The sequence below is a fragment of the Panthera onca genome, chromosome C2, assembly GCF_046562875.1.
Source record: "Panthera onca isolate mPanOnc1 chromosome C2, mPanOnc1 haplotype 2, whole genome shotgun sequence".
NCBI lineage: Eukaryota > Metazoa > Chordata > Mammalia > Carnivora > Felidae > Panthera > Panthera onca.
The window spans coordinates 101,838,995-101,983,173 of NC_138347.1; positions in this window are offsets into that span (position 1 = coordinate 101,838,995).

The following is a 144,179-nucleotide window of genomic DNA, read 5'->3' on the forward strand; positions in this document are numbered from 1 at the left end:
ATGATCCTTGTTCACGCTAGAACAACCAATATATGGAAAAGCTCTCTCTTGCCAGGGCATTAATTTTCTTTAAATAAGTTTCTGTGCGATTTATGTTTGAACTGAAAATTTTGCTATGGGCAGAAGAGTTGAGTTTGCACTGAGGTAGTATTTATTACTCCTTACATTGTGGACCATCGTTCTGTGCTCACTTGGTACTAGGTTTTAAAAAAAAAAGTATTTTCATGGATAATAAGTTCATTACCATAAATAGCATAATTAGTCCTAAGTTACCTAAAATTACTATTTTTAAAACGTATCACTTGTAGTATTTTTTAACAAAACTACGCTGCAAAATAGTGTTTACTTACCCTGTGATTAATTCAATTAAATAAATATTTATAAAAAAATTCTATGTATCAGAAACTTTTTAAGAATGGTTTCCATTTTCAGCAAAATCATCTACATAATGACAATCATTGCTTTGTTGTTAACCCTCTACAAATTAATAACTGAAGCCAACATTGTTCCTTCATAATGCATGGTTTTATTTTCTCTCTCTCCCTCACTCTATGACTCTTTCTGTATCTCTCTTTTGGAACATGTCACCTCTTCAAGGCTATTGACACTTAGTCTCATGACTTACTTCAAAAATCAATGTACTCTCTAAAACAAATGTTATAATGAGACACATCATAACACTGTGGAAGACAACCAGAAAACAACCAGATCCAAATGGTCTCATAGAAAGAAAAAAAAAAAAAAAGGTCTGAAAGCAAAAGTGAAACAAATTGCTTGTTACCCCATCACCCATGGTGATAAGAGCTCTAGCTTTCTAGCTTCCCTTGGGGAAGCTCAGGAGTTGTTTCTCTTTCGAATGGAAATTCAGAACTTGGATGAAAGCATCTGCTTGTGACACATATTAACCAGGAAGATAGTTCAGAAGTGACTTTTTCTTAAAAGTTCCGTGACAATTTAAGCACCATAAATAAATATCGTAGTGTCTTGGGGCAACTGCTGTAATTTTTTCCCCTCTGTCTCATAGATTGTTTTTAGAGACAACAATTCCTAACTACAACAAGCATTCCTTGAACTGTAGTCGATATCAAATAAGAAGATTATTTGCATCAAACCTCTATAAAACTGTATTTCATCAGTTTAAGACCATTGATCTGTCAACTATCATTTTCTGTGGAATCTCAACTGTGTCTTTATAAATTTATAAAACGTAGTAATCATACAATCCAGAAATATTTTGAAAATAAAAGCCACCCTGGAAACATAAATGATACAATATTATCATATTAGCATAACCTTTGAGAAGTTTCAAAATATACTTTTTTGATATTTGAAAGTTATCTAGAGAACATTAAATATTAGATATTTTTCTTTTAATACTTTTCTACTTGACTTCCATGTTATAATATTCAAATAAAAATGGATTTTTATCATTTAAATTTTTTTTAATGTTTATTTTTGAGAGATAGAGCACGAATGGGAACGGGGCAGAAAGAGAGGAAGACACAGAATCTGAAGAAGTTTCCAGGCTCTTAACTATTAGCACAGAGCCTGACACAGGGCTTGAACCCACAAACTGTGGGATCATAACCTGAGGTGAAGTGGGACACTTAATTGACTGAGCCACCCAGGCTTCCCTTAAAATGTCCCATTTTGAAGTGTACATCATCAATGTGAAAAAGTTTGCTAAATGCAAAACAATACCAGAATGAAAATGTCATAAACTTTTAAGTGCTTTTAACTAGCATTTTCTACACCATCCAGAATATTTGCAGTAGATACAATTTATGTCTATTAAATTGTTTTTAAATAGACATATAACATACATGTAACTATAAAATAATGAGCCTTTGTTGCTATTTAATAGTATCAAACTTACCGGTAATTATTCTGACCCACATATTTCTTCTACAACTGCTGCTTGTGGGGAGGTGCCGTCTTTTCTACTCATGATAATTTATCTTTTTAGACCATTTTCCAACCACTCATTTTAGAATACTCTTTCTCTTCATAAGACTATACAATCAATGATCTCACCTGATATTATCCATTGATTCCTGAATTACCATCTAGAATTCCTTGTAGGCTTCTCTGTCATTATTTTAAGCATCACTCTTGTTGTATATCTCTGGGATTTCAAGATCCACAGTCATAGTCCTTTCAGTAATTGTCACTTCCTTTCTTTCAGTAATTATGACCACCTTTCTTCCAAATACTACTCAGACTTTCCTAAACTACTCACTCCTATGATTATTCATTATTTCTTTCATTTCCCTTAATTTTGTTTCCTTCATCAACTCAATTTCCAGCATTTTTTTTTTCAACTCTTTACTAACACCTTCTAAATCTCAAGTCATTCTCAAATCACTGTATCCTGCTGCCAATAAACTTGTTGCCTTACTAAGACTTTTCCCCATTGGTCTTTAACTTTTTATTGTTTCTATCTAAATCTTCATTTACCATTCTTTCTAGACTAAAGCTATGAGTCATCATTAAAAGAATCATAAAGTTACTTCCTTGTGTTGCTTCTTTTACACTTTCAACTAAATTCTATTTCTATGCTTGGCAACTTCACAACACTATGAATTGAGGGGGAGGGTATGATTTAGCCAATAACATCCACTATTGGAATTAGAGATCTTCCTTTACAAAACTTCACATTTATCAAAGATGTAGAGGGGCACCTGGGTGGCTTCGTTGGTTAAGTGTCTGACTTGATTCATGTAATGACCTCACGGTTCATGAGTTCAAGCCCTGCATCGGGTTCTGCACTGACAGCTCAAAGGCCTGGAGCCTGCTTCGGATTCTGTGTTTCCCTCTCTGTCTCTTCCCTTCCCCTGCTTGAGCTCTCCCTCTCTCAAAAATAAATAAATAAATATTAAAAAATTTCAAAAAAAGATTTAGAGTTGAGACCTGGTGGTATTTTAGAACTAACATGTAGCAAGAGAATTTTACTTGTGAACCCAAAATACAAACACAGTTCATATGCTTAATTCTTTTTTGTGCAAATTTGTGTCAAACATGCTTCCAAGATGGGCAGTTGCGATTCTAATCTACACAAAATTTTTAGTGTTAACAACATGATATGAAATTAATATTTAATGACATCAGAACCAAGACAGAGGTTTTCTTGGTCACTATAACCACATAATTAATGTAGTTTTTTTTTTCTTTTTTTTATTTGAACATAGTTGACACACAACTATACATTAGTTTCAGGTGTACAACGTAGTGCTTCAACCTCTGTATATGTTATGCTATGCTGAAGACAACTGTAGCTAGAGTCTGGCAACATACAGCCCTAATACAATATCATTGACTATATTGCCTACGTTGTGGCTTTTATTCCTGTGACTTACTCATTCCATAACTAGAAGCCTATCTCTCTCTCTCTCTTTTACTCATTTTGCCCATCCCCACATCCCTCCCCTCTTGCAAACATCAATTAATTCTCTGTATGAGAGTTTTCCTTTTTTTTTATATTGTCCTATATACATGACCATATACACAGAAATTTTTAAAAATAACGGGTTTCTTCCCTTGATTAGAAATCAGTGTAAACATCTTAGGAAGACTGGCAAATTTAATATTTCCTAAACCACCAGGTCTACTTGCTTATTGCGTATCTTCTTTGGTGAGATGTTTGTTCAGATTTTTCCCTTGCTTTCTTCTAAAACATTATAGTTTTGCACCTTTATATTTAGACCTATGAGCCATTTTGTGTTGATTTTTGTAAGGGCATGAAGTCTTTGTTTAGGTTTTTTTGTTTGTTTGTTTGTTTGCTTTTGAATGTACCATTATTCCAGCACTGTTTGTTGAAAAGACTATAATTTTCTTTTTTTTAAGTTTTTTTTTTTTTTTAATGTTCAGTTTATTATTTTTGAAAGAGCAAGAAAAAGAGACAGAGCACGAGCAGGGGAGGGGCAGAGAGTGAGAGTGAGACACAGAATCTGAAATAGGCTCCAAGCTCTGAAGTGTCAGCACAGAGCCTGGTTCAAGGCTTGAATGCAGGAATGATGAGATCATGACCAGAGTCAAAGTGGGAGGCTTAACCAACTGAGCCACCCAGGCGCCTCAAGACTATAATTTTCCAATTAGCTGTTTTTTTCTGTTTGTTTGTTTGTTTGTTTTTGTTTTTTAGTCTTTGTCAAAGATCACTTGACTATTTTGGTATAGGCCATTTCAGGGCTCTGTAATTTTTTTTTTTTTTTTTTTTTTTTTTTTTAGAGGGGAGAGGAGAGGAGCAAAGAGAGGGAAAGAGACAATCTGAAATCTGAAGCAGGCTCCACACTCAGTGTGGAGGTAATGTGGGGCTCAATCTCATGACCCTGAGATCATGACCTCAGTCAAAATCAAGAGTCAGATACTCAACCAACTAAGCCACCTAGGTACCTCTCTAATATATTATTTTGATGTACTTGTCTATTCTTTTACACGTTATCCTGTCTTCTATAGATTTACAGAAATCAAGAAATCTAAGTCTTCTAATATTTTTGTAGTGGACTGGCTATTCTAGATCTATTTACTTTCCATGTAATCTTTAGAAAATTTTTTCAATGTCTACACAATGGCTTTCTGAAATTTTGATAGGAATTGGGCATTGAATCTATAGATCAAACTGTGAGGAATTAACATCTTAACATTGTTCAGTTCTCTATTACATGAACATGGAATACCTGGGTCTTCTGACTTCTTTAATCAGAGATTTAAACTTTTCTACATATAAATCCTGTACATATTTTGTAATTTATAATTATTTCATTTCGGGGCACTATTCTAAAGGGTATTTTTATTCCACTTACACATTACTAGTATATAGGAAAGCACTTTATTATTATTATATGTTTAATATTAGCATAATAACTTATGATCTTGCTATAATCACTCATCATCTTCAGGAGTTTTTCTAGTGAGTTTTGGGATTTCCTATACCATGATGTCATTGTGAATAAAATAGTTTTCTTTCTTTTTTTTTTAAGTGTTTTTTTTTTACTTATTTATTTATTTATTTATTTATTTATAGAAAGAGAGTGTGAGCAGGGGAGGCACAGAGAGATAGCAAGAAAGAGAATCCCAAGCAGTCTCCGCACTGTCAGTACAGAGCCTGATATGGGCTTGATTCCCAAATCGTGAGATCAAGACCTGAGTTGAAACCAAGAGTTGGATGCTGAACCAACTAAGCCACCTTTTTTTCCCCCTAATCTGTGTGCAATTATATATTTTTCTTATTATATTTCACTAGCTAAGAATTTTGTTGCAACGTTGAGTAAGAGTGGTGAGAGAAGAAAATTTCGCCTGGCGCCTGTTCTTAGGGGAAAAGTGTCTAGTATCTCAATATTATGTATGTGGTTAGCTTTTGCTCTTTTTGTAGATTTTTTTTTAAATCAATTGAGGAAGTTCCTTTTTATTTCTAGTTTGTTGAGACTTTTTTATTAGAAATAGTTCTCAGTGTTAGGCAAATGCTTTTTCTCCATGAGTTGCTATTATCATTTGTTCCTTCTTACCTGCTGACATGGTGGATTACACAGAATGATTTTAAATGTGGAATCCCTCTTGCATATCTTGAATAAATCTCACTTGGTCACCATGTATATAAATATTTATTAAGTTGAATTCAACTTCCTAATATTTTCTTCAGGAATTCTGCACTTATGTCATGAAGGATACTGATTTTTTTTTTTTTTTTTTTTTTTTGGTAGTATTTCGTGTGTGCTTGGTATTAGGGTAATGTTGTAGGGTAATGTTGTAGGATGTTCGTGTGTGCTTGGTATTAGGGTAATGTTGTAGGATGGCTTGGAAGTGTTCTTCTTGTGTCTTAAAGAAATACTGTGAAGAATTGGTAAAGTTTCCTTATATATTTGGTACAATTCACTACGAAAATCATCTTGTGCTTTCTTCTTTCAAACATTATTGTTTATTCAATTTCTTTAATATATATAGGCCTTTATAAGGTTATCAATTTCTCCTTGCATAAGTTTTAGGATTATCAGTATTTAAAGGAATTGGTCTCTTTGAAGGAATTTATCAAAATTGTGGGTATTTTTTTTATATTTTTATTAACATTTTAACGTATTTTATACCAGTAATAATGACCATTCTTTCCTCTGTTATACTGGTATTTCAAGTTTTCTTTTTTCCTAACATAAGTAAAGATTTTTCAATTTCATTAATCTTCTTAAAGAACCAGCTTTGAATATTTTATCTCCATTTTTTCCTTTTACATTTTCATTGTTTTCTGATTTATTTTTATTATTTATTTTCTTTTGCCTCCATTAGACTTAAATTGAAAGTTTTCTGTGGTTTCCTGAGGTGGAAGCTTAGGTCATTTATTTTAGAGCATTTCCTAATATATGTATTTAATATTATAAATTTTCTCTAAATACTTTTTGGGTTGCATCTAACAAATTTGATTAAGTCTCATTTTCATTTTCATTTTACTCAAAATTTAACATTTCTCTTGGCACTTTTGCTTGAATGATATGTTATTTAGAAGCTAACTGTGTGTTTGTTCTAATAGTTTTGTAGTGGGCTCCGTAGTTATTCTGTATACTCAAGTCATTTGTGAAGAGAGAGTTTTACTCTTTCTGTCCAATCCCGAATGAGTTTCTTTTTCAAGTATAATGTTAAATAGAAGCTCAAGAATGGATATTCTTTGTTTGTTCCTAACAGTAATGCATAAGCATCAGTTCTTTCATTATTAAGTATAATGTTAGCTGTGAGATTTTTGTAGATGCCCTTTATCATGTTAAGGAAATTATCTTTTATTTTTTGGTTTTCTGAGTATTTTTTGCTTGTTTGCTTGTTTGCTTGTTCTTAACATGAAAGGGTATTTGGTTTTGTTTTGGTTTTTGGATTTTGCTTTGGATTTTGTAAAATATTCTACCTGAATCTAATTTGATACTCTATAGTTAGATATACACAAATTTAGAATTGCTGTTTTCTTAAAGAATTATCATTGTGGAGCACCTGGATGGTTGAGTTGGTTAAGCATCTGAGTTTCAGCCCCACATCAGGCTCTGTGCTGACAGCTCAGAGCCTGAAGCTGCTTCAGATTCTGTATCTCCCTCTCTCTCTCTGACCCTCTCTTGCTTACTTTGTCTCTCTCACTCAAAAATAAACATTAAAAAAAGAATTATCATTGTATAATAATTATCATTATTATAGTTGTATTATATATGATATGTATTATATCATGTATAATATATAATTGTATTACAATTGTATAATTATCATTACATAACGATAATCCTCTTTATGCCTGTTTCTTTTTGTAAAACCAGCTTTGTCTAAAATCAGCATATTTTATCTTTCCCTTGATTAATGTTGGCTGGCATGATATTTCTTTTCCCACTCTTTTTCTTTTAACCTATATGATTCTTTATACTTAAATTCACTTTTAAACATTACATTTGGCTGAGCCTTGTTTTTTTTTTCCCCCTGTATTCTATCAATCTCTGCTTTTTACTTGGTGCTTAATTTTTCACTGTTATTTGTCTATAGACAAATGTGTACACTAGAATGTAATTTAATTTCCAAATTTCTAGACATTGCTCTAATCTTTTTGTTACTGACATCTGATTTAATTTCCAGCCATCAGAGAACTGTATAAATCATTTCTAAATGTATTGAAACTTTCCTTATGACTCAGAATATGATTTATTTTGGTAAATGGCACATGTGCCTTTGAAAACCATTTGCATGCTTCAATGAGGTCTTTTTTTATTCATGCTGTTTAATGTATATTTTTTCTATCACTTGAAAAGAGAGCTGTTTAGAAATATCAAAATATGTAGATTTCTCTCTACTTTCATTTGTAATTGCTTCACTTTATATACTTTATTATTATATATGACAACTACGTTGTTAATTGCACATAATTAAAATTGTTATGTATTCTTATTGAAAAGATATTTCCATAATTATAATCTTTATCTCTCATTTGACTATTGTTTTACAGTTTATGTCACACTAACAGAGCTGTATTAGCTCTATTAGTAATGTTTGAAAAGTGTACCTTTTTCCTATACCTTTAATTTCAAACATTTTGTGTTCTTATAAAGATTGCCCTTAAAAATAACATGTAAGTGAGCTTTTCTCTTTATCTACATTGACCATCTTTGTTTAATTGGGGTCTATAATGCTTTATATTGAGTGTAATTACTGCTGTAATTGGGTTTAATCCAGTAGTATACTGGTAAATGTTCAGCAAGTTGGCTTTGTTTAAGTTGCAGATAGCTACAACAATTAGTTGTTTATTTTTCCCAAGACCATGTTTCCTAACCATATCCTTGCCATCACTGTTTTCCCCAAATATCTGGGGATATTGAGGTTGGATAACCACCCCCTGCTCTCATTTTGGGATCTCCTTTGTTGATTTTTTTTCTCATGCCTCACTGTGGGACTTATTTGCAAAGGCATTGCCAACTGCCAGGCCTGTCAACAGAAAAATATTTAGCCTCTGAATCCACTCCATGTGGATCCTGTCTGTGGTAAGAAGAAAAGTCAAAGCTACCTGAGCCTCATGTTTGGTTGGTCTGAATCCCTTTACTCTTTGATCACTGTTAGTTTGTGTGTGTGTGTGTGTGTGTGTGTGTGTGTGTGTGTGTGTGTGTGTTTTGATTTTTACGGAGTACTCCTGTCACCATTAATTTAGCTATAGCACTGCTGGGACAGGTCTGTATTACTGATTATATATTTATCTCTTCTGATTCATTCTTCCCTGTTGGTTGAGGTGAACCAATATTTATGCTTTTTCCATTTTTTTTTAAATGAAGTTAAGTAGTTTAGAGAAGTAGGAATGAGGTTTGATTTTTGCCAGCTTGAGCTCAGAGAAAATGACTGAGTTCAAATTTGCCCCTTTACCTACTGTTCAAAATCAGCTCATTCATTCTTCCTGTTGCACTCACTTCCAACAATGATGGGTTTTTACATTCAAGAAATCTGGAAACCACACATACTATTTGACTCTCATTCTCTAGGAAGAAGACCAATTTCATTTAAAAAAATTAAAGAGTAGAATGAATAGAATGATATAGTAGTTAAGAAAACAGTAGTATGAATCAAAGCATTCTGTGTAACTATGATGAGTCTATTCCCTATTGTCTACATGAACTTAGGAAAATTAATTAATATTTCTGTACTTCATTTTTCAGAAACAATATAAACGTCACATTTAAAACAAACCTAATATTTCCTTGTTTTTTTCTCTAATTAGATTTACATACAAATCAGCCAAATTTAAAGCTTAAATACTAAATATGAAAATACTTATAAAATGTTCTTTTTTTCTTTAAAAATTTTTAAATGTTTATTTATTTTTGAGAGAGAGAGAGACAGAGCATGAGAGGGGTAGGGGCAAAGAGGAAGGAGACACAGAATCTGAAGCAGGCTTCAGGCTCTGAGCTGTCAGCACAGAACCTGATGCAGGGCTCAAGCCCACAAACCGTGAGGTCATGACCTGAGCCAAAGTCAGACACTTAACCAACTGAGCCACCCAGGCACCCTGAAATACTCCTTACTTAAATTTAAAGGACTGATGTAAAAAAAATTACCATTTTTTGGCTGCCTCAAACTCTTTAATATGAAGAAAGGAGGCTTGTATATGTTAGAATGATGCAAGACACAATTAATAAAAAACTCTGTGTCTATTACACTTAAATAATAATTACACTTGTCATATCACATCAAGTATACTCCAGAGACTTGCTGATAGACAATTTAATGGTTTAATGATGTCATGTCCTTTCCATCTCTCTGCATTGTCATCTTGTATATAAATGTTGCCCTCACATGACTGTTATTATATGAATAATACAGTCACAATAATTCTTGATAACAGTCACATATGAAAATACAATGCCTATGCACAAATCAATTGCTGGCAAGACAAAAGAATATCCAAAGTTATCTTAGATTGCCCACTTTGAGGGGAATGAATGCTGAGAAGTCAACAAAGTTAACCAGGGCAGTGTTTATTACCATCAAAAACACAGATGGAGGTGACTTGTCTGCATATGCCAAAGGGGGGATAAACCTTTCGTGATTAACAGGATCTTCCTTTACAATTTTTAAATGTCTTTTATGAGTTTATAATAAAATATTCAAATTAAAAGAATTAAAATTTTAATTTGAAGAACCTTAGAAATTCTGACTACTTCATTTTGTAAACAAGGTGACTGTCTTATGTTATGCAATTGGTGTGAACAATGATCAACTTGATACAATAATTAAGCTCTAGAGAAAGGATGTCTCCCACCAAAAAAGCTTAAAAACAAGCCTCAAAAAGATCAACTGTAACTATTAGTAAACTAACTCCCTGATAGTAAAAACAAAACAAACAACCAACAAACCTGGAACATTGCTTAAGAGATGACCACAAAATTCATAATTTCTACTTGTTCTCTATGCCCAGAATACAAAATCACCAATTAGTTAATGTGCTGAGAAGCAGGCAAATGTGACTAATAATTATAAAATAAAGTTGTTAATAAAAAACCCTACAAAATGACCCAGATATTGGAAAGGCCCAGGAAGTAGGAAACGTCATTGAAGTGGCTGTGACAAATATGTTCAAGGACTTAAAGACAAACATGTCTTTAATAATGAATGAACATACAAGAAAATTAGGAAACTGAACTATAAAAGTTTAGAACTGAAAAGTACAATACTTCGAACAGAACCTACAATTGACAGTGATGATATTGATTTGAAATGGCAGAAAAATGGTCAGGGAATTTGAGATGGAACAACAGAAATTATCCAATCTAAATATCAGAAAGATAGAACATTAAAAACAAAACCAAAATAAAGAAACAGGGCCTCAGTGATTGTTTGGATACTATCAAGTCATCTGCATAAAACTGAATCCTCAAGAATGGAAGGGTATGGAGAAAAAAAGTGTAAAAGCATATTTGAGAAAGAAAAGATTTACATATTTGGTTAAAAAATTATACACATTGGGGCGCCTGGGTGGCGCAGTCGGTTAAGCGTCCGACTTCAGCCAGGTCACGATCTCGCGGTCCGTGAGTTCGAGCCCGCGTCAGGCTCTGGGCTGATGGCTCGGAGCCTGGAGCCTGTTTCCGATTCTGTGTCTCCCTCTCTCTCTGCCCCCCCCCCCCCCGTTCATGCTCTGTCTCTCTCTGTCCCAAAAATAAATTAAAAAAAAAAAAAGTTGAAAAAAAAATTATACACTAACATATCCAAGGATCTTAGGAAATATAAAACAGGATAAATCCAAAAAAATGCTCAGTAGGTACCTGATAGTCAAGTTAAACCAATGATAAGGAGAAAAGCTTAAAAGAATGAAGATAATAAAGACATATTACATACAAGGGAAGAATGACATGAATAAAAAATGACTTTTCATCAAAAACAATAAAAGACCATAAAAACGTAACAGCATGTTTACCTTTCTGAAAAAAAGTCAACACAGAAATCTATATTCAGAAAAAAATCTTCAAAAATGAACATTAAATTCAAAAATAATCAGGAAAACAAGAATAGAGATTACTCCTCACAGGGAATGAAAAGGAAGTCTTTGACTCTAACAAATATTGACACCAAATGGAAGCTCAGAACTACAAGAAAAACTAAAGAGCTGCTGTAATAGCATATATTTTGGTAAATACAAAATACTATTTTATTAGCTATTTACTTTCCTTAAAAATATATGGCTAGGAGCCCCTGGGTGGCTCAGTTGGTTAAGTGTCCAGCTCTTGATTTTGGCTCATGCCATGATCTCATATTTCAGGGATCAAGTTCCTTGTCAGGCTCTGTGCTGACAGATGCAGAGCCTGTTTGGGATCTCTCTTCTTCTCTCTCTCTGCCCTTCCGCACTCCTGTTCTCTGTTTCTGTCTCAAAATAAATAGATAAATATTAAAAATATATATATGGTTATGTAAAGCCAATATACTATATTAGATTTATAATATATGTATTTGTAATATTTATGAAAATAGTAGCAGCCCTCAGAATGAGTGTAAATGGAAATAGCCAGTAGGTTCTTAAATTATACATAAAATATTAAGTATTAACTTAAAGTTGCTTTTAATGAGTTAAAAATACATGTTGATATCCCTAGAAAAAAATTTATTTAATTCAAAGAGATACAGCTTCAAAGTCAATGAAGGAATAAAATTAAAATCATGCTACATTTCTATTTCTGGACAGTAAAGTGGGATTCTGACACTTTCACAGACTATCCTAGGCTGGAAGAACCTCTTTCCATTTAAAATCACTGGTCACTATAGTAGATGGTAGGAAATGTGATGAATTATAGAAGTGACATACACACCACTGATGGAAGTCATTTAAACATATCTATTAGCTGTTGGGCAGAAAAAAAAAAAAAATAAGTACCTGAAAGGAGGAAAGTAAGAAATATCTGTGAAGAAAACTGAGGGCTATCATTGTTCCTACCTGAAAGATACCAAAAAGTAAGTTTCAAACCTCTGTCAAAAAATTTACCAATTGTGGTAAGCAGAATAATTGCCCCCCAAATATATTATATCCAAATCCTTGTTACATATAAATAACTTTATAAGGGAAAAGTTATCACATGTCTGTGATAACTTTGCAAATGATTAAATGAAGATATTGAGATGATGAATGGATATAGAGAGATTACCTGGATTCTCCAGGTGGGCTCTGAATGTAATCACAAGTGGAGGTAAAACACATTCCATAAAGAAGGAGAAGGCAGTGAGATAAGAGAGGCATAGTTTGGAATGATGTGGCCATAGTGAAGGATTAGACAGCCACCAGATTCTTAAAGAGATAAGAAACTGATTTTCTCTTAGAACTTTCTAAATGGAACACAGCCCTGCTGACACTTCAATTTCAATCAAATGAAATGATTTTGGGCGCTTGGCCTCAAGAACCGTGAAACAGTAAATTTCTGTTGTTTTAAGCTATTGTTGTAATTTGTTACAGAAGCCATAGGAAACAAATTCACCAATTTTTCCTAAAATATCTTGCTAATTAATTTCTTTCTGCAACTTTACCAAAATACTGCATATTGCATTTAATTGGGTTGGAAATACTAAATGTGTTCCTTAATTTGCATTTCATTACATTTTAAGATAATACTTTGTGATCTTTTCCCCCCTATGTAGTTTTTTCTTACATTGGTTGTATTCCAAAGAAAGACTCAATTCAAATAAATTTGATGTCTATATTCAGATCACTCTGACAAAGTAAGTCAAGATATTAAACAAACACATAACTCATATGCAACCAGTAAGTAAATCACCATTTTTTAAGGAAAAAAAAACTGCTTCTACTTTAGCATCTTCTGATAAATCATGACAGTTACAAAATTATTTATGATCATGTTTTATTGATTAAGCCAGGAACTGAATAACTACCTGGAAGGTATCTCCTAGAACAATCAACGTGACAGAAAACGACATAGTTATAATTTTAGAAGCTATGTTAATTTTTGAGCAGTGCACTCTGATTCTATAGGCATCTATTATGTGATCCATCTATGAAGAAATGTGAGCGAAATACCATGAGGTTAATGTAAGATGCACGCAGAGAATGAGGGTAGCAAGTTTCCAAAGTCAAATACCTATCCTCACCAGCCACGAGTCTTACAGTTTTTCCACATTCTTTCCAAAATTGCTATTGTAAGGTTTTCTAATTTTAGCTCTTATTCATATGAAGAAGTATCTCATTTTGGTTTACTTTTCATTTCTCTAATAATGGATGATATTGAACATATTTTCATGGGCTTATTCCATTTTTCTATCTACTTTTATAATCTTCATCCATTATTAATTGATTCATTTTCTTACTGATTTATAATTCTTTTTATAGTCCTTTGCAGAACATATAAGCCTATTGCCAGAAATGAATTTAAATTTTTTCTCCTCGTATGTTGCTTGATTTTCCATTGTAATAGTGTCTTTCAAAGACCTATTTTTTAGAAAAAAAATATGGTTCATATTATTTTCTGTCCTGAAAAATGTTTGCTTGCCTCATGATCATAAGATTTCCTCTCATCTTTTACTTTAGAGATTTTCGTAGTTTTAATTTTCTATTTTGGTCATAGTCCATGTCAATTTTTTTTAGTGTTTTTGATGCAAGGTAATAGGCAACTTCCTTTTTTTTTTAACTTTTTATTTAAATTCTAGCTAGTTAACATATAAAGTAATATTAGTTTTAGTGGTAGTATTTAGTGATTCACCGCTTACATCTAACTCCCAGTGCCATCACAACAAGTTCTCTCCTTAATATTCATCACCCATTCAGTCCATCTCCCTGCCCACCCTCCTTTCCGGCAACTGTCAGTCTGTTCTCTAGTTAAGAGTCTCTTATGGTTTGCCTCCTTCTTCTTTTTTTTTTTTTTTTTTCTCCCTTCCCTTCTGTTCATCTGTTTTGTTTCTTAAATTCCACATTTGAGTGAAATCATGTGGTACTCATCTTTCTCTGACTGACTTATTTCACTTAGCATAATACATTCTAGTTCCATCCATGTCTGCAAGTGGTAAGCTTTTTCATTCTTTTTGATTCCTGAGTAATATTCCATTATGTTCATACCACATCTTTTTTATCCATTTATCAGTCAATGGACATTTGGGCTCTTTCCATAATTTGACTACTGTTGACACTGCTGCTATAAACATCAGAGTGCATGTGCTCCTTTGAGTTAGTATTTTTGTGTGCTTGGGTAAATAGCTAGTAGTGCAATAGCTGGCTAGTAGGGTATAACTTTTTGAAGAACCTCCATACCATCTTCCAGAGTGGCTGCACCGGTTTTCATTCCTATCAACAGGGTAAGAAGGTTTCCCTTTCTCTGCATCCTCGTCAACATCTATTGTTTCCTGTGTTAATTTTAGTCATTCTGACAGGTGTGAGGTATATCTCATTGTAGTTTTGATTTGTATTTCCCTGATGATTAGTAAGGCTGAACATCTGTTCATGAGTGTATTGGACATCTGTATGTCTTATTTGCAAAATTGTCTATTCATGTCTTCTGCCCATTGCTTAAATGCATTGTTTATGGGGTGTTGAGTTTGATAGGTTCTTTATAGATTTTAGATATTAACCCTTTATCAGATAGGTCATTTGCAAATATCTTCTCCCAGTCTGAAGCTTACTTTGATTTTGTTGATTGTTTCCATCAATGTGCATAAGATTTTTATCTTGATGAAGTCCCAATAGTTCATTTTTGCTTTTGTTTCCCTTGCCTCAGGAGATATATTTAGAAAGAAGTTGCTATGGCAGATGTCAAACAGGTTTCTGCCTGTGTTCTCTTATAGAATTTTGATGATTTCTTATCTCACATCCAGATATTTCATCAGTTTGAATTTATTTTTGTGTATGGTGTAAGAAAATGGTCCAGTTTCATTTTCTGCACATTGCTGTACAGTTTTTCCAACAGCACTTGTTGAAGAGACTGTTTTTTCCATTGGATATTCTTTCCTGCTTTGTTGAAGATTAGTTGACCATAGAGGTGTGGGTCCATTTCTGGGTTTAAATAAGCAAATTTCATTTTTTTAAGTTATGGACCCATTTGTTCCTGCATCACATTTTCCTATTAAATTTTCATTTTCACTTTGTTGAAAATCAACTGATTTTATATTTAATGATTTATTTTTGAACTCTCTATTCTGTTCCATTAATCTCTATGTCTGTCTTTATTGTAGCATTGCATTATTACAATTTCATTAACTTCATAGTTCGTCTTGAGGTCATGTTGTGGAAATCTTCCAATGCTTTTCTTCCTATTGCAAATTGCTCATGTTATTTAAGTTCCTTTGTATACTCCAATGATTTTTGACACAGCACATCCATGTTTATAAAAAAGTATTATAGAATTTGAATTTTGTTACATAAAATAAATCACACTATTCATATCAGTTCTTCCAATCATAATCATGGTATACCCTTGCTTATTTAAGATATTGGACCTTTTTTGTTAATCTATTCCTAAGTATTTCATTGTTTTGATGCTACAAAACTTACCTCAAAATATTATGTTCCAACTGGTTATGTATGCTAGAATATAAAAATGCCATTTATTTTTGTGCCTTGTGTTTATTATGCAACCTTCCTAAAACTGAACTTTATCTGGGAATTTTGAATAATTCCCTTTGAATTTTCTATATCACATTTGTGCTTTGAGGATTACAAACAAGTTCCATTTACCATTTCCAATTTGAATATTTTTTATTTTTTTTTGACAGAGTTAAAGTTTGTCTTATTCTTAAAATGAACTTGCTAGCAAGTTGTAAGGTAAAAGCAATGATACTATAATTATATTTAACATTAATTTTCCTCCTAAATTCTGCATTTATGATAAGTATTTTTGAAATATGTGTTTGCTTTCATTACTCATAATGATAAACCTTGCCATAATATTATAGCAGACTATACTTGATATATTAAAATAATAATATTATAATGAGATTCATCTATTTATAATTAATTGAACACATATTTGAAGTGCAAGCTTGAAGTGTGCTTTTGTTCTTGTTTGGTTTTTTTAAATGAAAAGATATGTGCAGTAAAATAAAAATATGTAATCACTGCAGTGAATGTGGAAGATTAAGCACCACACTGGAAGCCTATATGTATGCCAATAACATTTTCTCTGCCTATTCATAAAGAATGTCAAAGTCCACAGATGGTATCTACACTTGTGGTGAATATAACATAATGTATAGACTTGTAGAATCATTAAGTTATACACCTGAAATTAATGTAACATTGTGTGTCAATTATACTCAAATTAAAAAAGGAAAAAAAAGAATGTTAAAGCCCAGTATTTACTTCATGTTTATATATTTATAAATTTGATACTCATATCTGAAAGTTTCAATTTATAAACAAATATTCCTGAAACTTTCTTTTTCATTGTTTTTTTTTTTTTTTCAAAAAATTCCGTGGAATACAAACAAACAAAACCCTCAGAGATATTTAATGTAGGTAACCCACAATAGTAAATCACCAGGCTGTGATATCCCCTCTTTGGAACAGAGTTTATCCTATATTGCCCAGCACATATTGCCTGTTGATCAGCACACATGAATCCTTCAGGGTTAAATTTTCAACTTAGAGAAAGTTTATTGGACCTTTCTACTGTGGGATTTTCAAATGACATATGAAGGAAAACACCAGCTCAAAGCCTATTGTGATCAAAGATGAAGATACATCAGTAAGACTGTTTGAAGAATCCTGCCTCTTTCCCTGTATTGCTACCTTATGTCAATTAGGAAGCCCAAGATATTTACCTGCAATTACTCAGAACCAAGATTGGAAGAATTGAGGATAGTTAACACAACATGGTAGAATATTGGCCTCACCTGAATGTTTGTGACTGAGGAAACATTAGCCCTTCCGAAAATGTGACCAGGGCTATTTGATCAAACCTTCCTGGTACTAGCTTTTTGATATGGGGAATCAGTGATCTTTGGGACTGATTAGCTGTGTCCACACTCTGTTAGGATGCACGGCCTTAAATTTCCACAAATTCTAACTGGAGCTCTGAAGAAGACAGCTCTCTCTCTAATGGGCTATTCTGCAGGGGAGCAAATTAGCCTTTACTTCTTGGTAGATTAATTTCTTAATATAAAGTAATTTCTCTCTTTGTAATTTGTCATGATGCATTTCAAAGGATATGAAATGAAAAATTACTGTCTTATATTTTAAGGCAATTGTACTACTAGAGAAGCTGGACAGTTTACCTTGATTGGCTATTTTTTAAAATAAATTTGCTTAGCATTTTCTTTTTTTTTTTTAATTTTTTTTTAACGTTTATTTATTTTTGAGACAGAGAGAGACAGAGCATGAACGGGGGAGGGTCACAGAGAGAGGGAGACACAGAATCGGAAACAGGCTCCAGGCTCTGAGCAGTCAGCACAGAGCCCGACGCGGGGCTCGAACTCACGGACCGCGAGATGGTGACCTGAGCCGAAGTCGGACACTTAACCGACTGAGCCACCCGGCGCCCCTGCTTACCATTTTCAAATCCAAATCCAAAATATCAATACTTTTGTAACATTGCTTATCAGTTTCCATGAAACTTCAGGAAAGATCCACAAAAGCTTTATTTGGTGGAAATAACAATAGTGGTATATACAGTAATAATATTTTCTAATGTTTATGTTTGAAGGAAAGAGAGACAGAGCATGAGCGGGGGAAGGAAGAGAAAGAGGGACACAAAGAATCTGAAGCAAGCTCCAGGCTCTAAACTGTCAGCACAGAGCCTGAGTCTGAGCTTGAACTCACAAACGTGAGATCATGACCTGAGCCAAGTTGGGCACTTAACCGACTGAGCCACCCAGGTTCTCCTATACAGTAATAATATTAATTCTAACATATGACACCAAATTCTTAAAAAGAATATGATATTCAAACTAATTTTATTTGAGTAACGATTCCCTTTTCTATCAACACAATTCTTAATTGCTGCATCAAACCCCTCGCATAACCATTGCAAGAATTCCTAGCTTGTTTCTTTGTTTTTTTTTTTTTGAGTTATCTTTTTGCATATTATTAAATAACTAAAAAAACAAAACTTTCAATTTTGTGGTCACCAATTTCTACCCTTCCTGTTCCTGAAAGTCTGCAGGCTTGCCCTTGGATCCCAGCTCCATGTTTCTAGCTCTCACCATTACTTCTACTTCTCCCCTACTCCTTGGAAACCTAGGAGAATGTACTTTCTGGTACCTTTCCACTTCAGTGGTCTGGACATGAGGTATATGTCACTTTGGAGTTGAAGTATTAAGAGGCCTTGCATAGCTCTTCATGCTTTCTTCCCTTACAGAAAGAAGGAAAGGCTGAACCCTGCATTGACCTTGAAGTATTATTAGAAGCTGAATCCACAGTCAACCTTGTTTCAGGTTACAAGGGGACTGGAACTCAGCCCATTTGCTGATCCATGTAAAACAAGGAAGATACTGCTTTGGCATTTTACAAAACACTGGAACTTTTTTGTTTGGGAGAGCTTTTACTTTTGTTGCTGTTTTTACTCTATAGTTTCGTAACCTGATAACTATAAAATTTCATTCCAATTTTAATTTTCTAAGCATGGTCCACTGAGACATGTATAACAAGTATATAGTAAGTGGTCTCTGCTGTTATTTAGTTACTTTGCCTCCATCCCTCCCTAGGACAATTACCCAGCTTCCTTCTTTCTCTGGTAATCATATTTTTAATGCTGGGCTCCTTTCCTGAAGTTACTGTCTCAGCCTTGCCAACAATCTCTATTGTAATCCAGGGAACTTTGTTTCAGCCAAAAGCGAAGAACAGAAATGACAACTCGAGTACTTTTTTTTACTTTCAAATCTTCAGCCAATAAAATATAAGCAGGGACTAAGAAAATCTCAGTCAGTTCCACATGGAATATACGAATCCTTAACAAACCTTGTGCCAGAGTAAAAGCCCTCCTGCTATTGAATGTTCTGGATACGTAGAATCCTTTAAACTAGCATGGAATAAATACACATATCTGATTTGTGGCGTTTTGCTTTGTGCCAGAGAATGGTTACATTCCCAGTGAGTTTTGAAGAATGTTTTGGTTTGGGAGAAAAAGCCCAACAGCATTTTCACTAGCTTTCCTCTCAAGAAAGGTTTCTCATCCTGCTTTATTTATTTATTTATTTATTTATTTATTTATTTATTTATTTATTTATTTAATTTTTTGAGTTATTAAGTGCAGAGAGAATTTCTGAGGATTTTGCTTTATGTAAAAACAAAGACCCACAGCCAACTGATGCTTTAATAAAATAGTGTCACATTGTTTAGATAATGGTATTCAAAAAGTCTCTGGATTATTTGAAGATAGCAAATTTCTAAAACACCAAATTAAAAAAAAAAAAAATAAGCCCGTGAGTATCTCACGTAGATTATTCTCCCTCCCAGACAAAGACTGTCAAAGTAATATGTTTAAACTAAGTAGCAGCTGGGATCTTTCTTAATAAGGTGAGAAATTCCAATGATAAATTAACTATATTTTTAAAGGTTTTAAATTCTGACAAAACTTATACTTAGGAAAAACTACTGCTATAAATTAAGAGTAAGAGAGGCACCTGGGTGGCTCAGTTGGTTGAACATCTGACTCTTGATTTCGGTTCAGATCATGATTTTATGATTTGTGGGATCGAGCCCCCAGTCGGGCTCTGCGCTGACAATGTGGACCCTGCTCGGGATTCTCTCTCCCTCTCTGCCCCTCTCCCCTGCTTGTGATGTCTCTCTTAAAATAAATAAATAAACATTTTTAAAAAGTAAAAGAAGAATAGGAGTTTTGGCTTTAGAAAGCAGAAACAGACATAGACATATTGGATAATAAACACAGAATGAGCTGATCATGTGAATTTTGATAGTAAGTCTACTATATTATATGTGAGAAAACTTAAGGGGCCTCAATATATTATATGTTATTCATATTTAAATCAAAAATATATTTTCCACAAAATGCAATTAAATAAGTCTTATGTTTCATTTGTGTTTTTCTATAATTTGGTTCTATAATTTTATAATATGGTTTCCTATAAAATACCACTTTGGTACCTAATGATTTGTATTATAAGGGCAATGGTACTTACTATTTATTTTTCTATAGTATTGCAAAATGGAAGATGTGTAGCCTTAAGATCCTAGGCTACCAATTTCTATCTTGAGTAAAAAAAAGGGGAACCAAATTTTGGCATAGATGATTTTAAGCTTTTGAAATCTTGAAATAAGGTGCTTGCTTCAGTTGCACATATACTAAAAGTGGAACAAAATACAATATGCAACATACACACATATATACACATATAGTGATAGAGAGTATTTGTTCATGATGTCTCAATGTTTGAATGAAATTTTCTACTTTCATCCATAAGCAATATTGCCTAAACTATTAACCTGACAACTTTATCATCTCAAATTTATCTTTTCTCTGTCCCTTAATTTTTGACCACCACAGGGGTTAAATATATTACCACTGATTCATGTTTTTTTTTTTCCCACTGCAGCTAAACTGTATGTTTATTGAATGCAAACCATTATTGACAGAGTTTTCTTCCTTTCTTTCCTTTTTCTTTTCTTTCTCCCCCCCCCCTTTTTTTTTTTTGGCTATTTAGATAATGTGGATAATATGGATTAACATAAGCAATCAAAGTAAAACCAAATTGCCATTTGTAGCATATATTATGGTTACTTTCCTAGTCCATCCTCTGGAATTGTAAAGAGTTGTGCTATTTGGATATATTTAACTTTGTTTCATATAGAATGATGTCTCTGGATTTGCCTATGTTATTTGTAAGTTTAAGCAAGTCCCACAACCCTTGCTATACGGCCTGACTCAGGCTGCTGCATGCAATCTGGTTTGAACTAAGCAGTAGAAGGCATCTCTTTGATGTAGTAATTGGTTCCGTGATGGCAGGTAACTTGAATGGTATAATCAGAGTAAAGTTCAGGAAGTCCACGTATGATTTGGAAGAGACTTCCAAATATCTTCTCTCTAGATATTAATGAGTAAGTATAAAGTGGAGTTGTCAAATTTAATAAATAAAAATACAAGATATCCAGTCAAACTTGTATATGTTCTATGCGTATACATAGTATTTGTATGTCCTACATTTTGCCTGGAAATACTTCTAACAAAACAAGTATCTCAAGTACAAATTGAATATAGCATTTTGTATTTCATCTGACAACTTACACATTAACTTGAAAACAAAGTCCTCATAAAAGAGAGTATGGCCAAAATAACTAAAAGTAATTATTGTCAGAAACATGGTTTTATAGGTCTGCAATCTGTCTACAATTTTCATCTGCACTCAATACTAAATTCCTATCTTCTTCTGTTATTGTTAAATTATTTGATATTGCTATTTGGGACACAGTGTGTGAATCAGCATAAAAATATCTGAGCATAGAGAAATCCAACCAGAGGAATGAACAGATGTTACAAATCTACATCAAGAGTAGTTTTGGCATGTTTAAGGAAGAGCAATCGGTTTAGTGCACCTGGCATATAGTGAACAGGAAGAGAATGGTGAGGAATGAGGTTAAAGCAGAAGCCTGGATCAAGAACAGCAAAGACTGGCATGTCCTAGGATTTTAAGATTGTATTGTCAGCACAGTGCAATAGCATGGAAATATTGACAAGAAGGGTGTGAACGACCTGATTTAAACTTGAAAAAATAATCATTCCAATATCTGTGCAGAAACTGAATTCTAGAGACATTATCAGAATTAAAATTTTGTTGGGAATAATATTGGCAAATGAAGATATTAGGGTGCACTAGGGTGATAGTGGTGGAGAGAAAGTTGTCCAGAAATAGTCTATGTAGACGGAACCAGAGGAGACAGCAGTCTGATTTAACAACATTTGCTTCACTTTCCTCATCTGTGATATGGGGATAATAATAGTCATATAATAAGTTGAGCTACATTAGTGTCTGAAAATTTTATCTCAATAAAATGTTGTATTTTCATGAAATCTTATAAAATTAAAAGACTATTAAACCAAATAATTAATGAAATTTGGTTTATGCTGACATGAAAATATAGATGCAACTCAACACCAACAAAACCAAATAATCCTATTAAAAACTGGAAGAAGATCTGAATAAACATTTTTCCAAAGGAGACATACAGATGTCTGACAGGTGAAAAGATGCTCAACATCAGTAACCATCAAGGAAATGCAAATAAAAACCACAATGAAAATCACCTCACTCCAGTCAGAATGGCTAGTATCAAAAAGACAAGAAATAACAAGCGTTGGTAAGGATTTACAGAAAAGGAACCTTCATGCACTAATGGTGGAAATGTAAATTGGTAGAGCCATAATGGTAAACATTATGAAGGTTCCTTACAAAACTAAAAGTAGAAGTACTATATGATCCAGTAATTCCAGTTCCGGGTATTTATTTGAAGAAAATGAAGATATTAATTCAATAAGATACATGTATGACTATGTTTATTGCAGCATTATTTAAAACAGCCAAGAAATGGAAACAACCTTGGTGTCCATCAATGGGTGAATGGATAAAGAATTGTGTGTATATATGCATGTGTGTGTTGTAACAACCCCCCTCTCCCCAAACATACATACTATTCAGCTGTAAAAAAAAAAAGAATGAAATCTTGACATTTGTGATAACATGGATGGAACCTGAGGGTATTATACTAAATGAAATAAGCCAGAGAAAGAAAAATACCCTATGATTTCACAGACTGGTGGAATCTAAAAAACAAAGGAACAAACAAAAAAAAACTCATAACACACAGAACATACTGGTGGTTTGCTGAGGGTGAAGGCTGGGTAGTGGGAGAAATGGGTGAAGGGGATTAAGAGGTACAAATTTCCAATTATAAAAAAGTATTACAAATTTAAAAGAAAAAGTATTTGTAACTTTGTATGGTACAGATGGTAACTAGACTTATTTTGGTGATCATTTTGCAATGTATACAACTGGTAAATCATTATGTGCACTTGACATAAGTACAGCAGCTTTGTAATATATATTGAAATCAAAAGGTATCATGCCTCTAGCTTTGATCTTCATTGGCTACTCTGGGTCAATTAATAAAAAAGTAAACTAAACTAAAATAAAACAAAACAAAAATGTAAAACCACAAGCTCCTAGAAAAAGATAAAATTTGTGGTTACCAGAGGCAAAAAGTGGGCAAGAGGGATTGGAGGAAAGTGGTCAAAATACAAACTTACAGGTATAAGATAAATAAGTAAGAATATAATGTACAACATGATGACTAAAGCTAACACTGCTATATGATATACATGAAAGTTAAGAGAGTTAATACTAAGTTTTCTCATCACAAAGGTAATTTTTTCCTTCATTTAAATTGTATGTATGTGAGAAGAGGATGTTAGCTAAACCTACTGTTGTATTCATTTCACAATATATGTAAATCAAACCATCATTCTGTATGCCTTTAACTTATGCAATGATGTCAATTATTAATCAATAAAACTGAAATAAATAATTATTTTTGCAATAAAAGGTATATTTTTGTTATTCTTATTCATGGAAAAGCACACAGGAAAGCCTGTCATAAAACTCTGTTGTTTTAATAACAATTAAATTTTCTAAAACAACCAACAATAAAAATAAGCTTAAGTGAAATAATCATCTAGTCCATGGTTCTTTAAAATAATTAATAAAATTGATAAACCCCCAGCTAGACTTATTGAAAAGAAGAGAAAATATCCAAAATAAATAAAATCACGAATGGAGAGGAGAGATCACAACCAACACCACAGACATACAAATAATTATCGGAGAATATTATGAAAAATTATATGCTAACAAATTAGGCAAACTGGAAGAAATGGATGAATTCCTAGAAACATATAAACAACTAAAGCTGAAACAGGAAGAAATAGAATATTTGAACCAACCAATAACCAACAAAGAAACTGAATCAGTAATCAAAAATCTCCCAACAAATAAAAGTTCAGGGCTAAATGGTTTCCCTGGGGGAATTCTACCGAACATTTAAAGAAGAGTTAATACCTATTTCCCTCAAATTGTTTCAAAAAATGGAAATAGAAGGAAAATTTCCAAACTCATTCTACGAGACTAGCACTACCTTGATTCTAAAATCCTCACTACTACTAAAATCTCCAAAATCCCCACTACAAAGAATTATAGGCAAATATCCCTCATGAACATGGATGCAAAACTTCTCAACAAAACACTTGGAAATTCAATTCAACAGTACATTAAAGTAATTATTCACCACAATCAGTTGAGATTTATTTCTGGATTGCAAGTGTAGTTCAATGTTTGCAAATCAATCAATGTGATACACCACATTTATTTAAAAAAAGGATAAGAACAATATGATCCTCTCAATAGATTCAGAAAAAGTATTTCACAAAGTACAACATCCATTCTTGATAAAAACCCTCAAGAAAGTAGGGATAGAAGGAACATACCTCAACATCATCAAAACCATATACAGAAGATCCATAGCTAATATCACTATCAGTAGGGAAAAACTGAGAGCTTTTCCTCTATGGGAAGAAATAAGACAGGCACTTCTACTCTCACCATTGTTATTTAACATACTACTGGCTTCAGCAATTGACAACTGAAAGAAATAAAAGGCTTTCACATCAGCAAGGAAGAAGTGAAACTTTCACTATTCACAGACAACATGATACTCTATCTAGAAAGCCTGAAAGACTCTACCAAAAAATTGCTAGGAGTGGTATACAAATTCAATAAAGTTGAGGGATACAAAATCAATGTACAGAAATCTCATACATTTCTATACATCAATAATGAAGCAGCAAAAAGAGAAATCAAGAATCAATCCGACTTACAATTGCACCAAAATCCATAGGATACCCAGGAATAAACCTAATTAAAGAAGTAAAAGGGGTACCTGGATGTCTCAGTGAATTAAGTATCTGACTTTGGCTCAGGTCATGTTCACGTTTCCTGGGCCCCAGCCCCAAAATAAGGCTCTTTGCTGACAGCTAAGAGCCTGGAGCCTGTTTCAGATTCTTTGTCTCCCTCTCTCTGCTCCTCCCCAGCTCATGTTCTGTCTCTCAAAAATAAATAAAAAAAACATTAAAAAATATTTTTTTAAAAAAGAGGTAAAGATATGTATTTTGAAAACTATAGAAAATTTATGAAAGAAATTGAAGAGGACAAAAAGAAATGGAAAAACGTCCCATGTTCATGGATTGGAAGACCAAATATTGTTAAAATGTCTATACTACCGAAGCAATATACACATTCAATGCAATCCCTGTCACGATACCACCAGCATTTTTCACAGAGCTAGAAAACACAATCCTAAAATTTGTATTGCATCACAAAAACCTTGAAGAGCCATGGCAATCTTGAAAAAGAAAAGAAAAGCTGTAGGTATCACAATTCAAGACTTCAAGCTGTATTACAAAGCTGTAATCATGAAGACTCTATGGTACTGGCACAAAAACAGACACATAAATCAAAGAAAGAGAATAAAAAACCCACCAATGGACCCACAACTCTATGGTCATCTAATCTTTGACAAAGCAGGAAAGAATATCCAATGGAAAAATCATAGGCTCTTCAACAAATGCTGTTGGGAAAACTGGACAGCAACATGCAGAAATATGAAAGTGGACCACTTTCCTACACCATACACAAAAATAAATTCAAAATGGATGACATACCTGAATGTGAGACAGGAAACCACCAAAATCCTAGAGGGGAACACAGGTAGCAACTTGTTTGACATCGGCCTGTAGCATCTTCTTACTAGACACATCTTTGGAGGCAAAGGAAACAAAAGCAAAATTAAACCATTGGTACTTCATCAAAATAAAAAGCTTTTCCACAGCAAGGAAACAATCAAAAAAATCTAAAGACAACTTATGAATTGGGACAAGATATGCAAATGACATATCAGATAAAGGGTTAGTATCTAACATCTATAAAGTACTTATCAAACTCAACACCCCCCACCCCCCACCCCCCCAAAAAAAAAAAAAAAAACAAACACAAACAATCTAGTTGGGAAATGGGCAGAAAGTGCACCTGGGAAGCTCAGTTGGTTAAGTGTCTGACTTGATTTCTGCTCAGGTCATGATCTCACGGACCCAGGGATAGAGCCCCACATTGGGCTCTGTGCTGGACTTGGAGCCTGCCTGACATTCTCTCTCTCCCTCTCTGCTCCTCCCCTGCTTCTGCATGTTCTCACTCCCTCTCTCAAGAGAAATAAATAAACATTAAAAAAATAAAAAGACAGGCAGAAGACATGAATGGACATTTTCCAAAAACGACATACAGATGGTCAACGCACTCATAAACAGATGGCCAACATCACTCATCATCAAAGAAATACAAATCAAAACTACAATGAGGTATCACTTCACACCTTTCAGAATGGCTAAAATTAACAACACAGGGAACATCAGATGTAGGCGAGCATGCAGAGAAAGGGGAACCTTCTTACACTGTTGATGAGAATGCAAACTGGTACAGCTACTCTGGAAAACACTATAGAGGTTCTGAAAAAGTTAAAAATAGAACTATCCTACTACTAGCAAGTGCACTACTAGGTATTTACCCAAAGGATATAAAAATACTAACTTGAAGGGGCATATGCACCACAATGTTTATAGCAGCATTATCAACAATTGCCAAATTATGGAAAATGCTCAAATGCCCATCAATTAATGAATGAATAAAGAAGAAATGATATATGCAGATATATATACACATGGAATATTACTCAACCAGAGAAAAGAATGAATCTTGCCATTTGCAATGATGTGGATGGAGCTAAAGTGTCTTATGCTAAGCAAAATAAATCAGAGAAAGACAAACACAATATGATTTCACGCATATGTAGAATGTAAGAAATGAAACTGTTGAACATAGGAGTGAAAAAAAAAGAGAGGGAGTCAAGCCATTAAAGAGACTCTTTTATCAATAGAGACCAACCTAAGGGTTACTGGAGCGGAGTTGGGTGGGGTGATGGGCTAAATGTGTGAATGGTACTAAGGAGGGCACTTGTTGTGGTAAGCGCTGGGTGTCATATGAATCACCAAACTGTACTCCTGAAACTAATATTACACTATATGTTAACCAATTAGAACTTAAATAAAACCTTGAAATATTAAAAACAAGAAATAATCAGCTATTCTGGGAAAAAAGTCATTTGTAAAATACTAATTTGTAAGTGTTTGGTAGAGATGAAACTTGAAAATGAACAAGTATCCAAGTTAAAAGGAATAATTATTACTCTTAAAATATTTACCATAAATTATAAATACCAGAAATGAATAAGCACATGAGCAACACAAGTACTTCAGACTTAATAACAAAATAAGAGGCTACTATGAACAAACTCTATACTGTGTAATAGTAGCTAATGCAATTTTTTTCTTCTTTTTTAAATTTAATTTAAATTTTTTAATGATTACTTATTTTGAGAGAGAGAGAGAGAAAGCAGGGGAGGGGCAGAGAGGGGGAGAGAGGGAGGGAGGGAGGGAGAGGGAGAGAGAGGGAGAGAGAGGGAGAGAGAGAGAGAGAGAGAGAGAGAGAGAGAATATCCCAAGCAGACTCCATGCTGACAGCACAGAGCTCAATTTAAGGAGTGACCTCATGAACTGTGAGATCCTGACTGGAGCGGAAATCAAGATTCGGATGGGTTAACCAAGTGAGCCACATAGACGCCCCAGTTTCTTTTTGTCTGAGGTGCATTTTACTATTCTGTTCAAAAGAAAACACAACCAAAACCATCAATTCTTTCACGTGTTAAGAAGATCACTATAAAAATGTTCTGTTAATTAGGAGGTGTATCCAAGTAAGACCAATGACATTTATCAACATTCTACAAACTACTTAGGTAAAAAATAATACATGCAGGGTCACCGAAGTGGCTCAGTTGATTAAGTAGTCCAGCTTTGGCTCTGGTCATGATCTTGCAGTTATTGAGTCTGAGCCCCGCGTTGGGTTCTGTACTGACCCCTCACAGCCTAGAGCCTGCTTCGGATTCTGCGTCTCCCTCTCTCTCTGCCCCTCCCCCATTCTCTCTGTCTCTTTCTCAAAAAATAAATAATAAAACATTTAAAAAATTAAAAAAATAATAATACATGGAAATATTTTAAGTTTTATAACAAGTAATACAAAAGTCTTATGATTCTTGTCAAGCATTATATAATTTGAAGGTGGGATGCAGGTTATTGTTATTGTGTTCAAATATGTATGTATATATGAAAAACAATAAATGAGACAGGGACAGAAAAAGAGATAATTCTCTGACATGGCATATTTTAAAAGGAAACAACCAAATTTTGTATTTGTTTCCAGTATATTACAAAGGCCAAGTATAAGGAAGCTGCAATATGCTGAAGATATTAGGGATAATAAAAATCTGAAGCTGAAAACCTTAATTTTCAATAATATTTTTAAAATGTAGAAATCTGATTGAAGCTCAATTCATATGAAAGATGAGTCCATTTAGAAAAATGCATTAAAGTCAGATTCTTTCATTATACTCTTTTTAATGTTTTGAAATCCAATTCCTGTGTGACTAATAGATTTATAACTACACACTAAGCTTTTAGAATTAAAATAAATGTTCAAACTATGGATACCAATACTGTTTTAATGTCTGTGTCCAGGATGTTTTTCTATTTGATTTTTGGGCAGTGGTCAGGCCCCATCATTGCCCATTTGGGACTCCATAGACAGATATTATTTTAGGATGATACACCCTTCAATCCAAAGGACATATTGATGATAAAAGATTTTTTTCATTCTCTTAGCTATCTTTTTTTTTTCATTTAGAGAAATATTTCAGCCTTATATTCTGCAATAACTGTATGACTCCACAAAATGAACTTCTGGAGTATTAATATGGTGCTAAATTTAACCTCATTTGCACCTTCATTACTTTAGTGATTCCACAAATATTTATTTACTGAGGGACTTCTGTACTTGAAAAACAATGTGGGAAAAAAGAAAATAAAAACATCAATGTGTAAAACAGAGACAGCACTTGCCCTCAGAAAGCCTCCTTTCTAGTGAAGAGCAAAGTGGCTGATACACAAAAATGTATTCATTTTTCTGCCAGTTAGTACCATCCCAAATGAAATGGGAATTATAACTTATGTAGAGTGCTTTGAATCACTATTCTCCAAAGTCTTTCTAGCACTCTAAATCATGACCTGTATCTAACTATCTATCTATCTATCTATCTATCTATCTATCTATCTACGTATCTATCTATCTATCTATCTATCTATTGACTAAGGATTTATGATTGTTCTCTGATTTATTCCTAACCATAATTGAAAATTCAAAAAAGTTGAAAACATGATCTAGTCCAATAACAGAATTCTGTTTGTATAAATGAACTTGGAATCATCAATTTCAAACGGTATCTGTTGGTTTCAGCAATTTAAGTGTCCATATAGACATGCTTACCCTGGCCTCCCATTATATGGCATGCATATAATTCTCCAGATAGACAAGGATTTTGGAAAATATTAGCCCTTCTGTAGCTCTTTTCCCAAGATTACACTGATTCTCTGCTCACCCCAAGCTAACCACACTCTCAGTTCAACAAAGCTACAAATTCTCCATGTCTTTTCCTACCTCATTTAACACTTTTATCGGATAAAGTCATGCATTTTGCCTGCTCCTCCCCTCAATCTCAACCATGTCTAGACCTCTCATAGGAAAGCTGCTGGTTTTCAGAAAGCTGCTGGTTTTCATAGCCAACCTCACCTAACAAAACCTTTGTCTTCAGCATAGCTTGGGTGAGGGACAGGATATGGAGAGGGCGTCAGGGGAACAGCATATTCTATAAGACTGTCCTGAGTTGACACAAAGTCAATGTCATAAGAATAAAAAGTTGAAACAACTTCACCTTTAATTATATCCACAATGTTGCACAGCCAACACTGCTATCTATTACCAAAAGTTTCATCATCCAAAACAGCAACCCTGCACCCATAAAGCAGTAAGTACTTATTCTCTCCTGTCCCAAGCTCCTGGTGACCTCTAGTCTACTTTGTGTCTTATTAATTGCCTGTTCTAAATAGCATGCAAATGACATCATACTGTATTTGTCCTTTTGTTTCTGGATTATTCACTTAGCATAAAATTTTAAATACCATGTATCAGAACTCCCCTCCTGTTTATGGCTGAATAGTATTCCATTAATATTACACCACATTTTGTTTATCCATTTATCTATTGATGGACAAATGGATTGTTTTCACTTTTTGGTTATTATAAATAATGCCCCAAAACCATCAGTATATACTTATTATACACATACATAGTTTGTGTTTTCCAGAAGTTAATAGCTGTCCTATTCATTTTCCCTCTGTTGAAGGATTACAAATCACAAAATAACTTATTTAAATTACAGCTGTTGCTTTCTATTCACTTTTCACAAAATTTTATCACTACCTTTGGTTCTACAATTGCTCATTACTTTTGATCATGTCACAGTTCATATGTTGTGATGTACTTATCTTGTATATGGGAAATCATATTTTATATTCAAATGACATGGCATGAAAATATGCAGGGTTGAAGGTTATTATTTTTGGCCATGAACAATTTCTGAGTTTATGTTAGCTTAATTTTCTCAAACATGTATTTTACACCTTTTGTTTTGTTTTGTTTTTTTGTTTTACAAGTTAAGACAATATGACCAATAGTTCTATTGGAGAGTAGTCTCATAGATTTACTGGATCTAACCTCAGGTAACTCAATTCCTCATATTTTATAAATAAAAAAGTATAAAATTTAAATAATTATAAAATGATACATCAAGATTCTATGCTATTACAGAAAGATATTCAGTGGATTTTGTGAAAGTCATTCCATATCCACTTTGATAATATTTGAATTATTTAATAAATATAAAATCCCAACAGGTTCTTGCTATGTGCATGCAGCATCCAAAACTAAGTTAGGAGCATTGCAAGAATTCTCTGTTATTTAGTTGCATAAGTTTTGCATGTTGTATCCATAGTGTATTTTGAAGCCTGAAATGCATAAACTATTTAAAATTTATTTATTATTCAAATTTTAACTGAAGTTCTTATGGTTAATCAGCTAATATTTCTGTAAGTGTTACACAGTGTTCACTAAATATTTTGTTCCTTTCATAATGTCTTTTCATCACACAGCTTATATTATATACCTCCAAAGGGCTAGGTGTTATGAGAGATAAAGAGAGTTTTTAAAGAGGAAGATATAAATGCAAATATTAAACAACATACTATATACATGAATAAAATATTTTTAAACTCTCTAGTATCATAAACTAGAGAATGATTAATACTAGCTTCGTAAAAAATATTTAGCAAAACATATAATTTTGGTTTTGAAGTACATATTTAAATACTGATTGAATTTCAAGATACTCATCAAAAAATGTTGCTAACTATTTTCTCATTTTTTCCTTTAAAGTTTATTGTTTAAAAACATTTTTAAAGTTTACTTATTTTTGAGAGACAGAGCCAGAGTGTGAGCAGGGGAGGGGCACAGAGAGAGGGAGACACAGAACAAAGCAGGCTCCAGGCTCTAAGCTGTCAGTACAGAGCCCAAAGCAGGGCTCGAACTCATCAACTGTGAGATCAGGACATGAGCTGAAGTTGGACGCTCAACCGACTGAGTCACCCAGGTGCCCATTCCTTTAAAGTTTCTCATAAAGATTTTCTAGTAAAAGATACAGAATTTTTAAAATTAAATTGATGTTCTTATGAAACATGTTTAAAATAACTATACTCAAGCATTTTGATATATTCGAAAATGAACAGTTTAAGTGTCTTTGTGTTAAGAGAGACTGTATTTATAGACACAGAAATAGTCCCTTCCTAGTTTTTAGTGAGAATTTGCATGGTAAGTCAATGAATAATCAACTTATCTAAATAAGCTTATAAATTATAATCCTTCAGAAACATGCAGATGCCTTTATCCTATTTGTGAAAAATAATTCATATAAATTCTAATACTCATGCTACATCTGATTCATATTTCATGCAAGTTCATGAATGAAAAAAGAACTGTTTCTAGTAACATTGAACTGACAGTAAAATAATATATGTTTGGAAGCAGTGGCAGTAGCTGGAACTGCATCCAGTTAATAAAGATCTGACTTTTAATACATTCCATCTTGATGGGTTGACTGCTAATTACAACCAAAAATTATACAGAAATACAGTGACCTTCTAGGATGGCATTCAGAAATATAATAAATTTAACCAGAAATCAATTTGTAAACTAATGTGCCATCTTGAAACTTCATTTTATTAATGTTATATCAAAATACAAATTTGATTTAAAGTGAATTATATTTGCACCACATATGATTTGCATTTTTTACTGTTGTCACACTCTGATTGATTAACTCTGCTGGAAGATATTAACAACCCAGTCTGTTGAATTTTCACTTTTCAGCTCTGCTGCACTTCACACTTCTAAGCTTGTTATTATATTGCTTCAAAATGTATTTGCCTTTGAAGTCTAAAATATCCAACTGCCAGAAAGCAAAGGCATTTGGTAATTAATTTAATATCAAATTGGACATCTGCCAAGTCAATGGACAGAGATAATAGGGTACACATTTTCTAGTACCTGTTATATTTCAAATAAAAGCTAAAAAAATTTCTTGAAAATATATATTTGATAATTTTTAAAGCACATAATCAATGTGTCATATATCAATAATCAGTAGAAGACTTTTTTACTTTTTTTTTTTTTTTTTTTTTTACTAATTTTGATTGGAAATGTCAATGCCAACATTGGCAATCAACATTTTAAATTCATATACCCTGTTACCTGACGCAGAAAGATAAACACTCCTAAGTCATAATGTTGGAGAGAAAAATTTATCCCAATGTTTGTTTCTAGAACAAATAGCTAAACCTTCAGAAATAATGTGAATCACTTTCTGGCACATTTATGCTCCTAGAAATCCAGATAAAAAAGGGAAATTATAGTGGTAAACATATGGTTACATTTATGAATTAATCATATAAAATATAGTGTCTCAATTTAGAAGAGGTCAAATATTTCACAATATAAAACTTTAAACCTTATGGAATTATGCTCACTTATTGTGATAAATGAAAGCCTATTGATGGTAAATAGCATCTGATAACAAAGTTATTATCTTGTAAATTAAAAGACCTTTCTAATTTCCATTAGACACACTTAAAACCACTTATACACAAAAAAGTCCTTCTATAGATCATTTGCTTAATGTTAAGAAATAGCTGATTAAAATATTTGTAATCTTTTGTGTAGATAGTTTGAAGGTAAAATCAGCTGAGAACACTACAGGTGTCTTTCTTGGGTACTTAACAGGTGAGGAATGAAATAATCTTGAAGTGTAGAGAATGTACACATTTATACACATAATTACCTTCTCAGTTTTAGTGAATGTCTCTTATAAATGAGCAAATACAATAAAGTGTATTACTAAAACATCACATTCTAACTCAACAGTCATCATATTTAATCATTTCAACTGCAAATATTTAGTATATTTCTAATATTGAAAGTATCACTGTCATCTATGACATTAATACTGTATATGCTTTTAAAGAATCATAATTTGTTTACAATTACATTTGCACCAGATTGCAATTGCACCTTTTATGACCGCACCAAATAATATGTAGGAATAAATCTAACCCAGGAGATGAAAGACTTACACTCTGAAAACTATAAAACATTGACTAAAGAAATTTAAGATGATACAAATTAAAAGCTATACCATGCTTGTGGGTTTGAAAAATTTTTACTGTTAAAATTTCCATACTACCCAAAACAATGTACAGATTCAATGCAATCCCTATCAAAATACCAATAGGATTTTTCACAGAACTAGAACAAATAATCCTAAAATTTGTATGAAACCACAAAAGACCTTGAATAGCCAAAGCAATCCTGAGAAAGAAGAACAAAGTTGGATGTATCCCAATCCAAGTTTTCAAGATATACTACATAGCTACAGTAATCAAATGAGTGTGGTACTGACACAAAATAGACACATAGATAAACAGAAGAGAATATAGAGCTCAGAAATAATCCCACACTTATATGGTCAATTATCTACAATAAAGGAGGCAAGAATATACAATGGGAAAAAGACAGTCCTTTCAATAAATGGTGTTGGGAAAACTGCACAGCTACATGCAAAAGAATAAAACCTGATCATTTTTTTACACAACATACAACAATGAATTCAAAGTGTATTAAAGACTTAAATGTGACACTTGAAACCACAAAAATCCTAGAAGAGAAGAGCACAGGCAGAAATATCTCTGACATTGGCCATAGCAATATTTTTCTGGATATGTTTCCTCAAGCAAGGGAAACAAAAGCAAAAATAAACTATTGAGACTGCACTAACATAAAAAGATTTTGCCCAGTAAAAAAACCAAAACAAAACAAAACAAAAAAAAACAAAAAAAAATAAAGAAAATAAAAAGGCAATCTAGCGAATGGGATAAGATATTTGCAAAGGATATATATCCTATAAAGAATTAATATCCAAAATATATAAAGAATTTATACAACTCAACACCAAAAACAAGCAAGCAAACAAACAAAAGGTTTGAAAACTGGGCAGAGGACCTGAATGACATTTTTATAAATAAGACATAGAGATGGCCAACAGATACATGAAAAGATGCTCAGCATCACTAATCATCAGGGAAATGCAAACAGAAACCACCATGAGGTATCACCTCATACTAGTCAGAATGGCTAGTATCAAAAACACATAACAAATAGAAATAACAAGTGTTGGTGAGGATATGGAAAAAAGGGAGCCCCTTGTGCACTGTTGGTGGGAATGTAAATTGCTGCAGCCACTGTGGAAAACAGTATTGAGGTTGCTCAAAAAATTAAAAATACAAATATCATATGATCTAATATCTCTACTACAGGGTATTTACTCAAAGAAAACCAGAACACTAATTCAAAAAGATATAAGTACTCCTATGTTTATTGCAACATTATTTACAATCAGCCAAATATGAAAGCAAGCCAAGAGTCTACCATCTGTAGATGAATAGATAAAGGAGATGTTTTTATATAATGGAATGTAATGAAGTATTACTCAGCTGTAGAAAAGAATGAGGTCTCAACATTTGCAACAACATGGATGCACCTAAATGGTACTATGTGAGGTGAAATGAGTCGGATGGAAAAAGCCAAATGCCATGTGATTCCACCTATTTGTGGAATCTGGAAAGCAAAACAAATAAACAACAAATAGCAAAACAAGCACACTCTTGAATACAGAGAATATATTGGTGGTTGCCAGAGGTGACGGGGGTATGGATGAAATGGATAAGGGAGATTAAGAAGTACAAGCTTGGGGCGCCTGGGTGGCTCAGTCGGTTAAGCGGCCGACTTCGGCTCAGGTCATGATCTCGCGGTCCGTGAGCTCGAGCCCTGCATCGGACTCTGTGTTGACCGCTCAGAGCCTGGAGCCTGTTTTAGATTCTGTGTCTCCCTCTTTCTCTGACCCTCCCCTGTTCATGCTCTTTCTCTCTGTCTCAAAAATAAATAAACGTTAAAAAAAATAAAAAATAAGTAAGTACAAGCTTCCAGTTGTAAGGCAAATAGGTTGTAGAAATGGAAAGTACAGCATAGCAAATACAGCTGTAGGTACTGTAGTAATACTTTATGGTGGCACAGAGTGAATACGCTTTCCATGGTGAGCATTTCATAATGCATAAAATTGTTGAATCAATATGTTGTCACCTGAAACTAATATAAATTGTATGTCAATTATAATTCATTAAAAGTAATAATTTGTTTATTTCTTTGACTTTCTAATACTAGAACATTTGCATAGGTAAACTGAGTATATTAAAAATGAGGTGAAAACCTGGCAAAATTAAATTAGCATAGAAACATTGTTTCACAACCTAAGTATTTGAGCAAAATAAAGTTAGATGACATTTATTTGTAAAAGACCATAGGTAAACAATTTTAAAATTAACCAGTGTTTTAAATGGTGATATGTATTTAAAGATAATGCATTTAATATTTATAATTGATTACATATTTATATAATTAAGAGATGCAGCAAGTATGCATTTTTAACAAACACAAAGTGGCTATATATTAAAATTACTACTATGTCAAAGCCGACACCAATGCCAAATATTGCTAAAATAAGCTTCTGGGATAAAGAATTAAATCTAAACATTGGAAAAACTTCATTATCAAATATATACTATAGAAGTTGTTGTGGTCCTATTTTCATTTTAATTTTTTTAATGTTTATTTATGTTTGGGAGACAGAGTGCAAGCAGGGGAGGGGCAGAGAGAGAGGGAGAAGCAGGTTCTAGGCTCTGAGCTATCAGCATAGAGCCCAAAACAGGGCTCAAACTCAGGAACCATGAGATCATAACCTAAGTTAAAGTCTGACACTTAACTGACTGAGCCACCCAGGTGCCCCTATAGAAGTTAAGTTGTACTCAGATTTTTAAAGGAAATTTATTTCTCAGCATTGCTAGGTCTCATACTATGCATAGGATCACAATATCCTAAACAGTATTTCACTTTCTATTGAGCATTGTGGAGAATCACGCTGGATTTTGGTCAGCTCTAAAGCGATGGCAGCCATTCATTTAAGCTTTTTTCCACATTTGGACTTGAAGACTTCAGTGTTCATGGTGAAAGTGGATTGATTTAGTCAACGTCACAAACTGAAACCAACAGTTCACAGTTTGAGGAAGATGCTTTCTGAACATTTCTAAATTGAACTAGGATTGTTATCCTCATTATATGTTTAATGTCTAGTGTTTTTCATATACCTGCTGTTTTTTATTTGTTTTCTTTTTTTTTAAACTATTTTTTGAGACACAGAGAGAGCATGAGCAGGGGAGGGGCAGAGAGAGAGGGAGACACAGAATCTGAAGCGGGTCCCAGGCTCTGAGTTGTCAGCACAGAGCCTGATGTGGGGCTCGGACCCAGGAACCATGAGATCATGACCCAAGACGAAGTCGGACACTTAACCGACTGAGCCATCCAGGCACCCCTCATATACCAGCTGTTTGATTAAAACTAATCCTTACAATAAGAATCTAGAAATGTGGCAACAGAGGATGTGACCAGCTTTCAAAATAGACCAACATTCTCTGAATGGCTATTTGCATCTTTTATTTTACACATATTAAGTGTATAAAATGTGCATAGAATGTTAAGCACTCCTTAGTGCAAGTACAAATAGAATCACCTTGCCTGTGGGTTCAGGCAACACATCTGTTGGGTTGTGTGGGTTCAGCAACACATCTGTTAATAGTCATGGTAAAACAAAATTTGTTGATAGTCTGGATTACAAACTGCAAGTACAGTACTGGGTCTTTTTGCACAAGTAGAATTTTTAGATGCATTTTTTGGGGATGTTGATGGAATTGTAATGTTGATGTTCTCTCACCTTTTATTATGAAAATGTTCTAGTACATAAAATAAGTCAAATAATTTTACACCTTCACAAATTGTACTGTTACATTGGGCCTTATTTGCTGACTCTCCCTCTCTCTCCTTCTTTCTCTTTTTCTCCTTTATTTACTTTTAGATCACTTGTAATTCAGTGACAGTAACTGTAATGATAGTTCATTATACTGTAATGTACAATGTAATTATAACGATAGTTCATTCCTAAATACTGTATTTATGTTCTCTGAATTTTTCCAAAAATTATTTCCTAAATGTTTCTTAATACAAGATATAATCTAATTTCACCCATTGCATTTGTTTGTTACACCTTCTTAGACACTTTTAGACTCTGAATTTGCTCTATTTTTTTTATTTCATGCCAATTATTATGAATTGAGGACAACTGTCATATAGATTCTTCTGCACCTGTATTTATCTTATCTTTTCTTCTTAATTCTGTTTAGTTCCTATAATCTGGAAGCAAGAATTAGAAGATTAATTGTATCTAGATTAAATATTTTAGTAAATGTGCTTCATAATGTGTCACATCAGAAACACTATAATTAATTGCTTTTTCATTTTGTTTCAATATCATGTATGTATGTCACAAGGAAGCTTTTGTTTTCCCGTTTTACTGATATATAATTATTGAGGGAGTAGATATTAAAAAAATTTATCACAAGAAAAATTGTAAGTATGTGACAATGCAGTTTTAATTTTTTTAATGTTTATTTATAAACTCTGTCTCTCACAGAGACAGAGCATGAGACAGAGACAGAGCATGAGCAGGGGAAGGGGAAAGACAGAGGCACAGAGAGAGAGGGAGACACAGAATCCGAAGCAGGCTCCAGGCTCTGAGCTGTCAGCACAGAGCCCGACGCGGGGCTCAAACTCAATCATTGTGACATTATGACCTGAGCTGAAATGGGCCAGTCAACCCACTGAGCCATCCAGGAGCCCCAACAATGCAGTTTTAATATCATTTTACACCAGTGTCTTGTCTTTGGCTAAAGAATGATAATGAGATGGGCCTTTCTTCTTTCTTACATTCAGTAATTTTGTAACATCTGGCTGTTTTAATCACAAATAAAGGGTTAACAAAATATTAAATTCTTGCAATCCCTATTTACTCATGGACTTAACCATACATGCTCCATGCATACTTTTACAACTCAAACTATTTTACCAATATTAAATATGTAGGTACCACTAATAATTTTATAAACAAGCTGTGTTCATGGTATCAATGTTTCATTCTAATTAGAAATAAAGATAAAATACAGAATTCACAATTATTAGTCAGTAGTATGCAAGATAAACAATACCAGAAATGATACTGGAATAAGCATGAAATACAGTCTTTTAAATACTGACCCTGAAACCAAATTGTAGACTAAAGCTGGTATTTGGTTTATCCCTAATATGTGAATGTACATACAAATGCAGAAATGAATGGTTCCTTAGAGAAGAATGAAATCTAAGATATAAACCTTGTGAAGGCAAACCATAAAAGATTCTTAGGAGAACAAACTGAGAGGTTGCTGAAAGGTAAGTGCATGAGAGATGGGCTAAATGATGAGTATTAAGGAGGGTAATTGTTGGTTGCCTTTTAGTTTTGTTGATTGTTTCCTTTGCAGTGCAGAAGCTTTTTATCTTCATGAAGTCCCAATAGTTCATTTTTGCTTTTAATTCCCTTGCCTTTGGAGATGTGTCAAGTAAGAAATTGTTGCAGCTGAGGTCAGAGAGGTTTTTTCCTGCTTTCTCCTCTAGGGTTTTGATGTTGTGGTTTATATACACAATGGGATACTACTTGGCAATGACAAAGAGTGAAATATGGCCTTTTGTAGCAACATGGATGGAACTGGAGAGTGTTATGCTAAGTGAAATAAGTCATACATAAAAAGATACCATATGTTTTCACTCTTATGTGGATCCTGAGAAACTTAACAGAAGACCATGGGGGAGGGGAAGGAAAAAAAAAAGTTAGAGAGGGAGAGAGCCAAACCATAAAAGACTCTTAAAAACTGAGAATAAACTGAGGGTTGATGGGGGGGTGGGAGGGAGGGCAGGGTGGGTGATGAGCATTGAGGAGGGCACCTGTTGGGATGAGCACTGGGTGTTCTATGGAAACCAATTTGACAATAAATTTCATATTAAAAAAAAAAGAGGGCAATTGTGATGAGCAATGGGTATTATATGTAAGTGATGAATCATGAAATTCTATTCCTGAAACCAATACTATACTCTATGTTAACTAACTTAAATTTAAATAAAATCTTGGAAGAAAAAAAAAACCCTCCCTATCCTGAATCCTATTACAGTTTCCACTCTGTAAGTCTGTATCAGTCAAGTATTACCAAAATAATAATGTAAAATAAACTGTCTCAAATTCTGTATTTTTATATGGGAATCATTCATTTTCATCTGTGCATTATTTAGGGTGATTTCATTTCTGCTTGGCTCTATGCTAGAGATTGCAAATCACCTTCACTTATCTCCCATCCTCTGTATCAGTAGGCTAACAGAGACATCTTACCATGATACCTTAATAACTGCATGAAGGAAAAGTCCAAATGGGCAAGACCATTGTAAGCCTCTGTTTGCACAGTCTGCTAGCATATGTTGAATCAAAGGAGCACATAGCCTAGTCCAAAGACAAAGGGTAGAAAAATAACCTCTGCCTTTAATGGGAGATAATGCAGGGTTACATGAAAGGACATTGATACAGAAAGAAGAAAAGAGTTTAGTCCAATTACTCATTTACTATACCTCCTATGTATTTTCTATTATGGACGCATGAAATATATGTATTTTCTAAGCTCTCAATAAACTTCCCTGCTTTGGATATTTAATTTCACTTGCTAATTGTTTTCCTCTCTGTTTCTCTCTCTCTGTCTTTCTCCTAGTCTATGAAAACTTAACATACAGTGTATATTCTCAGTGAGTTCTATTTCAAAACATCCCACCTATACCACATATCAGGTACAGTTATTCTTTCTCTAGCATATAATCAACATTCATTATACCTCATTTTATCCCTTCATTTAATTCTTCTTGTTACCATTCTTGCACATAAAAGACAATTCTTAATTCTGCTGAATAAATTAAATAAGAAACACCAAAAAATCAAATCAAAACCTATAATCTCACCAAAGAATCAAAGTGATTAAATCTCAAATTATATTTTATTTATGGAAAATTTTCAACAAGATAATAAGGCTATTTGAAATGTCCCAATATTATTCAGAAAACAAAGAACTCTTATTTTTTCTCCATAAAATTTCTTCTGTAAATGATTACTTAATATTTTGTGTAGAATTTGGAAGTTTTCAGGTATCTGTCACAGACTATACAGATAGATAGGCTCAAGTCTTAACCTGCTCTAATTTCTCTTTCATTATTTGAATACATCTCTTGTGTCTGGCATCATTAAAATGTCCAATTAGCTTACTATTTGATAGTTTTGTATGTCTTGACTCTCTTATTAGACTGTTAACTTCTTAATTCTGTCTTCTACCCTCAGCTTCCTGGGAGCATTTACAAAATGCAAACCAGAATATGTGCTAAATTATGCTAGTTGAGCACTAATTAAAACCAAAAATTCCAGTCTTTCTTACTACTTTAAGACTAAAATAGCAATAGAAGATTTAAGTCTTGCTTCCTAAGACCATGAGAATCAATTGGCAGCCTATAGAAAAACCTCTACAAAGAGACTACTTTTAATAAAATTATCATTATACTCTAATTACCATGTTTACTTTGATAGTGTATAGACGTAGTTTATGCTCTCAAATCTGAATGGCTACAGTGATAACACTTTCAAATAGCAGTATTTTTATATAAAAAGCTAAGAAACTATATGCAATATAATCCCCCTTGTAAATTATCCTTATTTTATATATTGATATGTTATAATTATGATTCTAACAAATTTCTAATATACATTTCTAGTATATTTTAGAAATTCCAATATATATTTGTGTGTATACATACACACACACACACATATATATATATATATATATATATATATATATATAATTCTAGTATGTAGATCTATGATTCTAATATGCATTATAAATATAACATATATAATTCTAATTTTTATGAATGTACTGAAGGCCCTAACTTCTCTATCCCACTTCTTCTTCCATTTGACCCCCACACCACATTTCTTCTAAGCCTGCACAATCCCATACAGTTTCCATTTCCATGGAATAGAAGAACCAAGTCTTCAAATTCATGAAGTGGATGATTCACTTTCTGGGAACGTGGTGTGGAGCCCAAATGCAACAGCTTTGCAGTGAAATCTGTAATGTCAGGAGCAATGCATATGTTTTCTTTGGAAGATCTTAGCTCTCAATGAGTAGAGTCATCCTCCTTTGAAGTTCATAGCAGCCTGTGCCAGGAGCTAAGTGGTGGGCCTCATTATAACTATAAACCAGTTGCCTGAACGTGAGGGGCTCGATTCAGCCCCATTCCATTGCATTAGGAAGCCACAGGGGCAGGAAATTGTCAATTACTGTGTTGTTCACACTTGGGTCTGGAAGAGACATTGATCCTCTTTGAGACAGACTGAGTGTCTGCTTTCCTGGAAAATACAAGGTGTGATGCCCATTCAAGAGGAAGTCCCTAAATTCATGTTAATAATTTCTCTAAGGACTTTTGTGATTTATTAGAAGAAATAAGGTGTTTCACAAAATTAGAAAGTATATTTGTAGTAAAGTTCTTAGCCAGTTAATTTGTGTCAGTTCCTAAATATACTCATCTTAGATTTTAACAAAGGGAGAACTCCAGAATAGAATCTTCTTTGTGCTTACTCCGAATTCCTATATTGAAAATATTTTAGTGCCCATGATATTCCATAATTGCATGTCTATCAGTAGAACATATTACAAGGCCAAGTTCGGGAAAGCAAATGGAAACATTTGTGGATGAAGTTGCAGTGTGTTCTATAAAATAAAAACAACAATCCCTCATTTTATGGATTATATCAAATTTCTATAACTGTCAGTTACACAGTTATACCTTTCTCATTCATGGCCATTTTAGTTAGGCAACCTGAAGCTCCCAGCAATATATATATAATATTTATTATATATATAATATATATTATATATATATATATATATATATATAATATATATATATTTAATTGACAATTCGTGTGCTTAGATTTTCAATCAAAGATATCAATTATGTTATAAGATCTAGCTATAAAATAAATTTTAATTACAAACTAATTTGCTTTTCCCTTATAATAAGATGATTTACTTTATAGTGATTCCCTCCTGGTTGAAAATTTGCCATACACTTCATTGCTGCATGGAGGAATCCAAAATTAAAATTACCCAACCACTTTTGGAAACCATTTTGCAGTTAAACACACACTATTTCATGATCCAGGTATTTCACTCTTAGGCAATTATTCAGTAGAAATCAATACGTATGCCCATATAAAAACTTGCACACAAATCTTCATAGAAACTTTGTATGTAAACCAAAAAGTGGAAACAACCCAAATGTCCATCAACAGGTGGATGGATTAACCGACTCTGGTATATCTGTGGTAGAATATTAATCACCAATGAAAATGTTGATTCATATAACAATGTGAATGAATCTCAAAATTACTTTGCTAGTGAAAGAAGCAAAACACAATAAAAAGGAGTATATATTGTATGATTCAATTTTTATCTCACTAGAAAATGCAAGATAATCTAAATATAGCAAGAGAACACAGATCAATATTGTAAGGGTAAGAAGAAGAGAATGGAGGAGTTACAAAAGAATATGAAGAAGCTTTGTATCGATGGATATGTTCACTATCTTGATTGTGATGATAGTTTCACATGGGCAAAGATATGCCAAAATATTCCAATCTGTACTCTTTATTTTTTTTGAATCTTTCATATTTTAATTTAAAATATTTGTGTACTTGTGTTAATGTATATGAAGGGTCTTTGACTATGGATTTGCCAATGATTAGTTTTTTTTTTAAATACATGAAATTTATTGTCAAATTGGTTTCCATGTAACACCAAGTGCTCATCCCAAAAGATGCCCTCTTCAATACCCATCACCCACCCTCCCCTCCCTCGCATCCCCCATCAGCCCTCTATCTGTACTCTTTAAATATGTGCAGTTCGAAGTGATGGGTATGTCAGTTACACCTCAATAGTGCCATTTTAAAATAAATGAAAATTAACCAGCTGTAAGCTATGGAATCATATTCTTTCTCTCAGGACCTATGTGTACTATGAAGAAGAATTTCATTGTTGTTCATTTTTATTTTGCACATATATTGAGCATAGTTTGGATACATGCAGAGAAAAGTAATTTCATCCCTTTTCTGGTTAAACTTTGTGTCTGGGACAGAGAGCAAAGAGAACAGAAAAAATGCAAAAGTAGTTAAGATATTTCAGGGGAAAATTAAACTAATGAGGAGACTGATAGTAAACAAAACAATCTTGATTACCTGCTTACCTTTTAAACAAGTGATATGTGAAAGCATATGTGAAGCATTACTTAATTGGATCCCAGCTTCCTTTGCATATAACTGTACAGAGTAGAATATCTACACTCATATCCTCCCCATCAATTCTATTAATACAAAGTGTTGTAATTACAGTATAATATCTACCACCAGGATCTGCTGAGAGGCTAATTAAGTGATTTATACAAATTACTTTCTGATGTTACAAGGAAAGTAGTTTATGAATGTCAATTACTGTTTTGAGGTATTTGCTGCTAATTATTGTCTGGAAAAATGAGTACTGCCACGTTTGTTTAATGTGTTGAGTATTATTCCTGCTTATATAATTTTTTGACAATTTTCCCTACTTTCTTTCCCAGAGAATAAATAAAATTTTGTTCAAATTAACTGTAGACATAGAATTTTTCAAACAAGTAAATGGAAAATTTCTTAATAGAAATTAACGAAAAGAATAAAAAACAAATCAGATATGACTATATAATCAGAATAACTATAAACTATCAAAATATTTTAATGAAATATTAAGGAAATTCTTAGCAGAACTTTGTATGTCATAGTAATCTCGTGAACATTAACCTTAGCAATATTTTTTCTGGATCTGTCTCCTTAGGCAAGGGACACAAAAGCAAAAATAAACAACTGGGACTACATTATACTAAAAAACTTCTCCACAGTGAAAAAAAGCATCAACGACCTGAAAAGACAACCTACTGAATAGGAAAAAAATATTTGCAAATGATATATCCAATAAGGGGTTAATATTCAAAACACTAAAAAATCCAAAATAATCCAATTAAAAATGGGCAGAAGACCTGAACAGACATTTTTCCAAAGAAGATCTACAGATGGCCAACTGACACATGAAAAGATACTCAGGGTCACTCATCATTGAGGAAATGCAAATAAAACCTAAAATAAAATATCACCTCATACCAGGCAGAATGGCTTTTATCAAAAAGATAAGAAATAACAAGTTTTGGTAAAGATTTGGAGAAAAGGAACCCTTGTGCACTCATGATGGAAATGTAAGTTGGTACGGCAATTATGGAAAACAGTATGAATTTTCCTTAAAAAACAGAAACTAGAAGTATCATATAATCCAGTAGTTCCACATATAGGTATTTACCTGAAAAGAAAATGAAGAAACTAATTCAGAAAGATATATGCAACCCTATGTTTACTGCAGCATTATTTCAATAGCCGAAATACGGAAATAAGCCAAGTATCCATCAATAGAATGGATAAAGAAGATGTAGTATGTATACAAAATGGTATATTACTCAGCCATTAAAAAAAAAAAAAATTGCTATTCACAACACTGTGGATGGACCCAGAAGGTATTATGCTAAGTGAAATAAGGCAGACAGAGAAAGAAAAATACCTTATAATTTCACTTATATCTGGAATCTAATAAACAAAACAATGAACAAGCAACAATAGAGAGAGAAACAAACTCATAAATACAGAGAACTGGTGGTTTCCAAAGGAGAGGGGAGTGGTGGGAGTGGCAAAGTGAGTGAAGGGGATTAATAGGTGCAAACTTCCAGTTATAAAAAAATAGGTCATGGGGACGAAATGTACGGTATAAGGAATATAGTCAATAATATTGTAGTACACTTATTGTGGTGAACATTTTGTAATGCTATGTAATAATTGTTGAATCACTATGTTGTATACTTGAAGTTAATTTGATATGTCACCTATAATTCAAACAAAAATTTTAAAAAAATAAATCAAAGCAAAAATAAATAAATAAAAAATTCAATCAAAGCAATTTTATTTACAAACTTAAAAGAGGTCATATTTGTAAAAACATTTCCCTGATGCAATAAATAGACAAAGAATAAATATATACAGACATGCATAGCTAAACACATATATAATACAAAGCTTCCTGGATATGGCACTTGTTTTTATGATTCTGTCATATAGTACACAAATGGGGGTATGCTTTAACCTTTTATAAAAATAAGATGACAGTATGTGCCATATATGATTTTATTATAGTAGGGGACTTCATCAAAGTATCATAGTACTTTGTGGAAGTGGGAAAATGAAAATGACTATGATAATTAAGTCAGGCCAAGTATCAGAAGAGAATCCAAGTCTGAACTATTTCTAAAATAACAATTACCTTTTTCATTTAGAAAATAGTAGGGGATGTACTCATTAAAACAATTAGTAATTTTGGATTTCAGCACATTTAAAGAAAACTTCCAAGTATTTAAATGATGAGAAATATATGCAGCATATTTATACGAAAATTGTGGGTAGAAAAAATAAAAAATATGTAAGAAGCATATTTATCCCTAGATTTTCAGTGTTATATTAGATACTACTTATAAATTTATGCTTATATTTTCTATTTATATTTCTTGAATTTGTAACATATTTGAAGTGAATACGTTTACATATATAAGGATGATAAAATGGATTGTTAAACATTTTCTATAAACTTTAATATGAAAAGCTTAATCAATTATATAGTTATATTTCACACTATATCTTAAATACATAAACAGGCTAAAATACAAAAAAAACCCTGTGTGTTCATAACATTTTGCATTGAACAATGCATATCTTACAACATTTTACCTCATATGGACAAATATGAATAAATATCAATTGAAATATTTATTTTATATATGAAATTCAACTAATTATCACTCTCAGAAGAAGGCAATCTTTTTTTCAAGAATACAAAAACTGCAGGAAAATAAACTTTAGTGCACACACACACATACACACATATATAAATATTCAATAATTATTAACAAATTGTTAAAACCTTAATAGATGAAAAATCCACAGAATTCTTTATAGCCTTGTAAGTAAGCATAACTATAGACTTACTTGGAAAATTAACTGTACTATTTTTATAATTATATACACTCATTTAGCACACTTTCTCATTTAAATTGTTATTCAACAGCAACAGCCTTTGGATGTGCCTAAACTGCTATTGTGATTGGCAAATGAAATTAATAAAACAATGTTGGGCAAATAAGAAACCTAATTTTATTCCTCTCTCTGAGTTTAATAGCAACCGGCAATTGACCTTGGCAAATCACTTAACCTCTCTGAAACTCAGTTCCCTCTGCTATAAAATGAATGGCTGTGCTAAATGAACATCCCATTCACTCCTCTCTCTGAGACTTTCTGTGCCTCTGGAAAAGACTTCTGACTGGCAGTTTGTAAAAACCATGATTTACTGTTAAGCCTTACATTTCTATTTATTTTGTAATATGTTTATTTCCTAAAAAAATTGAAATCGTATTTATATATTTCTATTATGCTTATTAATTGGATTCTCAGGGTTAAAATATCCTAAAGTGGCATTTTGAGCACGTATATCTTCTTGAGTGTGAAAAGTTTCTCTCAACTTCACTTTCATCTGACTCACTGTTGCAAATAATTAAATGTCTCAAGGTGTCAAAACTAATTTGTTCACAGTAAGATGTGGTTTTCGTTGTTCAGGGTCCTGAAAAGGGAAAGGCTAAAAGGGTTGGCAAATGGATTACACTGTGAAAAATGAGGAAACTATGGTCTTAAATTGAATATATTTAAAACTTTCTTGAAAAAAATAAATCACTTTTTGCTGGTACTTTATTATACTGTGTTATAGCTACAAGGATACATACATGTTGGAACAGTAGCATTTTATTAAAATAATGTGTACTCTTAAAATTTTCTGCTACAGTATTGATCATTCAGCCTATGCTGGTTAAAGATAAACTAATAGAGATTGTTTGAATCATTTGGCCAATTCATTTTCTTAGTATTGAAATCACGCAATTGGCATTATATTAAATGCTAAGAGGTAAACAGAATATAGTATCCAAAAACTCCCACTTACAAATAGACATGCCTAGATGTAGATATAGATCCATAGCCATTAAAAAAAAGTCAATGGATTTACTTACAATAATAGGTCAACTAAGTAAATCCCTGGAAACGGGAAACAAATTCTACTTTACCTTTTGCAATTTTCACATCTCACATCCGTGTTTCTAAAATCTGTTATTTCACATATATTAATTAACCGAAGTCTAATGTTTATTTCATGTTTCTTAACTGTAAATAATAGAAATTTATTATTTTATCTATATACTAAAATAGTATATTTATTGCTTCAGATTAGTGAATATTACATTAGACTTTATTAATGCAACTTAATTCTAATGTTTTCTTTTGATTATATTACTATGAATGCTCTATTGCTTTTCACTAGTCAAAGTAGAATATTATTACTTTGGTCCTTAAAGTCAATATATCTATACATGATTAATCTCAAGACAGAATTGTTAAGGATATGATTTGCTTTTGACCAACCAGAGCATAGAAGTTCGGTATGTTATAGTCAGAGGGTCCATACCCCTTTCAGGTTTCAAAATATGAGATTCTACCACTCCAAACTACAGTAATATTACAAGGTAACATTACAACGATGATCATAAATTAAATTACACAATGAGGACTAGGATCCCAAATATACCCACTTACTGAGTATCTTCAATATACCAGGCACTGTGTTAATCATGTTATAGATATAATTTTGAATCCTCACAACTCTTAAAGTTAGGTATTTTTTTTTCAAATTTCAGTTCAAAGTAATTAAGCAATCTATCTACAGTCATACAACTAATGGTTGAACCACTATTAGAACTCATGATCTCTCCAACTCCAAGCCCTCTTTCCACTTTCCAGTTATATAAACTAACATGAAACAATTATAAATAAAGTGATCACATATCCTCCCTGGCCCATCAGAGTCCTGTTTTTCACCTGTTGTCTTAGAGAAATATGAATACAGCTTCATTTCATTATTAAAAAATTCTTGTTTGGATGATAAATTACATGGTCTCCCAAAATATAGATAATATAAAATCGGTTTGTACTTTAATATCTTATCAACAAGGACTTTGTGAAAATCATTTTATCAGTATAATCTGTATTCTGGTAAAGTCTAGTTCATTTTATGTGGCTCCTCAGCTGTCATTTCCTCATTACATCTGTATAAGAACACCAGTCTGTTTTAAAAGGAAATTTATTACCAAAATCACGATTGGTTATTAATGTTGTTCCATGCATAGTTCTTTAAGTACAAAATCGGGTTCAATGATTTTTAAGGAAGACTGCAAATTGCAGGCTGCCTGCTCTAACAATTAAGAAATAGGGGTAAAATTCAGCACTCTGTTTAACAAAGGGGCCAATTTAATAGTTGTTATGATTATACAACTATGCGGTTTTGTTTGCTTCAGTTCTCTGTGTAGATACTGTGGGTTCAAAGATCAGAATGCTGTTGGGATAACAGGTATGTTTTAAATTTCTCCTTGTGGTGTCAGTTGAAAAATGGATCTCTCCTCACATGGTGCCACGAGTCTCTGAAAAACACTACTAACCCTCACCTAGCTGCAGCAGCTAAGGGGTAATACTGATTAATGACACAGTCACCTGCTTGGTGCAGGTTATTACATGTAAACATCCATTTCTTGGAAGATGCACTACGGACGTCAGTTTTCTAGGTCTTTGGCCTTGAACAAAATTTGAATCTTCACATTTCATCTTAAAATTCCCAATTTGTCTAATAAAGGAAAAAAAAAAAAACAGAATGTAGGGTATGAAGAACACATTGTGAGTCACAGAGATATTATTGTTAATCTATATGCTGCCACTTACTAGGATATGACCTCAGTGAAACTACTTAACCCCCTTAAGCCCATTTTAATGCATAATATTGTCTGAGGAAGATGTGAGATAATGAATACAAACATTTATCTCAGAACCTGAAGAGAGTACTTGCTCAGTAAAATGTAGCTACTATGTAGTATGATTGTTATCTCACACACTTAGTTTTAAACATTGTTTGCAACTATCTAGGGGTATAAATTTGTGAAAATCACAACATAATTTCTATAGGATAGCTACATGGACTCTAATCCAGAATGATAATGAAGACTACTTTATTAGTAGATGTAAAAACATTTTATAACACTCAACTTTGTCATTAGTATCATCATTCAGTGGTTTCCATAAAAAATTATTTTACTCATTTCCTTAAAAATAGACTATCAAAGTTTAGATAAATTAATATCTTAAATAAAAATCAGGTATTTAGCTCCAGTTCCTAGAATGACAATGTGTTCTTTGGGGAAAAAATATCCATATTGATTAATTCTTACTCATAGAGAGCAAATATGTAAAAAAAAAAAAAAAAAATCTGTCCACAATGGTGAAGATTTCTGATAACTGTTACAGTAGAACAATTTGTAGAATCTAAATTTAATACTTTAAAAAAATTTCTTAATATTGTGCAATTCTTATGAATGCATGTTTTCCCTAAAATTACATAAATATAATGGAATATCAGAACAGATAAAAATTAACATTTCATCCACGTTAATTTTTTAGAACTCATATGGCATTATAAAAGATCTTAATTTACCATTTACTGTGTTCTAGAAACTTTTTAGACACTTTTTAATTTTCAATAAAATGATTATACATGTTTTTTTTCTCCATGATGTGTTACTTTATGGTGAACAGCATTCCATCAATAGTAGTTAAGATTTATGATCCCCATATCGAAACTGCCATTATGCTTCTAAATACAAAGGATTACTGACATGTTTGAAAAGAATTTTAAAGTTTTTCTTTAATGATTTCACCCTGAGCAAACAGTTTTGAGACTTAGTATTAACTATATAATCTTCATAGTGCCCATACTAACTTCACAGCAAAGTCTATGTCCTTTTAATAAATACAGCTAAACTTGGATCCTGCTTATCAGATGAAGCACAGATACTTCAATTCTGTTCTTTCCCTTTCACTCATTTCTTTTTAAACCCAAACTTTAAGTCTTCTCCCAGCTTTTTTTACCAAATAGAGATGGCCCCTCTATATCTAATAGAACAAAGATTTATTTCAGTTCAGGAAAAGTAGTTAATCTAACATGCTAATCCCATAGAATATGTTGTCTATAAAAGCTGAGATTCTGTTAAATAGACTCACAAATTAATGCACCAGTTTTTTAGATCTCTTCAGTATGGTTCATGCAGTACAGTTCTTAATTGTTCTCTATTGTTCAGAGACTCTGGGCATTGATGAGAAATAATATCCATTCTGCACAAAATATCTTGCTCACCAAGATATAGCAGATATTTTTACACATAAGTCATATTTACAAAATTTCTATATTTATCTTACTAAATTTATTTCAGTAGTTTAATAAGTGCATGAATATTTATAGAATTTTAGCATCTGTATAAGTTACTTGCAAAATATGGTTCTGTAAACATTTTATATTAAAATATAAATAATAGATGATATATTTAATAAAAATTAAAATATCTTTAATAGTATTATGAATTTGATATTTTTGTGTTCAACTGGCTTTATTATATCTTGAGATTACTTTCTATAAAAAATGTATTTATTTAATTTGCTTTTGATATCTCTGCCTTTGACAGCTCTGCTGTTGATGTTTCCTACATTTGATCTCTAAAAAACACCCTTTTATTTTAATTCCCAATGCTTCTAATTTTAATATTACTACCATAATTTCATAACTAGAATAGTTTCCACATTTCCAATTTACTGTGACCAATGGACTACACTCATTTATGGGTACCTTTGCCATTATCAGCTTCTTTTGAAAATTCTAAGAGGCTCTGAATAATTTTAAGATTAAAATTGAAGCTCCTTCCAGTAATATTTTTAAATAAATATCCTTCCCAATTTTGTCTATCCTTTTCCCCTATCAAACAGAAGAAGAAGAAGAACAAGAAGAAGAACAAGAACAAGAAGAAGAAGAAGAAGAAGAAGAAGAAGAAGAGAAAGAGGAGGAGGAAGAAGAGGAGGAGGAGAAAAGAAGAAAGAGGAAAAGGAGAAAAAGGAAGAAGGCAGAAGGAAAGAAAGGAGAAAGAAAGGAAGGAAACAAGGAGAAAGAAACACAGAAAGAAAGAAAGAAAGAAAGAAAGAAAGAAAGAAAGAAAGAAAGACAAAGAGAGAGAGAGAAAGAAAGAGAGAAAGAGAGAGAGAGAAAGAAAGAGAAAGAGAGAAAGAAAGAAAGAAAGAAAGAAAGAAAGAAAGAAAGAAAGAAAAAGAAATGGAGGAGAGGAAAGGAAAGAAAAGGAAGGAAAAGAAAGTTATTTCACTTGAAGTATATACCAATAACCAAGCCCATTATTTCCTGACCTCAGCTTAGTGCCAGTTTTGTGGTTCTCTATATCACTCTTTCTTGGGATATGTATTCTCATACCTTTCAAAACCAATGGAAACCCATTTTATACTTCAAGTGAAGTTATACCATGTCCTCTATTAAATTCAATTTTCTTTCTTCTAAAAGCCAGATTATTTTCTACTACTATTCTCCTTATCATTTATAACCTACTGAATAAAAGCCTGAATAAAAGCCTCTATAATACTTATTGCCTAATAAAGTTTAAATTCCTTCAATTGCAGACAAAGTTTTCTCTATGTACCTATTAAGACTATATTATAAATATACTCATTCATAGATATTTAGCACAAATTGATTTGATTCAACTATAAATCACTGTGTAACTATTACTTAAATATGTATTTACTGAGATCCTGAAATCTTGTTCTTTCACATGACTGAGCTACACACTGACGGTATAACTTATAAGGACTCCTTAAAGTCTTAACCAGAGAGGCATCTTGACTCTATGGTTTTTAAATTAAATTTAATTTTTTTAATTTTTGTTAAGTTTATTTATTTTGAGAGAGAGAGAGAGAGACAGAGCGAAAGAGAGCACGCACACATAAGAGTGGCAGAGAGACAGGAAGTGGCAGAGATACAGGAAGAGAGAGAATCCCAAGCAGGCTCCATGCTGTCAGCTCAGAGCCCAACATGGGGCTTAATCTCAGTAACCATGAGATCATGACCTGAGCCAAAATCAAAAGTCGGATGCTTAGCTGACAAAGCCACTCAGGCACCTCCATTCCACTTTAAATGAAATCTGAGTCTGATACATTTCTATTTTGTGATAAAGCTTTTTTATTTTTAGTCTAAAGGGACTCCCAGAAACCATATATTTGTTTCCTTGTCATCATTGAAAGGTAGGTTAATAATTTAGGAAGTTCCTTCTTACAATTACTGCCATAGAATCCCCATCCCTCACAGCCCTGCACTATATTCTATAACTTTATTCCTGAATATAGTAAACCTTTATATACAACAATTTGTATTAAACATAATTTGCAAATCCTTACAAACTCATGAATCAGATACTGGAAGCAGAGGGAATAGGAGGTATGCTTAGCAGATATTCTTTTTCAAAAACAGCCCATTAATCTCCTACATTATCTTTATGAGGAGAAATACTATTCTCTGGAGGTTCTGTGCTTCTGTTTTGTTAAAACACCTATACACCTTTAAGTTTCTTCTCTGAAATCCCATGCTACCCAGAAAGGATGCTGACCTTTTAAGTGATTTTTATTTTTTGACTGACTTAATAGAGGGTTAGATCTTCTATCTAATGTTGATACCCATGATTGCTAATAATGCCAGACCACCTTTCAGAATCTTTTTTCACAAAGCAGCGTTGCCACAGAGATTGGAGACCTTAGAATGTCTTCCACCCTACCTCGATTTTCCCTTTTGGCCACCAGTACTAACAAACAGCTGTTGAAGTGATTACGTCTACCTGTTATATACACATTCTTGCACATTAGTACTCCAATTATTTCATGTCATTTAATTATATCCATACCTATATGGCAATGGCCATCATGATAGCTCCTAACTATGCTCTTGGTCGATGTGACCTTGTCCCTCATCCATCAGAAGGGAGAGTTACATTAAATTAGACCATAAAATTAGAAAGGAAAAAAAAAAACACAGTTTGAGCAACAAAACTACTAAATAAGCAAAATTTGTGCACGCAACAAAGAATGTGAAAAGTAGAGCAAGGTAAAGAAGTACAAAGTGCCAGGCTAGGACCTGATGCAACTTTTAAATAGTAAGGTAGGAAAGTCTTCACTGAGTGAATGGCATTCAAATAAATCTTGAAGGAACCAAGGGAGCAGGCATATGGATATTTGGAGAGGGAGCCATGTGTTCTGTGAAATTTTATTAATTTTGTTTTTTCATTAAATAAATGTCACTTTCTTTTCTTTAATTAATGTTTGGTTTTTCCCTTGCTTTTCTGGTACTTTTTAAAAGTTACTCTGTTTTTGATATGCTTAATTTTTTATAGTAACATTTATACATTATATATATAAAAATAAAGTATTATATATAAAATATATGTTCAATAAGTATTTTATCTTTTCCATTAATCAATTCATTAGGAATACTGTAAATTTAGCTATTTTGTATAGATCTGAATTCCAGAAAGAAAACATTAGAATTATCAAAAACTATTAAATCAGCTATAAAATGTGCTTGCTCACTTGCTCTTTCCCCTTTGATTCATGCCTTCAGATTTATTCTTTGAAATATTAGGGAATAAACTCTGATTTTATAAAAGTACTGAAGATAATCAGGCTTCTTTTTTCCTTTTTCAAATATCCTGGGCAAATCCCATATATATACAACTTTTTTTTTTAATTTACTGGGTTTGCAAAAAAAGATACGGTCTTACTAAATATTTGTAATTAAAGGAAAATCATTGTTTAAAGAGCAGTTTGCAAAAAAAAACTAAAAAACAAAAACACGTTTGGTTCTTTTATAATCTCATTAAAAGAACATCTGGCAAATTAACAAGGAAAAAATGCAGAGGGCCTGAGTGAAGCATGTTTCCAATGTTTAGGTAACTACAGTGGGATCTGGGTCACTAGAGTAGAATCAGAAGAGATGAGAGCCAAAAGATGAGATCAGGAGGTAACAAAAGGGTTGTAATGCAGGTCCCTACAGGTCACTGTCAGGAATCTGCCTGTATAGTGAGAGCAGTTGAGAGCCGTGGAGGAGTATGAGCCTTAGAATGACATGATATGGCCCACCTTTTAAGAGGATCGTTATGACTTTTGTCTCAAGAATAGAATACGTGCAGGGAGAGCTAAAGATTACTGCACTAATACAGGCAATACTGTGATAATACAGGCAAGAGAAGTGGTGTTTACATCCAGAAGATTAGCACTTGAGGACTGAGATACAGATTCCAAATGGACACTAAAAATAGAGACAACAGATTTCAATGATTTTATCAGGGACATGAGAAAAAAAGGAGGCAGAGATGACTGCAAGGATTTTCTTGAAAAACTGGAATGATTGGGGTTGTCATCAAATAGTGAAATGAAATACAAATAGTGCAGGAAATAATGTTATATAACAACATACATTAATAATGAAATTACTGTCTGCTATAGTAATCAAAGAGACCAACATCTTCCTCTGCTAAATGGGTTCATAAAAGCTAATAAACCTTTGATACAAAAACTAATAGAAAAACCTTACAAATAAAAAGATGTCATTTGTATAGGTTCAGCTATTCTCCCTGCATAAATCTCCAGTTTCTATGTGGATTTTTTATCCATACTGTTAAATTAACTAATTAATCTATCCATTCATTTGTTAACTTAACCAGTAATAATGAACACGTATTATAGGCTAGTATCCTGTGATCTAGCAGTAAAAATGCCTACCTAAATTCTAGTGAAAATATTAAGCAGATAACTTTAAGCAGATATTAATATAGTATTTTTTTATACTTTAAAAGGGTTAAATTTTTAATCTTCATTTTCTGAGAGGGAGAGACAGAATGCAAGTGGGGCAGGAGAAGAGAGAGAGTGAGACACAGAATCTGAAGCAGGCTCCAGGCTCTGAACTGTCAGCATAGAGCCCCGATGCAGGGCTCGAACTCGCGAATCGTGAGATCACGACCTGAGCTGAGGTTGGAGGCACAACCGACTAAGCCACCCAGGCGCCCCTGTAATTTTTCATACTTTAATTCTTGGAGTGTTGTCTTTAATGATGTTAAATATAACATATAAATATGACAATGAGATTTTATATTGATTATTGATAGAACCTCAGCATTAACTGGATATCTAGGATGAAACAAGAGAGAGAGGATACTAATTTTAATAGCATTTGAAGAAATATCACGTTCCAGAAAATGATTTGATAATGAAAGCAGGGTGGGGGATAATTGAACATGTATAAATAGGAAACATAAATGGGTAAAATTATATTTAGAAATCATTTCACCTAATAGTATAAAATACGGAGTGGTAGGAAGTGTAGCAAGACAAAAGAGCTCTGCTTAAAAGGCTACTGCAACAAAAAGAAAAAAAAAAATAGATTGTTGAAGCAAAGCAGACAATATATTTTGAGATCTGTACTGTCTTTTGGTGATTGAGTAGTTTCGGAGAGTACCAAAACAAAATGGAGGCTCATTGGACCTATATAATTAAAAAAGCACTTCTTAAGCAAAACATTGGGCATTTGGCATTGTGATGAATTCCTATAATTTGACATAACTGATATTCTCCAGATAAGACTTAAGGAAAGAGAAACAGAGTTCTGGAGAGATTGGAAGGTAGATAACCTTTTTCCTACCTCCTTTCCTTCTGTCCACATACTAAAATCTACCTGATAGTCACAAATCATACGGAGCTTGAAAAATATCTGTATAACTGGTCTAAAGTACAGGCTCTAGTACCTGCTTATTTGGGAGGAAGACTAAAACTAGAGAATGACCTTGAATTTGAATACTGACTCTTTCAAATGAAAAGATTTCACAGCAGCTCTTTTTCAACAGGTTCTAAATATATCTGCACATAAAGGAATCCACAGTCTGGGTTCTAATGCTGGCCCTTCCAGCATGCAGCTGATGAAAGTACTCACTGATTTTTAGAAAGCTTGAAAATAGGAGAGCTAAATTAAATTGTATATGATATCAAAGCCCATGTTTGCTCCTGTGACCACTCAGATTATAGCTACAGTGTGTTTGGAGGAAAATGAAAAGAATCTTCAGACTATACTTACATATGTAGATGATACATGAATAATGGTTTCAACAAATACTTTTAAACCACTTTTAAATCCTTTGAATGAGAATGAAGAATTGATCTTAAGATGGTTGAATTTTTAATGATAAAACACTAAATCATATATATTTAAAATTTTGTTTCAGATTATATAATTCAGCTAAGGCTTTTAAAATATTGCTGCATGAAAATGAATGAAAAATACACATATGTACTGTTGTGTAATCCCTGATTTTCATCACAGGAATTTAGCTGTTGGTATTTTTTCTTTGTAGCATTAAATTGTTTTGTTTTAAAAGCTTTGCATAATTTGTGTTTTTAATTTTGTAAACACCATCTATGTTGTAATGAGAAGTACTTGGAAAAATCATTAAAAAGTTGTTTATTAACTTGCCTTGCCTTTTTGAAAATGCCTCAATATTCTGCACGTTAAGTGTGCTCAGAGCTAATGGCAAGCTGCAAACATTCTGTTAGATATTAGAAGACCAGTCTCGACTATCTTAAAGGAAACCTGATTAATTTAGTCTTGATTTTTATTTTCTGTTGAGAAGAGTTGTGCTTTACCAAAGCTTATAATTGTGCATATTTTTGGCTTCCCAATTTTGGTATACATTTGTAATTATACAGTACCGGATATACCTTGAAATAGGAACAAAAACACAATGATCACCGTTCATTAACTTAACTGTTTTGATTTGGGTAGTTTTCAGGTGAGGAACACCTGAAAACTCAGACATTAAAAAACTCACAAATAAATGCAAAATCTCCACCGGGGTAAATGCTCTAAAATATAAGCATACAGTATCTTGAAACCTCATTTTAGGAGATAGGACTTAAAGATTCTCTGAAAGGACTCCCTAAGGAAATAGAAACTGACCTTAGAAAAGTAAAATGAGCAAAGAAGAGGGGGGAAAAAGATCTTCGAACAGAAGATGTAGCATTTGCAAAACTCGGGCAAAAGAGAGCACACACCTGTCCTGAAAGAAGGTCAGTATGTCTTGAGTTCATACAGTGGGGGGATTGAGCGGAAATGTGGCACAAGATGAAATAAGGAGAAGCAGGGGGCACTCAGAACATTAACATTTTTGAAGGTAATGTTTTTTTTTAATCTTTGAGAAGATAATACTTGCCTTATTACCACAGAAAAATACAGCATAAGAAATTTTACAAGCTCTGAAATGTATGTAAGAAAAATGAATTAAAAAATGCTTTCTATTTCATCAGTTTCAGCCATTATAAAATGTAGCAGTGTTCTTAATATTTAAGCATATTTACCACCGTGAGCATATTAAGGTACATTAAAATGATCCAATCATTATTTTGATAATAATCTTTTGTGTTGAAAAAAGAGAAACCAAAGAGATATAATGCTTCTAATTTAGGAAATTAGTGAAGAGATAAATTTATTATTTCATAGAAAGTCAGAGAGAGGTGTGCTTCTGTTTCAACAAGATAGAGGTTGACTTTGGGAAACTGGAATACCTAAATTTTCAACAAAAATGATGGCGTGATATAGAATGGATAACTGTCCATTGTTTTAAATTAAGCTGGAGCATACGGGAACAGGATGAGGAAAGCTATGATTTCTGCAGTGATGGGTCTGTGGTATCCATGGCTAAATGGAAGAGTGAGATTTCATTCTTCGGTGTAAAGATGCCCATAGTCAGGATGGTGACACTGGAGAGACTCCTTCCAGAAAGTGAAGAAAGAAACTATCTGAAAACCATAAGAATGATCTTTGTATAGAGTAAATTTATCCAACGGGCCTAAAAAAGAGGAAGTACTATTGTGTCAGGGAAGCAATATCACAGAAGAAAAGCAGTGATATCACTAATAAGTATCTATTGCAATTTAGAGATCATCTGCTCATACGTTATTTTAGTTGGCTCTCAAAACACGCATATAAGGAGAAGACTTATGTGGCTTCTATCAATTAACTTAATGTTACTTGGAACCTTTATAATATGCATTCTGGCAATAAATGAATTACCTTTATCAAGTTAGCCCCTACCATATACAGTGCTGTGCTATTTGAGAATAGAACAACAAGGAAGAATATCAGATTGCTGTTTCTGGGGGAAAGACTTATTTTCCCTAGATAAGTTGTTAATGTAAGAATCACTCTGATGTCTGGAAATCCATTTCTTATTAAACATAAAGCTAGTTTTCAAAAATTTTCCTAATAACTTACCAACTTTTAAAGAATTTAAAATATTTTTAAAAATATTTCCCTGGAGACACATAATAACTGTATATATGTATTGGTATCATTTTATATGTATTTTTAAAATAATTTATTTTTTTAATTACTTGGATAATTAAGTGCATTTCATTTACAAATTTTTCAGTTATTATCAAAACTAAATTCTTCATCTTTTCACCATCAACCAGAATGACTTCTTTTCCAATGCTACTACCACTTTTTCAGTGATGCTGTACCATCAATCATCTCTATTCTTCCTATCAGTATAAATTCTTCCTTTTTGATTTCTTCCCCTTAGCGAATGAGCAAAGTTAAAATCAATGTATGTTAAAATATCTTCTCTGTCTTCTAATTTTGTGATTATCTTTTAAAATCTTGTCAGGTTATGTTTCTTCTAACTTCCCTCATCTATGCCACATTGGCCAAATGGCTAGTCTCCATATGTATCCTAAAATCATTTTCTGCCCTTGGAATGCTGTTGTTCATTCCTTGAGGCACATGCTTCCTCTTCTTCCTCCCCATCTTGGCTCACTATAAATTCATTTATTCATAAAATCCCAATTAAAATCACACATCATCAATTTACTACACATTCTCAACTAGAGTATCTCAAATTCTCTAGTTTCATCATTTTGTTTCTCTACCAGGTAACCTGATCCTCACTTTCTGTTTAGGGTTACTGCCATGTATGTTTGATACACTAAGGGGCAAGGATTCTGTCTTGTTCATATTTATGTGGGCTTCCCTGCCAAGTAAGAACCTTCCTCAAAATTACTGCTGAGCAAGAACCTGCCCTATGGAATCATATCACTCTCATTCCACCTTTGAGAGTTAACATTCAAGGATGATTCTTGGTGTGCTTTTGTATCCAGTAGCCAATTGTTCTTGGGTTCTGGTTTTGAGCCAAATTTTAAAGGAAACAAAGAGTCTTGTTCTCAACCTGAGAAATAAAAACACTACGGACTTCCACTATTGTTTTGCTAAGTCAAATATTTTAATATCTGCACAAACCAGTTAATTCGGCACAGTTAAGCAATACTTACAATTTTCTATCTAGAGAGTCATTGCTACTTAGATACGTGTTCTCAAATAAAATTACCTCGTGTGACACCTCAATTATGACATTTCAATGTTATTTTTATACTTGTGCTTCACATGGTTGATTTTTTAATGTCTCTGACCATTTATGTGGGATATCTAAAATAATGCTTTATATGAAATGCTTTGTAAATATCTAGGTCACATTTGTAAAAACGGTGATGAGATATTTTTCTGGACTTAAAAAAACTTATGCATCATCTTTATTTTTTAAGAATATTTGAAGTCCCTACTTGTTCATTCTTTATATGGATTTGTTATGTTTTCTCCCACTATTTCTCTTAATTGTTTTTGAACACTTGATTTATGTGGTTTTAAGATAATTTACTTTGAATTTTAGTTTTATTCAAAATGTAAAATATGAGTAATTTATGATTTCATATTCATAAATTCAAGCAAACAACATGTGTCAAAATATCCTAATTTGAACAGAACACTTTGTTTTTAATTGTACAAGTTGTTTTTCTTAAGTAACGAATAGAGAAAATTTGACATGGCAGATGGTAGGTGGGTGGACACGCTGTAGGCACAAACTATCTTGGAAAACTAGAAGCTATGGAGAGTGACTCTGGATAAATTGGCAATTAATTGGAAGATCTATAGACAAAGAGACTGATGTGGCATCAGGAATTTGAATCCAATATTGATGGGAATCAAGTACTGTTTATTAGTACTGGGTTACTGTTTTAAGCATAAAGAACAAACCACATTCTTTCTTACATATTGATATCTTTTTATGATTTATAGCTTTAGAGAAAGATGTCTATTATCCGCATTTCTTACATACTCTGTTAACAAGAGAAGCTTTGTAAAAGACAGTGATTGCATATATATTTATTTAATGCAGGAAAATGATTCAGTATTTCAAATGTTTAAATATGTTAGAAAAATGCAGAGTTGTCAAAGTGTATACAAAGGGAATATATATATTATGTGCAAGATATTATATATGCCTATATATGTATGTATGTGTGTATGTATATACACACACACACACACACATACACACACACAGAAATACATGCAAGAGTTTAAGGTAAAGTAATCCAGATATACTGTTAAAATTTTGGTCTTCAGTGAGATTCATCTGGTACCATTTTTTTCTTCTTGACATTTTCCAGTTTCTTACTGAAGAAAAATATTACTTATATAGTATAAGGCAAGTATGTATATTAAATGAGATAATATATGTAAAGTTCTTGGCTAGTGCTTTCATATAACCCATGCTAAGCAAGTATTATTAATTATCAATAAGAACACTAAAAGACTAAATAAGTGTTGTATTTAGGTTTCTCTAAGCAGATGAATATGAATTTAAATGTTAATTCTGAATGTTTATATTTATATTAAATGTTACCATAGCATAAAGTATGTAAGTACATTTCCAGGTATTAAAACTTCTTCAACCCTACTAGGAACAAAAATGTCTGATTGCTTTGAGTATTGGCTTTGAGCCATATGATCTTGTTTCAGATTCCTGATTTACTACTTAATAACCTTATAGAATTATACATATTACTTACTCTTTCCAAGTCTCAGTTTCCCACCTGTGACATTATGATGACATCAGTGTCTATTTCATAGAGTTGTGAGGATTACATATGCAAATATATGTAAAACATGGACTGCCAAATAATCATGCAATACATGCTAGTTATAATATTAAAAAAAATTAATGTTTATTTATTTTTGATAAAGAGACCGAGTGCAAATGGGACAGGGGCAGTGAGAGATGGAGACACAGAATCTGAAGCAGGCTCCAGGCTCTGAGCTGTCAGCACAGAGTCCGAACGGGCTCGAACTCACAAACTGTGAGATCATGACCTGAGCCGAAGTCAGATGCTTAACCAACTGAGCCACCCGGGTGCCCCAGTGTTAGTTATAATTTTAATTAATATTTTGTTTTAAAACTTTGCCTAAATATACATGAAGATTCTATATCCCTTTTCCATGTTATATAAGATCTGAATATTCAATATTTAAGAGTATGTTTGCAAATTAATTCACTAAAAATTAGATTATTTGGCATTTGGAAAACTTGTCCTGGGCGGTTTTTGACATCAATTTACTGAGAAAAATTTAAAATGACAGAAATCAAAAACCAAAATTCATGGAAATTATTCTATTAGTATTTGGGTAGAATAATTCCATTTCTAAGTCACTTAGTAAAGAGCAAAACAAAACAAAACAAAAAAAAAAACACACAGCAATTTCAAATATAAGATACCAAGTAAATATTATAAAGTATAAAAGATATGCATCAAGGGGTGCCTGGGTGGCTCAGTTGGCTGAGCTTCCGACTTCGGCTTAGGTTATGATCTCACGGTCTGTGAGTTCAAGCCCTGCGTCAGGCTCTGTTCTGACCGCTCAGAGCCTGGAGCCTGCTTCAGATTCTGTGTCTACCTCTCTCTCTGCCCCTTCCCTGTTCATGCTCTATGTCTCTCTGTCTCAAAAATAAATAAATATTAAAAAAAATTTAAAGATATGCATTGAGAATATGATAGATTTCTAATATAAGAACACAAAGATTACATTTCTGGAAATAAAACAGGAGAGATTAATTTATTGAAGGTATTTAAAATTTTTTCAAGGCAATGCAAGGAAGCCAGGAGTTCTAAGACAATAAAACAATCACATGTTGAAATTAGTTGCATATCAGTTACATTTAATTTCTGTGTCTTGATAACCTAAGTACTAATTTTAAAAAGTAAAATAGTAAGTGGTATCATATATCACGACTCCAAATGAAAAAGAAATCACAAGGAAAAGAATTAGGGAGGAATGTGGCTAATTAAAGAGATAAATGCCTCAAACTGAAATAGAAGTGAAAGAAAGAAAAAAAATGTTAGGCTACTTTATTTTGAGGAAATTTGTCCACTGCATTGTCTCTTTAAACCTTTACAACAATCCATGAGATAGATATTAGAATTATCATTCACGTGTTATAAGACCTTACATATACAAAACTCAAATAACTTACCAAAAGTCACACAGATACTTCACATCAAGATGCGATTGCTCCCAAACTCTGTATGACTGCTATGTTACCCAAATAAGTAGAAAAAGATCATACTTGTGGAAATATTTATCTATGAAGGCATAACCTAAGGAAGAAACTGATCAGTTCCTTGAGTGTCTACCAATAATTCTTAACTAGTAACAGAAATAGTATAGTATCTTAAAAGCCAATAGCATATCTATTTCTGTGTTACACTAATTATCTCCTTCCTCACTACAAAAGACAATATTATTTGGAATACAAGGCAGAGTATTTTTTTAATGTTTAAGTAAAGTATTATTAGGGAAACAACAAAAAAAGAGAAAGTACATATCCAATCATTATTGAACCCTAGCATATGTCCAGCACCTTGGATATATGAAGGAGAAGCCACAACAACCTGATTGGGTCAGTGTCTCCTTTATAGACTAATAAGCAGAAGTTTAGTGAGTCTTGAAATTCCATAAAAACATGCAAAAAAATGAAGGAGGCAGATTTAAATTTCAGAGATATTTAATTTTATAGTCTGTGGACTTTTCAATGATTCTTACCCATAAAATATTCAGTTTCTCCAAAGCAGTGCATTATAATAAAATTTATCTACAAACAAGAACCATACTAGTACAAGGCCTATACTTTCGATCTCAAGTACTGATTGGTGTCATTAGAATAAGAAATTATGGGGCACCTGGGTGGCTCTATTGGTTAAGCATATGACTCTTAATATCAGATCAGGTCATGATCTCGTGGTCAAGCTCCTCATAGGGCCTGAGTTGAGTGTGGGGCCTGCTTGGGATTCTCTTTCTCACTCTCTCTCTCTCCGTCTTCCACTTGCACGTGCTCTCTTTATCTCTTGCTCAAAATAAATAAATAAACAAAAAAGAAGAAATTATTATAGTATATGTTATTGTATCAAGAGTGGAAATAGTTCTATAGGATTAGCTTAGCATAAATAAACCAGCAAAAAATGATTCTGTGGGTGAAAGACGAAGTAAGGAAACAAAGATTATGAGGACACGTAATGAAAACAAAATTCATATATTCAGCAGATTTGAACTAGAGGACGTGGGACACAGGAGAAGTTGAATATGTATTTGTATTCAGTGTAGAAATCACTGCTTATCTGAAGCACAAAACTTCATGACTAGATCTTAGTTTCTAGAACTCCAAAGTTATTAATGATTAGGATATTACCCTTCCTTGAATTTCAGCCACAACATTTAACTCCATAACCCACAAATGTCAGTTAGGTGTAAAGAAATGCTTCCCTCTACATAATCCATCAAAGTAAAGGAATGCTCCTTTATTTTGCATTATTACCCATAGTGATTACCAATGAATTTTATTATGATAGTCATAATGTCTAATGCTTTCCTATAAGATCTTCCTCAGGCTTCACCCTCTTAATTTTGTGCTTTTTATTGCACTTAAATTCAGTTGACCTGTTCATATGACTATTTCAATTTTCTTTTAATAAAATATTGATTTGGTTTCAAAAACTATTGCTGGTTGATTTTTCCATCAACCTAAATTAGAGGTAGTATTTGTCTCTGTTTTAAGCTTTAAGTTCCAGTTACTTAACATTTAGTGTTATATTAGCTTCAAGTGTACAATACAGTAACTGAACACTTCCATACAATACCTGGTGCTCATCACAACAAGTGCCAACTCCTTAATCTCTATCATCTATTTCACCCATCCCTCCACCACCTGCCCTCTGATAACCATCAATTTTTTCTCTCTAGTTAAGAGACTGTTTCTTGGTTTGCCTCCGTCTCTCTCTCTCTCTTTCTCTTTCTCTCTCTCTCTCTCTCTTTTTCCCTTCACTCATTTGTTTTGCTTCTTAAAGTCTACACGTGAGTGAAATCATATGGTATTTGTCTTTTTTGACTGATCTATTTCACTTAGCATAACACTCTACCTCTACCATGCCATTGCAAATGGCAAAATTTCATTACTTTTATGGCTGAGCAATATCCATTGTACATAAATATACCACATCTTCTTTATCCATTCATCAGTTGATGGACACTTGTGCCATTTCTGTAATTTGGCTATTGTAGATAATGCTACAGTAAACATGGGGGTGTATGTATCCTTTTGAATTAGTATTTTTGTGATTTTTTTTTTTATTTTGGGTAGATGCCTACTAGTGCAGTTGCTGGATAATAGGGTAGTTCTACTTTTCACCTTTTGAGGAAGCTCTGTAATGTTTTCCAGCATGGCTGTACCAGCAGTGCAAGAGGAAGATAAGGCCATGGCCAGAGATATAAGTGAAACAGATAGAAGATACACATATGATGGAGAATATAAAACAACTACCATAAGGATATTCACTGGACTTGATGAAAGAACAGAAGATATCAGTGAGAACCTTACTACAGAGACAAAAAGAGTTGAAGAAGAATTAATCAGAGATGAAGAATACAATGAACAAGGTTGGAAACAGACTTGATGGAATGAACAGCAGGGTGGCAGGAGCAGAGGAATGAGTTAGTGACCTAGAAGACAAAATAATGGAAAATAATGAAGCTGAATAAAAGAGAGAAAGAAGAATTATGCAACATGAGAATAGAATTAGGGAACTCAGTGACTCCATCAAATGCAATAACAATCACCTTTCAGGACTCCCAGAAAAAGAGAGAGAAAAGGCGGCAGAAGGTTTATTTGAGGAAATAATAGCTGAAAACTTCCTTAATCTGGGGAAGGAAGCAGACATCCAGATCCAGGAGGGACAGAGGACTCCTAACAAAATAAACAAAAGCAAACCAACACAAAGACATATTGTAAATAATTTTGCAAAATATAGTAATAAAGAAACAATCTTAAAAGTAACAAGACCCCCCTCCCAAAAAAAGCAACTCCTTACCTTAGAAGGGAAAAAACATAATACTAGCTGTAGATTTCTACACGGAAACTTGGCAAGCCAGAATGGAGTGGAATGACATATTCAAAGTGCTGAATGGGGAAAATCTGCAGCCAAGATTATTCTATCTAGCAAGACTATCATTCAGAAAAGGAGAGATAAAGAGTTTCCCAGACAAACAAAAACTAAAGGAGTTTATTACCACTAAACCAGCCCTGCAAGAAATATTAAAGGAGACTCTTTGAGTGCAAAGGACAGACCAAAAGGGACAAAGACAAGACAAGAAAGGATCATAGAAAATCTCCAGAAACAACAAGACAAGTAATAAAATCACAACAAATTCATACCTGTCAATAATTACTTTGAATGTAAATGGACTGAACATTCCAATCAAAGGACAAAGCATACCAGAATGGATTAAAAACCAAAAAGCCAAGACCCATCTATATGCTTCCTAAAAGAGATGCATTTTTAGACCTAAAGATACCTATAGATGGATAGTGAGGGGTAGAGAAACATTTATCATGCAAATGGTGCCAAAAGAAAGCTGTAGTAGCAAATTTATACTGGACACTAGACTTTAAAACTAATACGTAAAAAAAGACAAGAAGGACATTATATAATCATAAGGGAACAATCCAACAAGAAGATATAACAACTGTAAATATATATGCATCTAACATGGGAATACCCAAATATATAAAACAAGTAAAACAAACACAAAGGAAATATTTGAGAGGTGCCTGGGTGGCTCAATAGGTTAAGCAGCGAACTTCAGCTCAGGTCATGGTCTCACGGTTTGTTAAGTTCAAGCCCCATGTCGGACTCTGTGCTGACAGCTCAGAGCCAGGAGCCTGCTTCAGATTCAGTGTCTCCCTTTCTCTCTGCCCCTCCCCCATTTGCACTCCCTCTCTCAAAATATGAATGTTAATTTTTTTTTATAAAATAAAAAAAGGAAATAACTGATAACACAGTAAGAGTTGGGTACTTTAACATTCCACTTATGCCAATGGATAGATCATTCAAACAGAAAATAAACAAACAAAAACATGATGCCTTCAAGTGACACACTGGACCGTATGGACTTAAAATGTATATTCAGAACATTCCATTCTAAAACAGCAGGATACGCATTCTTTTCAAATGCACATGGAACACTCTCCAAAACAGATCACACATTATGTCACAAAACAGACCTCAACAACACAAAAAGATTAAAATCATACCATGCACCTTTTCTGACCACAATTTTATGAAACTAGAAGTCAATCACAAGAAAAAATATGGAAAGACCTCAAATACAGGGAGGATAAACAATATACGATGAAACAATGAATGGGTCAAATTGAAAAAATACATGAAAACAAATGAAAATGAAAATGAAAATACAATCGTCCAAAAGTTTTGGGATGCAGCAAAAGCAGTCCTAAGAGGAAAGTATATAATACAGGCTACCTCAAGAAGCAAGAAAAATTTCAAATACACAACCTAACATTAAACCTGACGAAGCTAGAGAAAGAATGAGAAATGAACCCTAAAGCTAGCATAAGGATGGAAGTAATAATGATTAGAGGAGAAATAAATGATATAGAAACTCAAAAACAATAGATCAATGAAAAACGAGCTGGTTCTTTGAAAAACTTAATAAGATGGATAAACCTCTAGCCAGATTTATCAGAAAGAGAGAAAGAGAGAGGGAGAGGGAGAGGGAGAGGGAGAGGGAGAGGGAGAGGGAGAGGGAGGGAGGGAGGGAGAGAAAGGACCCAAGTAAAAATCACAAATGAAAAAGGAGAGAGCGAAACCAACACCACATAAACACAAACAATTACAAGAGAATATGATGAAAAACTAATGGCATCAAATTATACAATCTGGAAGAAATGGGTAAATTCCTATAAATATACAAACTACCAAAATTGAAATAGGAAGAAATAGAAAACTTTAAAAGACTGATAACTGGCAAAGAAACCAAATCAGTAATCAAAAAACTCCCAACAAAGTCGAGAGCCAGATAGCTTCACAGGTGAATTCCACCAAAAATTTAAAGCAGAGTTGATACTTATTCTTTTCAAACTGTTCCCAAAAATAGAAAAGGAAGAAAAATATCCAAATTCATGTATGAGGCCAACATTACTCTGATCCCAAAACCAGATAAAAACTCCCCTAAAAAAGAGAACTATAGGCCAATATCCCTGATGTACATAGATGCAAAAATTCTCAATAAAATACTAGCAAACCAAATCCAACAAGACATTAAAAAAAATCATTCACCACAATCAAGTAGGATATATTCCTGGGCCTCAAGCATGGTTCATTATTCACAAATCAAACATTATGATACATCACATTAATAAAAGAAAGGGCAAGAACCATATGATCATTTCAATAGATGCATAAAAAACATTTGACGAAGTACAACATTCATTCATGATAAAAACCAACAAAGTAGGGTTAAGGGAACATATCTGAATGTAATAATAAAGATCATATATGAAAAATATCAGCCAATTATCATCCACAATAGGGAAAAAACAGAGCTTTTCCTCTATGGTCAGGTATAAGACAGGGATGTCTACTCTCACCACTAATATTTAACATAGTACTTAAAGTCCTATCCACAGCAATCAGACAACAAAAAGAAATAAATGCATCCAAAGTGGCAAGGAAGAAGTCAAACTTTCACTATTTGCAGATCACATGATACTCTATACAGAAAACCAGAAATACTCCACAAAAAACTGCTAGAACTGATAAATTCAGTAGAGTCACAGGATACAAATTCAATGTACAAAAATCTGTTACATTTCCTTTTTTGAGAGACAGAGACAGAGCAAGCATGAGTCGGGAGGGGCAGAGAGAGAGAGAGAGAGAGAGAGAGAGAGAGAGGATCTCAAGTAAGCTCCATGTTGTCAGTACAGAGCCTGATGCAGGGCTGGATCTCATGAACAGGGAGATCATGAGTTGAGCCAAAAACAAGAGTCAAACACTTAACCCACTGAGCCACACAGGTGCTCCACATTCCTATACATCAATAAAGAAGCAGGAGAATGAGAAATTAACAAATCAATCTCACAACTGCATCAAAAACAATAAGAACTAGGAATAAACCTATCCATAGTGATGAAAGAATTGTACTATGAAACAATAAAACTCTGATGAAAGAAATTGAAGAGGACACCAAAAAAAGGAAAAACAGTCTATATTTATGGATTGGAAGAACAAATACATCAAAAGTCTATACTACCCAAAGCAAAATACACATTTAATCCAATCCTTATCAAAACATCACCAGCATTTTTCGCAGAGCTAAAACATACAATCCTAAAATGTGTATGGAGCCACAAAAGACCCTGAATAGCCAAAGCAATTCTGAAAAAGAAAAGCAAAGCGGCAGGCATTGCAATTCTGAACTTCAAGTTATACAAGAAAGTTGTAGTAATCAAAACACTATGGTACTTGTATAGAAATAGACACACAGATCAATGAAACAGAATAAGATCCACAACTCTATGGTCAGTTAATCTTCAACAAATCAGGAAAAGAATATCCAGTGGGAGAAAGACAATCTCTTCAACAAACTGTGTTGGAAAATCTGGAGGGCAACAGGCAAAAGAATGAAACCAGACCACTTTCTTACCACATACACAAGAACCAATTCAAAATGGATGAAAGACCTAAATGTGAGACAGGAAACCAACAAAATCCTAGATGTGAATACAGACAGCAACCTCTTTGACCTTGGCTGTAGCAACTTCTTACTAGACGTGTGACCAGAGGCAAAGGAAACAAAAACAAAAATAAACTATTGGGACTTCATAAAAATAAAAAGCTTCTGCACTGCAAAGGAAACAATCAACAAAACTAAAAGGCAACCTTTGGAATGTGAGAAGGTATTTGCAAAAGACATAACTGATAAAGGTTAGTATCCAAAATCTATTAAAAACCTCAAACTTAGCATGAAAAAAAAACATACTCCAATTAAGAAATGGGCAGGAGACATGAGTAAACATTTGTTTTTAATTTTTTTAATGTTTATTTATATTTGAGAGAGACACAGAGTGTGAGCAGGAGAGGGTCAGAGGGAGAGGGAGACACAGAATCTGAAACAGGCCCCAGGCTCTGAGCTGTCAGAACAGAGCCTCATGTGGGGCTCAAACCCATGGACCATGAGATCATGGCCTGAGCCAAAGTTGGACACCCAACTGACTGAGTCACCCAAGCGCCCCAACATTTTTTTTCCAAAGAAGAAATCCAGATGTCTAACAAACACATGAAAAGATGGTCAACATCACTCACCATCAGGGAAATACAAATCAAAACCTCAATGAGATACCACCTCATTCTTGTCAAAATGGCTAAAATTAAAACTCAGAAAACAACACATGTTGGTGAAAATGTGGAGATGGGGAACCATCTTACACTGTTGCTGAGAATGCAAACTGGTGCAGCCACTCTGGAAACCAGATAAAGGTTCCTCAAAAAGTTAAAACTGGAAGTACCCTATGACCCAGCATTTGCACTACTAGGTATTTACCCAAAGGAGTCAAAAATACTGATTGGAAGGGCCACATATACCCCGATGTTTATAGCAGCATTATCAATAATAGCCAAATTATGGGAAGTGCCCAATGTCCACTGACTGATGGATGGATAAAGAAGATGTAGTAAATATATTTATTTATAGCTGAATGTTACTCAGCTATCAAAAAGAATGATATTCTGCCATTTGCAATGATGTGGATGGAGCTAAAGTGTATTATGCTATGCGAATTGAGTCAGTCAGAGAAAGACATATACCATATGATTTCACTCATATGTGGAATTTAAGAAACAAAATAGATGAGCATAAGGCAAAGGGGGAAAAAAAGAGAGGGGAGAATATCATAAGAGACTTTTTACCAAAGAGAACAAACTGAGGGTTGAATTAGGGGAGGTGGGCAGGGGGTGGGCTAAATGGGTTATGCATATTAAGGAGGGCACTTGTTGTATTGTGTACTGGGTGTTTTATATAAGTGATGAATCACTAAAATCTACCACTGAAACCAATATTACACTATTTGTTAACTAACTAGAATTGAAATAAATATTTGAACAAACAAACAAATAGATGCATTTCCTGAGGCAAAGGAAACAAAGCAAAAATCAAGTTTTGGGACTTCATCAGAATAAAAATCTGCAGAGCAAAGGAAACAATCAACAAAACAAAAAGCAACTTAAGGTATGGGAGAAGATATTTGCAAATGACATATCTGATAAAGGTTTAGTATCCAAAATATATAAAAACTTATAAGACAACACCCAAAATATGAATAATCCAATTAAAAAATGGGCAGAATATATGAATAGACATTTTTCCAAAGAAGAGATACAGATGACCATCTCACCGGCCATCTCACACAAATGAAAAGATGCTCACTACAATGATAATCAGGGAAATACAAATCAAAACTACAATGAGATATCACCTCACATCTGTCAGAATGGCTTAAGTTCACAACACAAATAATAGATATTGGTGAGGACATGGATAAAGATTAGTTATTTTTAACTTTATTTTTATTTAATTGTATTTTTATTTTTAATTTTGAGTTATTTTTAATGTATGGTAAAGCACAGAATTTGATCAAAATTACTATAACATGCTCCAATGAACCCTAATCAGATTAAATAAATTTAAAATGTTGATATATTTTATATATGAAAAATCTTATACTAAAGCCATATGAAATCTATTTCTTATTAAGTCCCAGATCCATGATTATAAATGACAAGGCTAGATCATGTTGGAACGTGTAAGCTTTTTAAAGAAAAGTTTAGTTTTAACCAAAATAAGATGAGAAACAATTATGACAGTTTTGTGTTGAGCAGTGGTTTGATCTGATATGCCTCAGTGAAACCAATATGTCCTTATATTTAGAAAACAATAAAAGTGAAAAAGAGAGGGAGAAGATTGACCAATTAGGTGGTTTATTGTAATATTCTAGGGAGACAATGGTGTTAAAACAGAATAATTTTGGAAACAGGAGTAATCAAATTGAATACAGGGATTATTTTATTGATTGATCTGATTGGTGAAATCTGTGATGTTAAAGTAGAGATTTAAGGAGATGATACAATTACAATTTTAGATTTTTGTGTTCTTTTGTCATTTCATTTTTGCTTTGGTCTTCTGAATCTGGAAGGATGTTGTCTTCATTTACTGTAATAAGGAAAGTTGTGGTTGGACCAATTTATAAAAAATGGCTTCCAAAAGGATTAAAATGTTTTGAGTTATTTTTCTTTGTCTTTTGGGATCTTCAGTTTCTATAAAATGTTCCTAAGTGAGCGTTATTCTTATGTTTCCTATCCTAAACTATGTATTAAGAGAAATCTGTAGGGTAGAGCCAATGCAAAACATAATCCCAGAATATGAATAAAGAGTGCTTGAACACAGCTGAATTCCTTGTAGAATGTGTATATTTAAAAGCTACACAAATCATATAAGTACTAAGATCTTTATATTTTCCTAATAGATTTCTTTAAGGAAAAAATCAATTTCTTTAGCTTTCTAAAAAAATGTTAAATCATGTCTTATACTCAGATTATTTTGTTCTAAACAATTCAAACAGATTAAACAAATAAAGCCTCAGGAAGGAAAGAATATGCTCCATTCAAAAAAATATATCTACATAATCCTTAACTACTAATGAGTATGGAAATTTTTTGTTGTTGTTTTGGTTTGGTTTGGTTTTGGTTTTAGTTTTTCCATTTCTCTTCTCTTGATCTTCTTACACACTTATTTTACCTACCATCCCACACAGCTGAATTCCAGGCATCTTCTACCATATGAAAGTATACATTATGACAGCTCGACATAAAGATCTTACTCTGTGAGTCTACATGAACTTTTTTTTAAATTTTTTTTAAATGTTTATTTATTTTTGAGACAGACAGAGAGTGCAAGCAGGGAGGGGAGAGAGAGAGGGAGACACAGAATCTGAAGCAGGCTCCAGGCTCTGAGCTGTCAGCACAGAGCCCCAAGCAGGGCTCGAACTCATGGACCAGGAGATCATGACGTGAACCGAAGTCAGACGCTTAACCAAATAAGCCACCCAGGTGCCCCTACATGAACTTTTGAGCTTGGATCTCTGCAGACAAAATTCACATTCTGGGGAATGAAACCTAATAAGTTCAGAGTGTCTGAACTTACTTAGTGGCAAACGCAATAGGGTTACTGGGTACTTAAGGAGGGTGACAAGGAGCTATAAGAAGGAGCTATATAAGTAAGGAGTATGTTATTTTGTATTTCTTCTGTAAATTATAAGCAAACATTATTTTATAATAAAAATAAGCATAAAAATAACTTAATGATTAGCATGTAAATTTCTTATTTGTAATACTACTTTCAGAGGTAGTACTGGTTATTAATGATTAACCTTTTCCTTTATTTATGAATAAACTCTCAGATATATAACCCAGGATAGTGCTTATCAATGACATAAAAATGCCATTCTGGAGACATGAATATTAGAATTGGTACTGCAAAAGGTTAATTTTTCAGGTTTTGCTGAAAAATGTGAGGTAAATTTCTTCTGCCATTTTTGAGTTAAATCAACTGTAAAATAATTATAAGTTTCTCCAAGTTTCTATAGGAGTTTCACTTTGAAACAACTTAAAGTGCAAAAGGTCTAAAATTGCAGAAATCTCACGCACTTAATCCTCTCTAAGCAATTGCGCAAATTTAGAGCAAAGGATACAGCAATGTTGAGTCAAATGCTGATTTCACACATGTATTCATTGCAAAAGACTAGTTTATAAATAGTATTTTAGTATTTGCAGAATACTGTCATGAAAATTATGATGTGTAATAATCTCTTATCTTACTGTTATAAGCATTCAATTAGTTGTTTTTTGTTAAATTAATACTTCAAAATTTATAATAAAATGTGGGGATATAATAATATTAGCTTTCATTATTATTGCTTGAAATTTCATTAGGCCATTAACAAATAATAACAAATTATTAATTTATAATAATAACAAAGTTTAAAAGTTGCTTAAAATGGTAAAGATAATGTTGACATATAGCTTAATATTTATATTAATTTATTTTTATCATAGGTTTCAATTTATGTATATTGTATTTGCATAACATATATCACATAATTACTGTTACCTTTATAGTCAGTTTCATATATATTATACAGAGAACAGTCATTCTTGCACTTTTCTGCATCCTTATAGGCTCTTTTTGTATTGGGTTTTTCTCTTTCTGCTTTCTACTATTTACTGTTCTCAAAATAATACAACAAAATACAAAAATAAAATCATTTAATCTATTTGACAATCTATATATCAAACATTCTTATTCTTTAGTTGACAAATATCTTAAAAGTGGTTTCCTTAACTTCTCATAATCTGAGTTTCATACCATTCTAGATATATATTACTTAATTCAGATTCAGATTTAATTCATTTTTTCATTCAGGTTCAAGCAACATTATTGAGCACTTACTTTAAGCCTTCATATGTCTAATATTGTCTTTAATTCTTATAAGAGGGCTTAATTATCCATGTCCCTATTAAATAGAAGAGTAAATATCTTCAGAAATTTGAAAACATTTGGCCCTGAGGGAAGTTTTGTATTTGATTTAGGTTTTGATGTACATCAGTCAGAATCAATCATAAGAGAGATCACACACTGTAATTTAAATAGGGGAAGTTTAATATAAAGAATGGTTACCCTAATAAAAGATTAAAGTGATAAGGAATTGTCTACCAAGAAGTAAAGAGACTCTATAATTTTAGAAATAGCATATATAAAGAGCAAGCATTATCCCTACAGCTAAGATAGAGCACCCAAAACAGAGACTCCCTGGACTAAGAGGCAGACCTTGTTAGAGAGGGAATTTGTGTCTCACTGAATAGCAGAAAAGTCACTGTGGTGCCACAAGAGTAGATCTTGCTGAAAAGCCTAACTTCTGGAGTTTGCTGGAAATCTGCTCTCTATGATACTCTGAAAAGATGTTCATGGAGTACTGCATGAAGACTGTCCAAGGGGAAAGAATGCTAATGACTACTGGATGCTGCTATAATCCATGCATTGCAGGAGCTGGGTTCTGGAGAAGCTGTCAGTGCTGCAGAAAGGAGCATGTGGCTAAATGAGCTATGAGCCCTGTATTAGCTAGAGGCACTCTTTCACAAACATGGTAGATGTTACAGGGAAGCTGCTGGCCACCATGCCCTATGAGTTAAACAGTAGGGAGGCTGAGAGCATTCAAAGAGGTGCATGCTGCAGGAACTTACAAGCGAGCATACCCCAAACAGCAAGCAAAATGCTTTCCTCCTGCAATGTCTCTTTAGCATCCTTCACTGGCAAAGCTTCAAGGCCAGTTAGTAAAGGAAAAATATTTAAGAGATCAAGATTAATTTTTACAAAGCAGGCTAAATGAGGAAAATTTAGAGCTGGGAAGCAATAAGTCAATGATTGACATTATTGTACAAATCCACAATCTTTATTTTTAGGTTATATATAATTTTAATTTTTCATCTGCCATTTCAGATTTATGTATATGGAAAGTTCTTCCCACCATAACACTCGATTCTACCTTGCGATAATGTTGATCAAATATAGAAAAACCCACATTAGGCCCCAAGGATCCATAATTATTGAGGAAATTAACATGCTCAGGATCAATAATGGATGTATAGGTCACCTAGTTCTCTTTTTATTTTAAGATCAATACAAAAGTATCTAGCAGGGAAATGACACTTGGGCTATGGAAGTTCAAATCGCATATTCAAAGAAGCACGAGCGTCTCCTCTCATGTGAAATCAGAGGCTGATATTTATCATAATAAGATATGGCAGAAGTGGCTCCAGACATCATATTCAGCCACCATAGCTTTTTTCTCCAAGAAGTCTCACTCCCTCTCTGGCATCACTAGGGGGTTGGAATCTAGCCTCAGTACTGAGCTGTTCATCATGACAGGACCTGTGGCCTGAGTGGGTGCCTTAGCAATTTACAAGTGATTGTTTTAAGCATTATCTGTAGCCATTAACCATGGAGATTTTCAGGAGACCAAACTGCAAGCAATAAACCCTGGACAGGTAAACCCTTACCTCTCACAGACTGGAGGAATTCTATTCACACTGGCTGCTACAACTTCAATGTCCTTAGTTATATATTTCAGCCAAGATTTGCAGTTTTCCTTGTGACCATCTTTTCTTCTCCATGCCAATTATCAAAACTTTTGTATAGTTTTCATCACATTAAAGTTCTACTATTTCTGTAGACTCTAAATAGGTATTTATTACCCATTGCACTGGATTTTTAGTTTTATTGGATTCAGTTGAAATAATGTTTATTTTTAGTAAAATTGAAAGCTTAGGAAGTCCTGCTTATGGGACTTATTCTGTAACCTGCATATCATATTACTCCAAATAATTAATTTTCTGTTTCTAGATTTTAGTTTCCTCTTCTCAAAATGAGCATCAAAGTCAGTATCTAAGGTAGTTCCAAATTTCTAAGTAGAGGGGTAGAAAATCAATAGATAATGTGGAATGTATTATTACTGTTCTTTAATATTTCTGGTTCTCTTTCCCATTTGAACACACCAGAGGACAGAAGTTTCTAGTCATCTGAAAGTTAGACATAATCACATGACTTTTGACTAACAGATTGTTATATGAAATATGAATGCTATTTCTAGGTGACAGTAGTTAAGATAATTCTTGTCATGCCACTGTGATCTCACAAGTAAGCATTCATATGGTGATGCTTCAGATCGAAGCAGTCTGAAATAATAAACCAGTATCAGGAACAAGTGCTATAGAGTGCTGCCCTAACCACAGTGGATATTACGTAAATAAGAAACTTCTGTTGTTTTAAGTTAAATGGCTTATTTGATACCACTGCATAACATAAAAATTTTTAAAACCATTAAGTAGCTAGTTAGGTAAGAAGCTAGATGTATCTTTATATAGCCAGAACAATAGAAGGTAATTTATTTAGAACTTACAATAATGCCAGGTACTACTCTAGGAATTTTACTTATTATCTCCTACATATTTACCCCAACCACTTAAAAAGATAAATTTATGATCCCTATTTTATAAAAAACCACTGAGAACCAGAAAGTTTAAGTAATTTCCTCAAGTTCACAGATTCCAAAATGAAATGACAAGATGCTTTTGCTGAAAACATAGCTATTTTTGTCTTTCTTAGCCACTGAGGATAGCTAAATGGATAGGGACTTCTCTAAAAACAATTTGAAGTAACATATTTGAGTTGTACATCAAAAGAATGTGTTTTTTAAGAGGAAAAGTTCCTCACTTGTAACATGGCATGGGTTTGGTCAAAAACGTTATAGTGAGTGAATCATCAATATATTGTAAAATATAATTCGATTTTCAACATCTCATCCATTCATGGTTAAACAACATAAGATATAATAATTTTCTGAGAGTAAAGTAATAATTGAGTAAGATAAATAATTTAATACATATTGAATAATGTCCTTGATTGAATGATGTTTTGATTTGTCCTCCAACAATTCTCCCTCAATACTCATTAAAATACTTTCAGTTGACTTAAAGAACTTAACAAATCTACTAGCCTGAAATAACCAGACCAAGAACATTTCAACTGAAATCCACAACTGGGTGATAACCATGATGTTTACAATTGTCTACTTAGAAAATTAGTCATCATTTTTAAATTACAACAACGTCTGGTTTTGGCCTAGAAAATCTAAATCTTTCTAAGCATTTACAGTGACATACAATATTCTGTCACCTGAACTGAAATTGTGCTACTTGAAGTCAGTTATAATATTATTCAACAATCAGAGATCATAGTGGAATATACTTCTACCAAATTAAACAGGCAAACACAAATCAATGCTTTTAGGTAAGTTATCTTATGTTTCTACATAAGATGGGTATGAAGCCCAATGAAACTTTAAAAAAAGAAAGGGAAGAAAAAAGATTGGCAAATTTCATTGCAAGTATTTAGAGCTATTTTGAAATTTTATGTATACAAAATAAATTTGACAATATATCATTTTTTGGCTATATCCATAAGATCAAATGTAAAAACTGAAGTACACCAGGGGATTAAAGGTGGCAGCAGTGACAGGAGAAGTAGAATGATAAAAACTAACCAATAATTACCAAAGACATTGGTAAAGAAACTACTCTGATGACAGTCTTTGAGATAACAATTTCACAGTTCAGTTTTCTGATGGGTTGATAGTTTAGATCAGTTACACTCTAGATTAGAGTTGGATAGACTACAAAGAATACCTCATGATTGAATGCACTCCTGCAACCCCCATTTCCCTGATTAATAGAACTGCAAAACACACACACACACACACACACACACACACACAACACTACACTAAATAAACAGGCTTCTAAAATACATTGATAGAATACTGATTTTTTAAATCATCTAAATATACACACATGATCATCGTGCAAAACACTATTGGCTTCTGAGGTTACTTCTTTATATTTTTAAAAAATGCAGAGTATTCCAAGAATTCAGTCTGATCTATGTCATAAAACATAATCTGTAAACAGGAGTATTAATACAGAAAAGGCTATATTGTTTCTCTGTAGTATAAAATTAAAAGTACAGAGAAAAACAAATGTTAAATGAAAATCCACATTTTTCAAAGGAATATCTTTGAATAACTGAGAATGATGAAGATATTTTCATCAGGGAAAATTATGGACATGGGTATTTGAGATTTCTCATCACTGCTTCTTATGTAAAACACTATGGAGCAGATGTAGAGACAAAATAGAAGAGAAAATAAATCAAAATAGAGACAGAAGCATGGACATGATTGGTAAATTCAATTACCTTATTTAAAAGTAGTTTATTTAGCACATATTTTCTTCTCTCAAAAGATATTTGGAAATAATAATTTAAAAAAAATCTTAGCATCACTGGGACATAGGATATGGTGTCTTCAATGACCAGAATCTTGAGGAATTTCTGGAAGACATGAAGCAGATGGGCACAGATGGAGGACAAAACGAATCAGTGCAGAATAGCTTTTGATTCAAAGCAGGCAAAAGGAGAAAACCTGGAGGAATAAGGGAGCAGATTTTCTAAACTGAACCCTGAAAACAATCAAAGCTCAGAACAGAAGGGACTGGAAACAAGGCGAGCTGGGTAATAAGGCAAAAACTAAAGGGATTTAGATTCTGAGCTAGCTATTCCCATACAAAGTGGCTGGTACATTCTCAGTTGCCAGGGCCTGTTTAAAAATGAACTGAGGGATATGGCACTGAAATCTGTCAGTGTGGGCAGCAGAGACAAAGAGAAGAAATTTACCACAGGAAACATTTGGGTGCCATTAATAAAAACTGGAAGAAAAAAGTGATTTATCATATTTGAAAAATATCCTGAATTATCTGGTATTCTCTTTCCTATTGGACACTTGGAACAAACACTCTAGCTGGACACAAACAACCCTAATATCTCACAGAGTTTGGGAGACTGGGCAGCATACGAAAGAGACAGGGAGACCAAATACAGGACATTTGGGATCTCCTCCAGTGACCAATACAATGAACAGCTAACTATAAGCTATACACTTAACCTTCACTTGGTGTGAAAAGCAACTTAAAAGAGACTGTACCATTTAAAGAACTCCATAGCCAATCTCCTGATTGAAGAAGTTCACCATCTGCTGGAAGGCTTCCAAACAGACTCAAAGTCTCATGTCAAGCATCCCAATTATCCAACACACACATAAAAATGTCCATTGAACAAAGTTCTTGACGAGTCATTAGTTGGGGACTGGATAAACAGGATGCATAGGAAAGTAATATTTTTTATAACCTCTCATTTGGATGGATGATAAAATAGGCCAAACATCTAGTTTATTCATTTTGGTTTTCTGAAAAGTTGTTAATATCATTCAAAAGGGAATATGTAAAAGCTTTGCACATGGTATAACCCAATAATATTTATTAATTTCTATTTTACGACATAGCATAAGGCAGCCAGATAATAATTTAGCTCTGCATAAATTAACAGATACTAAAATTTATTAAGCATATAAAAAAGCACTTCATCAGAAGAAAAATTTTGGGACAATGACCATTAAGGATGGAATTGGCTTACTGAACATTCTGCTTATTTTAATGACATTCTTTACAGTTAGTGTGTCATTTTTGCTTTCTGAGAACAAACATATTTAAGAAACACAAAATAATGTCAGAATATGTGGTCCAGAATATGCAATTAACCTTCTAATTGTTGATGGCCTCAACTGTCCCAGAGAAAAATGCCAGAAAAATGAGAGCATCCTGCCTTAGGAATATGGGTGTGATTTCAGCACATTAGATGTTTACCACAATGGCTTTGCTAACTTTGTCACCAACAATTAATACAGACTTAATCATAGTTATTAACTGCCTTATGTTAAACATATGCTATTTATTTTCCTCTGAATGGATTTGGAGAGCTAGAAATAAGATTTCTTTCTCTTTTTTTCAGCTTACACAGGGGACAACTGAAATAAAAAATGTATTCCTACCCTGCAGAATGCTGAACAGTGACATGATTCTTGAAGGATACTAAACTAGTCATCAGTACACATCAATCTAGACTTTCTTTTCCAAAATGGGACATATCTAAAAAAATAATTGGGCATATGAGGAGGAATGAGAGATTTTCAAAAAGGGTTTGTAATAAGTGACTTAATTAGAACAACTATCTATTAATAAAAAAGCTGAATGAAGAAAACAAGAAAGGACTTTTAATAAAAACACCTCTACCTAAGTACTTTTCTCAAGGAGCAACCAGTAAATAAGCTTGGAAAAAAAGTATTTCTGGGGGAGGAGCCAAAATGGCAAAACAACATGGAAGTTTTTTGTGTCTTTTGTCCATGAAATACAGCCAGACCAACACCAAACCATCCTACACACCTATAAAACTGATTGGAGGATTAACACAACAATCTGCACAACCTCAACCACAGAACTCAGCAGGTACACAGCAGGAGAGTTGAACTTGGGGAGCGAGAAGCCGCGGGTAGGGAGATGCTTTTGCAGTGGAGAGGACAGAGATGGGGGGCGGGGGGTATGCGAAAAGCACCCCTCCCCAAAAGCAGCTGGAGAGAAAGTGGAAGATTGGAAACAGCTGCAGGGACTAAACTAAAAAGGGAGAAAGGAGAAAGGAGAGGGTTTAAATTCCATTAAGATTGTAAACAAGGGGAGCACAGAGGCTGCAACTCCGCAGCTTGATACCTGGCGGTGCTCTGGTGGGAAGGGTGAATCCCCAGGAGCAGAGTGGGGTCCTGGAGGTTCTCGGGCCACACGGGGAAAAGTGGTTCCACTGCTGGAAGGACATTTGGTAGAGGCTATTGAAGCGACCTGAGTCCCAGCAGACCCCAATAAACAGCCACATTCGCTGGTGTTGGAACAAGGTCGTTAAGAGTGAAGCTTGTGACAGATGTGCATTGTGATCTTCCATAATCCCTGAAAAGCTGCTGCTATACTATCTCATGAACTTTTTCTGGGGCGGGCCGGCACCTGGCCACAGTCTTGGGGCACCGGCAGCAGCAGGATCCAGCAAGCGTTCCTGGGTGCAGTTGACATTCGGCCGTTGCTCATTTGGCCACTGCTCGGTGAGACCCTCCCGCAGAAGGGCAGAACAGGTCAAAGCTGCAGTCCTTTAGAATAAGGGGTCAGGGAAAACAGCGGCATCTGAGACAAAACTCAGGAGAGAGGTACTGCCTGGGGCCTGATCATGGACAGTGAAAAAGCAGGGAGTGGACGAAAGCTGAAGACAGAGGACGGGTGCGCTATTGCTGACCGGGGAGAACAGAGTTCCGATACTAGAGACTGGGTAGCTGGGTGAGGTCATTTTCACCACTCCCACACATGCCCTAACTCACCTACAAGTGCTGCACCAATCCACCCCAGTAGGCTAGCAGCGTCATCTAGTGGAGAACAGCGCCATTACACTGAGCCCTGCCTAACTGGGCCAACCTCACTCTAAAAGAACACAATTCTCACTGCCTACTTAGTTTATGAACTATATAGTGCTTCAAAGACTGACTTCTACGGGAAAACAAAGTAATTTCAGTCCTATTTCAATTTGTTAGCAAGTACATCTATGCAATTTTCTTTTTTTCCTTTTTTTTGTTTCTTTTGTTTGTCTTGAATACAGAAAGAGAAAAAATTCATTTTTTTTTTTTTTTTATTAAATTTTTTTTTTTTCAACGTTTATTTATTTTTGCGACAGAGAGAGACAGAGCATGAACGGGGGAGGGACAGAGAGAGAGGGAGACACAGAATCGGAAACAGGCTCCAGGCTCTGAGCCATCAGCCCAGAGCCTGACGCGGGGCTCGAACTCACGGACCGTGAGATCGTGACCTGGCTGAAGTCGGACGCTTAACTGACTGCGCCACCCAGGTGCCCCAATTATTTTTAATTTTTATTAAAAATATTTTTTCAAGTTTTTTCTAGTATATTCTTTACTTTTGTGTAACTTTTTTTCAAATTCTATTTTAAATCCATCATTTTATTTTAATCTATTTCAGTGTATTCACTTTTCCAAATTTTCAAATGATTTCCTTATTCTTTTGTTTCTTTTCTTTTTCTTGAATGCAGAAAGAGAAACACTTCGTTTTTACTTTCACTATTAAAAATATTTTTAATTTTTTTACTATTTTTTGCTTTTAGGTAATTTTTGTTTCAAATTCTATCTTACTTCCATCATTTTATTTTAGTCTACTACAGTGTATTTCTTTTTCAAATTTTAAAATGACTTCCTTTTTTCTCTTTTTCATTTCTTTTCTTTTTCTTGAATACAGAAAGAGAAAAAATTCATTTTTATTGTTTAATTTTTATTAAAATTTTCTTTAATTTTTATTAAATTTTTAATTTTTTCTACTATATTCTGTACTTTTGTGTATTTTTTTTCAAATTCTATTTTACTTCCATCAACTCATTTTAGACTACTTTAGTGTATTCATTTTTTCAAATTCTCAAATGATTTCCTTTTGTTCTCCCCCCCCTTTTTTTTTTATCTCTAATCCTTCACACCACTTTCAACATCCAGACCAAAACACACCTAGGATATGGCATCATTTATTCAATTTTTTGTGTGTGTATGTGTTTTATTTTTTTTTATTTTAATTTTAATTTTTTTAATTTTAATTTTTCTGCCTCATTAATTCATTTTCTCCCTTCAAAATGACAAAACGAAGGAGTTCACCCAAAAGAAAGAACATGAAGAAACAACAGCCAGGGATTTAACCAACACAGATACAAGCAAGATGTCTGAATCATAATTTAGAATCACAATAATAATAATACTAGCTAGAGTCGAAAGTAGATTAGTTCCCTTTCTGCAGAGATAAAAGAAGTAAAAACTAGTCAGAATGAAATTAAAAATGCTATAACTGAGCAGCAATCACGGATGGATGCAGTGGCGTCAAGGATGGATGAGGCAGAACAGAGAATCAGCGATATAGAGGACAAACTTATAGAGAATGATGAAGCAGAAATAAAGAGGGAGATGAAGGCAAAAGAGCATGATTTAAGAATTAGAGAAATCAAAACTCATTAAAAAGGAACAACATCTGAATCATAGGGGTCCCAGAAGAGGAAGAGAGAAATAGGGGTAGAAGGGTTTTGTGAGCAAATCACAGCAGAAAACTTTCCTAACCTGGGGAAAGACACAACATCAAAATCCAGGAAGCACAGAGGACCCCCATTAGATTGAACAAAAACCGACCATCAACAAGGCATATCATAGTCAAATTCACAAAAGACTCAGGCAAGGAGAGAATCATGAAAGCAGCAAGAGAAAGAGAAAGACCTTAACCTACAAGGGAAGTCAGATCAGATTTGCAGCAGACCTATCCACAGAAACTTGGCAGGCCAGAAAGCAGTGGCGGGATATACTCAGTGTGCTGAATCAGAAAAATATGCAGCCAAGAATTCTTTATCCAGCAAGGCTGTCATTCAAAATAGAAGGACAGATAAAAAGTTTCCCAGACAAACAAAAAGTAAAGGAGTTTGTGACCACTAAACCAGCCCTGCAAGAAATTTTAAGGGGGACTATCTGAGGGGAGAAGGAATGTAAAAATATATATACAGATAGATATAGATACAGATATAGATATATAGATATATATATATAAATAAATAAATAAATAAATAAATAAATAAATAAATAAATACCAAAAGCAACAAAGATTAGAAAGGACAAGAGAACACCACCAGAAACTCCAACTTTACAAGAATCATAATGGCAATAAATTCATATCTTTCAGGATTCACTCCAAACGTCAATGGACTCAATGCCCCAATCAAAAGACACAGGGTAACAGAATGGATAAGAAAACAAGATCCATCTATATGCTGTTTACAAGAGACCCACTTTAGACCTAAAGACACATTCAGATTGAAAATAAGGGGATGGAGGACCATCTATCATGCTAATGGTCAACAAAATAAAGCCATACTTATATGAGTAGCCATACTTAGACAATCTAGAATTTAAAATAAAGACTGTAGGGGTGCCTGGGTGGCTCAGTCAGTTGAGCATCTGACTTTGGCTCAAGTCATGATCTCACAGTTTGTGGGTTCAAACCCTGTGTCGGGCTCTGTGCTGACAGCATAGACCCTGAAGCCTGCTTCGAATTCTGTGTCTCCCTCTCTCCCTGCTCCTCCCCCGCTCATGCTCTGTCTCTCTCTCTCTCCTTCAAATATAAATTTAAAAAAAACATTAAAAAAATTAAAAAAAATAAAGACTGTATCAAGAGATACAGAAGGGCATTATATCATAATCAAGGGGTCTATCAACCAAGAAGATCTAACAATTGTAAACATTTATGTGCCAAATGTGAAAACACCCAAATATATAAATCAATTAATCACAAACATAAAGAAACTCATCAATAGTAACACCATAATAGTAGGAGACTTCAACACCCCACTCACAGCAATGGACAGATCATCTAATCAATAAATCAACAAGGAAACAATGGCATTGAATGACCCACTGGACCAGATGGACTTAACAGATACATTCAGAACATTCATCCTACAGCAGCAGAATACACATTCCTCTCCAGTGCACATGGAACATTCTCCAGAAGAGACCATATACTGGGGCACAAATCATCCCTAAATAAGTACAAAAAGATTGAGATCATACCATACGTTATTTTCAGACCACAACACTATGAAACTCGAAATCAACCACAAAAAAAAAATAATAATAATAAGTTGGAAAGGTAACAAACACTTGGAGACTGAAGAACATCCTACTAAATAATGAATGGGCTAACCAAGAACTTAAAGAGGAAATTAAAAAGTATATGGAAGTCAATAAAAATGATAACACCACAAACCAAAACCTCTGGGATGCAGCAAAGGCAGTCATAAGAGGAAAGTATACAGAAATCCAGGCCTTCCTCAAGAAGGAAGAAAGATCTCAGATACACAAACTAACATTATGCCTTAAGGAACTGGAAAAAGAACAGCAAATAAAACCCCAAACCTGCAGAAGGCAGGAAATTAAATAAAGATTAGAGCAGAAATTAATGCTATCGAAACCAAAAACAAACAAACAAACAAACAAAACAGTCGAACAAATCAATGAAACCAGAAGCTGGTTCTTTGACAGAATTAACAAAATTGATAAACCACTAGCCAGTCTGATCAAAAAGAAAAAGGAAAGGACCCAAATAAATAAAATCAAGAATGAGAGATCACAACCAACATAGCAGAAATAAAAACAAAAATAAGAGAATATTATGAGCAATTATATGCCAATAAAATGGGCAATCTGGAAGAAATGGACAAATACCTAGAAATATATACACTACCAAAACTGAAAAAGGAAGATATAGAAAACTTGAACAGATCTATAACCAGGAAGGAAATCAAATTAGTAATTAAAAATCTCCCAAAAAAATAGAGTCCAGGGCCAGGTGGATTGCCAGGGGAATTCTACCAAACATTTAAGGAATGTTAACACCCATTCTCTTGAAGCTGTTCCAAAAAATAGAAATGGAAGGAAAACTTCCAAACTCTTTCTACAAAGCCAACATTACCTTGATTCCAAAACCAGACAGAGACCCCACTAAAAAGAACTATGGACCAATTTCCCTGATGAACATGGATGCAAAACTCCTCAACAAGATATTAGCCAGCTGGCTCCAACAATACATTAAAAAAATTATTCACCACGACCAAGTGGGATTTATACCTGGGATGCAGGTCTGGTTCAATATCCACAAAACAACTGACATGATTCATCACATCAATAAAGGAAAGGACAAGAGCCATATGATCCTCTCAATAGATGTAGAGACAGCATTTGACAAAATACAGCATTCTTTCTTGATAGAAACCCTCAAGAAAGTAGGGATAGAAGAAACATACCTCTAGATCATAAAAGCCATATATGAATGACCCAACGCCAATATCATCCTCAATGGGGAAAAACTGAGAGCTTTCCCCCTAAGGTCAGGAACAAGACAGGGATATCTACTCTCACCGCTGTTGTTTAACATAGTGTTGGAAGTTCTAGCATCAGCAATCAGACAACAAAAGGAAATCAAAGGCATCAAAATTGGCAAAGATAAGGCAAGCTTTCACTTTTTGCAAATGACATGGTATTACTCTATATGGAAAATCCTAAAGATTCCACCAAAAAAGTGCTAGAAATGATTCATGAATTCAGCAAAGTTGCAGGACATAAAATCAATGCACAGAAATTGGTTGCATTCCTATACACCAACAATGAGTGACAGAAAGAGAAATCAAGGAATCGATCCCATTTACAGTTGCACCAAAAACCATAAAATACCTAGGAATAAATCTAACCAAAGAGGTGAAAAATGTATACACTGAAAACTATAGAAAGCTTATGAAGAAATTTAAAGAAGACACAAAAAAATGGAAAAATATTCCATGCTCCTGGATAGGAAGAACAAATATTGTTAAAATGTTGATATTACCAAAAGCAATCTACATATTCAATGCAATCCCTACATATTCAATGCAATCCCTATCAAAATAACACCAGCATTCCTCACAGAGCTAGAACAAATATCCTAAAATTTGTATGGAACCAGAAAAGACCCCGAATAGCCAAAGCAATCTTGAAAAAGAAAACCAAAGCAGGAGGCATCACAATTCCGGACTTCAAGCTATATTACAAAGCTGTAATCATCAAGACAGTATGGTACTGGCACAAGAACAGACACTCAGATCAATGGCACAGAATAGAGAACCCAGAAATTGACCCACAAACATATGGCCAACTCATCTTTGACAAAGCAGGAAAGAATATCCAATGGAATAAAGACAGTCTCTTCAGCAAATGGTACTGGGAAAACGGAACAATGACATACAGAAGAATGAATCTCAACCACTTTCTTACACCATACACAGAAATAAACTCAAAATGGATGAAAGACCTAAATGTAAGACAGGAAGCCATAAAAATCCTCGAGGAGAAATCAGGCAATAACCTCTTTGATCTTGGCCGCAGCAACTTCTTACTCAACACATCTCTGGAGGCAAGGGAAACAAAAGCAAAAATGAACTACTGGGACCTCATCAAAATAAAAAGCTACTGCAGAGTGAAGGAAATAATCAGCAAAACTAAAAGGCAACTGACAGAATGGGAGAAGATATTTGCAAATGACATATCAGATAAAGGGTTAGTATCCAAAATCTATAAAGAACTTATCAAACTCAACACCCAAAAAACAAATAATCCAGTGAAGAAATGGGCAAAAGACATGAATAGACACTTCTCCAGAGAAGACATCCAGATGGCCAACTGAAACATGAAAAAATGCTCCACATCACTCATCATCATGGAAATACAAATCAAAACCACAATGAGATACCACCTTACACCTGTCAGAATGGCTAACATTAACAACTTAGGCAACAACAGATGTTGGCGAGGATGTGGAGAAAGAGGATCTCTTTTGCATTGTTGGTGGGAATGCAACCTGGTGCAGCCACTCTGAAAAAAAAATATGGAGGTTCCTCAAAAAACTAAAAATAGAACTACCCTATCACCCAGCAATTGCACTACTAGGCATTTATCCACGGAATACAGGTGTGCTGTTTCAAAGGGACTCAGGCACCTCTACGTTTATAGCAGCACTATCAACAACAGCAAAAGTATGGAAAGAGCCCAAATGTACATCAATAGACAAATGGAAAAAGAAGATGTGGAATTTCTATATGTGGAATTTAAGAAATGGAGCTACTCTATAGGGTGTATATGTGTGTGTGCACACATACAATGCAGTGTTACTTGGCAATCAAAAGGAATGAAGTCTTGCCAGTTGCAACTATGTGGATGGAACTGGAGGCTATTATGCTAAGTGAAATTAGTCAGAGAAAGACAAAAATCATATGACTTCACTCATATGAGGACTTTAAGAGACAAAACAGATGAACATATGGGAAGGGAAACAAAAAATAATATAAAAACAGGGAGGGGGACAAAACAGAAGAGACTCATAGAGAACAAACTGAGGGTTAATGGAGGGGTTGTGGGAGGGAGGATGGGCTAAAGGAGTAAGGGGAACTAAGGAATCTACTCCTGAAATCATTGTTGCACTATATGCTAACTAATTTGGATGTAAATTTAAAAAAAATAAAAAATAAAATTAAAAAAAATGGTATTTTATCAACTTAAAAAATAAATTGTAAACTCTGAATGGAAGTTGAATTTAATCAAGTGTCTTTTCAACATGGAAGACCATGATTTTTCTCTTCAGATCATGACCAATGTGGTTCAATGTAATTAAACCTTTTAAGAGTACAAAAAAAAGTATTTTTGTAAGTAAAATGCATGGTGGTCAAAATAATGGGAAAGAACTCAACAAAGGAACTGAATGGGTAATATTGAATAGTGACTGTGACTTTGAAGATCAGCTTTAGACATTATACTAGAAGACAAAACACACAAAGAAGAAATTATTAAGTGCAAAAAGCATGACACATGGGATCTAGAACATGCAAATCAATGTAATAATCCAGGGTTACAAAATGGAGAGGATAAGGAAGTATAAAATAATCAAATTAATGATGAAAATTTAAATAAAGAATTAACTTTTTAATACCAAAAAGACCACTGAATAATGAATATTAGGACTGAAAACAAAGCAATACATTACTCAGTGATAGTCAAACATTCTAAAAAATTAAAAGGAACCCTATAAGCTTCTTGACTGGGGGAGATGGTTCCAAAGGAAAGAGAATAAGCTTAGCATTAGAAATCTCCTCCAGAATATTAAACTCTGGAAGACTACGTAAAGGAAAAATTATACAGAAATTCATTGTGACTTTAAGATTACATAATGGTGCAAATGGGACAGAATGTAGAAAAAATCTTTTCATATATGCAAAGAGTAAAATATAAGTTATCTGTAAGTACATTTTTTGCCATGGTCTATCCTGTAACTTGCTATGTTCTGTCTTGTAACTTTCCTCTTCAAGGAGGAAAGCTACTGTATTCCACTTCAGCCATAGCTGTGTTGGGGAATATTATCTCATTACCTGTCCAAAAAGTTTCTCAGGTAACATTAAGCAGGTACAATTACATCACCCAATTTACCTGGGCAGATAAAATGTTGTAGTGATAAGCATGGACTCAAGCTAAGCTAATTGTATGTCCTGCAAGTAGTTTTCTCATTGGATTTGATAGAATTTTTTTTTTTAATTTTAAATTTTTTCCCACAATATAATATTGCCATGAATATTGTCAGTAATGATGGTTCTAAATTTGCAGTGAACCTTAGTTTAAAATAATATATTCCAGGGGCGCCTGGGTGGCGCAGTCGGTTAAGCGTCCGACTTCAGCCAGGTCACGATCTCGCGGTCTGTGAGTTCGAGCCCCGCGTCAGGCTCTGGGCTGATGGCTCAGAGCCTGGAGCCTGTTTCCGATTCTGTGTCTCCCTCTCTCTCTGCCCCTCCCCCGTTCATGCTCTGTCTCTCTCTGTCCCAAAAATAAATAAAAAAAAAAAAAAAAAAAAAAAAAAAAAAATATATTCCACAAATGAAGAGAAGTAGGAAACAAAGAAACACACATATTGTTGGTAGATGATAGATAATAGATACATAGACTAAATAATTTCTGTGAAAAGCTATCTGATATTTCAAATAACAAGGAGACTACTTAAATCCTTTTTTGGTTATCTCTTATTTTATGGTGAATTCTCCACCCCTTGCAACTGAAATATTCTTGACATATCCAAAAATATACTTGAAAAATAAATTTGGGAAAACAAAAAATAAATAATAAAATACAAATCAAGAAGTGGAAAAAACGGCATAAAGGAAAAAAATGGGAAAAACTAAACCAACAAAAATAATACGTAGGGCTCTAGTTGGTAATATAGTTTTTTTACATTTAATGAAAAAATTTCAAGTAAAATTCTTTTTTTATTGAGATGTATTTGACACATCTTAAATTAAAAGTTTATACTGATTAGTGAATATGAATAAAGATTCTATGTGATTTTTGCAATGCAATTATTATTTAATGATTATTAAATTATGATCAAATATAATTGATAAAATATTTGAGTAACTGATGTTAGAGAAAATATAATAAGATAAAATATTCAAAGCAATAGAAACAATGAACTAAAACATTTGATTAATAAACATTAAATAAAAGTGAAACTACAAAAAATGAAAAAGATTACAAGAATAAAGCTGAACTTATTTATAAATTAATTATTCACAAGTGAATAAAATCCACAAGTTAAATGAGAAAATGCACAAATTGTATAAGCAAACCAAAATGCACACAAATTAATCATGAGTTATGAGTTAATATTAAATACCACAGTTGAAAATAATGGAATACAAAACAAATAAATGCAAGCAAGCAAAAAGCAGAAAGAGAAATATTAACATTATGCAAACCTTATTTCAAGATAAAAATGGTTATCTTGGGAAGATAAAAACACTGTATTGAAAAAATGCATGATAACCAAAAGATAAATATATATCACTGCATGAAATTAATTTTAAGGTAGAAATACGAAGATCTTGACAAAACTAAAATCATCATGAAAAACTCACTCTTCCTTAACATATCAAGACATGAATTTCATATTGTCTTTATCCATTCATCAGTGTATGGACACTTGGGCTGTTTCCATAATTTGGTTATTGTAGATAATATTGCTATAAATGTCGAGATGCACATAAGTACCCTTTTGAATTTGTATTTTTGTATTCTTTGAGTAAATACCTAGTCGTGTGATTGTTGGATTACAGAATAGTTCCATTTTTTACATTTATTTATTTTGAGAGAGAGAAAGTGGGGGAAGGGTAGAGAAAAAGACAAAGAGAGAGGGATAGAGAGAATCTCAAGCAGGCTCCAGACTGTCAGCAGTGAGGCCATTGCAGAGCTCAATCTCACAAATGGCGCGATTACGCCATTTAAGCCGATATCAAGAGTCGGACACTTAACCGACTGAGTCACCCAGGCACCCTATAGAGTAGCTCCATTTCCAACTTTTGAGAAACTTCCATAGTGTTTCCAGGTGATTGCACCAGTTTGCATTCCCACCAACAGTACAAGGTTTCCCTTTCTCCATATCCTCCACCAGCACCTGATTCTAGCCATTCTGATAGGTGTGAGGTGATATCTCATTGTAGTCTTGATTTACATTTCCCTGATGATAAGTGATGTTGAGCACTACTAGGTATTTACCCCAAAATATGAAAATAATAATTTAAAGGGATACATCCACCCTGATGCCTATAGCATGATCTACAAGGACCAAATTATGGAAATCATATTAGTGCCCATCAGCTGATGAATGGATAAAGAAGTGGTATAAATATAATGGAATATAACTTAGCCATAAAAAGGAATGAAACCTTGCCATTTGCAACAACATGGGTGGAACGAGAGAGTTTTATGCTAAGTGAAATAAGTCAGAGAAAGACAGATACAGTACAATTTCACTCATATGTGGAATTTAAGAAACAAAACAGATGAGCAAAGGAGAAAAAAAAAAAAAAAAGAGGAGAGGCCAACCAAGAAACAGACTCTCAACTATAGAGAGGAAATTGATGGTTACCAGAGGTAGGATGAAAGGATGGGTGAAATAGGTGATGGAAATTAAGGAGTGCATTTGTTGTGATGTGGACCAGGTGTTGTATGGAAGTGTTAAATCACAATATTGTACACCTGAAACTAATATTACACTATATGTTAACTAACTGAAATTTAAATAAAAGCTTTACATCTTTTGAATTTTAAAAAATATATGAATTTCATAGGACTTGTGAAAAGTAGTCTATAGCAAAATGAACAAATAAATGATAAACAGATAGACCCAATAAACAAAAAGACTCAAATCTAAATGACTTGATGAAAAGACAATTTAAGTATTGCTTATGCTATATTTACTACATGGTCCACTATGCTGCCTGTCCGTTCTTCATTATTCAGGATTCAAAACTGAGAAAGATTCAGTCTTAACATGACTTTCCGCTATTGAGACAGAAAGGAGAAAATGGCTAATAATGTACTGTCCCTCAAAACCCACACTTAAGCAATGAACTTAACTTCTATTAACATTTTATTATATAAAATCAATTTCCATGGCCACAGCTAATTCCAGAGAGGGCAGGAAATTTTTTTTGTCCTGAAGGCAGAAAGCCAAAAATAATTCATGACCACTAATGACTAACATACTCCATCATTTTGGGCATCAAAAAGATGTCTCACTCTCCATTCTGAAGACAAAATACACTCAACTCTTCCTGAGAAATACAACCCCAAAAGTCCATTCAAACATAGTATCAAGCTCAAAGCTCAGCTCCTCTTAGCAACAGCTTCTTCATTGGGAATGATACATTGTAGTCTACAAATCAGTTCCAAAGATGGTTTCTCTTGACCCAGAAACCTACAAACTAAGAAGACAAGTATTCTACAACTTAGGTATTCCAAATAAGGTGCAACAGAGATAGTCTAACTGCAGAAAGTATCCCGAATGGTAAAGGAGAAAAATAGGACACACATATGTCACTCTTATAATTATTCCCAAATCTCATTTGATTCTCAAAGCCTATTTGATAGGCTCCCTAAACAGGGGACGACCAACCGAGCTCCTTCTACAACTTTCGCATTTTTCTCCATGACCAGTGGCTTCACTTTCTGGGTGAACCTTACTTTCCAATTCTGGAGTTGCCCATACAAATTGGTATCTGGAAATATACCCTGGGAATGAGTTTTCTCAGCCCACTTTCTCTGTGGGAGAACTAGAGTATTTTGTCATTTAGTACAAGATGGTGCTGCTAATGATGGTACAAATATCCTTAAACCAATCAGATTCTTATCTGTTTGAATTAAGTCAATTCCATGTGTTAATAGCCATAAGTATAAGACTATATAACACACAGGTTTTTTCTCAACATGATTTTCGTATTTGCTGTATTTCTTTGTTGTTGTTGTTGGTTTTTTTTTTGTTCCCAGACCCTGATCTCTTTGCTCCTCTCTCTTCATCTAATGTAGGTGAGAGAGCTATTCACCCTTGGCCTCTTTTCCATAAGCTATTTTTTAATTTAATTGATAGAATTTAATGTTATAACTTTAATTCATTTTTTACAGTTTAATAATGAATTCCTTTGTTTTGATCTCTTAACTAATTCTGAATTTTCATTGACCTTGGAAGTTTAAAGGCCTTTCCTCTGGAGTTTGAGAGAACTCCTGCAAGTCCTTGCATTTCTAGCTTTTCTGTGTTCCGTTTTTATTCTCCTTCAAATTTTCTATATATTTCATCCTACAGTCATCTTTTTTTATAATAGTATTTAATATGTTGAAACCATTGGTAATCTGTACACCCTAACATCTTCTCCTATATAAAAGCTCAGGAGTGTATTACTATATTCCTCAGGGACAGGTTTGTCAAATGTTCTGTCACTATATAATATTTATCATTCTCCTTCTAGACTCTAGCATTAATATCATCTAACACTTTAAACCAATTGACTCAAAGCATGTTTATGGTTTTCATGTGTTTTGTTTTTGCCACAGTAGCACCTACTTGAAGCATCCTTTTTTTTATATCAATTTTGCTACAGTAACAGATAAGTCTATATACCTCACAGCATAATACAGCAAATATTTCATTCTTAGTCATACTTCCTGTCATGGGGGCTCTGCTCATGTAAGTTGTTGTTTAGTTAGAAGGAGGGCTTCTCTTCTACTTTGGCATATGCACCCAAAATCTCCAAGAAAGAAAAGGCATTTCGGTTCTCAAAGCTTTTAAGAGACAAACATCACATATGCTCTCATTCCATTGAAGAAGCCTTACGATTTGACCAGTATTATTGAAGTCATAGAGAAGTACAATTCTAGTATGTGACAGACGCTATGCCTACGTGAGAGTATTAAGGCAGTAAAACAAACAGAAAAAGTGCTCAATATCTTTGAAATTTTATCTTTTATATCAATTAAGGCAAAGTGAGTTTGCTTTTAATTTTTTAATAAGATAATTTTATGTTATTTTTTTAAATTTCTTATGTTTTGATTCTTTTATTTAAAGCCTCTGGTTTTGTAACAAATTTCTTTTAGGCTCAATATGTCGTAATCAGTGAGTGCAGTGGGTCATTACCTAATTTTAAATGTGTTACGAAGCTATTGGTTTTCTATTGCTACAAAACAAATTACCACAGGTTTTGCAGCTGAAAACCACACACAATTATCTCACAATTTCTGTGGGTCAGGAGTCTGGGATCCTCAGGGTCTTAAAAGGCTGCCATCAGATATATGCTAAGTTGCAGTGTCATCAAATGATTGAAGGGGAAACATGTCTGCTTCCAAACTTGAATATTTTGGCAGAACTGATCTTCCTGCTGCTATAGAAATTAGAACTGTTCTCTTGCTAGCTATCACCAGCTGCTGCTATCAGTTCCTACATGACCAGTGGTTTCAGGCCACATGGCCTTTACCATAGGCCCTTGGAGAAAATGGTGTTTCAGTTCTTTAATGCCAACAACTCTCTTCTCCAAGAGGGTCCAGCTCCTCCTCTAACATTTTCAATTGATTAAGTCAGGTCCAACCATAATCATTTTGATTAACATAAAATCAACTGATGTGGGATCTTAATTTCATCTTTAAAACCCTGGCATCTTTCCCATATTCTCTTAGGGAGAAGAAAGTCACAGGTCCTGTCCACACTCAAAGGGAGGGGATTATACAAAGTGTGAACACCAAGAAGGGAGGATCATGGAGGTCAACTTAGACTGTGTTCACTACAGGAAAATGTTCTTTTGTTTCTAACCATGTTCTTTTATTTCTGACTAAAGAATGAAATTTGATCACATTGGTGAAACAATGTTATGTTAGGTAACCCTTATATTTTCTCAATCATAACTTATTCCCCTTCTTTAAAATGTTAAAAGTTTCCTAATAAATGTATTTCTTAATTTGGGGAAAGTTCAGAAATAACAGAAATAAAACCAATGAAATCACTGAATAAACAATTAGTAAAAGTTTATTGTGCACACACCAAAAAGACACTTTGCCAACTGGGAGCCCTTAAACCAAAACTTGGAATGAAACTCAGGGGGATATTGTTATAAAGCAGCTTGTATAATGAGATAGCAATGGCTGTGTATTCTTCATGGTAATTTGTTATAATATTACAATTTTCTTAACTTATAGAGAATTCATTAGTGGTTACCTCATGTCAACCTTAGGAAACAGTTCAAGTTTTACTTAAGATTTCCAGAGGCATAAGCAAGAAATGGCTCAGGCCAAGTTAGTCTTGAAAATAAGCTAAATTAAGCTTTGTTTGTATGATTAAACTAGTTTTGTCTGCCCAGGGAATTTTCAAACCTGGTCTCCATTTGTTTCTGATTCTAATAATCTCTTACTTCTATTTATCTTTCATATACCACTTACTGTTTTGTATAATAAAATTATTTAATTGTACTATTATTTTTTAAGTTCATTTATTTTGAGAGAGAGAGAATGTGAGCAGGGGAGGGACAGAAAGGGAGAGAGAGAATCCTAATGAGGCTCCCTGCTGTCAGCTTGGGGCCTGACAGGCGCTCAATCTCCAAACCATGAAATTAGGACCTGAGCCGAACTCGAATTGGATGCCTAACCAACTGAGCCACACTGGTGCCCCCTAATTTTATTATTTTAATTCTCAGTTCATGAGTTACAATTTTGTATTAGGCACTCTGTTAAGCACCTAACCTCATTAAGTAATTATACTATCTTCAATTTACATGTAACAATAAGAGTTTCCTAAAAACAAATAATTTGCAACTGATAGGTTGGCCAATTTTTTTCTATTTGTTTATAAAGGAAATTATTGCATGTTACATATAGTTGATCCATTAACAATGGCTTCAATCTCAGTTAAAATGTATTTATAAAAAGTGACCTTAATTTACTCACATAAAGGTTTTCTGAGATAACTGTACTTAAAAAAAAAATTTTATTGTTTATTTTTGAGAGGCAGAGAAAGAGCGCAAGAGGGCAGAGTGAGAAGGAGACACAGAATCCGAAGTAGGCTCCAGGCTCTGAGCTGTCAACACAGAGCCCAATGTGGGGCTCAAACTCACCAACCGCAAGATCATGACTTGAGCTGAAGTGGGACGTTCAACCAACTGAGCCACCCAGGCGCCCCATGAGATAACTGTACTTTAATAACTATCTTCTCTTTTGCATTCCCTATAGTAGCTTTATAAATTAACTTTTCCTTTAAATTTTCTGTCCTATTTTGAAAATTTTATATAAATGTATTTTATAGCCTAACTTAATCTGAGTATATTTATTTCAAAAAGCAAGTTTATACTATTTAAACTATTATTACTTCTTTTTAATGTAGTTTAAGTGCTGAAATTGACTTTTTTTCCCATGCTACCATTCTGTTTCCCCAACATGCTTTCTTCTATTATGAGAATTATGCTTTCTGATTACTTTTACCTAGATGTGATAAATTTATGTAGTATATTTCCAATTTTGCTACTAGTTCTGCTTTTTTACTTCAGATTTATTTGGGAATATGTTTTCTAAAAATTTTTAATATTTATTTATTTGAGAGAGAGAGAGAGACAGACCATGAATGGGGGAGGGAGACATAGAAATCAAATCAGGCTCCAGGCTCTGAACTGTCAGCACAGAGCCTGACATGGGGCTCGAACCCATGAACTGTGAGATCGTGACCTGAGCTCAAGTCGAATACTTAACCAGCTGAGCCACCCAGGCACCCCAGAAATATGTTTTTTAATAATGAGAGGCAAGTTAAAGGTCATTTTTATATAATGCAGTTTAAAGATTTTAAAAATCCTGATATACTGGTATTCACACCCATGTGTGATCCTCTCCTCTTGTGTGTTGGTTCTATCTAATGATGTGCTTATAAAAAACAGGATGAGTAAAAAAGTAATAGGATGAGACTAAGTTACAAAAGATGATGACTTCCATTGATGACACCATTTTTGGTTTTCACTTGCAAATTCTGATGAAGCCAGCAGCCATGTGGTGAGCTGTCTCATGGAAAGGCACAAGAGTCCCACATAACTAGGGCACTGGTCAAAACCCAGTGAGGAACTGAGGCTCTCTTTTCAAGAGTTCCTCCGTCCATGAACCCATGAAGCACTGAATTATTCCAACAAGCACATGAATAAACTTAGAAGTGAATGGTCTCTCAGGTGAAACTCAGCAGGCACTTTGCCTGCAGCCTTGTGAGAGACCATAGATGGAGGATTCAGCTTAGTCACATGGAAATTTCTGACCCATAGAAACAGAATGAAAGTAAATGTTTGTTGTACCAACCCTTTAAATTCTGGGGTATTTTATTACACAGTGATAGACAGCTAATACAATATTTTGCATGATCATTTTTCTACAAACATGTGCCAAACATAGATTTCCCTGTATTAGTTATCTCCAAGAGTCTGTCTATGGAGCGATCTCAAAGATAGGTAGATGAGTAGACAAACTAATGTCTTAAATGCTTCACTGAACAAGCATCACACTTTTCAAAAGTGAAAGCATGTAAATGAATTCATTAAATTTAAATAATTATACACAATTTTGGGAACTGCTTTAATTTTAATATTTTAATAAATAAAATTATATATATATGTTATCCATGAGATATTTTTATTTATGAATCAAATTATAATAAAATTGATTTAGAAACATGAAATGCTTAAGATACAAAAAATAAAATTAATCTGAATTATGTAATTAAATTTGGTTTCTTAAAACTAAGAGTATCTAAGTTACATTGTTCTAATAAGCCAAGTAGACATATATGTACTTTAAAATATAGGGAATACTCAATATGTAATAACAAGAAAATATTCTTTAACCTGATGTGATTAAAGCCAATGTTTACTTATAGAGTAGAAGTATGTACTCATTTTTACCCAAGACTCACTCACTGAAACTGGTTTACTCTATCAGGAATTCCCTCAGCCCTGGGTAGGTTTATTTCAAGCTATTAAACACTTGTGCTGATTTCATCTGACATTTAGTAGTGTGCAAGCTCTAATAGCTCAGTAACTCACATGAAAAGTGCAATTGCAAACATCCAAGGAGTGGAATTTGCCATGATTCATAAGAGCAAATATCATATGCCACTAAAAATATAGGAACATAGCCAAAACAATACAGCTGATGACTACTCTTATTTCCCATTTCCTATAAACTGCCTACTATAGGAATTACTGGCAACCCTCATATTTTTATTCTCCTGCTGAGTAACATTGTGTAAAATTCAAGAACTAGTAACCATAGAGAAATAAGAAAGATCCAACCTGGCATAAATACTTCAAGTACCTCCTGTGACATTAGAGGGAAGATTTTGTATATGATGACATCGATAAGGAAAAACTATAGGAAACTACACTGTACTTAACATCGATCCATGTTGAAAACACTATTTGCCATATTTACATAAATATTTCATATTTTTATTTGGCAATATATAAAATAAAGCTATATATAATACAAACATATATTTGTACCTTTTGAGGGTTTCTTAAAATCCATGTGTATGCATGTTGGGAGATTTTTGATTACTGATTCAATTTCTTTGCTGGTTATGGATCTGTTCAAATTTTCTGTTTCTTCCTGTCTAAGTATGCATAATGTTTTGTAAGTAAATAAAATATTTAACATAGTCATAAGTATCTGATATACAACCTGATGATATAATCTGATGATAGTTATATGTTGTCTTTATTTATTTAAATATTTATTATTTTTTCATATGTTGTGAAACAATATATTATACATTCATAAAATCATATTGATACTCATTAGTTCCTTTATTTCTTATACATTATTTTTGCTCAAGATGGTGATTTTAGAAAATAATATAGGAATAAATTCTACTATACTTTCTTTCAAAATGTTTACTATAATTTAAGTTAAAAATGTATCTCTGGAGGTAACTGGGTGGCTCAGTTGGTTAAGCGTCCAACTCTTGATTTTGGCTCAGGTTATGATTTCAAGGTTCATGAGATCAAGCCCTGCATCAGGCCTGCAGAGCCTGCTTGGGATTCTCTCTCTCGCTCTCTCTGCCCCTCCCTGACTTGTTCGTTCTCTCTCTCTCTCTCTCTCTCAAAATGAATAAGGTTAAAAAATACGTATCTTTGGAAAAACATGGATTTGTAAATTCTCATGAGAAAATATATAATGCTTCATTTTCAGGTTATACAATACCAATGTTACAAATATATCTAAATGAGGCATAAGTATTGATCCTTTATTCTGTGACAACATAATACATGATTACATAAGGATGAGTTGCAAGATGATTAGAGATGAGGGCAAAAGTATGTAATTATGTAAATGGACAAAAATTGAAAATCTAATAGAGAAACATATCATGTTCATGAAATATATACATCAAATTTTACATTATAAATTGAAGTTTGCTTATCATTACATTTCTTTTTCTACCATTTCTTCTAAATCTGCATGTTCAGAAAAATGTTTTTGCCTCAGAGTCCTTGCAATAATTTTCATTCTTCCCCTACTTTACGTACAAGCCTAAAATTAGAAGTTAAAACATTTTTGAGGGTCAATATATCTGAGATTCTTCCAACAGGAGGAAAATGTTATTAAAACAGATCATAGTCATGAATCATTAAAACTGCAGGATTTTACTGAAATTTCCTCAGTTAATCTCAGTGCACCAGAGCATTCATATTTGACCTAATATTTTTGAACTAATTACCTATTAAGATAGTATTTTTTATAGCTAGACTCTATGTAGGGTACATGAATTATAAATATTATTGATGCATAATCTCAAATTAATTTCTGAGTTCCAGATTGCACTGAGTACATGACATGTCAGTCATTGTTTTGGGGGAATGGTAATGTATATAGGTCCTAATATTTTTCTTCCATAAAGTCATTTTTTTAAGCACTTGCTCATTTCCTGGGAAGTGGCACATTTGTTGAAAAGAAGAAAAATAAAAAAGCCAGGAATTTCGCTTTTACTATCACAACATAAAGTCAGAACTTTTCTCTTTTCTTCCTAGAAATCATGCAAGAGCAATAAACAAAAAAAAGAAGAAGAAAAGAAAAAAAGGAGAACAAGAAACATAAACACAAATCTATTTAAGCAAAAGTAGGAAACAGTGAATGTTCAAACCTCAACGTAAGTGAAAAAAAGTCCTAAAGTATAGAGGGAGCCAAAGTATTCATAAAAAGAAGCAAAGAGAGGATCAACCAGGAGCCAAAGACCTAGTAGTCTGTATGGGGAAGAAAACTGTTACTCATGTAAAAATACTAAGTGCTACATAATATGCAATTTTCCTTGTATAGCTTGACTAAAAGAAGCTTGGAACAATTACATGTGGCCATAAAAAGAAAAGTTCTAGGGCACCTGAGTGGCTCAGTCAGTTTAGCATCCGAGTCTTGATTTAGGTTCAGGTAATGATATCATAGTTCATGTCCTCTCTCTCTGCCCTTTCCCCTGCTCATGCTCTCTCTCTCTCAAAATAGGTAAGCAAACTGAAAGAAAGAAAGAAAGAAAGAAAGAAAGAAAGAAAGAAAGAAAGAAAGAAAGAAAAAGAAAGAAAGAAAGAAAAGTTCTAAGTTACATTACTACTGATTCACACCAAATGTTCAGTGTGGATGGACTTCCATTAGAAGTAGGTACAAATATTTACACTGTGTTTAAAGCCTTGGCTTTGCACTAGTTGTGAGAGTGTCTGTTTAAGGGAGATGGAAAAAGAAACGTTTAAAACAAATTTTTTTAACATTTATTTATTTTTGAGAGAGAGAGAGAGAGAGAGAGCAGGAGAGGGACAGAGTGAGAGGGAGACACAGAATCCAAAGCAGGCTCCAGGCTCTGAGCTGTCAGCACAGAGCCCAACACGGGGCTCAAACTCACTGACTGTGAGATCATGACCTGAGCTGATGTCAGATGCTTAACCGACTGAACCACCCAGGTGCCCCAAGAAACATGTTTTAAAGGGGAGATGGGAATGAAGCTACGACTCCCTCATAATTCTGATAAATATTAGGACATGGACCCCGTTTATATGTTGCTTATAAAGGACATGTGTAAAACCTAAGAAACAAAAAGATTAAAATTAAAGAGATGCAAAAAATCAGCCCACCAAAATAGATATAAAGAAAATGTACTGATGTTTTAGGTGAAAGGTAAGCTGCCAAAACAAACACAAACATTACTTTAAATAAGTTTTTTTTTTCTATCCTATAATATTCCAGGATATAAGGCAGTGTGTGCTTTATAAAGTAATTCAGGCTAGCTGACAGTCTGCCCATCCTCTGTCCTCCATATGGTTTTATAAGAATGCCTTAAGTATTTTTATATCTTATCAGTTGAAAGAAAGAAGGAGTTAAAATATAGCAATCAGTGTTCTAGAAGATGACCTGAAATTTGCACATACCGCACCATTCACATCCCACTTGTGACCATAAATGCATGACCAAACACACCAGAGAGACTGAAAATGTGTTCCATAGACCATTAGACAAAGCATTGTGATGGCAGAACACATACATTCTGACATGAATAGCTATATTAGCACTCAAAAAAATCAATTGTAAGACAAAAAATTACTATTAAGTGATCCAATACATCAGGAATATAAATGATTACAAATTACTCTGTACCTAACAAATGAAGCAACTATAAAGATGAAAAAAAAAAAAATAAAGCAGTGACTGACATTCTACAACCATGATGCAGACTGCAAATACCAACATGATTTATTGGTAAGTGAGTCAAACTTGAAAAAAAAAATACTTTACACATAAATAGAGATCATTTGAACAGTCAAAGTAACAAGGTTGATATTTAAGGAATATATAGGATCCTGAATGAAACAGAGTACAGAAAGTATTACCTTCAAAAAAAGAAAAAGAAAGATTTAACCAAAGTTGGCCCTTAGTAGCTCAGAAAAAAATTTTAAATGATTCAAGAATCCAAATCAAACATAACCATATCATGATTATGATTACAAAGCAATTAAAGCAAATAACAGAAATTCAAAGAACTGTCATCTCTAAGTTAAATAACTCCTATAAATTAATAAAATATATTAACCCAATAAAAAATGGAATATCATTTCACTCATCACACAAAAACATTTTTAAAATCTTGAAAAATGACAAGTTTTATCAAAGGTGTAGGTAATTCTTATGCACTGCTGTGGGAGGAATTTAATAAAATAGTCTGGTAGTATCTCGTCAGGCCAAGCATTTGCATATTCTTCAACATAATATGGAATTGTTCAAGAGAATCTTTTGTACATGAATACCAAGAGACTTTTATAAGAGTATTCATAGCAGCATTATTAGTAACAGAAAATAATACTGATTTCTATTAAAATAATAGATATGAAAACCTTGGTTTATGTTTATTACATAATAAGAAATAACTCTAGAAACAAAATTTTTGTTTTTTGTGAACAAGATCTGTTGAAGAGACTACTTTGTCACGTTGTACATTCTTGGCACCCTTGTCAAAGATCAGTTGACGTCATGTCCATGAGCTTATTTCTAGGTTCTCTTTTCTGTTCTACTGGTCTATATGTCTGTCTTTATGCAAGTACCATACAGTTTTAATTACTGCAGCTTTGCAATATATATTGAAATCAAAATGTATCATGCCTCTAGCTTTGATCTTCATTGGCTATTCTGGGTCTTTGTAGATCTATATGATTTTAAAATTACTTTTTCTATTTCTATTAAAAATGCCATTGGTGTTTTGAGGGTGATATCACTGAATCTGTTGATTATTTTGGATAGTGTGGACGTTTTAACAATATTCAATATTAATTCTTCCAACCTATTAACATGGGATGCCCTTCTACTTATTTGTATTTTTGTCCATTTCCTTCCTCACTGACTTATCATTATCAGTATACAGATCTTTCACCTCTTTGGTTAAATTTATTCCTGAGAATTTTATTGCTTTTGATGGTACTATAAATGGGATTGTTTATTTAATATCTTTTTCAGGTGGTTCATTGTGTATTCTGCAACTTTAGTGAATGCATATATTCTAAAAATATTTTTGTGTAGTCCTTAGAGTTTTCTACATACAGGATTATGTCATTTGCAAACAGAAATAACTGTACTTCTTCCTTTCCAATCTGGATCCATTTTTAATTTTTTTTCTTGCTCAATTACTCTGACTAGGATTTCTCAACTTATACCTTACACAGACATCAACTCAAAATGGATTAAAAACTTAAGCATAAAACCCTAAAGCCATTAAACTAGAAGGAAAAAAAAAAAAAAAAAAAGACAGGGTAAATCTTCTTGCCATTGGTCCTGGCAGTGATTCTTGGATATGCCACTAAAAGCACAGACATGAAAAACAAAAACAAACAAACAACAATAAAAACAACAACAACAAAAAGGGACTACATCAAACTAAAAAGCTTTTGTGCAGCAAAGAAAATTAACAGAATGAAAAGGCAACCTACAGAATAGGAGAAAATATTTGCAAACTGTATATCTGATAAGAGGTTAATTTCTACAACAATCAAGAGCTCCCACAAATTAATAGCAAAAACAAAGATCCAATTTAAAAATGGGCAAACAGTTATGAAATGAATAAGTCATGAGAATAAAAGGTACAGCATAGGGAATACGGTCAATGGTACTGAAACAGCATTGTATAGTGACAGTATCTTCACTTGTGGTGAGCATGGCATGATGTATAAACTTGAATCACTATGTTGTACACATGAAACTAATGTAACATTGTGTGCCAACTATATTTAAATTAAATAAAAATGGAAAAAAATCTTGAATAGATATTTCTCCAAATAAGACATACAAATGAACAACAGGTATACGAAAAGATACTCAATGTTGCTAATTTTCAGGGAAATGCAAGTCGAAAATAAAAGGAGATATCATCTTACACTTGTTAGGGTTATTATTATAAACAACCAAATGACAGTAAGAGTTGGCACAGTTGTGAAAAAACTGGAATCCTGTACCCTGTTGGTGGAATATAAAATGGTGCATAGGCTGTGGGAAAACAGTATGGAAATTGCTCAAACAATGAAAAACAGAATTATATGATCCAGAAGTCCTATATCTGGTATTTATCCAAAGGAAATGAAATCAGTATCTTGAAGATATATCTCTATTCTCATGTTTATTGCAGCACTATGCACAAAAGTCAAGATATGGGAACAACCCAAGTGTCCACTGCCATATGAAGAGATAAAGAAAATGTGGTATGTACACACAATGGAATATTACTCAGCCTTGAAAAGGAAGAAAATGCTGTAATCTGCAAAAGGATGAACCTGGAGACAGTCAGAAAAGGACACATTTTATGTGATTCTGCTTATACAAAATATATAAAATAGTGAATTCACAGAAACAAAGAATACAATGAAGGTTGTAAGAGGCTGTGGGAGAAAATAGGGAGTTGTTATTCAATGGGTATAAAGTTTCAGATGAATGCATTCTAAAAATCTGCAGTACAATATAATGTCTATAATTAACTGTTATCAAAAACCAAACAAACCCTCAAAGAAACACAAGGAAATTCTGAGAAATGTTGGATATCTATTACATTGACTATGCTGTTTGCATAGATCCTAACTCAATAAATTATACAAATTAAACATACATAGTTCTAGGTATATCAGTTATACTTCAACAAAGCTGTTAAAATCCAGAAATATAACATCAATTGAAAATGCAAATCAAGGGCCACCTGGGTGGCTCAGTCAGTTAAGCATCTCTTTTCATTTTGGCTCAGGTCATAATCTCACAGTTTGTGAGCTTAAGCTCCATGTCAGGTTCTGCAAGCACAATGCAGAGGCTGCTTTAGATTCTGTGTCTCCCTTTCTCTCTGACCCTTCCCTGTTTTCTCCAGCTCTCTTTCTCTCAAAATAAATAAGTATTTTTTTAAAAAATGCAAATTGAAGAAAATGTACAGTATAATACCTTTAGCATAATGTTCTAAAGTAATATGAAGGGTGCCTGGGTGGCTCAGTTGGTTAATTGGTGGGCTCCTGATTTCAGCTTAGGTCATGATCTCAAGGTTCATGAGATCAAGCTCGAAAATGGACTCTGCGACCACAGCATGGAGCCTGCTTGGGATTCTCTCTCACCCTCCAATCTCTGCCCTTACCCAACTCATGCACACGCTCTCTCTCAAAATAAAATTACAAAAAATAAAGTAATATTAAATAATACAATGCTAATAATACATATCTATGTGGTTGTAGCAACATCAACAAAGTTATTAAAAAATATGAGGGGAATCAGGATAATGGTTCCCCCTCAAAGGGATGAAAGAGAAGCAACAGTTTTGTTAACATGGGTTTCTGGATGAACAAATTGTGGTAGATTCTTCATTATACACCTGTATGTTGCTTGAATTTTTACTCAGTATTAATACATTTCTATTATGTCTAAAGTAGGATAAAAATCCACAGTTACCTGTGGGAAAAGAATGGTTCAGTTATTCATACTAGTGGAGTGTGAAAATAATTGCAGTTAGGCTTCAAGCCCTGGTCCCAAACGCTTCTGTAGATGACAAAACACACCTTAACCAAAGAGGCTGCCATTTACACAGGCTACAATATGAGTGGTAACCCCCGGAGGTGAGCAATACAGTGATTTACTAGTTGCTACTCCACATGAGCACTATTTCAGGAATAAAATAACTATGTCAAAAAAATAAACCAAAAATAATGAAATAACACAAATTAGAAATGATATAATTCCAGAGATTAAATTCAAAAAAACACACTAATATTGAATTATTAAAATGACACAAGGGCACCTGGGTGGCTCAGTCGCTTAAGTGTCTGACTTCAGCTTAGGTCATGATCTCACAGTTCATGGGTTTGAGCCCCGCATCGAACTCTGTGCTGACAGCTCAGAGCCTGGAGCCTGCTTCGGATTCTGTGTCTCCCCCTCTCTCTGCTCCTTCCCTGCTCATGCTCTGTCTCTGTCTCCCTCAAAAATAAAATGACACAAAATGACCCAGGAAAAAATGTACCATATTGCCTAATGGCTTAAAATAAACAAAGGCATCTTTAAAACACTAAGAAAACTTGAGAGAAAGGAGAATTTTTTGTGCCAAAAAAAAGAGTTCTCAGAGTTGTTCACAGCAATAATCAACAAAAGTCTTAAGGAAAACCATGTGTGTGAAGATTTTTAAATAAGCCCAGATTCTTAGCTTCTCCTTCTGTTACACAGTACTTTATCTCTTTAAATACAAATATTGCATTCTTCATAAAAAACAAGAGTTTAGGCAAGACAATATGTAAATTCTCATTGATATGCTCCGGTTCATCTTGTAGGGGACTGTAATGATCAACACAGATTATCTAATATTTTGTCACTTTTTGGTCCTTGACTATACAAATTGTTGATGGAATAAATGGAATGATCTTAACATGAATAACAAAAGTACTATCCCCATGAAGAGTTTAGAGATTAATAATTTTGAAGGTCGGAACTTGTAAGAGGAGTTGTCTGACAGATTAGTCAGATATCCCTTTAAAAACAAACAACTTGTTTATCTTACAGTTTAAATCACTAATGTACCATTTTTTCCTTAGTGGGATTCATTTTCTTCCACTATCAATAATAGAAAATCATGTGTTCTAGCTGATGCAAATGATTATAGATGAGCACTATGCCTTATTAGGTGATCCTGCTATTGATTATCACAGAAATGATGTGTTATGATCAACTTGTCTGAAACCATTATAAATGGTTGACTTTAAACCTTTTGGGATTATGATTAACCCAAATTTATGAATTACTGGTGCTCAACTATATGTAATTGCCCTTCCTATGAAATAATTATCAACTAGAATTCACAGAACAGAGTAGTCTTTTTTTTAATATGAAATTTATTGTCAAATTGGTTTCCATACAACACCCATTGCTCATCCCAATAGGTGCCCTCCTCAATGCCCATCACCCACCCTTCCCTCCCTCCCACCCCCCCATCAATCCTCAGTTTGTTCTCCAGAGTAGTCTTTTTAATCTGCCATCTCCAACCTCCAGATAACCAAGGTGTGTGTGTGTGTGTGTGTGTGTGTGTGTGTGTGTGCGTGCGCTTGCGTGTATGTGCACCTGGACATACTCTTTGGAAAATTTACTTGAGATGGTTTTCCAGCTTCTTCAGTGGAAATGGAATATTTGCTTCAAACATTTCAAGCATAAAATTAATATGGACACATTTAATGGCAACAATCTGTGTAACTATGATTCTCAAATTTCCCACATATCAGAGTGGATTAGGAACTAACTACTTTATGAGGAAGATGATGGTGCATGTGATATGTATGATTTCAGCTCACTTTTCATTAAAGGTGGGGTTGAAATCTACTCAGGATCACATTTTTGTAAGACTGTTTCACATTCTCATTAAGGAACTGAACTCAATTTTCTGGTTGGGTTCTGATTAAAGCCAGAAAGTTTTCCTAAACTTAGAATAATTGGTAATAGCACTGTAACATTTCACTAGTAAATAAACACTGAATAAAACTATTTAAAGAAATAGCTAAATAGGACTATTAGCATATACACATATATATGTCCAATATGGGGTAAATAATAAAATAGAGTAAAAGTAAAATAATTTCCATGGAAAATGGAAACATTTCTGACAATTATATGATGATTTAACATTTACTCTGCTGTTTTTGAAAGAGGACAGAGAGAAAAATAAAATAAAATGGTGAATAGAAAAAAAGAAAGGATGTGAGAAAGCAGGTTATTTTTATTTGGTGCTGAAACATATCATTTTTGTTTCTAACAGAAAAGTTTGGATACCATCCTTGTTTATTTAATGCTCTTTCTGACTCTGCCCACTTAGGAATCCTTACATAACTACTATCTTCTCACAGTTTGATGACAAGGGCTGAAATAGATATTATTTATACCATGAAGGTAAAAATTGATATGGAGAAAAAAAATATTCTAGGAAGATGTGAGACCAGATAAAAGAGAGCAAACATTGTATTTCATAATATAATGTACTTGTGAATATAGTTGTTAGCATTTCAATCATATTCTGTGCATATATGAGGTACATAGTTACAATTTTTACAAATTTGCATAATATCATATACACAAGTATTATAAAAGATAAATAAAAATTCAGATTTAATCTCTTTAAACACCTCTAACACCAATAATGTCTTTTAATTTTTAATGGACTGTAGGTAAAGGTAACTAGAAAAAATATTTCAAGTTAAACTTTTTATTAAGTTTAAAGAATGATACTTAAACTATATTTAAAGTCATATGAAAATAATAAGTATCAATTTAATCAACTATTAAAACAATTACATTGTTAATCATGTTTTTCTGTTGGTAATAATGGCATGTATATTTAACTCAAAAATATTTCAACAAAAACTCAGTGAATAAAAAATTGAGTGATTTCCTACAAAGAAAGAACCTATAAATTCTAAAACAAATTTACATTTACTTACAAGTCATTTCATATGCTATTACTATTTCCAGATGGTTGATATGCTATAAAAATTTTTAACTTTGCTCCAAGCAGAATACTGGCCTATAAAAATATAAATTCTAATTCTGGAAGCAGAATTAAAAAAAATACCTCAAAACTGAAACTATTTAAAATATTTTATTGTTAGTATGTGAAAAAAGAATCAATACATATAATCCTATTGCTTCTTAAAAATAAAAATGATAGGGGCAACTGGGTGGCTCAGTTGGTTAAGTATCTGACTTCGGCTCAGGTCACGATCTCACAGTTCGTGAGTTCAAGCTCCACCTAGGGCTGTGTGCTGACAGCCCAGAGCCTGGAGCCTTCTTTGGATTCTGCATCTCCCTCTCTCTTTCTGCCCCTACTCTGCTCATACTCTCAAAAATAAAATAAAACATTAAAAAAAAAAAAAACGTTTAAAAGGAAAGAAGGAAAGAATGATAAACGCTGAAGAAGGATAAATACCTACCTCTTTCATGTGGAGTTTCCACCCTCAACCCCATAAAAACATCTCAGCAAATTATGTAATGGAAAAATAATTTCTTGGGAATAACCGTAATATAGGAAAAAACTCAAATCACATAGGAATGATTTTATTAGGGCTACAGAAACAAGCCATTACTGAATGCCTACTATAGATTGGTTTGGTACTAAGCAAAATAGATTTGTTTTCCTCACAACTACATATTATTTTAACCCATTTTACAGGCCAGACAGCTGAAACCTAGGCAAAAATATCTGTAGTGTCACTCCTAATTACTATTGGCGCTGACATTCAAATGCAGATAAGTGATATATTTTTAGTAATGAAACGATAATGCAATGTGTTATACCACAGTTACTGATTTTAATATTCATTATTATTACCCCCAAAATAATGTCAGTTATTTCCTGTTATATTGCATACCTTCTTAAATAAAAGATATATAATGAATCAAACATTAGTTTTTGCTGTATTGTTTTATAAATAATGCTCCATATAATTATTACATACTATATGACACACCTGAAAACACGAAGCTCAGAGCAAGTATGCTCTTAACCTTTGAATAGTATTAAGTATGGCATTATGGAATATAATAATTACAAAATCTATACAGAAATAATATGAAAACATTTAGTACTTTTCGGTTCACATTTTTGTAGTTGTAAAGATTAATAAACAAATCTATGATGAAAATATTATACATGAAAATATTAACTTATTATAGATAGAAAAATAAATTATAGATTCAATGCAATCTCAATCAAAGTTTTTTTTTGTAAACATTGATAAACTGATTCTAAGGTTCATATGGAAAGGTAAAAGAGCCAGAATAGCCAAAGCCAAAATAGAAGTAGAACTGACACTTCCTGACTTTCCGACTTATTATAAAGCTGCAGTAATCATGACACTGTGGTATTAGCAAAAGAATGGGCAAGTAAATCAATGGAACAGAATAGAGAAGAGAGAAATAGACCCCCATAAATACTGTCAAGTGACCTTTGACAAAGGTGCAAAGGCAATACAATGGAGAAAAGACAGTTTTGTCAAGAGATGGTGCTGGAACAACTAGATACCTGCATAAGACAAAAACAAAAACAAAAACAAAAAAAAAAGAATCTAGACACAGACCTTATAGTCTTCACAAAAAGTAACTCAAAATGGATCACAGACCTAAATGTAAAATGCACAACTAAAAAACTAGAATATAACGTAGGGAGAAAATATAAATGACCTTTGGTTTGGCAATAAATTTTATTTTGGCAATAAATAAATAACACAATGATAGAAAAAACTGATAAGCTGGACTTGATTAAAATTAAAAACTTCTGCTCTGCAAAAGACAGTATCAAGATAATTAAAAGAAAAGCCACAGACTAGGAGAAAATATTCGCAAAAAAATACATCTGTTAAAGGACTCATTCAAAATTTATAATGAAGTCTTAAAACTCAACATGAAGAAAGTAATCAATTAAAAAATGGCCCAAAGACCTTAAAAAACATTTTATCAAAGGAGATACACAGATGGCATATAAGCATATGAAAAGATGCTCCACATCATATATCATCAGGGAAATGTAAATTAAAACAATAATAAGATATCACTTACATACCTATTAGATGGCCCAAATACAGAAAAATGACAACACCATGTGCTGTTGAGGATGTGGAGCAACAGGAACTCTCATTCACTGCTGCTGGGAATACAAAATGCTAACGCCACTTTGAAAGATGGCTTGGCAGTTCCTAAAAAAACTAAACATACTCTTACTATTTGATTCAGCAATCACAATTCTTGATATTTACTCAAAAAAGCTGAGTGTATGCCTACACAAAATCCTGCACAGAGATGTTTAGAGCGGCTTTATCCATTATTGCCAAAATTTGGAAGCAACCAATATGTCCTTCAGTAGATCAAGAGATTAAAAAAACAAACAAACAAAAAGTATGGTACAATCATACAATGGATTATTCTTCAAGCCTAAAAAGAAATGAGCTATCAAATCATGTAGAAATAAGAAAGAAATGTAAATGCATATGACTCACTGAAAAAGAAGTCAATTTAGAAAGATTCCATCCTGTTTGATTCCAACTTTATGACTTCCTGGCAAGGACAAAACTATGGAGACACTTAAAAGATCAGTGATTGTCACAGGTTTGGAGGGAGTAAGGGATGAGTATGTGGAACACAGAGGATTTTTAGGGTAGCAAAGCTAGTCTGTATGATATTATAATGGTAAATATGTGTCATAAATTTGTCCAAAAACACAGGATGTATAACAACAAGAGTGAGCCCTAATATAACCTATGAACTGGAGTGAAAACGATATTTATGTTCATTAATTGTAATAAATGTACCACTCTGGTGGGGTGAGTTGTTAAAGGGAGTGGCTATGCATATATGGAGACCAGGGATATATGGGAAATCTCTGAACCTTCTACTCAATTTTTCTGTGAACATAAAATCTCCAAAAGAAAAAAAAAAGTAGTTTTTAAATAAAAATAAATTAGTTACATTCACTATCTATCCCTAACTGGTATGTGTATGTATGTATGTATATATATACATATACATATACATATATATGGACATGTATATATATGTATATATATATATATATATATATGGACAAAATTCTTTAAAACTCAACTTATATATCAATTTAGAAAACATTTAAACTGCCATGAAAGCATCAAAAAGAACCATTATTTTTAAAAATTTAGGGTGCCTATGATTTGTCTTAAAAAGGTGTCACTTCTTATAGTGACATATAAAGAAAACTGAAAACTCTGCTGACCGACCACCAGAAATCACAAAGAGGCTTGGGGTAAGTAGAAATATCAAGTGTGGGACTTCAAAGATTTTGTGAAAAAAATTAGCTATGGAAAAAAACTTTATTAATTTTTTTATGTTTATTTACTTTTAAGAGAGAGAGAGAGAGAAAGAGAGAGCGAGAGCATGAGAGAGCGTGGGGCGGGGAGAGGTGAGGAGAGGGAGACACGGATTCCGAAGCAGGCTCCAGGCTCCTAGCTGTCAGCACAGAGCCCAACACAGGGCTCGAACTACGAACTGTGAGATCATGACCTGGTATGAAGTGGGACACTCAACCAAATGAGCTACCCAGATGCCCCTAAAGTGATAATTTTGAATAACATATTTCCTTTCGGTAATGTAATAAAAATAAATAACCTGATATATTTTTCATTGTCCTTTACATTTAACAAGTGGTCCTCTCTGCCATGTTAATGTATGCAAAATAATCTATAATAGTGCTTGACCAGAGTAGCACTCAAAAATGGTTCCTTATTCCCCTGTCATTTCTACTGGTTGTCATTGTTCCCATGATTTTGATCCCTCCTGTTAGCCCTTATTTTGCTAAAATATACATGTCTCAGTATTAGCAAATAATAGCTAATCAGCTTTACTGCAATATTATTTACAGGTAATAAAATTCATCACATTGTAGTATACAATTTGGTGACTTGAAAATGTATACAGTTATATAAGCATCACCACAGTTAACTTTAAAAAACTTTAGGCACCTTTTGGGATGAGCACTGGGTGTTGTATGGAAACCAATTTGACAATAAACTTCATATATTGAAAAATAAATAAATAAATAAATACCAAATAAATAAATAAATAAATAAACAAACCCCTTTAGCTGCCGGGGCGCCTGGGTGGTTCAGTCGGTTGAGCGACCGACTTTGGCTCAGGTCATGATCTCGTGGTCTGTGAGTTCAAGCCCTGAGTCGGGCTCTGTGCTGACAGCCCAGAACCTGGAGTCTGCTTTGGATTCTGTGTCTCCCTCTCTCTCTGCCCCTCCCCCACTCATGCTCTGTCTCTCTCTCTGTCAAAAATAAATAAACATTAAAAAATATAATAAAAATACAACACTTTAGCTGCCTCAGAAATTTCCTTCATTCCCCCCTTAACCCTGACTCTTCTTGGACCTCTAGGGTTTTCTCTGAGTGGAGCCCTCCCCTCTGGTGCTCTGTCTTGTAAATATTAGTACCTTCGCCTCCCAGAACTCCAACTTCATTATATTATCTCAGGGAGTCTGCGAGGATCAGCTTGGTCTCTCTGTTCCCTACACCACAACATGGAAACCCTCTCAGGAAGATAAGTGTGGCAGTTCAGGATCCACCCCTCTACTTCCCATCTCTCAAGGATCACTTTTCACTATTGCCTGATGACCAGTATTTTATTTATTTATTTTTTTTTATTTTTTTTTTATTTTTTTTATTTTTTAATATATGAAATTTACTGTCAAATTGGTTTCCATACAACACCCAGACCAGTATTTTAAAAACAACTGTGTTATTTATTTATTTTGTCTGCTTTTGACGGTTTCAGGCAAGAGGGCAAATCTGATCCTTATTATTCCTTCTAGGCTAGAGATGGAAGGGGTTTATTATATAAGCCAGACTAGGTTCTCCTTCTCAGGAAGGCTTAAATGTCTTATCTAATATCACACTTCATGCGACAAGTTTAAAATCCTTCATAATAATTCAAATATGTAGACAACTTACACCAGAAGTTACACCCATTTCCATGATGGTGTATCTAAAGAAAAGTGAAATTAAAAAATGCCTCCTACCCCGCCCACTATATATGAACTGACTGAGAGCAGAGATTTTTCCGGCACAACAAACATGGTTGCTTCTAAAGAAGGTGCTTAGAAAATACTTTTCTTAAACTGTCTTCTTTTCTTCATTTTCCATGCCAGGAAATATTTGTTCGTTCTGTATCATTTCTATTATACTTTTGTTCTTTAGTGATGTCTCTGAATTTGAAAGTGTGCAAATTAACTGTATCTCTACTCTTTGCTTTCCTCTCTTTTTTGCATTTGATCCCTGTATTATTTTTCTATTACTCAATTTGCCCATGACTAAACTTTGACACCTACCCATTTGCAACTGATCACTAGTATATACTTCTGTTTATATGTCAATATCTGTAATTCATTAAAATATATAGGTTTTATGGAATTTATTTATTTATTTATTTTAGAGAGAGACAGAGAGTAAGCAAGTAGGGGAGAGGAGCAGAGGGAGAGACAGAGATAATCTCAAGCTGGCTCCACGCTCAGTGGGGAGCCTGACAAGGTGTTCAATCCCACAACCAAGGGATCATGACCTTAGCCAAAATCAAGAGTTGACACTCAACTGACTGAGCCACCCAGCCTCCCCTGAAATATATAGGAGGTTTTAAGGGAACCAATAATGTTGCTTATATTTTCCAAAAGTTAACATGCTGTACTATAGTGATATGTAATTTGTATTTCGTATTTCAGGAGTTACAAATAGAGCTGTTTTAGTTACACTATTAATATTGAAAATGAACATTCTACAACCTCTGAAATGCCCACTCGCATTCTATAAAATTATACTACAAGAAATTAAAGATTTTTATGAGAGAAATAGAATTATTGTAAATTATAGAGAATATGCATCATTAAACACATACATAACTAAAGAGTTCAGTTTTAAAGATCATTTCATTGAGTTAACATATATTTTTTTTAAATTATCACTTCCTTTTATATGCCATTCATAGTGTATTATTTCATTGGAGTACAATGCTAAAAGCTGCAATAAAGTATGGGTTAAGGAAATTGAATAAATGTCATACTTGGGTCTAGTAAAGCAGTAGACAGCTATAAATCGAAAACATTGACAAAGCTTTTCGCTTTGGAAAAAACTTTTTTTATTTTTATTCTTTGCAAATTAAAAAAGATTTTCAGGAGGAACAACAACAACAAAATCTAAAAGACTCTATCCTTAAGAGATTCAAATATTTTGAGCCACACATTTACATTCATGCTGTATGTTAAAAAATCCAGTTTTATCATGATTGGTACTTTATAAGATGGTTTGTAAAACAGTATAAAATAAATTTTAAAAGTCAAATAAAATCGTTACCCCTTTAGTTTTTCCTTCTATCCTTAATACATATTGACTTTACTTTTGATTTATAAAATGATTTAGTACTATTGATTTACTCAGCTTCTGAATTAATCTTTCTACTTTTCTAATTCTTTAATACTTGTCTCTTGTTCAGTCTCTTTGGGTTGTGGCAACTTGTTCTCTTGGTATTACTTTTTTTTAACTTTTCTATTTTTGTGTCTATTTCTACATATATCTCACATGTTTGTCTATCATATTAAGCACATTGAGTAGACTTACTCAATATGTAGTTTCTTAGTCTTCATGTTAATTAATCCTTGTATCATATTTATATTCCATGTTGGCTGACCATCCAGACTCCTATGTCATATCCTTCATATGCTTTTATCAGTTGACTAAAAAAAAAATTCACTTTGATTCAATGGCCTATTTTCTAGAAAGATTAGATTATCCCTCTGTTAATAAGCTAAATATAAAAATGAGATATGTATAAAGCTAATTACAAGAAACCGTGTGTGTGTGTGTGTGTGTGTGTGTGTGTGTGTGTGTGTGAAGATGGTAACTAGTTTCTATATGGTAAATTGATTAGAGGTCAGGTTTTCATCATTCCAGTGATCTTCTGGGGAAAAGAGAAATAGATCTCCACAGGGATGTTGGAGTGCAGATTTGAGAATGGCGGAGGAGGCAGATAACGTAGGAAAACTTGTTACCTTTTTTTTTTTAATAGAAAACACTACCATGTGTAGTTTAAAGCTGAATTAGAAGACTAAGTAAATTATATTAATTCAATATGCAACCCATATAAAAAGAATTAAAATTAGTCATTTATACAGTGAAATTTATTAGCCTCACGATCTCACTAAGTTAGCATTTTCTTAAAAGTAATGAACACATTCAAACTGAAACACTTAATTCATTGTGGCATAAACCATTGGAAGAATGTATGTAATTTTAAATGCTTCTTTGTCAATGATGTAGATATAAAAGATGTTATTCAAATGAATAGACAAATTGCTTATAAAGAACATAAACTATGACTAAAATATCAGAACTGAAATTACCGTTTATAGTGTTGAAAACTTCTGAGAAGAGCTATCATAGCATTTTCATACATATGAAAAATTCCAAGAATTAATCACTAAATAACTTTAAATGTGAATATTTTACTTTTATGAAGGCAGCCATCAGAAAAAAATAATATAAACTATTATTCTGATGCACTATTTATCATCGCTGTTCTTTCACCAAATTGTTCTGTACCTTACTGTGAATACTGCATTTAAGTCTTCACCTGTAGGATGCAACATTTTGTGCCGTCTAAGAGTGCCTCAGTGACCTTCTTTCTCTCTCTTAGTTGGTATATGACCTATGCAGAATGGCCTGGTTTTTAATTACTTATAGAGGTGAGTGAAAATCTGCCATGTACTTTGTGTGTGTTCATGTTTTCATTTAGTTCTACCAATTTTTGACTTCAGATTGTGTTACTAAGTGAAATTGAAATTAAAATTTTTATAACTTTTTATGGGAATGAACCTTAATATTACAATAAATACTTCTCCTTTTCTGTAGGATGGTCCCTTCCTTAAAGCTTAATTAGTCTGATAGTAGTATACTTAGCAATTTTTCTTTTTATTATCACATATATTGTTCTACCACTTTTTTTCAATCTCTTGAGTTTTATTTCTGTCATAATTCAATATAACAATATTACTTTCAAAACTTGAATATTTAGTTCATTTATATTAAGTATAATTATACAAATGTATTTGTATAATATTTGACACCATTCTTTAATGTTCCTTTCTCCATATTTCTTGGCTTTTGGGGATTAAGTAAATATTTTAATAAATTTCTCTATTAAATTTCTAGTTATATATTTTATTGGTTATTTTAGATTTACTATGTTTCCTTAAGTTCTTATAGTTTACAAACAATCAGTACTTTTACCATGTACCTGATATTGCTAGAACCACAAAACACAACGCATAGTGTTTCTGATTTTAAATTATTTATGGATTTTTATTTTCCACACATTTCAGATTTTATAAGACTGCATTGATTTTTATATTGTCAATACTCACTTACATTTTCCCACATATTTAACCTCTCCAGTATGTTTCTTTCCATTTTCCATTTGCATATTTCTACCAGGAATCTTTTTTTTTTTTTTTTTTTTTTTTTTTTTTTTTTTTTTTTGCCAGATTTCCCCTCACTATTTATTTTAGGCCAGGCTGACTCACTATGCATTGTCATCAGTTACATGTATGTCTGAAAGCATAATTTTTATATCTTACTTTTTTGATTACAGAACAATTTGTTGGGAGTAAATTTTCCTATACTATAATGATGTCATCCTTTTTCCTTCATCTTCCTTCCTTCCTTCCTTCCCTCTTTCCTTCCTTCCTATCAATTTTCTTTCTTTCTTCCTTGCTATTTTTGTATACAAGTTGGATGAATGTCTATATAGTTGCTTTTTTGAAGATAATGTGTATTTTATTCTAGAAACTTTAAGATTTTCTTTTGAACTTTAACTTTATAGTGTTTTTTTTTTTGTTGTTTTGTTTTGTTTTGGTTTTTTACAATAGGCCTTGTTGTGGCTTCCGTTTTTTTGTTTTGTTTTGTTTTGTTTTGTTGCCATTGTGCTTCATGGAACATCTTGGATGAAAGTTGATGATTTGCGTCAATTTTGCAAACTTATGGTTATTAATTTTTTTCAGTATTGCCTAAACCATTCTCTCTGCTATCTCCTGCTGGGACTAATTAACTACCTACTAAAATAGTTGAGTCTGTCTCATGTGTGTCATAAACTCTTTTCCCCCATTTTTCTCCCTTGCTTCAGTTTGGATATTTTCCATTGACCCATGTTTCAGTTCAAAAGTTTTGTCCTCTGCTATGTATAATTTGCTCTACAATCCTTTCCAGTACTTATTAATTCCATTTTTGCATTTTTTAATTCTAGAAGAGTCAATTTCATAAATTGTTTTACACTCCAAAACTCTGTGGAAATTCTCCTCTCCTTCATCTATCTTGTCTACTTTTTCAATCTTTCTTTCATATCTCTTTTCATCACTTTCAATTTTTTCCTCTTTTCTCTTAAAGGGATTTTTCATTTCAAATTTATTTTAATAACAAAAGAAAATAATACTGAATGAGGCCACACAAGAAAAAGTTACTGAATTGTTCAGCTATTACTAACATGAGAAGAACTCTGGATATTTTTCTGACCAAAGGGAAAAAAATTCTAGCAACCAGAAAGTTAGTCAACTATATAAACAAGTTGCTTTCAATTTGAGCAACACACTTCACATTAGTCAGTATAAAATCAAAGTCTAGGCTTATCTTATATATTTGATTCTCTCTTCAATCCAGCCAATAGGTCTTTCAATTGAGCATCGCTAAGTTTCCAGCTATGACACTTTATAATCAAAGTAAATTCACCTAATTCAAAAATAAATAGATCAGAAAATAATATATATCCACTGGGGATATATGTTCATTTTACTAAGGTTTCAATCACCTTCAGCCACTGCAAAAGATGTCCGCTGACATTCCATCTAGCAATAGGTAGTAAAAAAAACCTTAATGTTGACAAAGTGCTTTGGAGTTTAAAACTTCTCACCCAACCCGATACACAAAATGCCTCATATAGAGCTAGTTACCATGACCATATAACTAATGAGGATTCAGATAAATATATTATGTGTACCACATGGCCAAAGAGCAGAGATTACTATATCAGAAACTGAAGCTGCTTGGACTAATTGCAATTCTCAATCTCAGATAATGTATCTATTATTAGTACTCAAAATATTTCACTCTCAAAATATGGTCTCTCACTGCACTGTCAACGTTTTTTTTTTTTATTTTTTTAAAGTTTATTCATTTTTGAGAGAAAGAGAGACAGAGTGTGAGCAGGGGAGGGGCAGAGAGAGGAAGACACAGAATCCAAAGCAGGCTCCAGGCTCTAAGCCATCACCACAGAGTTCGATGTGGGGCTCGAAGCCACAAACCACGAGATCATGAACACAGCCAAAGTCAGACACTTAACCAACTGAGCCACCCAGGTGCTCCCCCCTTTTTTAAATCTTTTTTTAATGTACTGTCATATGCTTTATTGTTCTGGAATTTGTTATAGGGTATTTTCAATTTGCCTTATTCTTTCACATCTATTAACTTCTCTTTTCTAAGTCCATTTTCTTACCTTTGTATAATCTCCTCAATACTGTTTTTCAATTCATATATTTACTGGGGGGATAGGATCTTCAAAGAGTTCACATTTATCCCAATTTTACTCAGTTTCCACCATTACTATCTTACATGGACAGTACATTTAGTGTCGTACATTTGTCACATTGAATAAACCAATACTGATAAATTATTAGTAACTAAATTTCCATTATTTTCTTTTGTTTTTCCTACTACGTCTTTTTTGTTCAAGGATATATTCCAGGATATCACATTATATTTAGCACAGTATATCCTGAGGATCCTCTTGGCTATGATAGTTTATAAAATATTTGCTATTTTTGATGGCCTGGACATGTTTGAGGATATCTGTCAGGTATTTTGCAGAAGGTCTTCAATTGGAATTCATCTAATGTTTTTCTCATGATTAGACTGGGGTGTTGTGGTTTTGGTAAGAATGGTAAGAACCGTTCTCAACACATAAAATCAATGTTGCATATTATTAGTAAGGTTTATCACTGTTGATGTTAACCTGATCATCACCATTATCAGGAGTCTCCACTTTAGGTACTTCTTTCCATCCTTTTTGGAAGGAAGTTACTATATGAAGCCACACTTAAAAAGTAGCTCTGCCTGTCATCTTTGCAAGTAATATAATTAAATAAATTTTGTGAAATTCTTCTGCAAAGGAGATTTTTTTATGTTCTATATATTTATTCAATCAGTTATTTATATAACATGGAATTAGCTGGGTTGATTCATTCTGGAGACTCTAAGGAAAAAATTGTTCCATGCCTCTCCCCCAGTCTAGTGGCCACTGGCGATCTGTGGCATTCCTTGAGTTACAAATGCATTGCTTCAATCTCTGCCTCCATTTTCACATCATCTTCTCCTCTACATAGGCTTTCCCCTTCTCTAGTCTTGTATTCTCTTCTCTTGACACTTGTCATTAGATTTAGGAACCACCCTCATCCAGAATGACCTCATCTCAAAGTCCTCATGTTAATTATATCTGCAAGGACACTTTTTCCCAATAAGGTCACATTCACAAGTAGATATATCCAGGTGGATATATCTTTTGAGGAACCACATTTCAATCCACCACACTGCTACTAATCACTTTATCCTACTTATACATGCTACTTCTTTTGTTTTATTTAATCAAAACTTTCATAACTTGCAGAACAATGTGATTGTGATTGGTAAAATGGAAATTCCTATTTATTTCCTGATATTAATGGGAATGAGTTAGAACTGGACTCGTGGAAATGGAAAATGGTCATTAAATATCATCAAATGTCATTTCCTCAGCATTATCGAATGATCATATGTAACAAATTACAATAATAGTTTAATTGGTAAAAGATTCTTGCCACATTGAAATAAACCATACTTGCTTATTGCAGACTTCTTTTTAAAGCTGTATTTTATAAATGATATTTTTTCATGTATATTCAGATATGAAATGGCTTTATAGTTTGTTGGGAGAAAAGGTTATCAACAATATTTTGTATTTTGACCAGGCTAGGACAATAAAATGATTTATGGGGCTTTCTATCATTCTATTTGTTCTGAAGCCGCTTAAATGATATTGAAACTGTCAAGTTTTCAGAAGTTTATCTAATATATATTTTCATTATTCAAAATGTTTTCAAATATATTTTTTATTTTTAAAATTTATATAAAATGATAAAGATATTTATGGCCAATGCCAAGGATGGTTATCAGTGATTAATAGTATTATGGATCATATTTCTTTTCTTCCATATGCAATTCTAAAGTTTCTAAATAGCTTTCAAAGAAATTGTTTATTTTTATATCTTAATTAGCAAGGAATCAAACAAATGTAAGAGTTAGTAATAAATTAAAAAGTAAAAACATGAGGGGCTAAAATAAATATAATTTCACTTTTTTGATAAATTACCACATATCTTAATTATTTTTAAACTAACTCCGATGCAATATTTAGTGATCAAAGGCCAGATTTCTATATTATGTGCATTTAGCTTAATCCACAGTCAATTCTTAACCCCAAAAAATTAGAGCCTAGGATGTGGCCAATTAGTTTCAAAAAACTTTATATAAATTCTAATGTATTTTGCCAGAAGAAAATAAACGTTACAGTATGTAAGAGTTTAGAGTAAATTAAAAAAAAAAGTCACTGGTATTATGGTTCAATATGACTACCAGGCTTGGAACACTATACATCTTTTGTGAGAATCTAACATAGGATAATACACAATGCCTTTGGTATATTTTTTAAGTATCTAGGATAACAATTACTTATTTCTTAAAATTACAGTCTCAGAAGTAATGTGTGTGTGTGACAACATAAACAAACACAAATCACAAGCTAATTACTGAAAAAAATGAGGCTTAAAATATTCTTTCTAACTTAATTAAGCTAGCACTTTCCAGTGAAAAACATTTACAGAATACTTTTTCTTCTTTCTTTTTAAAATAACTTTAACTGTACAAAAAGAAGTAATCTGCTATCTGGAATGACTAGTTGAGTATTAGACAAAACCAAATGCAGAAACTTCAAAAGGCTATTTCAGAGTTCCAGATGAAAAAGATATGTGTGATTTCCCTCCCTCTGGGGTTATTAAAACAAAATACTGTTGAAATTTCTTGCGATGCTCCCACAGTATGTGACATATTCCTGGGTTAAAAATAAACTGAGTTTGATATTCCATGTCTTAATCAATAATTAGAAAGACCAATATAAAATTAGATACAAAACACATGTGATCTATTTTAGTATCATAACAAATGTGGATGGTATGAACAGAAGTCAGTTTAAAATCAATATATATTTAATGTTAATAATACATATTTTAAAATATTGAAATGAAATCTTCTCTAAAATATACGTGCTTTTTTTAAAAATACAATTTTACCTAATGGTAGATTAAAATATTTCTAGAAAGATAATATTTCAGGTCACCAAATCATTTAATTTTATGACCATACCACAAAAATTAGAGCTAGTTTGTGCCTTTTTGGTCTTAACTAGTCTCTAAAAACTTACCAATTTTATGATTATTTCCAAAGAAAATGTTTTACTTAAAAAAAAAAACTGTGTTGACAATAGTTTTGGATTTACAAAAAATTGAGATACTACGAAGAATTCTGTGCCAATATCCCACATGCAGTTTCCCTGATTGTTGACACCTTATGATAGCATGGAATATGTATAGGTTACATCAATGAACTAATATTTACACATTATACTACTCTATATTATTCATATTTTCTGAATGTCTTTTCCTGTTCCAGAATCTCATCAAGGATATCACATATGTTTTCAGTTATGGTTTCCACTTAGGCTCCTCTTGCTGTGCTGGCTTCCCACTCTTTTCTTCACTTTGATGACCTTGATTTTCTGAGGAATACTTGCCGAATATTTTCTAAAATGTCTCTCAGATAGTGTTTATCTGATGTTTGCTTCATAATTGCGCTAGGGTTATGGATTTGATTGACCAGGGTACTCCAAATAAATAAATCAATAGGAGAGTTATATGTTTATATTTATTTTGTATTTTTATATTCGATTTTTAGATTTATATTTAGAAAAATATATACAGATTTACTATAAGGATAGAAAAGGATTCTTATTATAAGTAATTGGCTGATGTGATTATGGAGGCTGAGAAGCTCAAAATCTACACAGCAGATGTCCTGATGCAAGTTTGTAGGCTGCAAGCTATTGTAGAACTAGGAAGAGCCAATGTTCCAACTCAAAACAGGCAGGGGATATCTTTCTTACTTGGAGAAAGGTCAGCCTTTTATTGAATCCAGGCCTTCAATGGATTAGATGAGGCCCATATGCATTATGAAAGACAATCTGCTTTACTCAGTCTACTGATTTAAATGTTAATCTCTTATACAAACATTTTCAGAATAATGTTTGATCAAATATCTGAGCTCCCTATGGCCCAGTCAATTTGACACGTAAAATTAACCATCACAAGGTTTTTGGAAGAAAGAACATAGAGGTGATGTTCCATTACTGTTACATCATATCAAGGGTAAACACTATCAACATGTTTCTCTTGATGTTAACATTGATCACCTCAACATTGTTGAGGTAGAGTTGTTAGGTTTTTCCACTGTAATGATGCTCTTTCTGCATATTTCCATATGGTATTTATCTGAGAAAAGACACTATGTGGAGCTCTCACTTAAAATTGGAGACTTATGCTCTACTTCTTTAAGAGTGAACTCTGTACATAAGAAAATTGGGATTCTGAATGGAAGATCTATCTGTTGGCCACCATTTATTTGCTTGCTTATGTGTTAAATAAGTTATTTAAGTCAGTATAGATTTTTCTATACACTGGGATATCATTCAATATTACTTTCTTGTTCAAAATTTTCTATTTTGGTCACTTAGAATTCTTTCAGTTGCTCCTGTGCCCCTTTGAAGAACTGTATCCTTTCATCTTTTTTTTTTCTATAACTTTCTTATTTTCTGGCACTTTAAGGTACTCTAGGCTTATCTTGCATATTTCTTATTCCAATGCTAGAATCGAGCAATTCCCTAAAAGTTCTAGTTCACTTTATTGGAGAATGGTATCAGAAACCAAGATCTACATGCCATGTGTGTTTGTTACTGCTGGGGTGTTATTACTCTAAGCTCTCTTGGCTTACAAAGGAAAGAGATGTATGTGTTTATACTAACCCATGTATGTACACATATTTGAAAATCTTTCTATATACACTACACTCATCAGCATCTATATTTAGCTTAGCATGAATTCCCACTAATGTATCTTGCTCTCATACATTAAAACATGAATCATTCCAGACTTCTCCCCCTTACTTGTTTGTAACTGTATACCAATAATGAGAAACATTTCTTCAAACATCCACCACATTAACTTCATTCTTTAATTCCAATATACATGTAGAGTGATTCCAATACTTTTAATCTGTATTCCCATAAAACAGAACTTTATCAGTTAAAGCATTGTGCTTATTAAACACATTTTATTTTGCATTTAGTCCTCCACATTACATTCATTTCTAAAGTACTTGGGTCAGCAAACTTCCCCCATTAGAAAGAAGTTTCAGTGAAATTATTCCACATATTTAAAACAGAGCTAGAATGTATTTTTACATTCTTCATTCCAACCAGGGTCTCCAAATCTCCTGATTAAGTAAAAATGTATACATTAATGTTGACCCCTTGTGCTATAAAGTTCTATGGGCTTTGATATGTGAATAGTATCATCTACTCATCATTACAGTATCATAAAGAATAGTTTCACTGCTCTAAAATAACTGCTGGGTTTCAACTTTTCGACTCTTCACTACCCTTTACCTATGGGAAACAATAATCTATTAATCCTTTCTATTGTTTTCCCTTTCCCAGAAGCTGAGTCTCTGCCTTTAAAGAGATGGCAGGACAGCCTGTGGAGATACAGCACAGAAAGAGCAGTTTGAAAAATGCCTGAGGCACACAAGAGGGAGAAATATGTATGCACCTTCAAGCAAGTCCAACACAGGCAGGGTTCACCTGAGGACTTCCCCAAATAAAAAAGAGCTGGCAGGCATTATCTCCCTCCCCCACCACACAGCATAAACACAGGGTCACATGTGGCAACCAGCCCAGTGTCAACATTCACTATATAACTTCCTTATACCAAGCCTCAAACCCTTTATCTTTAGTGGATCTGCCCTTCTCAGGATCTGTCATGTTTGCCTTCTCAGTAATGTTTGCCTCAGTCTGGGTGCTGCAGGACCCTTCTCCAATAAGACCAAGGCATCTCGCCAACACCATGTCTCCTGACCCGCATTTTGCAGGGCTTCAGTCTGGGTGACAGTGGCAGTGGTGGTGGCTACAGACCCTGCAGAAGCCAGGTGCAAAAACTGTTAAAACTGTGTGTCCCCTCATACAGTCCTGGTCCCAGCAGCAGTTCTCATTTTGCAAGCAGATCAACACATACATTATTAAAACTGCATGCCATGCCCCAGCTGGGGACCAAACACTGCCCACAACAAGCAAAGAGAAACTCTGCAGATGACTAGACTGAAGGAAGAAGCATCCAGGACATAACAACAGGGTACACAGAGCACACATAATTGACACCCCTGAGGCACCAAAATTGGTAAACAGGGGATGCTGCACTACAGAATTTCTTCTTCATAAGACCATTATTTTCAAGAGCAAAAGACATAGCTGACTTTCCTAACACACAGAAACAGACACAGAGAATTAGACAAAATGAGGAGACAGAGGGATATGTCCCAAATGAAAGAACAGGACAAAACCATAGCAAAACACCTAAGTGAAATAGACATAAGTAATATGCCTAATAGAGAATTTAAAGCAATGATTATAAAGACACTCATTGGACTTGAGACAAGAGTGGAGGATACCAGTAAGCCCTTTAACAAACAGATAGAAAACATAAGAAAAGAACCAATTAGAGATGAAACATAATAAATGAAATTAAATATACACTATATGAAATAAATAGCAGACTAGAGGAAGTATAGGAACAAATTAGTAACCTGAAAGACAGAATAATGAAAAGTAACAAGCCGAGTAGTTGAGAGGGAAAAAAATTATACAAAATGAGAATAGACTTAAAGAGCTCAGCAATTCCATCAAGCATAACACTCACATTATAGAGATCCCAGAAGAAAGGAGAGAAAAGGGGACAGAAAATTTAATTGAAGAAATAATAACTGAAACCTTCCTGAATCTGGGAAAGGAAACAGATATCCAGATATAGGAGGTAAGGATATCCCCAACAAAATCAACTGATGGAGGTCCACAGGCACATAGTAATCAAAATGGCAAAAAGTAATGATAGAGAGAAAAATTTAAAAGCATCAAGAGAAGACAGTTACACACAAAGGAAACCTCACAAGATTATCAGCAGATTTCTCAGAAGAAACTTTGCAGCCAGAAGGGAATAGTATATGTTCAAATGCTGTAAAGAAAAATCTGCAGCCAGGAATACTCTATACAACACAGCTACCATTCAAACTAGGAGAGATAAAGAGTTTCCCAGACAAACAAAAGATAAAGTTCATGACCACTAAACCATCCCTATAAAAACTGTTAGAGGGGACTCTAAGTGGAAAGAAAGACCGTCGGTCAAAGTGGACTCTTTGAGTGGAAAGGAAAGACCATCAATCAGAGCAAAAAAAGTAGGAAGCACAAAACAATAAAAACCAATCAAGGGGCACACAAATGAAGAAGATGTAAAGTATGAGACCATACACCAAAAACATGGGGGAGAAAGGAGTAGAGAATGGGCTCTAACTTAAGCAACCATCAATTTAATATAGATGGCTTTATCCAGAAGATGTTATATACAAACCTAATGGTAACCAAAAATCAAAATAATAATAGCTTTAATTTAAATTCAAGTTAATTAGCATACAATGTAATATTAATTTCAGATGTGTAATATAGTGATTCAACACGTTCAAACAATACCTGGTGTTCATCACAATAACAAGAAAAATAAACTAGTGATAGATATGAAAAGACTAAAGAGAAAGGTTTACAAGTGTATCACTAAAGAAAGCCAGCAAACCTCAAAGAGAGCAAGACAAAAAAGGATCACACACACACACAAAAAAAAAACAACAACCAGAAAACAAGTAACAAAATGGTAATAAATACAAACTCATCAATAATTATTTTGAATGTATATGGATTACATTCTCCGATCAAAAGACATAGGATGACAGAATGGATAAGAAAACAAGACCCATCTATATGCTGCCTACAAGAGACATTTCAGACCTAAAGACACATGCAGACTGATTGTGAGGGGATAGAGAAACAAGTATCATGCAAATAGATGTGAAAAGAAATATGGAGTAGTAATACTTACATTGGACTAAATAGACTTTAAGACAAAGACTATAACAAGAGACAAAGAAGGACACTCTATAATAATAAGGGGGGACAATCCAACAAGAAGATATAACAATTGTAAAATATTTATTTACCAATCATGGAAACACCCAATACATAAGACAGTTAATAACATATATAGAATTAAAAATGAAACAATAATAATGGGGATTTTGACATTCCAATTACATGAATAGATCATCTAAACAGAAATCAACAGAGAAACAGTGACTTTGAATGACACACCAGACAGGATGTGTTTAACAAACATATTCAGAAGATTCCATCCTAAAGCAGCAGAATACATTCTTTTCCAGTACACAGGCATCATTCTCCAGAACAGATAACACAGAAGGCCACAAAAGAAGTTGCAACAAATTAAAAATATCAAAGTCATACCATGCATCTCTTCTGCCACAATGTTATGAAACTAGAAATCAACCACAAGTGAAAAATCACAAATACATGGAGGTTATACAACATGCTACTAAGCAACAAGCAGGTGAATCAAGAAGTCAAAGAAGAAGTAAAAAATTACATGAATAAAAATGAAAATGAACCTATGACACTACAAAATCCTAGGGATGCAGCAAAAGTAGTTCTAAAAGGGAATCTTACAGCAATACAGGCCCACCTCAAAAGCAAGAAAAATCTGAAATAAACAGCCTAACTTTAAGCCTAAAGAAGTTAGAAAAAGAACAACAAACAAAACTCAAAATCAGCAGAAATAAGGTAATAATAAATATAAGAGCAGAAACAAATGATACGGAAACTAAGAAAATAATAGAACAGGGGTGCCTGGATAGCTTAGTCGGTTAGGCATCTGACAGGCTCAGGTAATGATCTCAGTTCGTGAGTTTGAGCCCTGCATAGGGCTCTGGGCTGACAGCTCAGAACCTGGAGCCTGCTTCAGAATCTGGGTCTTCCTCTCTCTCTGCCCCTCCCATGCTAGTGTTCTGCCTTCCTCTCTCTCTTAAAAATAAATAAACATTAAAAATTAAAAAAAAAAATAAAACAAAGAACAGATCAAAAAAAGCAGGAGCTGGAAAGTTCAAAAAAATTGATAAACTCCTATCCAGACTCATCAAGGAGAGACAGAGAGACAGAGAGAGCGGCGGGATTCAAATAAACAAAATCACAAATTACAAGGGGAAATAACAACCAACACCACAAAAATACAAAGGATTATAAGAGAATATTATGAAAAATTATATGCCAAAAAATTGGACAACCTGGAAGAAATGGATAAATTCCTAGAAACTTATAACCTACCTAACTAAAGAAGAAATAGAAAATTTGAACAAATTACAAGCAATGAAATTGAATCAATAATCAAAAAACTCCAACAAAGTCCTGACCAGATGGCTTCACAGATGAGTTAAACATTTAAACATTTAAAGAAGAGTTAATATGCATTTTCTCAAACTTTCCCAAAAAATAGAAGAGAATTCCAAATTCATTCTATGAGGCCTGTGTTATCATGATACCAAAACCAGATAAAGGCGGAAGGAAGGAAGGAAGGAAGGAAGGAAGGAAGGAAGGGAGGAAGGGAGGAAGGGAGGGAGGGAGGGAGGGAGGAAGGGAGGCAAGAAAGAAGAAAGAGAAAGAAAGAAAGAAAGAAAGAAAGAAAGAAAGAAAGAAAGAAAGAAAATGAAAGAAGAAACTATAGGCCAATATCTCAGATGAACATAGATGAAAATAATGGCGACTTAAATACAACAACACACTAAAAAAATCATTCACCACAATCAAGTGAGATTTATTCCTGGAATGCAAGGGTGGTTTGATATTTGCATCAATCAAGGTGATAATTCATATCAATAAGAATAAAAACCCTATTATCATTTCAATAGATGCCTAAAAAGCATTTGACAAAGTACAACATCCATTCATGATAAAATCCCTCAACAAACTAGGTTTAGAGGGAACATACCTCAACTAAATCAAGGCAACATATAAAAAACCCCACAGCTAACATCATTCTTAATGGGGGGGGGGGGGGGACAGAGCTTTTCTCTTGTCAGGAACAGGACAAGGATGTCCACTCTCACTACTTTATTCAACAGAGTACTAAGTCCTAGCCACAGCAATCAGAAAACAAAAGGCATCCAAATCAGAAAGAAAGAAATAAAACTTTCACTATTTGCAGATGACATGACACTATAATCAGGAAAAAACCTTAAATACTTCACCAAAGCACTATTAAAACTGATAAATGAATTCATTAAAGTCACAGGATACAAAATCAATGTACAAACAATCTGTTGCGTTTCTATACACTAATAATGAAGCAGCAGAAAGAGAAATTAAGAAAACAATCTTATTTACAATTGCACGCAAAATAATAAAATACCTTGGAATAAATTTAACCAAAAAGTTCAAAGATCTTTTCTCTGAAAACTATAAAACATTGATAAAAGAAATGGAAGACAACATAAAGAAATGGATACTCATGGATTGGAAAAAAACATATTGTTAAAATGTCTATACATCCAAAGAAATCTACAGATTTAAAGCAATCTCTATAAAAATACCAACAGAATTTTTCACAGAACTAGAACAAACAATCCCAAAATTGATATGGAACCACAAAACCCCTGAATAGCCAAACCAATTTTGAAAAAGAACAAAACTGGAGATATGACAATTCCAGATTTCAAGTTATATTACAAAGTTGTATGGTACAAAACAGTATGGTACTGACACAAAGACAGACACATAGATCAATGGAACAGAGTAAAGAAATAAGCCCACAATTATATGGTCAATTAATCTTCTATTTAGTAGGGAAGAATATGCAATAGAAAAGAAATCTCTTCAACAAATGGTGTTGGAAAAACTGGAAAGCAACACGCAAAAGAAGAAAACTGCACCACTTTCTTAATCCATACACAAAAAGAAACTCAAAATAGATTAAGGAACTAAATATGATTCCTGAAATCATAAAAATCCTGGAAGAGAGCACAGGCAAAACTGTCTCTAATATTAGCAGGAGTAGCATCTTTCTAGATATATCACCTGAGGCAAGAGAAACAAAAGCAAAAATAAACTATCAGGACTACATCAAAATAAAAAGCTTCTCCACAGCAAAAGAAACAACCAAGAAAACTTAATATCCCCTGTTGAATGGTAGAAGATATTTTCAAATGACATATCCAATAAACTGGTAGCATCCAAAATATATAAAGAACTTACACAAGTCAACACCCAAGAAAACAAATAATCCAATTAAAAAAGGCAGAAGATATAAACAGACTTTTCTCCAAAAGACATACAGACACATGAAAAGATGCTCAACATCACTCATCATGAGGAAAATGCAAATCAAAACCACTATGAGACATCACCTCACATCTGTCAGAATGCCTATCTCAAGAAAAAGTGTTGGCGAGGATGTGCAGAAAAAGGGACACTCATGTACTGTTGGTGGGAATGCAAACTGGTGTAGCCACTGTAGAAGACAGTGTGAAGACTCTTAAAAAAATTAAAAACAGAACTACCCTATGATCCAGTAATTGTACTACTAGGTATTGAATGCAAAAACATTAATTCAAAGGGACGTATACACCCCTATGTTTATTGAAACATTATTTACAATAGCCAATCTATGGAAGCAGCCCAAGTGTAACATCAATAGATGAATGGGTAAAGAGGATGGGATATATATGTGTGTATATATACAGGAAGACAGATACCATATGACTTCACTCATACATGGAATTTAAGAAACAAAACAGTGAATAAAGAAAAAAAAAAAAAAAACAGAGACAAACCAAAAACCAGACTCTTAACTACAGAGAAAAAACAGATGGTTACCAGAGGGGAGGTGGGTGAAAAAGGTGAAGGCAATTAAGGTACACTTATCTTGATATTCACTGAGCAATATATGGAATTATTGAATCACTATCTTATACACCGGAATCTAACTAACTAACTAAATAAATAAATTAAAAAAGAAATTAATCCACGGGGCGCCTGGGTGATTCAGTCAGTTAAGCCTCCAACTCGTGATTTCAGCTCAGGTCACAATCTCATGGTGTGTTCAAGTCCCGTGAAAGGCTCTGTGGTAACAGTGCAAAGCCTGCTTGGAATTCTCCTTCTCCCTCTTTCTCTGCCTCTCCCTCGCTCGCACAGTGCCTGCACGCGCGCGCTCTCTCTCTCAAAAATAAATAAACATTAAAAGAAGAAATTAATCCATGTCTGGGATTAACAGCTCATTTCTTTCCTTTTTTCTTTTCTTTTTTTTTTTTAAGTATATTTTTATTTATTTTGAGAGAGAGATAGAAAGCAGGGGAAGAGCAAAAACAGAGGGAGGGAGAGAATCCCAAGCTCGATCTGATGAACGCTGAGATCATGACCTGAGACAAAACCAAGAGTCAGATGCCTGACTGAGCCACCCAGGTATCCCACCATGAGCCCTTTTAATATCAAAAATAGCTGCAATAATTGTTTTTACATATTTTACTATAATTTATCCATGATGTGTATTTTTTACATAGATGTTATGATTTAGTCTATACCCTATAAATAGCAAACCAGATAATTAAATACTAAAAGCAGCTTTGCAGAACTGTCATTTCATGTTTGTTTTTAATTTACAATACTTTATCGATACTTACACCTGTTAGTTCAAAGATTAAAATTATTTTTGTGCTAATATCAGGGGCAAAATTATTTAAACTATAGTAATAGATTCTTACTTGCTTACATTATACTATATAAATACTATAGTAAAAAATGCTTTTTAAAATATTTTTATCGTGTATTTGTCTTGCATCTCTTCATTCAGTATGTACTCTGTTCCCATTTAACTGTGGAGTAATCATTTGTTTCTTATTATTTCTAAAGATTACCAAAATATTAAAGATCTAGACCTTTTTCTGGTATATATTAGCACAGTTTTTCCAAGATTATTTTATGCTTCTGAACTTGGTACATGTTATTTTGTGAATTTTTTTGTTAGAATTTTTAATTATTAGTTTATAATTAAATATACTATGCATCCCATTTTGCTTTATTTTGCTTTACTATTATTCTTCAATATTTTTAGTGGTTACATTTAAAAATTATTTTTATTTATTTTTTTAAGTGGTTGCATTTTTAATACACATGATTGTATGATAGTTTTATCTAAAAAATTTTTTTAATGTTTATTTACTTTTGAGAGACAGAGAGAGAGAGAGAGAGAGAGAGACAGAGCATGAGCCGGGGAGGGGCAGAGAGAGAGGGAGACAGAATTCTAAGCAGGCTCCAGGCACTGAGTTGTCAGCCAGGGCCTGATTTGGGACTCAAACTCAGGAGCCAAGAGATCATGACCTGAGCCAAAGTGGGGCACCTTAACTGACTGAGCCACTGAGGCACCCCATGTAATTTTAATATATTATATATCATTTGCACATGATAAATCACTAAAAATATTACTTTGTCCACATGATTTCTTAGTTCTAGAAGAAAGGTTTCTAAGATAAAAACTGGTATAAACCTTGACTTTTGGTTGTATGTGCCAATGATCACTTCTGGTGTGATTTTCATATTTTTATTGGACATTTATTTGTCATTTATTACATCTATATTAGTTATGAAAATATATGTGATAATTTATATGATTTAGTTATGACAAAATTTTGCTTTTTGCATTGAGTTTGGCTGCTAAATATTATAGCACCCCAAACTATTCAATATAGGATTTACATTTAATTTTTGAGAATTTAATATTCATATATTTTTAACTTTAATAAACACTGAGACACTTCTCTGTAGTTGTGCTAAACTGATAGTAAGTAATGAAAGAAATGCAGTATTACAAATGATACTTAATAGGCATATTCCTGTGGTTTACTGACCATTTGAATTATTTGAATATGATTTATCTCTTTTCTAGTACACATGTTATTTTTATGCAATAGTTTCTTTTACTCTTTAGTCACTCTATTGTAACATAATCTGAGAATTCCCCATTTGCTTTTCTGCCCAGTTAAAAATGTATTATATAAGATTATCAAATGAGCATTTCATTCATAAATTTTCAAACAACATTTAGATTTCTTACTCTTGTTTGCAATTGTGGGAATCACTGCTATACAAAATTCATAAAGTTACAGACATAAAATTGAATTTATATTTACAAAATACCCTAAAATATACTGTTAGAATAACTGTATCTCAACACCCTTGACTGCATTTTCATTTGGCTAATAGGAACTGGATTCCGGTAACTGAAGATTCACGTTACATTCACTGCATATCCTTAGGTCAGTTGCTATTTAAGAAAATCTAGGAATTAAAAAGTCTACTTTTTCCTCTTTGCACTATTTTCTGGTCTCTGAGGTAATGCAACAGTAAGAATCTAGGCTTTGCCTACTTATTAGCTAGTTAAGTAACACTAGTCCTTAGTCACACAAGTTAATTGACCTGTTAGTTGAGACACACTTGAGAATAACAGTGGTAAAATATCTTTTTGGGTTTTTGAAGGCCAATTTCAATCGTTTCTCTCTTTCTCTATCTCTCGGTCTCTCTTTCTCTCTCTCTTCCCTAACCTCTTGAAAAAAATACGTAGTACTGGTTTTACATGGGAAAGTGACATGTTTGAAAAAGAGGACAAAAAGTCATAAGGGTTATGTGACTGATGGAAGCGACAAGTGAAATTAGGATGAAAGTTAGGGACACAGACGCTTTTTTTAGGTGTACGAATACATAATAGACCCAAATAAAAAAAAACTTGTGAAATATCAGACCTCATTTTAAGCATGATGAAATTTTTTGAAAATGTATTCACCAACACAGGTAATAGAAAAACAGTAAAAATAATGGGTTAGAAATGAGAGTAAAGACTGAAAGAATAGAATGAAGAATTTACCAGCATGTTTCTAGAATGTAACAGACATCTTGGCTTAAACAAGATGGTTCAATCACTACAACAGAATGCACACAGCAACAAAAGATTATGCAATGTTGGCATGAGGACTGTGTACCAGGGCAGCTCAGTGCTAAGGAAGTGACCCAAACACAGTGTGGATCTATATGTGGAACATGGAAGATTGGGCGAAGTGTTTAAGGGATACAGGTTCCTTATTGTCAACTTTTGATATAACTGAGCTTTTTTTTTTTTTTTTTTTTTTGACCACAAGCACAGTTATGAAAAATCAGAAGGCAAGTAATACTTAGGAGTAAGAGTCCAAGTTGTCATTACTGGCGTATCTTTCCACATGAGATAAAACTCCAGTAACAGCATGGCTTTGCTAAAGCTAGCAAAAGGGAGGTTATCAGCCTTTAGAAACTGGCAAAATATACTTGTTCATGTTCAGGTAAACATGAACTCTGGACAAATGATCTCTGAATATCCTAGATAGAAAACCTTATGAATAAAGAGAAAAATAGCAATGAACTATAGTCATTTCTTTTCATATGAATAATTATGTCTTGCAAAGATTAGACTATAGTAAAAGTAGGTTAATCTTCTTTCTGTCTCTTTTAATAGCTTTCAATTTATTTAAAAAATAATAAGGTCGAGCTGCATACTATATGTACAAAACGGTTATTTCCTTGTACTTCTTTGTAGAATATTGTTATTTTCACAAGAAATATATTTTTAATTATATTTTTAAAATTAGGTAGTGGTCACAAGGAATCATAATACAAACAGAGAGATATGGTCTTGTGTTGCTTAGAATGACATGTAAAATTAAAGACACATCTAAGGTAAAAGTGTATTTACATGACATAATTCTAGTAGAAAAGACTACTATGTAGTATTATGTAGGACTGGCTCATTCAGAAAAAAATTATTTTTAATGATGAATAATAAATATTGAAAGGTATTTCTAACAAAAGTTATAGATTTACATCTATAGACAATATGGAATCCCAATAGTCTAGGTAGGGTTTACTACAAATGAAAAGTATGTGCTCTTTAACAACTCTAAGTTCTTTGATAATGCCACAAAATTAAATAAAATGTAACATTTTGCACCAGTGTGCAAGTTAAGATAATGCTATACATGAAGAATGATTAAAAGATCACATTAATAGTGATAACCCTAATATAATTATGCAGAAGAGCTTTCAGGTTGTCTTGGTAAGAATAGACACGTTACATCAGTCTACCATGGACTATGGATATACAGTGAAGTATGTAAGTGAAATATACTTCCACTGAATCCATCTAACTTTCCCATTAATTATCTTATTATATTTTGGGTAACTTCTACTTGCAAATAATTTTTTTTTGCTTTTATGCAAAATTTTTTAAATCACATAACTAAATGAAAAAAATAAAACTAAACACAAGTTCTATTTATACATGATCAATAAGGTTTATGGAAGCATTATCAACAACTATGGAGAGAGCCCAAATATCCATCGACTGATGAGTAAAGAAGATGTGGTATATAGATACAATGGAATATTATCCAGCCATCAAAAAGAAAAAAAATCTTGCCATTTGCAATGATGTGAATGGAACTAGAATGTATTATGCTAAGTGATATAAGTCAATCAGAGAAAGACAAATACCATATGATTTCACTCATATATGGCATTTAAGAAACAAAACATATGAACACATGGGAAAGGGGGAAGAGAAGAGAGGAAAACAAACCACAACAGACTTAAATAGAGAATACACTGAGGGTTTATGGAGGGAGGTGAATGGGAGATGGGATACATGGGTAATAGGTATTAAGGGGGCAGGTGTTGTGATGAGCCCTGGGTGTTGCATGTAAGTGATGAATCACTAGGATCCACTCCTGAAACCAATACTGCATGTACGTTAACTAAAATGGAAAGGTAGAAAGATAGAAAGATGGAAAGAAAGAAAGAAAGAAAGAAAGAAAAGAAAAGAAAGAAAGAAAAAAGGCCTATGACCATGGACAACATTTAATTTTTTTGTTGCTGTTGTTCATTTTTGAAAGAGAGAGAGAGAGAGAGAGAGAGAGACAGACAGAGCACAATCGGGGCAGGGGGTGGGGGCAGAGAGAGATCTGGAGGAGACACAGAATTGGAAGCCGGCTCCAGGCTCTGAACTGCCAGCACAGAGCCCAACATGGGGCTCAAACCCACAAACCATGAGATCATGACCCAAACCAAAGTCGGACGCTTAACTGACTGAGCCACTCTGGCACCCCAAGCATGGGCAACATTTAAAGGGCACTTATATGTTATACACAGTGACTTGCCTTCATGCTTGATTTTCTTTCATTATTCTCACAGCCATTTTATGGCATACAAGTTATTATTAATCTCCTTTTTTTCATATAAGCAAAAAGGCTAAAGAGGTTAAATCATTTGCTTAAGGTTAAATAAGCTGAGAAATTCAGGACTATTCCAAAGTGAGGCATCTTAATCACTTAATCAAATCACTAGTTTGCACCAGCTTTAGAAAGCAGAAAAAAAAAAAAAAAAAACACTCTGAGATGAAGATCATATTAGCTTGGCCATCACTGTTCTGTTTTTATGTTAAAATGTTAAACTAGTTGAGCTATAAGAAATGATATGAACATTTATTCATCACTGAATGCTAATACTAAAGAAGTTTAAACATATCCAACATAGTATCTTCAACAGTTTTTGTTTCCACAAGACCTTGCAGAGATTCAGTCCTCCACATATATTAATAAAAATATTAAGCAGAAATTTTAATCATATATGGATACCCAGCTATTTTAGACAATTGGATCCTATTTTATCGTACGCTTGTTAAACTATGTACATAGTCTAATTCCTTAGGTATTTGGGGGACTAGTCTATTTGTCACTTGTCTATTTTGAAAACTAATAAGAAGGTGAGAGATGTTATCATAGTTTCACATTTATTTGAGACCCAGAAAAACATGAATCAAAAGTGAAAACAGGGGTGCCTTAGGGTGCTCAGTCAGTTGGGCATCCAACTTCTGCTCAGGTCATGTGCTGAGAGCTCAGAGCCTGGAGCCTGCTTCGGATTCTGTGTCTCCCTCTTTCTCTGCCCCTCCCCTGCTCGCATTCTGTCTCTGTCTCTCTCAAAAGCAAATAAACATTAAAAAAAAATTAAGTGGAATTGAAATACACCTTGGAGAATCTCAAAGGCATTTTTTGATTCTCCCAGGCTCAAAGATATTCAGGAAAAGCTGGGGAAGGAAAAGAATAATTAATTCATGGATCTAAGATACTTTTTCAATCCTAAAAAAATAATTAGTTTTGTTTCATCTGCTGCTCTGTGATATGTATCTCTTGATTTTTAACCTGCTACACAAAGATTTATAAGATAATTTATACATTTAAATTTGATTTATACATTTGTAACTTGAATCTTTTTAATTTTTTTTAATGGTTTCATTCCTTTTTGAGAGGCACAGCGCAAGCAGGGGAGGGGCAGAGAAAGAAGGAGACACTGAATCCGAAGCAGGCTCCAGCTCTGAGTTGTCAGCACAGAGCCTGATGCGGGCTCGAACCCATGAATCATGAGATCATGACCTGAGCTGAAGTTGGACACTTAACCAACTGAGCCACCCAGGTGCCCCATGTATCTTGAATCTTTAAAGCTGGGGAAAATGGTTGTTGCACATAAACAAACTATACAACTGAAATGATATGCCTGGAGGTATCCATGTGACTTTACAACAAATGATTATTTTGTACATCCTAACAATTAGTTTTAACTTTATATATTTCAAGTTATGTACTGATTAATTACTTAGACTGTATCATAACTGTCCTAAAATTTGTTAGGTCATCATCACATAGCTAATATTAAATTTTGTCCAACCATGGAAATTTACCTTAAACATTACTAATTCGTGATTTAAAACACATTGAGAAATTTTTTTTAATGTTTATTTATTTATTTTGATAAAGATACAGCATGAGTAGTGGAGGGACAGATAGAGGGAGAGAGAGAATCCCAAGCAGGCTCTGCACTGCCAACACAGAGCCCGACCTGGGGCTTGAACCCACAAACTGTGAGATCATGACCTGAGCCAAAACCAAGAGTCGGACACTTAATCAACTGAGCCACCCAGGTGCCCTACATTGAGAAATTTCTTACGTCAAAAATTACACTTCATCCCACCCCCCCACCCTTCCCTGATTTTTGACAGTGTATAGAAGTGTCAGTTATTTATTTTGAGAAATTTTAATGAAAACAAATATACGCAACTAATATATATTTATTGTGTTTTAATAAGTGTGATCTTTAAAAATTACTTCTCTGTGCATTTTAAAAATGTCGACTCTGTCCAATTTATTTCTATTAGCAAGAAGAATGTGTATAGGATCACTGGAAGCTCTAACTGAAGTCTCCCTGTCTGTAGGACTTACATTTATCCTTTATGTCCTGTTTCTTCCTTCTTCACAGAACTTTCAGAACATTAGCTAATCAATACCCACAACTCACCTCTAGATAAGGTCTTTATTGCTCAAGATGAGAAAGCTTAAGAAGAGTTAAGTAACTTGTGCAAGGTCAGTGTGAATTGGTACCTGGGCTAGGTTTAGCATACAAATTGACTCTCCCCATAGCTATTTCCACATTCTCTGGGCACAGTAGCTTCAGACAGGCCTGTGGCAGAGAATTTCTTTTAACTGTGGATCTTCATCACAATGTTTAAACATAGCTGTTGACATATTTTCAATTGCACATTTCTACATATTGTTCACCAACATTATTCTCAGGGCAGATTTGCTAGGGATGGGGGAAAAAAAAAAAAAATATATATATATATATATGTACCTATATAAATATATATATATATGTACCTATTTTAATACCAGTTTTCCAGATTCATATTTTATGTAAAATATATTGTTGTTTTTGCTCAGTGTTTCTTTCTTACTCACTCTGTTCCAAAGTCAATTCATTACCATGTTTTGACACTACACTATTTGAAATGAAATGAAAACAGCTTTAGAACTCATCTGATTTTTCCAACATAAAAATATTCTTAGTTGTAGGTCTTGATTCAATTGATTGTTTCTTTAAATGACTCTCTGTTATTAATTTCTCTGAATAGGTTCATAAGGATATTAAATATCCTTATATAATGTTTTTAATATTTTAGAAAAGATACAGTTGCTTGTTTTTAATAAACTGGATATTTACTAACAAATTTATCATTTTATACCAGCTGGTCTACTTTCATTTCAGGAGATCCTTTCCATTTCAATACATCTACTCTTCCTCTTTAAAAAAAAAAACAAAAAACAGGAGATAGTATTTTCAGCATTTATCTCAGTGGCATTGTGTATTTCTATGCCTAGCACATCCCGACTTCACTTCAGTCTTGTGTACTTTTCCCCTCCACCTTTTTATACTGACTGTGATTTATAGCTCCAGTCAAATCCACAAGTATCTGAGCTACTTGGATGCCACATCCATTATTATTTTGCCCTGGGTTCTTATGACCACTTTGACCAAGTTTCTGAAGCAGTCAACATTCATACACAGTCTGCAAGTATTTAGCAGTACTGCTGTCAGAGACGCTTTGTAATGTTATGCTACTTTCCTGACTGATCTGTCCTTAATCTTTATTTCTTTCAGCTTGAATCTCTCATCCTGTTTCCTGGATTAATATTTAAGTCATGCCTCCATTTTATGTGTTTATTTTTTAGCTTAGTTCTATACTCCTTCCATATATTCTTTTTGTCATCAATATTCCCTTTTCCTACCTTGTGCTAAATAGGGGGAATATATGACCTTAACCATGCCATTGGTGGGCATTGTCATTTTTTTCTATTTATCGACCAGGTTCCATGTACTCAACTAACCTTAGCCTCTGTGAGGTGTTTCATAGCATTCTCTTTATATTATCTATGTATCCACTCACTATGTGTTCCAAATATGAGGGGAACATTTTCCAATTTTGCATCAATTGTATTTGTTTCATTTACTTCACTTAATACATATGTCAGATTCTAGTTAATTTTTTCCACTAATGTTGAAAGGTATCTATTGTATGAAAACAAATTCATACATGTTCGTCAGTCTTTCAAATCTTGAAAAAACATTCGCCCAAGGAATTTTGTGACAATCACCTTTCCATACATTAGTCTTTACTTTAGGAAAGGTAGTTGTCACAAGAGGATTATTTTCATATGTAGCCTAGTATCAAATATAATGAAAGTAATATGTAGCATATGCACAGCAGCTGGTACTGGATGAAATTCACAAAATGTTATATTATTTTCTGTTTTTCTCAACCAGCTGTTCTAGCTGCATGTATTCCTGCTCTGTGCTGATAGTTAGCACAGTTTTAAATGAGAGTCATGGGGGGCGCCTGGGTGGCTCAGTCGGTAAGCGGCCGACTTCGGCTCAGGTCATGATCTTGCGGTCCGTGAGTTCGAGCCCCGCGTCGGGCTCTGTGCTGACCGCTCAGAGCCTGGAGCCTGCTTCAGATTCTGTGTCTCCCTCTTTCTCTGACCCTCCCCTGTTCATGCTCTGTCTCTCCCTGTCTCAAAAATAAACACAACGTTAAAAAATTTTTTTTTAAATAAAATAAAATAAACAAATAAATGAACGTTAAAAAAAATAAGTCATGGTCAGAGATCTGTTAACAACCATCCATGAGGTCTGATAAAAAAAGTTTTCCCAGGAGTAAACAGTTTAATTTAGTGTTTCATACCTTGGGGATTCACATAATACATGGCTTTAGTTTCACCCAATTTTTGCCTTCCCTGACGTTATTGATTCTTTCTCAACTTACCCTTGAAAAACTTTCATTAAATTCCATAGCTTCTGGGGTTCAAATATAAGAATTTTTACATTCTTAATGCACGCTCAGTGTCAGTTATTGAGAACAAAAAAAGTTCTGCCCAGTTTTAACCTAATGTAAAACTTTTACTCTGGATGCATGTTCCACCCCATATTAAACCTTAATTTAGCACCAGGAAGCTGCAGGAAAATAATAAGGGACAGACTATTCTTACATAAATGTTCATTTATTCCTCTTTTCTGGTTCCCCCAAGGCTGAGGCATAGCTGAAGTGATGGTTTAAAGGGAGAATTTATATAGCAAGTCATGTTTGAAAATATCATCTGGGTGCTAGAGTCCTCTTTCTGACAACTATCTAAATATAACCGTAGACATAGATTTGGAAGGTCCAATGGCAAATGATGCAGTTCCTAGTTCTGTGGCATGGCCTTATTGTCTCAGGATGTACCTCCAGCCCTGGTGGTATATTCCTTGCCCTCTTATTGGTGATGATCCCACATTCTCTTAAATAGGATGTCTTCAGAACACTTCATGTCTGACACCTGCCCCTCTCCATTTGACACAGAGGAGATGTGCACATCCTCGGACACACCAATGACAGAAGTGCTTTCTATCTTTGCTTCAACATTTTCTACTTGTTGTGACATTACAGGCTATACAAGCCAACATGATGCCCTCTGAAATTTCCAGGGAAAAGAAAGTATCATTTATCCCCCAAACTCCAGGGGAAATTTGTTAAGTTCTGCCAAAATTCCTTTATCATGCATCACTTTTTATTTATCACTTTTTAACAGATGAGCAAACATCTATTCAGGGAGGAAGATAGCAGCCTTCCTTTCCTTCAGGAATGTTCATTCACTCTGAGTGGTTTTCATGGAAAGCCACCTCATCTGGACATTATGCATCTATATTTGCTATACAATTTGACTTCCAAAAATGCTCTATATCATCAGTACGCTTTTTAAAAAATCTAGTCTCCTTCATAGATAGGGCAGTTGTTTTGTGGTAAAGGATAAGTATTATATTTTCATAAAGAACTAGAAGAGCTATCAGGAACCTCAGTGTTACTCTCATTAGAATTTATGACCTGTTTTCAACTTTAGAAATTTAGGGGAAAAATACAAAGATCACAGATAAAAAGATGTTTAAAACCCTGTTACCCATATTTTATATTAGTTGTTCAATTTTTTGGAATCGGTATATGACGATTTAATATAAAAATAATACTTATTTAAACTCTGAAACAACCCAAACTTGTAATTTTAACTTAATTTCTTGTATCTAATAACACTATTACCATAATTATTTCAAAATCTTAAAAAGCAAGATTACTAACTGCTATAGTTTAGTCAAAAAGCAGTTGAAACATATTTATTGTATATTTAGTCACACATGAGAATCAAGCATAGGCTGAATAAATAATACTTTATTAGTAGGTTCTGCAAAAATAAATTAAAAGGATATGCAAATACTGCTTGACATTATGCCTAATAAATCTTGAGCTAAAAATTTTCCTAAATTCAAGAAATTGTGCAATATTGGAATAGGCTTAATGTACTAACAGAAAGAACAATTTAAAATTTAACATTCAAAAGTCCAAGCCCACTGAGAAAACAACTTATTAGTAAACATGTAACACTTCCTACAGAGAAACAATTTATTTCCCACAGAGAAAACAACATATGAACATAAACCTCACTAAAAATACAATCTGGTTCTAAGGAGCAGATGCTGATCAATAATTCAATATCTAAAATCAAATGATAAGGGAGAAATGGTAAACATTTATTTATAGAATAATTTATATCATTATCATTCGTATTTAGAAAAACAGAAAAATTCTACAACTATGTTTCTCCATTTTCACACAAGGGATATGTTTTTAAAATTAGAGACTAATTGTCAATACCAAAATACATTTAGAGATCTATTGTTCACTGTGGGAGATATTTTCACTAAGAAACTCAATCATTACTTCTAAATTCCAAGCACTCGTGGTGGAGAAATTATTTACCTAGTAAACCCCACATGGTAGTAAATAGGTAAAATCAAGGAATTGAAGAGATAAGCAGAATGCTTTAATTTTATCTTAAATGTTATCTTTCCAGAAATAAAGTTTTTAATATAAGCCACAGATAACGATAAATGATATAGTTTCCACTGTGTCTCTTCAATTATCCTTGTCTCAACTTATATCCTACAATTAGATAAAATGATTCAAAATCATGACCTCAACTTCCTCCAATACAATAATGATTTAAAATGAAAGATCATAGCCTTGACTCTATAATAGAGCTTAAGATATTTTCAATTGCCTATTGGAAAATTCTATCTACATATCACACCAATATCTCATCTCAACATGGCTTTTAATGACTTCTTCATCTTTAACCTCAAACTTCCCCTGCTGTTATGTTCTCCATGTAAGTGAATCATACAACTATATATCAATCTATTTAAAGTATCTTAATTTTGTATTGTGGGGTCTCCAGCACAGAACTCGTGCCTGATATTACTAGTATTCACCAAAA